The 113,318-nt window shown below is 36.6% G+C and overlaps 1 protein-coding gene across 1 annotated transcript; it reads left to right on the top strand.

The window, feature by feature from the left end:
* The first annotated feature begins 18,477 nt into the window (after window positions 1-18,477).
* On the top strand, window positions 18,478-93,780 carry LOC133099108 (ankyrin repeat domain-containing protein 17-like). The gene is given in 32 exon segments (XM_061202572.1): window positions 18,478-18,862; window positions 21,020-21,173; window positions 26,550-26,706; window positions 30,284-30,431; window positions 30,694-30,841; window positions 32,006-32,239; window positions 35,030-35,124; window positions 37,066-37,303; window positions 38,657-38,848; window positions 39,229-39,338; window positions 41,552-41,639; window positions 43,176-43,303; window positions 43,557-43,700; window positions 44,236-44,338; window positions 45,832-46,584; window positions 50,871-51,019; window positions 59,171-59,282; window positions 59,415-59,560; window positions 63,306-63,448; window positions 63,978-64,191; window positions 64,701-64,876; window positions 65,975-66,137; window positions 68,462-68,557; window positions 69,848-69,872; window positions 69,875-69,963; window positions 80,400-80,571; window positions 81,715-82,162; window positions 82,607-82,762; window positions 84,639-84,788; window positions 86,143-86,351; window positions 86,354-87,771; window positions 93,592-93,780. Coding segments are annotated over 32 exon segments (6,606 nt in total). The 5' UTR covers window positions 18,478-18,850; the 3' UTR covers window positions 93,628-93,780.
* Window positions 93,781-113,318: the final 19,538 nt, after the last annotated feature.

The following is a 113,318-nucleotide window of genomic DNA, read 5'->3' as shown; positions in this document are numbered from 1 at the left end:
TCTTTCAGTTTAAGATTAGTGAGATAAAGTACTTTCACAGCTGTCTATAATGATTGTATCTAAAGCCACAAACACCTCTTCTTATAGCTTAAGACAGTTGGGGTTTTCATTTTTCGTCTATGTAGCTATCTATTCTTGATTGCTACAGTGAAATCATTTACTAAGTAGTTTAAAATGTGCTCTTTGAAAGGTTTCTTTATAATAACGTCCATCCAGCATTTAGAATTGAAGACTGGGAATAAATTTTTAACCTTGTTAGATTTCTTTGCCTTAAAAAAATTATCATGTGAATTTTGTATATATTTATATCTTAGTCTTGCACTGTTTTGGACTAATGTGTCTTCCCCAAACAAGGAAGCATGACAAGGTGATTGCCTGTTTTCTGAAGCATTTTTTGGTGTGGGTGGAGGAGGGTAAGCATTGCTTTACCCTTTATTTGGTTGTAGAGTCTATTTGGCTTCTATATATAAATTCAGATTTTTAGGACTCATTTCTATGCAAAATACAATTAATTTTAAAATTAAAAGGTATCTTTTTGTAAGTTCATTGAGATTGATAATACAAATGTTCTAAAGCCTCACTTACGAAAAGGGTTACCATTTTTTCTAGTTTCAGGATTTAAAAATTTAGTGAAAGTCACAAGCGAGCAGAAGTAGTGTCTTTATTCTTATTACATGGCATAAAAAATGTACCTCCTTTTAAATACTACCTCGACTCAAATAAAGTAAAATTAATGGATAAAGAAAAGTATTTTTTATAATAGGTAGCAGTGACCTGTTCCAGTTATTACTGAAATTTATCAAATATGGTACATAAATACTTATGAATTTAAGTGAGCAACTATCTAGTGTCCTAATGTTGCTGCTGCTCACCATTGTTTGATATGCAAAGAATATTCTTTTTTTTAGATCTTACCCAAATATTGGAAATTATTCATTCAGCAATTATTTCATTGAGTACCTATTGTGTTCTTAGAGCTTTGGTTACATAAGTCACTGAAATATAATTTTTCCTACCTTGGGACATTGTAAAGACTTTGGCATTGCTTTAAGTGAAATGGGAGCCATTGGCCAGTTTTTAACAAAAGAGTCATAAATCTTATTTACATTTTAAAAGGAATTGGAATACTTAGAAATCTGACTTTTAATTATTTGTGCTTGATTAAGTTTTAGGTTTTATATATATATTATTTATTTATATATATATATAAAACCTAAAACATATATAATTTAGATAGGGTTCAATCATTTATTTGGATGATAGTCTATCCCCTCCTCTGTTGCTGTCCATTGTAGAGTATTATCTCTGAGCAGTGGAGCCAGTGAGACAGTGAAGATAGTCAAGGCAAGGCTCTGTACGTTCCTCTGAGAAGAAATACAGGAGGAAGAAGAGCTTTCTCTTGGAGATGGGGAAAAGAGTACAGAAAGATATCAATTTAAGATATGTTTAATTGAGGTGTCTATAGCACATCCAGGAAGAGATATCAAACAGTTTAGATAAAATAGAACTGAAGCTCAGCAGAGAAGTCTATTTGGGAGAGATAAATATTTGAAAATTATCAGTGGAAACTGATATTTTAAATTATCAGTTAAAACGTGTTTATGGATGACGTTACCTTGTTAACTTACCTAACTTAAACATAACTTAAACAGACAAAAAGACTCAAGATGAAACGAAGGGGACATATTAGTATTTAAATGAGTTAGTCCAGGAAGAGAAGCTCAGAAGGGCGTGATTATAAAATACTTGAGATGGTGGGCACATTTATTTGTGAATTGGTCGGGAAGGACATGATCCAGAAGGGAACGGATAGACTGAACGAAAGAGGAAAGGTTTAGGATCCTAGAATGCAGTTAAATAAGATTTAATAGATAATAACAAAATGATAGAATTATAGAGGCTAGATATTAAAACGTAAAACTTCAGAGTTCGAAAAAGGTGTAAATGTTCAATGTATAACCATGAGAATAGGTTATCATTGATTAGGTGATGTTTAAGATCCTTTCCACCTTCAAAAATTTAGGATTCTTAGAATGGAGCATTCATTTTTTTTGTTGTTAAATATAAAAGAAATATTGATACTAGAAATCTTTCTTTTTAATTGACTTTTTTTAATTAATTAATTTATTTACTTTATTTACTTTAATTTATTTATTTATTTATGGCTGTGTTGGGTCTTCGTTTCTGTGCGAGGGCTTTCTCTAATTGCGGCAAGCGGGGGCCACTCTTCATCGCGGTGCGCGGGCCTCTCACCATCGCGGCCTCTCCCGTTGCAGAGCACAGGCTCCAGACGCGCAGGCTCAGTAATTGTGGCTCATGGGCCTAGTTGCTCCGAGGCATGTGGGATCTTCCCAGACCAGGGCTCGAACCCGTGTCCCCTGCATTGGCAGGTAGACTCTCAACCACTGCGCCACCAGGGAAGCCCCTTTAATTGACTTTTAACCTTCTCATATTTGATGTTTATTGAGTAGTAAAATTTTATCATTTTTATCATTTTTAAGCATACAGCTTTGGTACAGTATGACTTTCTGTCAATTATCATTCCATTCACTTTATTTAAAATTCCTATAAAACTTCAAAAATATTTTGACTCTGCTTAAAAGATTCTGTGTTCTCTGACTAATGGAATTAAACTAAAAATAAAAAATGGAAAGATCTCTGGAAAACCCCCAAATATCTAGAAATTAAATAACATACCTTAAAAATAATACATAGGTCAAAGAGGAAGCCACATGGAAAATTAGAAAATATTTTGAATTGAATGAAATATATCAGAATTTGTGGTATGCAGCTAAGCAATGCTTAGAGGGAAATTTATAACATTAAATGCTTATATTAAAAAAGAGTAAAGTCAGTGACCTCAAGCTCTACATTAAGAAATGGAAGGACTTCCCTGGTGGCGCAGTGGTTAAGAATACACCTGCCAATGCAGGGGACATGGGTTCGAGCCCTGGTCTGGGAAGATCCTACATGCCGTGGAGCAACTAAGCCAATGCACCACAACTACTGAGCCTGTTCTCTAGAGCCTGCGAGCCACAACTACTGAGCCCGCATGCCATAACTACTGAAACCCACGTGCTTGGAGCCCGTGCTCCGAAACAAGAGAAGCCATCACAATGAGATGCCCGCACACCACAGCAAAGAACAGCCCCCACTCGACGCAACTAGAGAAAGTCCGCACGCAGCAATGAAGACCCAATGCAACCAGAAATAAATAAATAAATAATTAAAAATAAATTAAAAAAAAAAGAAATTGGAAAAAGAAGAGCAAATTAAACCAAAGCAGGCAGAATGCAAGCAATAATAAACCTAACAGTAGAATATAAATTAACAAAAATAAACATAACTAGAAATTAATGAAATTGAAAATAAAAACAAGAATATAAAACTGAAAGTTGGAAGTAGGTTCTTTGAAAGAATCATTAAAAGTGATTGAGAGAAAGAGAGAGAAAAGACAAGCTATCCCAGCCATATACATTAAAAGGTTAATAAGGGAGTATTATGAATTACTTTGCCAGCTAATTTAACTTAGATGAAATGAACAATTCTGTGAAAAACACAAAATATCAAATTTCACTCAAGATAAATAAATAACCAGAATAATATTATATCTAACAGAGAAATAGTATTTCTAATTAAAAACCCTCCAGCAAAGAAAACTCCACATCTGAATGACTTCATCTGTGAATTATATGAAACATTAAAGGAAGACATAATTCAAATTCTGCAGAAACTTTTCCAGAAAATAGATGATGAGGAGTCACTTCCCAACTCATACGACCTGCATTATTACCCTAATACCAAAACCCAAGCAAAGATATTATAAGAAAAGAAAATTATAGACCAATATGCAATGAACCTAGATGTAAAATCCTAACAAAATATTAGCAAACAGAATCTAGCAATATATAAACAAGATTATACATCATGAACAAATGGTGTATATTCTAGGAATGCAAAGTTGATTTAACATTTGCTAATCAATCAGTGCAATTCACTACATTTATATACTCAGGAAAAATTATTTTATAATCTCACTATATATACAGAAAGAATTTGGCAAAATTCAACATGCATTGTTGAAAAAATTTTCAGCAAAAATTTTCAGCAAAATTTTCAGAGAATTCTTGTGTTTGCTGAGAATTTTTTTAACCTCATACAGGGTATTTATGAAAAACCTGGAACTAATGTCATACTTAATGGTGAGAATGAATGCTTTTCCCCTAAGGTTGAGAACAAGGCAGAGTTGCCCATTCTTATCATTCCTACTCAACATACTACTAGAGATCCTAGTCAGGTAATATTCAGCAATAAAAAGGAATGAACTGCTAACGCATGCCGTAGGGTGGATGAATCTTAAAGGCATTGTGCATTTGTGAAAGAAGCTGGACTCAAAACTCTGGATGATTCCATTTCATTCTGTGAAAGAGAAAATGAAAGTAAGAGAAAACATGATTGCTAGGGGCAGAGGGTAGTGGTAAGAGATTGCCTATAAAGGAACAAGAGAAATTATTGAATATAAGAAATATTGTCTATCTTGTTTATGGTGGCAATTACGTAACTATATAGTTGTCAAAATTCACAGATTTCTACAACTAAAAATGGGTGAATATATTCGAAGTTATACTTCAATAAACCTGACTTTCAAAAAAATTTAATTGGATACAGAAGGAACAAGAATGAAGGGAAAGAATATAATATTCTCCTGATTTTTCTTCTCTTGGGAAACCAAGCAGTTGCTTTAACTGAATCTTACAATGACTGATTTTGATGCCAAGACTTTTTTCATTCATTTAAAAATTATTGGGTTGCATGTGCATTTCAGACTGAATTACATATACCAGCAAGTTAATCCTATATACCTCAAAATAATACAAATTATTATGGTAGTTCTTTTGGAATTTTTGTTAGAAATATGGAAATAAGTAAGTTATTCTTGATATTTTTCTTTGAAGATCTAAAGGTTTTTTAAAAATTATTTGCGAAGATTACACAATAGGAAACTATGTGGTCTTTTTTGTTGTTGTTGTTTTTAAAGGTAAGCAATATAGAAGGGTACAGACAAGTAAAAATGTAAAATTCACTCATTGATTTCACTCTTTGATTACACTGTTAATCGCTTGGGTTTATATATCTTGAAATTTTTTGCTTGTGTTCTTGTACACATACATTTTGTTTTTAAAATCAACTTAAGCAGACACATGCCACGCCTGCTTTACTGAGGCATTTTTCACCTGATGTAATGTTGATATCTTTCTACATCAGTATTCATGTATTTATTCAGGAAATATTTTTATGTTTACGGCTTTGTTCTAGTTGCAAAGGACAGAGCAAGGAACAAAATATGGTCCTTGCCTAAGTGAATTTTATTCAAGTAAGAAGAAGATAATAAACAAGTTGGGGGGAAAATGTCACTATATTGTTAAGTTTCACAAAGATAAATAATGAAGTGTAAAGAGATGAAAAGTGAAGGGACAGAATGAGCAGGATACGTACCTTAGATAGTCGTGGTGTAGGCTTTTATATGTAGACCTACTTTATTCTTTAGATGGTTATTTATTATTTCATAGTATAATTTATTTAACTTATTCTGTTGATGGGCATATGGATTACTTAGATTTTTTTGGTTATAATCAATACTTTAATGAACATCCTTGTACATATTTTTTTGCTTACATGTACAAGTATTTCTGTACACTAAATTCTTAGAAGGAAAACTGCATTTTTAAATGTCGATTATAGATTCTGCCAAATCTCCAAAATAGGCATTATCTGTCAATGGATAAAAAATATTACCACATTTTAATTTGTACTTACCTGATTCCCAGTGAAGTTGAGCATATTTATTGGTCATTTGTTATGTCTTGTATAAATTGCCTACTCATATCATTTTGCCCATTGCGGGATTTGCCTTTTTCTTACTGAAATTTTAGGATTTCTTTATAATTCTATTTATAATATACTCATCATATTTTATAACATTTTCTCCTAACCTGTCAATTGTCTTACTTTATGGAATCTTTGGATTTTTCATTTTTATACTATCAAAATCTATCAGTCTTTTCCTTCCTAGCTTCTAAGTTTTGTGTCTTTCCAGAAAAGCCTTCTTATAGGAATTTAGTCTCTTATATTTTCTTCTACTACTTCTTAGTTTTATTTATGTTTCTAGTAGATTTTAATTCATCTGGAATTTTTAGAATATATATTCTGTGGTTGGGACCTAATTTTTTCAGTTTCGTAACCCTTGTCCCAAAATAATTTATTGAACAATATGTCTTTTTTTCCCACTGACTTGATATACAATCTCTATCATATTTTAAAAGTCCAAAATATATTTGTTCTGGATTTAATACTCCATTGTTTTGATGATTGTCATTTTATGTTTGACATCTGGTAGGGCACCCCTCCCCATTGTCTTTTTCCAAAAAATTTTGGCAATTTCTGTGTATTTCCTCTCCAGATGAACTTTAGAATCAACATGTCAAGTTCCATTAAAAATCCCTTTGGGATTTTGATTGGAAGTGCATTGAATTTACAGATTAATTTGGGGAGAATTGACATCTTTACACTATTGAATCTTCCCATCCAGGAGCATGGTATGCCTCTCCATTTCTTCAGGTGTTCTTTTATGTCCTTTAGTAAAGTTTTATCGTTTTTTTTCATGTAGGTCTTACAGTTTTCTTGTTAGGCTTACTCCTGGGTATTTTGTAGTTTTTTTTTTTTTCTTCTTCTTTTTTTCTTTGCCGGGAGCGCCCGGGTGGCCTCGGGGGCCTGGCGGGGGGCGGGGGCGGGCTGGGCCGGGGCGGGGCGGGGCGGGCGCGGGGCGCTGTCCCTTTAAGGCGGGAGGCGCGGGCCGGCCGAGCGCGGCAGTGATTGGCGCGGCGGGATCACTGGCGGCCCGGGCCCGGCCCGGGGCAGTCGGCTGGAGCCGGCTGCGCTTTGATAAGGTCCTGGCAACTCGGTTAGAACCCGAGCGCCGGGAAATAAAAATAACTCCTCGCAGTCATGGATCGCCGGGCCTCCGGACGTCCGAGGCGCCCGTCTCCCCCGGCGAAAGCTGTGCTGTAAAAGGTGGGGGCGGAGGCGCGGCCCTGGCCGAGCCGCTTCCGAGCCGGGCCCCCCTCCCCCCCCCTTCCCCCCCCCCCCCGCCCCGGGCCGGGGGCGAGGTCGCGCCCAGCCGCGTCGCGGGCGCAGGGCGCGGGACGGAGTCCGGCCCGGCCGAGAGGCGGCCGGCCCCGGAGAGGGGCGGCGGGGGCCCCGGGGGCGGCCCGGAGCGCGGCGGGCGCGTACCTCCTTTTCAGGACCGTGCGCCGGCTCGCGCCTTTGAAGTGCACAGTGAAATCCACGGCGCAGTTTTTGTTGGAAGCGCCCGGAGGACGTTGGGTGCCCGGAGTGGCTGCTGGAAGCGGGGCCCGTGTCGAAAGCCGGGCCGGGCGGGGGCCGGACGGGCCGAGGGCGGCCGCGGCGGGGGCGTGGCCCACTCGGATCTTCCGCAGAAAGAGGGGCGGCGGGGCGCGCCTCTGCCCCCTCTGTCGCCGCCGGGTTCCCCGCACTCCCTCCCCGACCGTGCGACTCCCCCACGTTCCCCGACGCCGGGACCGGCCCGGGGGGGGGCCCGGGGCCGTGGCGGCAAGCCGATCCGGGGGCCGGGGCCGAGGCCCTGCCCGGGGCGCCCGCGAGGTCTGGGCGCGGAGCGCGCGCGGACCCCTGGTGATTGCGAGGTCGAGGCGGCAGGCGGACCGCGCGCTTTGATGTGCCGGGCGGCCCTTTGAAGTGGGCAGGCCGGCTATTTCGGGGCGCGCTCCCGGCGGGCGCGGCGCCCGGCGCTCCGGAGGGCTCGGCCGGGGTGGCGGGGGCCCAGCGGAGAGATTTGTGCGAGTGGCGGTTGCGGCGGGGGCGGGGGCGGGGCGGGGGCAGACCCCCTCCCCCGGGGGCGCCGCGCCGGGGCGGTGCTGGATGGGAGTCTGGGTGCGAGTGTGCGCCGGAGTGCCTTTGGGAGGTGGGATGAAAGGGTGGCGGCGCCCCCCGCCTCTTCGCCTCCCCTCCCCCCGCCCCCTCCCGCCTCTCTCTTCTCCCTTCCTCTCCTCCCCTGCAGTCCTCCCCTTCCAGCCCCGGTCCACGCAGAGGGGCCCCGAGCGCCGGCCGAGACTCAGTCTGCGCGCCCGAGCGGCCCGAGCCCGGGGCGCCCGCGTCTCCCGCGTCTCTCCTGCCACCCGGCCCCGCGCCCCCGGCCGCCCCGGCCCCTCGTGCGGAGAGACCGAGCCTCCGCGCGTCGCCATTGCTGGACCGGCTGCCGCTTTCCGCGCTTCTCCTGCGGGCGCCTCCGACCAGGGCTCGGGGGCTGCGAGCGCCCACCGGGGCTCTGGACGCGTCGGGGTGGATTGGGGCCGGGGGGCGGGCCGGGGGGGCTCGGCGGAGATGAGAGCCGGGCCTCGGGCCGCCTTGGTCTTCCAGGTAACGGGGCCGCCCCACCTCCCCTCTGCCCGGGGAACGCGGCGCTACCGGCGGCCTGAGGCCCCCGCACGGGGGCCACGCGCGCCCACCCGGAGCCCAGGGTTCCCACCCCCGGTGCGGGGTCGCGCCCCCGCCCCGCCGGCCCGCCCCTGCCCTCTCCCGAGTTTGATCCTCCCCTTGCTGGGGAAAGCGGCTGGTTTACTGGTTAGAGAAGACTTTTTGCTTTTGGGAAAAAGAGGCTTGAGGTCAGCCGAGTCTGGGATTCCTGGCACAGGCAGTGGTAGCGTGAGACGGTTTCTGATCCGGTTTTGTAGGGTTTGCGGCTCCAGGAGGCGGGGGGCGCGGGGGCGATGGGTCGTGAGGCTTCTCTGCTCCCTGGCAAAGTTGGAAGATCAAAGCCTTGTCTGAGTGAGTGGATTTGTGGTCTGGGGGAGCCCGGAAGACCGAGGTGTAGACTGAGCCGGACTCTTGGCGGGAGGCGGGGGCGCAGCGAACGCTTCCATCTGGGTTGCGGGGCGGGGGCTGCAGCCGGGAGTCCGGGCGCCAGTTCCGCCCTGTGCTGGGCGGGCTTTCCTCCTCGATCGAGGCTCTTCTGAATTTTTAAGGAGTAGGAAGGGGGGGGCGCGGGGGGAAGGGGTGGGTGGGGGGAATGGGAACCAGATGCCGGGGGTGTTTTGTAGTTTTTGTTGTTATTGTGAATTACATCTTTTCTTCCATTTTGCACTTTATTTTTCAATTGGTTATTGCTACTGTATAGGAAATCTATTGATTTTTGTATGTTGATCTTACCATTTACTTAATTTTCAATTGAGTCTCTTGAAATTTCTAGAAGGATTATTATGTTTTCTGCAAATGATGGCATTTTGTTGTTTCCTTTTTTCAGTATTTACTTCTCTATTTTGTTTTTTGTTTGTTTTATTTTGTTTTCTGGTCTTCTTGCATTGGTTAGGTTTCCAGATCTGTTCCCTACTAGTTCTGATTTGGGCATCTTTTCTGATTTACATGGAATGCTTCTAATTTTTAAACTCCTACTTGATATATGCCTTAGATATCTGATAGAATACATTGTCAAGAACAAAAGTGTCCTTCTTGGCTTACCAGGTATTTCCATGGTAATAGATACTGTGTTTTATCATGTGTTTTTGTTGAGATGATACATATTCTTTTCACCTCTAACACTTTAATGTAGTGAATTACATGAATACATTGACCTAATATTGGTAATGGTGTTTCTCATTTTTAGTATTTATTCAGCAAGTATTTGGATACTTGCAATATCGGATATTGCATTGTGCCAGGAACTTTGCCACAAGCTGGTGATAGTGCTAAGTCTGAATGGTTCCTCTCTTTTTTATATGGAGAAGAGAGATAATAAGCAAGTACCCAAGGACAAGATAATTTTAGACTGTGGTAGTATTGTGGAGGAAATAAAGAGAATGGTATGGTAGAGAGATGAGGAGAGTACCTCCTTTGGTATTATCATCTGAGAAGGTAAAATATAAACTAAGATCTGAAGAATGATGAAAGCATTGGGAAAAACATTCCAGGTAGGGGAAGATCACACATTAATTGTATTTCTTAATGTCTTCTTGATCCCCTTTCCTATATGTGTGTGCGCTCTACTTTTTACACAACTGCTGAATTTTCTAGTGGTGTTTTATTTAAGTTTTTGTTTTATTTAGGTTTTTTTTTTCTGTTTAGGTTTGCTAATAGGGTTATTTATGCTTATGAGCTAGGGAGTTTCACCATCTGATTTCTGGACTTCGTAAATAAGATAGTAATGTTCTGTTCCTTCTGAAAGGACTACCCTTAAGATTTCTTCTATGGATATATTCTATTCCATTTCTACCTTTCCTTGAGGTAATTTTGATGATTTCTTTTCTTAGAAAACCATCCATTTTGTTTAAACTTTCACATTTATTGACGTATAGTTGTGCTCAGTTTTCTCCTTATATTTTTTTCTTTCTCTGATTTTCTGTAATCAGACTTGTCAAAGGCTTGTTTCTTTCTTGTTAGACTTACCCAAGAAGGAATTTTTGGTTTTATTAATTACTTTTGTATCTCTCTGAATTTCTTCATTTCTATATTTATCACTATAAGTTATATTGATATATTTTGATTTGTATTTTCTTTTTGAAGATTTTATGTATTTTAAACCTTTCTTGTGCTCTTCTGAATACATTTATGCTCTAAATTTTTCTTTAAGGATTGCTATGACCCAATTCCATTGGAAATAATATGCTCACAATTTTAATTTTCTTTTCCTCCATATTCTGAGAGTTCATGAGTAGGCTTTTTTTCTTTTCTTTTTAAATTTTCAAGTACAGTGTTATTCTTTTATTGACAATTTTTAGTTTCTTTTAGCTTAATGGACCAAGCATGTAATTAATTTAAAAAATGTATTAATTAAAAAAAATCTGTTGAGATTTTCCTTTGCTTAAGATATGATCAGGTCTATTTTACTATGAAATATAAGTGTAGTTCCTTAATTCTATTTCTGAATTGTCCATATCTTTGCATAATCTACTTGCTTTCCTCATTTTCTGAGAAAGGTGTGTGGAAAGGTTCCCCCTAAGTTGTGTGAATTTTCAAGTTGCTTAAATTTCTAGTATTTTTACTTTATATGTTTGTTATATTGTTAGGGTACATAGAAGTTGAGCTATCACACACTCCTGGTGTATTGTATCTATTATTATTATGAAATGTTTTTTTCTGTATAATGCTTTTTGCCTTGAATTCTTCTTTGACTGATATTAATAATGGCACCTTTGACTGGGATTGCTTTTTCACACCTCTGTTTTCAACTTTTATGACAAAAAAATTTAGATCTCTCTCTTGTAATAGCATATAGTTGAGTTTTTTCCTTTTTTTTTTTTAAAATCCTAATCTACATGTCAGTTTTAAAATAAGAGGAATTTTCCCATTCACTTTTATATTAACTTGGTCTTTTGGTCTTTGTTCTTTTTCCTAACATTGAAGATTATGGCGAAGATGTATTTTCTTATTATCCCACACCCCACCCCCTTGTCTTTAACTGAATTGGAGTTTTTAAAATTCTATTTCCCTCCCAGTTTGAAAAATATGTTTTCTTCCTGTTCTTCAGCAGGCATTGGATTGACTTAAACACTGTTTGTAACTAGTTGCTCCCTTTCCCTTAACGTAGGCTTTTGACATTATTTCATTCAAACTTGACTTTACTATTTTTTAAATAATTTGAAATTTTAGTAATATATTTGTTTTAATATGCTTTTACTTTTTTAACTTTAAGGAATTATTTATTAACAACCACCTGAAATGTTAATGAAAGATTATATTCTACTAATTTCTTTTCTAACTCCTTAGTCTTATGATTCCAAGGCTGTCCTTTTCTTGGATTCATTTTTGTTGTTAAGGCATACATTCTCTAAATTGAGACATGTTTGTGGTTTTTAAATTTTCAGAGTGCTTACATCTCTAAAAAATTACCTTGTTCTACAGTTTAGACGTTTAAAAATAATAGTGCTTCATTTCTTTTCATTGCAAATTGTCTTCTAGCATCTAGTTTTGTATTTGAAAAGTCTAACATCAATCTGATTTTTAATTCTCTTATTAACAGTGCCCCCCTGGAATCTTTCTAGACTTTATATCCTTGGAATTCTCACATTTTACCAGGTCATGACTCTGTGTGTAGGTGTGTAATCTGTATGTGTGTGTATATCTGCATGTGCATTTTAATGCCATCTTACAGGAAATTGTTTTATTTTGAGGCTCTTTTTATGATAATTGATGACTAATGATAAATAGCAGAAGTAGGCTAAATTTATAATTAAATTGCATTGTATTATTGATATTGAACTTAAGGAAACCCTTGAAATAATCTATAACTAATTCTGTTAGCAAAAAATCTACTTAAAAACTCTAGATTTGAGAATTCCATACAATTTTTACTTATTTTAAACATTAATAATTTGTTCACTTTATAAAGTTTATAATTAATGTCAAAAATTTCATATTGTATTGATAATTTAATACTGAGTTGTTGCAGGCAGGTAAGTACTTTGAAGCATAAGAAAAGACGTCATGTCTTGTATTAGCTCTGTGAGAACACTGCTGTGTTTTCCAGTATATCACTGATGCTTAGCACATTCCTAGATCTTAACTAAAATTTATTAGATGGATAGATGAGTATGAATGAAAGAATATAGGTATAAATCAGTGTTTTCTTAATGAATAGACTTTTGAAAGCTAAATTTATTTTAGTCAGGTTCCCTTTAGTTTTATTTGCTTTAATCTCAGGATACCAATACCATAATGTCAGACTATTCATTGATACTCTTTTTACAAGGACTTTAAGTGGGCTTTTATTTTATTTTCTTATTTTATTTTAATGTATACATAAATCAGTATTCAGGGACTCCACTAGTACAGAAAAATTATACCCCAAATGTATTAATTTGGGGATAATTTACTCTTTATTAAGAGTTGCAGTATTTTAGCTGAGTTTTACCCTATTTAAGACTATATAGAGTGGGATGAATTGGGAGACTGGGATTCACATATATACACTAATATGTATAAAATAGATAACTAATGAGAACCTGCTGCATAACACAGGGAACTCTACTTCACTTTGCTGTGCAGTAGAAACTAATACAACATTGTAAAACAACTATACCCCCCCATGCCCCCCCCAAAAGAAGACTATAAAAAATGCAGAGCAAAGAAATTTGTATTAGATCTTAGGACCATGTACAGAAGAAAATAATTATGATGACTATGATGATGACTATTTCTTATAATAATAAATATGTGTTTGTATTCAAAGAACTAGGAAGAACACATACCATATTTTTCTGGACTTGTTTGAGAGACGTAGTGTAAACTATTAAGAATTTATTCAATCAGTGTTATAAAATTATCATAGATTCAAATTAATCTCTTTTTTAATATTTACCTTTCTATATACAGCCTTTTAATATTATTATCATCTTGAAATTCCAATTACCAGCTTGACATTCAATGATAAGTGGAGGGTGGTTTCCAGAACAACAAAAGCAGTAATAAATTGGTGGATAGTGATGAGATGGGAGGATGGGGAGTGTTAAAGGTCAAGAAATCCAAATTCTGTAGTTGCTAGTATTCTCGTTTCTTAAAGTATGTTTACTCTCGAAGACTGACCCTTTTTCCTATCCCCACCTTGCATAATCTTTCATTTGATATATTGATCAAATGATTGATAATTCCTAATTGGTTTCTTTGTCTCTGTTGTCCTGTCTATCCAAAACCATCTTTCACGTGGCCTCTATCTTTCTAGAACACTGAGTATTTATTTTAATGCTTAAACCCTTCAGTAAGCTCCCATATAAATTCTGAACTTCTCAGCAAGATACTGAAAGACCCCCATCTTACTTAAGCATTATTCTTTTGACTATTTTCATTCAGAATTGTCTTTTCCTTCCTCTGTACAATCACTGTATTAGTATCTATTTTGTACTGTTTTCCAATCTTGTTTGATATAGTTAGCTGTTTGTACATAGAGTTGCCTTTCCATATTTATATTTGTGGAAGGCATTATTAAAAAAAATCATTTTGTATTACCATTCTCCTGTGGCTGTCCTGCTGCTTTGCACATAGTATGTAATTGGCAGTGAATGTATTCGTTGAATTGAATGGAGTTTGTATATATGATGTCTAGTTAATCAGAATATACTGTATCCTTATTCTTTGGAGTGAATACCAGTTTATTACACTACCAAATGGACTGCTCTTCTCTTATATAGCAGTGATAATACATTTGTTCTGAAGAGGAGTTAGTTTGAAATGTTATGCTAATTTTCACAGTTGGTCCAAATGACGCTACATTTCCACATTTTCATGTGACTTTGTGTTTTGAGTATACAAGGATTGGGAATACCATTAATAGCATAAACAACTTCATTCAGCTCTGACCATTGTTAAAAGACCTTGCTTTTTATTGTTAAGCATTTGTGTTAAGTTTATTTTGGGGAGAAAGTAAAAAATACTTTTTTTGAATTTTATTTTTTTTTTATACAGCAGGTTCTTATTAGTTATCTGTTTTATATATATTAGTGTATACATGTCAATCCCAATCTCCCGGTTCATCACACCACCACCCCACCCCCACTTTCCCCCCTTGGTGTCCATACGTTTGTTCTCTACATCTGTGTCTCTATTTCTGCCCTGCAAACCGGTTAAAAAATACTTTGTTAATCGAATAGTATTACCATTAAATAATTTTTTTAAACAAAAGCAACCTCTGCAGTAAAACATCACCTTTAATCTTTAAAAACTAAAAGGATTTAATGTGCACAAAAGTATAGAGACTAATAAAATAAAGCCTCTATAAATCTCTTTTTCAGATCACCATTATCAAAAATTTGCCACACCACTTTGTTTTAAATTCCTGACAATATTTCTGTATACTACAATATGCATCTCTAAAAGATAAGGGCATTTTCTTACCTAACCAGAGTAATTCCTTTATACTATTTAATGTACCGTTCATATTCAGATTTCTTCATTTTCCTTGAACATTTCAAATAAGGTCTATATTATTTTGATGGTTATGTCTCTGGAATTTCTTTAATTTAGAACAGTTCTTCCCTTTTACTGTCTCTCTCTCTCTTTTAAAACATGTTCTAGATTTTAGTTTAGTCTGTGTGCTTCTGTTTAATTCAGTGGTTCCCAGTTTCCCACCCCCAGGGGGTTTTTTTGTTTTTTCCTCCAGGGGGACATTTGGCAAAGTCTGGAGATATTTTTAGTATCACAACCTGTGATAGGGTTGCTACTGGCATGTAGTGGGTAGAGGCCAGGGATGCTGCTAAACGTCTTGAAGTGTATATGTAGGACAGCTCCCAACAACAAAGAATTATCTGGCTCAAAATGTCAGTGGTGCCAAGATTGAGGAGCCCTGATTTAACTTTTTCCTGATATTTGCCTTAATAATTTTTATAAACTGCAAGTTATTTCAGGGAGGCAAGAGTACTTCATAGGAGGTACTGTGTATTTTATGTTGCATAAATCAGGGGCATATAATGTTTAGTTGTCTCACTTTTAGTAATTAAACATTGGGTTCAGGTGTTGACAGCTTTATCCCTTAAATATAGAATTTAAAGTCAGCTTTTCTAGAGCAGAGTCAAACAACAGCCTCTTTTTCTGGTGGAAAGAATATTGAACTTGTTAATTGGATAACTGATCTCTTGGTGTTAGATCTTTAGAAACTTGCTATTTATATAAGGATCCTGTGCTTCTGTTTTCTCATCTGTAGCAATGAATTGAACCTGGTGATTTCTAAGACCCTTGCATTTTGATGGTTCTTTGTATTAGACAAGAATTTGATGCACAAATACCATTTCATAAAATATCCAGCTAGTCAAAACAGCACATCCAAAACAGCTTAGATATAACTTAAATTGTCATGCTTTGAATATTGATAACTTTGACAGATTATTTCCCTTAGGGATGAATAAACTTAGTAAGGACATCCCTTTCCTTCTGTCTCTCCCCTCTTCAGGAAAGTTATTTATACATTTCATTTAAGGAAAATGTTTCAGAATATTTATGTGAATTTCTTATTCAGACCATTTTTAATGTTCCAGAACTTGGCCATTATTCAAAATGAGTTTTTTTCTATAGAAATAATATGATAAAAATGAGTTAGGTTTCAATGGGAAAATGCATTTTAGTTTTTCATCGGAATTTCCTCAACTAAGGATATGTTAAAGAGGTATATGCCCATAACTTAGTTGACATTTGAATAAAGGGTTACTTATTTTTATAAGACTGCATCCCCTTATATCAGTCTCTCTACTTGTTCTGTAATGTAGCACAAGAATTTTTCCAGGTGGGAAAAGAGGAATTGGTGTTAAAGGAGGAAGTCCTCTTCTGCTTCCTCTTCAGAACTCCTATGGCTCTTTTTCTTCCCCTCTCTTCATCTTATGCACTTTCTACCTTGTATTATTGTTATGGTATACTTTTACTCTCACATTAAAGAAATAAGCTCCTAGGTAGTAGGCTTAATTTTACACATCTCATAGTAGTAATCAGCAATATCTCTTGTACAAAGACTGTTTGTAATAAAAGTGTGTTTAGTAAATCAATGAAGATAGCATTTTGCCCTACCTGCTACCTAATATTTGATTTTTCTATATCTATAAAATATACCTTTAACTTTATTTTTTGTAACTACCTCTCCCTTCTCCAAATACACTGCAACCTTTTAGAATCTGAAAGGGAAGGGTCCCCAAACCATCTTTTTATTTATTCAAGAGTTATTTGAGTCCTGACAATGTGATGAGCATAGTTCTAGTTGCTGTATATATATCAGTGCTCCAAACAAAGTGCCTATTTCCATGGAGTTTAGAAAGACAGTAAATATGTATAATAAGTCATGTGAAAAATTCATGAAAAAATTACGCAGAATAAGCATCTAGAGATGGCTGAGAGACTTGCTTAGGTCTCACAGGTAGCAGATGAAGCAGTAATGGTACCTAGGTCTTTAGATCCTAACAGTATCCTTGAAATTAGTTTATTCTTCATTAATCTTAAACTGGGGGGTGGGAGAGAATATAATAGACATCCGTTCCTATTCTTTTCTTTCATCCTAATGTCTTTTTAAAAATCTATATATAGAATTTCATAGTCACTTGAATCTACTGATTTTTAAGTTATCAAGTTTTTCACATATCAAGAATAGTGGGCTTTAAAAATCAATATGAAAACTTTTATGGATGGGAATTCCCTGGCGGTCCAGTGGTCAGGACTCCGGGCTCTCACTGCTGAGGGCACGGGTTGGATCCCTGGTCAGAGATCTAAGATCCCACAAGTTGTGCTGCGCGGCCAAAGAAAAAGAACTTTTATGGAGACGTTTTAAATCAATAAGAAAACATATTTCTTCTGCACTTAGTATCCCTCATGAAAAGACTGAGATGCATTTTTCTTAGTAAATTTTCACCAAACTTAGTTAAGATACAATGTGGCATAAGGGGACCTTGTGTCAGAAAAGCACTTTTGATTGAAATTTAATACCTTCTGTGATCTAACTTGTAGCTTTGACTTTTCCTATAGTAAACCCTGTATTCTAGTATCTAGAAATTTTATGCTCGTCTACCAGTGCTACACTCCTTCTTCTCTTTTTTTCTTATACCAATTAGTTATTTTGGTCAAAATCCTTTCATATTCTTTCTGCATGCATTGTCTCCTTTAAACAGTTTTAGTACCTTTGATCTGTACTTTTGGTTTGGCACTTTGCACTGCTCTTTGATATCTTTTGTTTTCTAAAACCTTAATCTGAAACATTATTTAATTTTTCACCTGTTCATTTTAACCTGTGTTCATTTTTCCATGATTATTTCCTCTCTTTTTTTTTTTTGTCTTCTCCCATTGGATTGAAAAATTGTAGATATTTTAACAGAGAAAATTTCATTGAGATGCAACTTTTTCTCTGGAAAGACTCATTGTCTGGACCATGGTTAAAGATAGGAGGACGTAGTTTTTACCACTCTATAATATTGAATCACATGTGTCTATGACCAAACCATGCTGAAAAGTCCCCTTCCTAATGTATAACACTTATGCTTTCACTACTGCCTTTAAAAATAAAAGTTTAAAAAAAACGATTGTCTCGCGAGCTCGCCAGCCTGCAGGCGGGTCGCTACCGGGCGTGGAGCCGGGCGCCCGGGGCGATGGGTGAGTACAGGAAGCGGCGGAGAGGAAAGCACGGGGCTTCCCCGGGCTCCCCCGGCCTCCGCGTGGAGTGAGTGGAAGCACGAAGGAGGGTCTGAGGAGGCCGCCTGCACGGCCCTCTGGCGCGGCCGTTGAGGACTCACCACCCCGCGCCCCCCGCGCGCGCACAGTGCGCCCCCCCCCCCCCGGTGCGCCCCGCCGTTCCCGCGCGCGCCATCCCGGGTGGGACCTGCAGCCGCAGGGCCCAGCTCTTGCCTCCCAGCTCTGCCGCCCGCTGCCGGGCTTCGCTGGCTCGGGAGGGCCGTCCAGCTGCCGGAACGAGCCTTTCCGGCTGAGGAGGCAGTGCGTTCATTTGGGCGCGCCCCGGGAAGGAAGGTGCCTCCCGGCGCGCATCGAGAGCGGGGCGGGGAGGGGCCGGGCTTTGCCTGCGGCCCGGGAGAGCGGCGTTGGGACCGCGGAAGGGCGCCTGCCCCCTCGGGGTCTGGGATTCCGGGACCCCTGGCTCCGTTGAATGTCCGGGACGGAAGGGGCCTGGTCGACCCCGTCCGCCACCCTCCCCTCCCCCTTACCACAGACTGGGGAAATGGACGCCTGGAGAGCGGAAATCCAGTTATCAAAGTTGACTCCAGAAGAGAGAACCTAACAGACCTAACAATGGAAGAAATTGAGAAAGTTATCAAAAAGCTACCATCCCCCAAAACACCAGTCCCAGATGGTGTTTCAGGTGAATTCTTTTAACTTTCAAGAAAAAGATAATGATAAGATTTAAATTGTTCACCAGCTTAAAGAAGGAAAAATGACATTTCTTTTACAAAGCCAGTGGAACATTGACACCTGAACTTGACATGAAGATAGTACTGAAATTGGAAACTTGGTTAAAAAAATCCTTCCGGAAGACGATCTTAAGCCGAGTTAACGTGTTTCTTTTGGTATTTCTGATTGGAATAAATTTTTTTAAGTCCAAAAAAAAAATTAATTGTCTTTTTCTTAACTCCCTCCTATCATATAGATATTTAAGGTTAATATATAGCAAAATTTTTGAAATTTTTCAAATATTTACGGAGATTATTTTCAGAGTGTTCTGTGTCTATTTATATTTGAAATACTAGAAATCTGAAATGTTATTTCATATTAAACTGCATTAGCTTAACGGAAATTTAGAAAGAAGCGTATTATTTCCCCCTAAATTTAACATTCAATATTAAATATGTATTGATTAAATATAGGATTTATGCCTGGTTGCTAGACAGGTGACTTTTAAAGATGGAACAATAGAGTTTCTGATGTTAGGTTGGTTAAGAATTTTATTTCCGAAGTTTTAAAATCTTATTTCTAACAGCTAGATACTAGGCATGAGGGTAATTGTGTTCTAGGTTGTTAGTAACTTTTATATCTATTTTAGTTATTACAGTGTTAGAAGTACTTTAGACTTGTGAAATAAATTTCACCTGATCATGTTAGTGATTTTTATATAATAATTATCAACTTTTGATCAGCAAACTGTAAAGAATTATATCTTTATACTTATTGGTAAGTAGCAATATGACAAGGGATGTCAAAACAAAACTTTTCCCCATGTCTTAAGAGTTGCTATTTTCTAATTCTTTACATTTCTTTTAATTGAATCTGGTCTATGTTACTGTATCAGTGGTTCTCAGTGTATGGTCTGCAGCCCTCTCAAGTTCCCAGAAATCATTTCAGGATGTTCAAGAGGTCAAAAATGTTTTCATCACAATACTAACATGTTGTTTGCCTTTTGACTGGATTGATATTTGCACTGATGATACAAAAGCAATGGTAGGTAAAACTGCTGGCCTCTTAAGGCCATGGCACCAAATTGTGCTAGTATCATTGTAGTTATCACTGCCACATACTCACAGTTAAAAAAATAAAATGAAAGGCCAGTTTCACCTGAAGAATAATCTTGATAGAGCAATAAATGTTAATTTTTTGAAATTTCCACTTTGGAATACATGTCCTTTTAATGTTATTGTGTGACAAAATGGGAAGTACACATAAAGCACATATTATGCATGTAAAAGTATGGTGGTGTTTGAGGGAAAAGCACTTGGGCTGTTTTGAGATGTGAGGTGAATAGTCCACTTTTTTTTTCATGAAATGTCTTTTTTGCTGGAAAAATATAAACGACAGACATACTATGCCTGTCAAACTTGGGCATTTGGCAAATAGTCTCAGAAATGATCGAAGTGAGCCTATTACTTGAAGGGAAACAATCAACAGTATTTGTCACCAATGATAAAATTAAGCTTTCAAGCACAAACTAGAATTTTGGAAATTTTATTTGCCTGGGCTTGACAGCGTTCCAGTACTTAAAAACTTTTGTAATGAAACCAGTAGTGATATTAATGTTTTGATTTTGTGATATTGTAGTTTGATTTCAAATACGGTAAATATTAATAAATATAACCCTTATATGAAGTCCTTGGGAGCAGCACAGTACTTCATAGGTGTATAAAGGTGTCCTGAGAACAAAAGATTTAAGAACAGCTAATTTAGGTCCTCTACCAAAGTCAAAGGTTTCATGTCTAAGTATTAACCTCATAACCTCTTCCATCCACTACCCTTCCCCCATGAAATTAGAATAGAAAAGAATACATATGATTTCAGTAAGAAAAGAAAATAGACTACATATGATATGAATAATACATTCTTAAATTCTTCTACAAATGTAATTTTCTCCTTTAAACTGTGGGCTTATCTATCCCATTGAAATTATTCAGGATTGCATTGTATTTATCATTGATTTTGATGTTAAAATATTTTTCTCTTCTCTTCCTTTTTCTTCTGTTTATTTCTCTTCCAACTTTCCTTTTCTCCTTCCATTCCTCCCCTTCTTCTTTTTTTGGTATTTGTTTTCTAGGTGGAGTCTTTCATTTTGGATCAGGAGGATTTGGAAAATCCAATGCTGGAAACAGCTTCCAAGTTCCTCTTGTCAGGTGCTGCTGATGGTGCAGACCTCAGGACAGTAGATCCAGAAACACAAACTAGACTGGAAGCTTTACTAGAAGCTGCAGGTAAGTCTGCAAACTCTACATATATAAGAAGCCTAATTTTCCAAAGTTCTACATAACTCTTAAAAACTCCAGTTATTATAAATGTATGATGTTGTATATTTAGTATAAGACTATTCATAAAGGTTAATGGATTACTTTCTAGAGCATTACATGCAACATTTTCATATAAGCGTAGTTTCATTACCAGAATAAAATTGACAGGTTGTTGTAAACCTTATAAACAGAGACTTCTTTTTTAATTTTATTTATTTTGGCTGCGTTGGGTCTCCGTTGCTCCACGTGGGCTTTCTCTAGTTGCGGCGAGCAGGGCTACTGTGTTGCGGTGTGCGGGCTCCTCATTACGGTGGCTTCTCTTGTTGTGGAGCACGGGCTCTAGGCGCACGGGCTTCAGTAGTTGTGGCACATGGGCTCAGTATTGTGGCTCATGGACTCTAGAGCACAGGCTCAGTAGTTGTGGTGCACAGGCTTAGTTGCTCCGTGGCATGTGGGATCTTCCTGGACCAGGGCTCGAACCTGTGTCCCCTGCATTGGCAGGCGGATTCTTAACCACTGCGCCACCAGGGAAGTCCAAACAGAGACTTCTTATACAGTTAGTTTTCATTAGTCCTGAATTCCATCTTTGCAAATTCACCTACTTTATAAAATGTATTTATACCCCCAAATTATAGTGCTTTCTCAGTCTTTCATAGAAAGGTACAGAATGTTGAAAATTTTGAGTTGTTCTGCGTGCATGTTTTCTGCTGAAGTGATGCTCTCTGCCTTCTTGTTTCAGCTCTCATACTGTAAACAAGTGTCCTTTCCATGGTCTACTTCGTGCCACATTTTCCACATTTTTGTGCCTTTTGTTGGTGATTTCAAATGGCCTCCAAGTATAATGCTGAAGTGCTATCTAGTGTTACTAAATGTGAGAAGGCTGTGATGTGCCTTTTGTAGAATATACGTGTATTAGATAAGCCTCTTCAGCATGAGTTATAGTGCTGTTGGCTGTGAGTTCAATGTTAATGAATCAAGTATAATATATTAAATAAGACTGTATTTAAACAAAAACACACATAAAACAAGCTTATGTATTGACTGGTTAATGCAAATGCTGTGGCCAGAGACTTGCAGGCACCTAGCCCTGTATTTCCCCTTGGAGCAGTGGTTCAGTATTCATTAGTTCAGTGTTCCCAGTGACTTTACAGAACATAACTACCATGAATAATAAGAATGGACTGTGTATAATTCCCTCCACTTTTTTGTCACAGATTGTCTTTTAAAACCTTGTAAAGTGGATCATCATTATATTGTCCTCATAGGAAGTGTTTTAATTAGAGTTTATATACATAACCAAGAGTAAGCATCATGATATGTAATATGCCTTAAATATAAGGGAACAGTAACTCTAAATCTCTATGATCATTTAAAATAACCATATTTTCTTAACTTTCCTAAAGTGGACATAAATATATGGTGAACATTAATTGTTCATGGCTTGAGCACCCTGAACCAATGCTAGATTCTGTACATTCAATGCATATAAACTGATATTTCATTATAGCATAAAACTGACCTATTGCTGTTTGATAATCCTTTCAATAAATATCTCATAACACAGCATCTAAATATTTGAAGGACTCATGGTTAAGTTTGATTTCTATCCTGGGTAAAATTCTAGAATGGATTGTTAAGGGAATCTTGACCAAATACAGATGAAAACATAGTAGGGGCACATGCAAGGTTCTTTCCTTGAGTATGGAAAACTGTACAGGGTAGCAGTGATATAATTTAGCATTTGCCTGAAATTTGATGTTGCTTTAGGAGTTTACCTGAGAGAAATGAGGATTGTGAAATTATTTGAAACCATGTCATAAGAGGAACAGGGAATGTTTCTCCTGAAGATGAGAAGACTCAAGTTGAATATAAGAGGGATATCTGTTTTCTGTGGTTCGAAGAGGCAGAACCAGGCTTAAAGAGGCTACATGAAGGTAGATTTCAGCTGAAAGGAGCTACTTTTGGAGGTAGAGTTCCTTTTTATAGGATGCTAATAGTTGCTTCATTTTTCTCATTTCTGTGTTTATTCCCTTTTTTTTTTCCCGTTTTCTTTATAATAGCTAACAATCAATCAAGGTGTCAGCTAAGCTGAGTTCTCATCTGTAGGCTGTAGAAGAAAATCCATTTCCAAGTTTATTATTGTTGGCAGCAGAATTTAATTCCTTGGAATTGTGGGACTGAGATCCTGATATTCATACAGACTGTCAGCTGAAACTGCTCTCACCTCTTTGAGGTCGCCCACATTCCCCCCATCTTCACATCAGCATGGCCTGTGGAATCCTTGTGCTTTGAATCTCTGATTTCCTTTTCTCCAACCAGCCAAAGAAATCTCTTTGGTCTTCCTGCGGTCATGTGATAAGGTCAGGTCCACCCAGATAGCCTTCTTATCTTCAGGTCAACTATGCCATATAGCATAACCTAATCATGGGGATAAAATCTATCCAATTCACAGTCCCAAAGATTATATAGAGTGTGTACACCAGAGCTGGGTAATCTTGGGAACATTTTAGAATTCCTAGTTTACCAGTGGTTGGACAGAAGCTTCTCCGTTTCTTTGAGAACCCCCAAATGTCAATATCTTTAAGTCTTTTCTCTGTGGCTGTTTAATTTCTTGAGAGACACATCTGCCTGTTTTTGTCTAGTGAATTATAAATGCTGGCTGCCAGCATTTGGGGAGCTGAGAGTAGAAAAGGGGCTAAGGATCTCACTGTTTATCACGCATATGTTCACTTAATCCTCATTTTCAATTTAGTATTATCTCTTCCTCATCTATAGCCAATATCTTCTAGCCCAGGGTCTTTCTGGCTTAGTCTCTATAGAGAATAGTTATCTGGCTGTGCAGTTTGGGATGGAGTCTTAAATGTCTGACTGCTCCTCACAGGTGTTCAGCCAGTCTCTCTGTTTTCCAACCCAAGCCTCACCCCTGAACCTGGAACCTGTATATAACTCCTGAGTCCTGTTGGGCTGATCACTTTGTTTCTCACTGATTTCTATGTTTCTGCTTATTCTGTTCTGCTAAGTCAGTTAATCTCCTCTTTACTATGTCTTCATGAATATTAGCTTTGATTTACAAATTTCTTCTAGTTTTATCAAAGATGGAGTTCCTGTTGTATTTTAGTTCTCCTTTGAGTAAGTTCTGAGAAGAAAAAGGGGGGAAATAATTGTCTTAAAACCATCTTGAAATCAGAAATCTAGATAATCATTTAATACACCTTTTCTCTGAAATTATATGGTTCTGTTCAATTGATTAAATGTCATAACTTGGAAAGAATAATTTGGTCATCGTGTATCTTTTCTGTTATTGATCTTCACTGATTAATATCTAATAATTGAATAAGACCAGTAAAAAAGATCACCATAATCCAAAGTAGCTAGATAAATTCATTTCCAATCACTGTTTATTTATTTGAAAGGTTACTATGTATTTCTTAGGTTACTTCCTAGTTATTTTTACTAAAATAGTTATCTTTACTTATGAAGGTATGAGAAGTTCATAAAAATTTAATATGGAATATTTTATGTTAAATGTTATTTTTTTTTAAAACAGGGATTACTTTCTTCTGATCTGGACGTATCCTCTTGTTTAGTTCTTTTTTGTCACTGACAAATAGTTGTTATATAGCTCATCTGAGTTGGCTAAAATATTGGAGCTAATTCTCTCATGTGAGAATGCATCTGTGATATTGGTCTCAATAATGTTAGGATACTTAACTAACCACAGATATCTTATTGGATAAATACTACTATAGCACGTTCAGACTACTTTTAATATTAGGGACACAAATTATGCAGTAGGTATCAGTCTTACCAGATTAAGACTGTTTTTATCCTTTGTACATCTTGATTGTAGCAGACACTAAATTTGACTGCTCTGAACATTTGTTATATCTAAATATCTAAAATCAGAAATGCTTTTTGCCATATTTATTCCATAGATGTAATATTTCATATCTTGGATTTGTCAGAAGGAAAAGCAAACGCGTATAAAGTTTTTTTAAAATAAACTTCAACCACAAACTTATATGATATTATTGAGTCCTTCCACTATTAAAAGAAATCTGTACAGATATGTTTATTATCACTTGGGAGATCTTTTTGGTCTTTGTCTTAGTTAAATAGTTTGTTTTAAAACCTCTAATAGTGTTTCTTAAACTTTAATTGTGTTTGAATCACTTGGGGATCTTTTTTAAAAATGCAGGTTATTGATCAGTAAATTTTAGGGTCTCAGATTCTGCATTTCTAACATGCTCGCAAGCGACAGTAATGCTTCTATCAGTAGTTCATGAACCACATGTCGAGTAGTGGGGTTCTGTAATATCCATTATAACATTAGATGTTTTATATTCAAGTTAGAGCAAAGGTTCTTAATCCTGGCTGTGCATCAGAATCTCCTTAGAGCCTTTAAAGTATGGAGATCCCTAGGCCTTCCTTTTACTTACTGAATTCTATCTTTAGATATAGGAGAGTTCAGCGTCAGTACTTTTGAAAGGCTCCACTGATGGGCAGCCTGGATTAAGCAGCACTGAGTTTAGAATAATAAAGGTTAGAGATCAGCTTGCTTTATAGTGATATGTAGAATAGCAACAAGTTGTGTTTCATGTACATGGTAACTAACCATTTCTGCTTTTGAAATTTAAAAAAAAATTGTCTATTCTGAATATTTTTTAGATATGGTGTTTTTAGACATAATTTTGGGTGTATGTAGTAAATTGTAGTCGTAATTTGAAGCAAATAGGTACTCATAGATAGGTGATCTTTTCTATAACCTATAATGTCTTATATGGCCATTTTTTGGTCACAAGTGGTAGTAGCCCAACTAAACATTCTTAAACGAAAATGGGCATTTACCAAAGGTATAGGGATGGTGCTGGCTTCTGGCACTACTAGTGTCAATGAGTCAAATATAACTTGATCAGAACTGTCTCCTTCCTATTTCTCTGCTCTCCTCTCCTCTATGTTGACTTATTTTGGGTAGTCTTTTTCTCTTTGTGGTGATAAAAGTGACCAAATAGCTCATGACTCACAATTTAGCAACCTTTGAGCATAAGTTCTTCTTGCAAACGTACGGCAGAAGTCTGAGTGAGGACACCCGATTGTCCCAGCATAGACCAACGACCCCTTTCTAGAACCAGAGAGTCACAGAGTTGAGCGCTTATGGACCACATGGAAGGAATAAGACTACTAGAAAACTGGAGAACAGTGATTTCCCAGAAGATTCTGGCCAGGCAATATATATGTCCAGTGTATCATTTGGAGTTTAACATAAATAGAGTTAAGTAACTTGAATTTTGCTTTGTTTCTCCTTTTGGGTATATCCGAATTGGTGTGAAAATAATAGAATAGGAGTAGGCAAATTATCTACGGCTGATGGTAAAGCCTTTGCAGATCCTGAAGTGCTTCAGAGGTTGACATCATCTGTTAGTTGTGCGTTGGATGAAGCTGCTGCTGCACTTACCCGTGTGAGAGCTGAAAGCACAGCAAATGCAGGGCAGTCGGACAAGTAAGTGTGTTTCCACTGTGATCAGTATAAAAACATTTTCTTAAGAATAATTAAAATAGCTAACATTTACTGAGCATGTATTTTGTGCCTGGCACTATGCTAACCACTTTACCTGTGATATCTTACTTATACTCACGAAAAGCCTTAGGCATGGATTTTGTTTTTATTCCCATTTTACTCATGAACAGCTGAAAAGAAGTAACTTAAGATTGAATAGGTAACAAGTAGCAGAGGCAGGACACCAGTGTCTGTCTGACTACAAGGCTGACTTCTTAGCCAATATGTTATAAAAGACCTTTTGCTTATTTAGATTTTGTTTTCTTTTAATGTTTTGGTGACAAAGAAGTAAATGATTTCTAATTAGTCATGCCATTTTCTACTTCATGTGCATAGTTCTGAACATTTTAAAGGGCAGGGCTTTTATTTGTTTATTTGTTTTATGAATGTTCAAAAACGTCAAAGATCTAGTTTCCGTAACTTGAATGTAAGTGAGTTCCAGGGATGTTATTTTCATTTGTCCTATAATTCCTTTTATATAATATTTCACGTTTAGTAAGAACTCAGTAAATATTTTCTGACTTGGCCTTTAAAGTTTTTCTGATGATGTTATGCAATAAAAAACAATCACACCATCTTGTATATAGAACAATTATGGATAGTATAATGAAAAATACAATGCCAAGGAAGCAGCTGGAAAAGAACCATTAATACACGTTACTGTCTTCACCCTTCAGAGGCTTCTTTTTTTTCCCTTTAACTGAAAAGAAGCCATTAAGCCATTTTATTTACAGTTGACTCTTGAACAACACAGATCTGAACTGCACAGGTCCACTTATACACAGGTTTTTTTTCTTTCTTTTTTTTTTTTTTCTTTTGTCCACGCCACGTGGCTTGTGGATCTCAGTTTCCCGACCAGGGATTAAACCCAGGCCACGGCAGTGAAAGCCGAATCCTAACCACTGGACTACCAGGGAACTCCCAGCACAGGTTTTTTTCAGTGGTGAATACTACATTGCTGCACAGTCTGTGGTTGGTTGAATCCATGGATGCAGAAACGTGGATATAGAGATATGGAGGAACTGCATTTCTGGAGGGCAGACTGATTAAGTTATTTGCAGATTTTCAGCTGAGTGGAGTGTGGTTACCCCTAACCCCCGTGTCGTTCAAGGGTCAACTGTATTTTAGCAGTTACCTTTAAATAGTTGAAAAAATGAGAATACTCTTCTATATATGAGTTTAGAGAATAAAAAATAGCATTCAAGAATTGTCTTTTATATAATAGTGTTTTTATGCAACGTCTTTTAGTATTAACAAGAGTGTGAATTTGCTGTTTCTCATGACTCTGTGTTTGTCTTCATTCATCTAAGTTTTCCGTTTTCATTAATTTATTTTACCATCCTTCTCATAGATTGACTCTCCTTCTTTAGTTAACTTCCAGTTCTATTCCTTAGTTAACGTTCAGTTTTTCTAGCCTACGATGTTATTGATGTTCTCCAGATATTTTTTAATGTGTCTTCTGGGACTGGCAAGACACCTTGAAGAGTATATTAAAGCCAGTTCAAGCAGGAAATAGAATAGAAAAAGAAAGAGTCATAGATTCTTTGGCACTGACACTACTAAAAGTGATCAGCAAAACACTAGACCATGTTTGTGACAGTCATATTTGTTCAGCAAAGCTTGAGAAACAGTGGCGCGCAGTGGGTGTTATGTGCCAGGTTTTACATTAGTTAAGGGTGGTGCCATGTGCCAGATTTAACATACCCTTTGCTCAGAAGTTGTGAAGTTCAACCGTTGCTAGAGTAGTTCCTGAAAGGCTCTTTTAAAGCTAACACACCTAAGGAAATTGAAAGAAAGTTCAAATGGGAAAATAAAGGAGGATGTGTGCCTGAGGGGGAGAGAGAGAATGAGAGACCACCCGAAAGGGAGAAAAAGTATGTTCTTATACATGAAATGTCTTGTGGGAGGGATTTGTCCTGAACTTCCTTAAAGGTGATAGAGAACATTGAGTCTAGAGACTGTCATTGCCTATAACATGGGAAATTAAGAGACAAACTTATTAAGTGCTATTTGAGACTTTCACTTTGGCAGGGGACAGTACAGTTAACAGGTAGACAAAATATATAGTATGTCATACAATGATAACGATTATGGGCAGAAGAAATTGAATGGGGAAGTGCTAAGGCAGTGTTTGGGGTCAGGGATCATGTTGCATTTTTAAGAGGGTAGTCAGGGAAAGCCTCATTTAAAAGGTGGCTTTTTAGCAAAGACCTGAGATAGATAAGGCAGTGAGCTGCGCCTGGGAGAAGCTTTTTTGTCAGAGGGATAGCAGATACATAAATCTTGGAGTTGCAGCTTAATTAGCATTTTTGATGAAAAACAGGAAAGCCAATTTGGCTAAAGCGGAAAGAGTAAGTGAGAATAGTAGGTGATGAAACCAGAGAAGTAAAAGGAGGAGTTTGAGATCCTACCACTGGACAGGTCTTACAAGGATTCTGACTTTTACTGTGGGTAAGGTTAAAGGCCAGTGGAGGATTCTGAGCAGAGGAGTGACAGGTCTACTTCCTTTTAAGTAAGATCTCTCTGGCTCCTTCACTGAAAAGAGCCTGAAGGAGAGCAAGGGTAAAAGCAGGGAGACTGCTTAGGAGACTTCGCCGTAATCTTGGCTAAGGATGATGTTCTTAAAACTGGGTGGTAGTGATAATATGGGTGTAGAAAACAGGTTATCCATGGATGATGGCTTTAGTACCTGAAGTGACAGGGCCACGTTTTAAGAGGAGGTTGTAAGAATTGAAGTATATTTGAAATAAAGAGAATATTAATGAAGAGACTTGGATTTAGTGTTTTTCTAAGAATGAATTGTAGCCGCAAGTGAAGGAATCTTTAGAAATGTCCATAGTTGAAGTTCTTTTGGAAGATTTACAGGGCAAATGCTTTGCTCTAAATATAACTTTCTGTTGTTCCACCACTTTTTGCACTCTCCTTTTGCTTGAATTAAGCCTTTGCCTTACCTGGATATTTTTCATACTTCCCCAAAACATGATGGCTTAAGTAAATACTTCAAAAAAAGAATCTCCTTCTCAGTTATTCATAGATTAGTCAAAATTACATGCTCACAACTTTCCTATCTGATTTCCCTTTACTTGATTGAAGAACTCAGATAGGCGTTTATAATTAGTAAAAGTTTTACCCGTTTCATTAAATCTTATAAAATTTTTCTAGTGACTAAACAAACAGAAGTGTAATTATAACTTGTATTTCCTTCATGTGATTTTTCTATACAATTTTATATTTTAATATTTTGGATTTTTCCCCTACTTATAGTAACTTAGACTTTATCTTTCAGTTACATGACTGAAAACATTTTGTAATGTGGATAATTTTAATTCAGTGACTTTTATATGTAGATTTTAAAAACTCAGTGAACTGAATCATTTTATTTTCTTTTTGTTATGAGTCATATTGAAATAATGATTCTTTTTAGCACTACTGTCCAGATTAATTTCAAAAAATCATCACTTATGCTGGGCAATTTTTTATATTCTTATATCCTGATATTACAATATTCTTCCCCCAATAGCCGCAGTTTGGCAGAAGCCTGTTCAGAAGGAGATGTAAATGCTGTGCGAAAGTTACTCATTGAAGGGCGACGTGTAAATGAACACACTGAGGAAGGGGAGAGCCTCCTTTGTTTAGCTGGTTCTGCTGGATATTATGAGCTTGCACAGGTTTGTATTATCAAAATAAAGCTCACAGTTTTTTGATTGTTTTGTCTTAATTTGGACTGTGTATTAAGGAAATAATAAAATAAAATCAACCATCAGGCTCATTTCAAGAAATAGTTTTGTTAGATACATTTTTTTTGTTTATTGGCTCTTTTGCTTATTGGCTCTGTAGTATGACTAGGTAGGCGTTAACATAAATATATGTTCAAAAAATTTTGATGAAAGTATCATTTTCTAATATCCTTTAAACTTTTTCTTTCATAAGGTTTTGTTGGCAATGCATGCCAATGTGGAAGATAGGGGGATCAAAGGTGACATTCCACCTTTAATGGCTGCTGCTAATGGAGGACATGTCAAAATTGTGAAGTTGCTGCTAGCTCATAAAGCTGATGTCAATGCACAGTCTTCAACAGGTTATGCATACTTCTTTTTCAGTTTTTAAATATTAACACCCTCTGATAGTAATTAATTCACATGAAAGTGATCATTAGTGATGCTTTTGCAGTTATCAATGCTGCACATTTGTATATATCTGTGCATTAGGCTTAAAGTACATAGAATGTATTTTGAATGAAATTTCTCCTGTTTTGTGTATGAGTGCTATTAACTGGCCTTGGTTCTTTTCTATTAAACACTGGCCCAGTTAAAAGGACCATCCTCTTGGAAGTGGAGAGGATGGTCTCCACCTCTCAAACCCAAGTTTCCTATTTATCAGGGGAAAATGGAAGGGAAGGTAGGGAGAATAAGAAGGCTATGCAACAGAAGGCAGGTCTGTCATTGCCTAGTGTTAATAAATTGCGGCCTATAGAAAAAGAAAGTATTATGAAGACATTGTGTTACACAAGAGACAATGTTAGCCTAAATCAGTTTTTTTTTTCTTTCAAATTTGGGCATAGATGGATTTGTGTAAAAGCTCTAAAATATATGAAAATATATTTGGTGCATTTCCTTCATGCAAGATTTTAAAATTTATTAAGTATTTTAAATCATTTTAAAGGTCTGCATGTTCTGGTTTGAGGAAGTTTTAGGAATTCTTATTTTACCCAGAAGTTAACTTTTTTTCCCCTGTAACATGGGAGATTTTTATCATTACGAGGGAATGTTTTTGAAATTATTTTAACTTTGGCCACCAGTTAACTGATGTGTAAAGTTGTAGTGAAAACAGTACGTGATTCAAAGTAACGGTATGAGGTATATCTATATGTGATGAATAATTATAATCCAAAGAAAACATAAAGCTTGGGAAACATTTCTCTGATTAAAGTTAGAATCAGTGTAACTTTTTCCTCATGTGGGAAGTTAGTTTCAGAATTGCTCAGTGCTTTTATAACTCTACAATTGTGATAAGTGTATCTGATTTTCCACATGTGTTTGACCCTGATTTTTAAATGGAAAGAATAGGGAGTTGATTTCAGTAAGATAAAATGTAATGAAGAAAAGAATTATATATATAAGTGTAATAGCTAAATTTATTAAGATTATAGTCTCTCATTTCAGTTTTGTCTTTGATACTAGATAAACCTCTGTTTTATTCTGGTATTTTATGTTAATGTCTTTGTTTTTCTTCATTCAAATAGGCAATACAGCACTTACATATGCTTGTGCTGGAGGTTATGTAGATGTTGTAAAGGTGCTCTTGGAATCCGGTGCTAGTATTGAGGACCATAATGAAAATGGTCATACTCCTCTTATGGAAGCTGGAAGTGCTGGACATGTGGAAGTAGCCAGATTGCTGCTAGAAAATGGGGCTGGCATTAATACGCATTCCAATGAATTTAAAGAGAGTGCCCTTATGTTAGCTTGTTACAAAGGTACAGTAAAGAACTTGTTTTTTTAAACAAAGTTTTTAAACTCATGCAATGACAGTTACTTCATATAGAATGGTTAGTCACTTAAAATAAAAAATAAAATATGGTAATAGTACATTATAAATAAGTGTTTAAAGTGTTTTAGAATTTAAAAGTTTAATATATAAACTTTATATATTAAACTTTTAAAATATACACTCAATATTATAAATATTGTCAATGAAAAATGACTATTGATCCAGTTGTTTTATTAGAAACAGTTATTTAATTTTAATATGCGCTGTATTTTTTAATGATTTTGCTTGTCAGAGTATTTTGCCTGGTTTACACAAAAGAATCCAGAAGTATTTCGCCTGTAAATTTAAAGTAAATGCAATTAAAGCTAGAATGAGGGGCTTCCCCGGCGGTCCAGTGGTTCAGACTCCGCGCTTCCACTGCAGGGGGCATGGGTTAGATCCCTGGTAGGGGAACTAAGATCCCACGTGCCGCGCGATACGGCCAGTAAAGAAAGAAAGAAATAGAAGCTAGAATGATTTATTAACAAGAAGGTGCTTAAGCTATTTCTCATGATACCAAGAAGAAAGGAAAAAAATTGAAGAGAAAGGAGGATATATGAAAAGAAAAATAAAAAGTGGTGTGGAGGGAGTTTGTATTCAAAAGAACAATTTTAGAGTATCATCAACACGTTTAATAAATTTAGAAGGAAGAGCTGGTAGAAATTGAGAATACCTACCAATATATAGCTGTACAAAGGGGGTACATAGTGTTCTAAATGATGTCAATCAACCTGAAAATATTGATAATAGAGTCAAATATCTTCTTTTGGGGGGGGCAAGATAATTGTCTGGAAAGATACTTGGTCTTCAGCTAGTTAATCTAGATTCTAGATTCTAAAAAGACAGCCACAGAGCCAGACATTTTTCGGAATCAACCTTTTTGACAGATAAATGGCTATAAACTAAGAAACTTTTTAAAAAGAAAATTTCATGAAATTTTATACCTGCATAGCCGTTCACTTCAATGTTTTCTACCATCTGCAGCTGTGTCATGATTGTATCATAAAATAAGTGATACATTTTTGACCCAGAGGCATCAAGAAAAAGCTCTTGCAAGGCAAGGTACAAAAGTGAAGGAGGCACTCACTCTCAATGGCTGAATCTTCACGTACACTAGCTTGTGAGTGAATGTCTCCTTAAATTTTGCACCCAGGGCTTTGATTCCTTCCCCCTTGTGTTGGCCCTCCTGTTGTTTTGTTTCATTCTATCAGTACTTCAGAGTGGCCAGGGTTTTGTTAGGTCTTTTGGAATAACTTCACTTAAAAAACATGGCTAAAATACTCCTTAGCCACATAAATGACTAAAATTTAAGTTAAATGTAAAAATGTGCTCTAAAGGACTTTTGATTATCTCGTGTTACAGATAGTTCAGATTAAGGGTACTTAGGAAGCACACCTGAGGTCTCTTCCTTCTCCAGTTGTGTTTAGTAGTTACGCAGAGGTTGATCTTCATTGGGAGGGGAGGAATTAAGCCTTGGGGCAGCCTCTCCAGGGCAGGCTGATTGGGTAGCTCTGTCTCACCTTTCCATCAGATACTTTTGAAACCGGAACTAGCTCCATTTTACTACTGAGACCCAGCTGGCCAATGAGCTTTGAGATGGGGCTATGTATAACTACTCTTCCTTCTCGCCTATGCTTGTAGCCCCACCATGCTGAGGTTGGGGCTTGCAGGCTTTCGTTAGAGAAACTGGATCTAGAACTGAGCTGGTGGAGAACATCTCTACTACTTCCAAGGATCCATGGACACTCTTACTTTCCTCTATTTCTGGTGAGGTCTCTTAGGATACAGATTGACAAGGAGGAGATGGGGAAGGGATAGAATTCAGGCGGAGACTAAGCACTGATGTGGATCTTTGGGAAGGGAGAATGACAGAGAGGAAGGAGAGATCGTTTGTTAGCAAAAACAAGGCATGGCAGGTGCTACACTTATTCACCAGAGTTAATTTTAACTGTTCATGATTCCGCCATCCACTCCTTCCTCCATTCCCAGTTGACTGAAAATTGACTGCAGCTCATTCCAGATGAAGTTGGAAAAAAATTAGTCACTTTTCTACTGTTTCTTACATAGTATCTGAAGTCCTTTTTAAAATATAATTGATGTTCATTGTAACTACTCACAAGGTAATCTTTATCTGAACTGAAGCATATGGTTTATTTGAAACTCCATAAATATATGTGTGTGTGTATATATATGTATGTGTATATATATATTTATATCTAAATAAATGAATAAATATAAATGGTGTTGTTTCAAGAATATTTTTATATATACGGTTTCCAACTTACAAGCAGGTTGTTCCTAAAATGTCTGTGAGTTAGTTATTGAACCTTAAAGCTCATTTCCTCATAGAAATAACTTCAGTGATGATTATCATCCCAGGCTACTAGTTGACAAAAACGAATTTAGTCTATAGTATAAATAAAATAACTATGGCATGCCTGGGCCCTAAAAAGGTTGTAGAGGGGATATTCTGGGTGTCGCATTTTAGGGCCACCTTTGCTCACCTACAGCAAGGATTTTAGTAATAGCAGTTTCTAGGGTAACAGGGTAAGGAGTAGAACAGCACAGATCACTTGTATAATTTGTGTTGGGCAGTTGAGGGTGGCTTGGAGCTGACTTTAGTATTATGGTAATAAATGTATTGCTCTAAGTTAAATATAACTTTTCAAAATATTGTAATTTTATTTTTGGGGAATAATAAAATATTTTTAAGCAATCTTATAAACTTTTGGTTTAGGACATCTAGAGATGGTGCGATTTCTTTTGGAAGCAGGCGCAGATCAAGAGCATAGAACAGATGAAATGCACACTGCTTGAATGGAGGCTTGCATGGTAAGATTGGTGAAATACATACATGAAATATATTTATATATTAGGTAGAGACAGAGCCAGTGTATAGTGAGTGAGTGCCGTTTCCTTGGGTTCAAAGATTCTGTTTATCATGACTTGTGGATCAGAACCTCAGCTATCTGAGTTATAAGAGCCAGTTGTGCAATATTAACTTCTATCAGAGGTGCTTTCTGAAGCTTTGTAGCACTACCTTCATTTTCTGGTTTTATGTAATTGGCACAAAAAGTGACTTTTTAAAAGATGGATCAAGGATATTAAAAATGAGAACATAATCCACAGAGTATGCACATAATACTGCTAAGTAAAACATGTTCATCAAACCCGTAATGTAAAATTTATGAAAAATTTGAAATTAGAATATTATTTGCATTACATAATTCTCCCTCTGTCATTCTCCTTTCCCAAGGAGCCCTTTCCAAAGATTCTCCCTTCCCAAAGATCCTCTATCGTGGTCTTTTCTCAGCCCTGAATTCCTTTTTTTAAGAACTTTTTTTTAAATTTGTACTTGAGAATGCGTAATAATAGTACTCTTAAACTTTTGTATCTCAGTCTATGACTTGTGGCACAGAAATGAATCAGAATAACATTATAGACAGATTTATGAGAAAAACACACCAAAGATAAAACAGACCCGAAATTAATTTTAAGTTTCTTGTCTCAACTTCCCTTCAGAGAATGATTATTGAAAGGATGTTAAATTTTAATTACTAATTTAAAAAAAAATTAAGTAGCCATTTAAGACTTGAGTTATTTTTTGTTTTTCTTATTGCCATACCAGTGTTTGCTTTAGTAACTTATTCTTTTGATTAAACAAGTTTTCTGGGAGGGTTTTGAGTTCCCCATCTGTGAAAATAATATCCTTCTCTAGGGTTGTTGTGAGGATTAAATGATGTCATGTGTGTAAGGAACTTAAAACATCCTTGCCACCCCCATTAGAGAAACAAACTGTATGTAGATTAAAAAATTAAAGTGGAATATTCTGTAGACCTACTCTGCCTGCAATGGAAGTGTTATAAGTAGATGAAAGGTACTAGTAGGGGCCATACGTTTGGAGACTTGCTAAGAGACTGAGGTTTTAAACTGGACTTTAAAGGAAATGTAGGAGTTGACTACTTATGGAGGGAGAAAATTCTGAGCTAAAGGAACAGCAAAGTAACCACAGTGATAAGACTTTAAAGTTGTGTAATATGGCAAGTACCAAGGCAAAAATGGGCATGACATGTTCAAAAGAAGATGAAATGTCTGTGAGGTAATACAGAAGGAAAAATTGTATCAAAGGAAGAAAGAATGGAAAAGTGAGCCTTGGGGTTGCCAATATTTAGGGAAACTGTGAGAAAGGGAGACCGGTAAAGAAGACGGAAGATATTAAGAGAGAACTTCTTTTTCTTTTTCTTAATTTTCACTGGCATTTGATTGTCGAACAACAAAGGAATTACCATGTACATATTGTGTTCCCTTTTCCCTAACACATCATGCTCAATTCCCCCACTCCTCTAAAAAGTATTGGATTTTTCTTTTTCTACCTAGCCAAAACTTTGCTTATCCTTAAGGTTTCTATGAAAATCCTGCTTTCCCTTTCTAAACTTTATCCTTTTAGCATTTAAGCTTATACTATGCAGTGTTGATGTTATCTCACAGTAATCTCTTATTTTATGTGCTTACTGGTTTTTTTTTTTCTGATGGTTAATAAGCTTTTTGATTGAAGGTATTTTTCTACATATTTTATATCCTCAATTGCTATTTACTACTAGAGTAAACTGTAGATATGTCTTAATTAATGCTTGCTTACTCACCTGTTAAATGTAGATTTATTAATTCTTATTTGAATTGATATCAGTAAACTTCATTGTATAGCAATTGAGAAGTATTTTTAAAGATTTTTTAATGGTGCTGATTCAGTTTTTTTAATTGCATTGTAATCAGGATGGCCACGCTGAAGCAGCTAGGTTACTTCTTGACAGTGGTGCCCAAGTGAACATGCCTGCTGATTCATTTGAATCACCATTGACTTTGGCTGCATGTGGTGGGCACGTGGAACTTGCGGCTTTACTTGTTGAAAGAGGAGCTAGCCTGGAAGAGGTCAATGATGAAGGTTATACACCATTGATGGAAGCTGCTCGTGAAGGACGTGAAGAAATGGTGGCATTACTTTTAGGCCAAGGTAACCAGTACCAATCAAGACACTAACGCATAAATGTGTAAAATGTAAGATTATGATTTTATAAAATTGAATTTATTTCATTTTTCTAGTAGATTTGTAATGAGGTGCTATCACAAAAACTAAAGATGAAATATTTTCTTTGAAAACAGCTCTCATACTGTACTCAATAAAATCAGATGGACTTCTTTAGTATTTAAGAGCTTTCAGAGCCATTTTGTGCTGTGTTAATAAAAATAGAAAGAAGTGGGGGTGGGATAGGGTTGTAGATTATGTGGGGGCATGTATGAGATTTAGCATTTCTGCAGCTAATATATTGAGAGAATGCTTCGTAGGGCAGAATACGTATTAATAAATATTTGATGTGTCTAGTGTTTCATAAAGTACACTATGGGAAATCTTGCCATAAGGACTAACTTGATGAGAATGCAAGAATGCATGTATAAGAAGCTGTCAAGGAGCTCAGTACACAGTGGGCTTCTCTTTTGGGGAAAGTGAAACAGTTACTTGACTGTATTAAGATACTTAAGTTTAGAAGTAATCTCGCATCTCTATCCATATTGGTAGCCTGGTTTTATATCTCTTTTACTAATAAAGGCTTAGTTTGTACAAATTTAAGAGGAATGGCACATTTTTCAAAAACCTTTTACTGAGAGGTAATATTGACTAGAATTTTAAAAGCATAGTTTTCGGAGCAGACTTCTTCGGTTTGAATCACAAATCCACTGCTTGCCGATTTTGTAACTTTAGGCAAGTTTCTAACCTTCTGTGCCTCAATTTTGTTGTCTGTAGGGTTGTTGTGAGAGTTTATAGATGTGTATGAAGCTTTTCGAACACTGTTTGTCATATAGTGCCTGTTAAGTGTTAACTGTGGTGATGGTGGTAGTAGTGATGATGATAATGTTGTGACCTTGGGCAAGTTAGTTAATCTCAATTTCCATAGCTGTAAAAATGGAGCTAACAATAATATGTAAAATGCTTTAAATATTGCCTGACAAATAACAGCATATTAAATATTATCTATTATCATTTTCATCAACATCTTTATCATCATTATTATGAATCTTTATAACGAGGGAATGTGGTTTATTTTCTAAGGCCTTAAATCACATGACTTGTACCTTCTGGCTGAATAAATCTTATTCCGGCAGTGTACATCAAATATGGACTAGTGGATGTGGTGTTGGTAGTTTTATTTTTAACTGCCTCCTAGAATAGGGGAGAGGTACTTCATCATTTAGTAAATTAATATAAATGTTCATTTTTGAAGTATAGTTTACTAGGAAATAATCATGTTTTGCTTATCTCTGGAATAAGTTAATGACTTTCTTTAAATAATTAGAACATTTATTTTAGGAGCAAATATCAATGCACAGACAGAAGAAACTCAAGAAACTGCCTTGACTTTGGCTTGCTGTGGAGGCTTTCTGGAAGTGGCAGACTTTCTAATTAAGGCAGGAGCTGATATAGAACTAGGGTGTTCTACCCCTTTAATGGAAGCTGCTCAAGAGGGTCATTTGGACTTAGTTAAATACTTATTAGCTGCAGGTAGGCATTTTTGCATTTGGGAGTTTTTTTACATGATTTCTTTAAGTAAAAATATTACAATGCAAATAGCTTTTTTTTGATGTATGATGCACTGAATGTGTATAGAAAACTAATGTGATAAATTTTTTAGTGTATTCTGAATAAATAATTTACCTTATTGCTGTTTGAAATATCTGCGGTTTTAATTTTAAGCAGTAATCTATTTCTAATTTTTTTTCTTTTTTGCTTTTAAAGATGCTGACAATATTCTCTGTTTCTAGAAATGGATAAGGCTGTTTTGTCTAATTTGAGGAGATATGGCTTATCTAGAAGAAATTTCAGTATCCACATTTGTGTCTTATGATTCTTTTATTAAGGCTGTGTATCTAACACTACTGCAGGAGCTAATGTTCATGCAACAACAGCAACAGGGGATACAGCACTAACATACGCCTGTGAAAATGGTCATACTGATGTAGCAGATGTCTTACTTCAGGCAGGAGCAGATCTGGTAAGCTATGTCACTTTCTAAATCTTAATATTTAAAGCTAAGGCAAGAAATTAATTGAAAGGAGATTATAGACAAAAGGTATTTCTTTACTTCTAATTTTATGTTGGCCTTTTTGCCATTCTGTATCTCATTTAGTCATATTTTTTTCCTATGCTGTTTGGTGTCCATTCTTATTTTCCTTGTTAGCAGGACTATCCAGTCTACTACCCCTTTTCCCCTACAAAAAGGGGAAAATTTTGTGTTTGATATGTTAATAATTAATTGTAATAATTAATACAAATTTTCTCTTAAGTATTTAGCTATTTTTAGAAGCTTTTCTGATTTGTCATATAAAGGCAAATATGGCTTAGAGGCGGCATTTCACTGTCGTTTAGGAAATAAATTGTACCTATACCATTCAAAGCATTGTTAAATAAAGGAGTTAAAAAGATAAGTATTCAGTAAATCGTATTTTTCCCTCAAATAACTTTTTATTTAGTGAGAAGGATGAAATACTGAGGTCATTTTTTAAAATATTTATTTATTTATTTATTTATTTTGGGCCGCGTTGGGTCTTCGTTGCTGTGCGCGGGCTTTCTCTAGTTGCGGTGAGCGGGGGCTACTCTTCGTGGCGGTGCGCGGGCTTCTCATTGCAGTGGCTTCTCCTGTTGTGGAGCATGGGCTCTAGGTGCGTGGGCTTCAGTAGTTGTGGCACTCAGGCTCAGTAGTTGTGGCGCACGGGCTTAGTTGCTCCACGGCATGTGGGATGTTCCCGGACCAGGGCTCGAACCCGTGTCCCCTGCATTGGCAGGCGGATTCTTAACCACTGCGCCACCAGGGAAGTCCCTACTGAGGTCATTTTAAGGTAGATTACAAAGAGATGTCATAGGGAAAGGACAGACAGTCAAAAAGCTCAGAAGAGGTGAAGACGTCATCTGAGATGTTATGTTTGGGGCTGGGTAAGGTTTAGAAAGGTAGATACTGTGCTCTTGTTACAAAAGAGATACTCCAGTTGGAAGAAATAGTATGAGTACAGCCTGAGAGGTAGGGAGGAATAAAGCAATTGTGTGTGGGGAAAATAGTCATTCTTCCAGTTTAGCCTGTGAGGGAGTAAGAAAGGTAGGTTTTAGTTAAAACATAAGCACCCGTGTGTTCATGGGGCTGAGATTAATAAGTAAATGTGTTTTCCTGTAGAAGTTCATAGTTTATGACAGAAACTCACATGCAGGCAGAAACAGGCTCCTCAATTAACTGGTTTCTTAACTTAAAATTTACTTAACTTCTCTTTCCTCATTTATGAAAGGAGAGGGTTAAATTAGATTACTATTGTGGCCTCCTTCAGCTCTGTCTGTGTTGGTACAACGCTTGGAGAACTTATGACGCACATTATATTCTAGCTAGTCATGCGCATATTCCTCTTACTAGGTTTTGAGCTTCTTCAGCTTAGGAACTAAATTTCCAGTGTTTACTACAGGGACTGTGAAACATACAGCAATGTAATCTTGCTTAGTGAATTGCAATTAAAACAACTTAGTGTATGACTTAAGAGAAAAATCATCAGATGTAAGTGTAAAAAATATTGACATATAAAATGCTTTATAAAAGGTGTTTTTTTCTCAAACCTTTATACTGTAAGATCTGAAAATTTTTCCTATGCTGATATTCTGAATTGCAAAAATGCAGCTGGTTCTCCATCCTTTTGAAACCCAGAAATCTCTAGTAATATCTTATAATTGATGGTATTAAATATCACTAGCCTTGTTATTTTTATGTACGGTAAAATAGAGATAATGGGAAGTCTGTAAAGGCAGAGAGTGATATACTTAGAGAAATTCATACACGCAGGATACAAACTTATGAAAAGAAAATCACTTGTAGTGGATTAGGATAATGTTGATTGTTTGGAGAGGGCTGTGCTAGAGTGCCATTCATTGTTCAAGTTCCACAGTCCTTTTTGTAGAGAGAAGGAAAAATTACCCAGATGGATTTAGGTGAGGGTGTAACAATCACATGAATATAACCCCAGTTCTTAATTTGTCTGTATTTCCATAGAACATGTTTCTAATTTGAGATTGTTTAAATTAAAGAATATATTCCTTGATTTACTTCAAAGCATGTTATTTAATATATTTAGATTCTGAAATTTGTTCAGTTCTCTTCCTTTTGATTTTCATGAAAAAGAAAAATTGTTCATTAGAAATTAAATATCAAGTAAGTCTGTGTTTTTTAAACAGGAGCGTGAATCTGAAGGTGGAAGAACTCCTTTAATGAAAGCTGCAAGAGCTGGTCATGTTTGTACCGTTCAGTTCCTAATTAGTAAAGGTAGGTTTGTGTAAGGCAGTAATTTTTTTCCACAGGTATCTATCCCCTGCCCTTGGGTATTAAGAGATTTACAGGTAAAGGACATTTTGGAGGTGTCACGTGGTAGAGGGATGCTACTGAGATTTTTGTGAGTGGGTAGTTGATAAACATCCTTCAACACATAGAACCATTCCAAACTGTGAGGAGTTCTGATACCCAATACCACCCTTGTTAAAAAACATTTCAATACAGAAAAATTTGTCTATGTAAAAAACTTTGAGGGTTTAGATACCTTGAAGTCTTTTCTGTTCATGTAATAATATATCTTGAAACCTGGATTTTTATGTTGTTTCTGCCACTGATTAATTTGAGGGCAAGTCACTTTTCTTCTTTATATTTCCCTGGGCCTAAGTTTCCTTCTTTGTAAAATATAGAGAGGTGGTCATAAATATAGCACCCCCCAAAAAAATCAAAATTGAAATGGAACAAATATGCCAAAAATGCATTTTCATTCATGGTCATTTATTTTACTTTGAATACCAAAATCCTTAATAACAAAAGTAGCATATTATTACTTCCTTTAAATTACTTTTTAGGTATTCACTGTACAAGTTCAAGTTGAAAGTTTTTCATGAACTTAAGTATAGAAGATTAGAGATTTCATTATATTCTTAAGTATAGGAGATTAAAGATTTTACTTTTGATTCAACATTAGTAAAAGTGAGACTGTGTAGACCATATACAATTAAAAAGGCAACATATGCCATTTCCTTCTTGCCAAAAATACTAAAGTTTGAAATCATTTGTAGGTAAAGAAAATAAATCAGAAATAACTTACTGGTCAAATTATTTTAGGCAATTTGAACACTTCCTTGTGTTATATGTTTATAAATAAGACATAGTATTCTCAAGAATGAAATTATTTTCAGTTATTATCTTCTCTCTTCTTTGGTTAATTTTAATGAATCTGATTCCAGTTTCTTCCTGGTATTTTACTTCCATTTCCCACATGCATAGCACAGTGCTCCAAATCAGGGATGAATTCATATTAAGGGGAAAATGTACCTGTTTTCATTCTCAGATATTTCCCAATGAAAAAAGATTATACTACTATTACTTACTATTTTTTGTTAATTCCTTCCATATTTGGCCCATAGAGGGCAGTGTGGTTTATTTTTTATTGGTTTTCAGTCATCTTTCCCACTGAAGATATTAAAATGTAGATAAAATTTTATATTTTACTTTTTTAAAACAGTGATTATATTAGGAATAATATATACTTTTATCATTATCTTTTAATGGTACATACTGAAACATTTATGGATGAAATTATATCATGTTTGTCTGGGATTTGTTTTCGAATAATTCAAGATGGGAGAGGAGAATGGATGTGGGTATATGTGAAATGAGATTGGCCATGTTTATAATCATTGAAGCTGGGTAATGGGTATGTGGGGCTTCATTATACTGTTCTCTCTACTCTTCGATTTTGAAGTTTACCATAATTTAAGAAACAACACTCTATTAACATGATTTTTCATGCCTTGTCTGTTTTAGGAGCAAATGTGAATAGAACCACAGCTAACAATGACCATACTGTACTGTCCCGGGCTTGTGCAGGGGGCCATCTGGCAGTGGTGCAACTACTTTTGGCTCATGGGGCAGATCCTACTCACCGTTTAAAAGTATGTAACTCAAATGTTTCAGGTAGCATTGTGAATTAATCTTCACTCTTGAGCATAACAAATTATTATCTATAAGTTCCACTTGTATATTGGCATTCGAAATGTGTTCATTTTCTTCTGTTTTTAGAGGAAAGTGTTCTTTACTAAACCTAAAACTTTAATGTGTCTGGGGCCTGTTGGCTATATCTTCCTTATGTTTCTGTAAATTAACTTTAAAAAAAAATTTTTTCCCCTTCCATATTCACTCTTTTAGGATGGCTCGACTATGTTGATAGAAGCAGCAAAAGGTGGTCATACAAGCGTTGTTTGCTATCTTTTGGACTATCCTAATAACTTGCTTTCAGCCCCTCCACCAGATGTCACTCAGTTAACGCCCCCATCCCACGATTTAAATAGGGTAAGCTTCTAAACTAAAGCATTTTATGTTATATCATCTTTTTCCCTTTTTCGGTCATAGTTCAAGATTAAACTAGATTGTTTTTTGTTATAATATGTAGTTCTTTTTATAGATAAGATACTTGATATGGTTAATGAACATCTGGTGTAATATTCAGATTCTAGATTGATATGATTTTGCTTTGCTTTCTTACTGTGGCCAGAATAATCTTTTGATTTCAAAGTTCATTAAAAAAATGTCATGGAGGGAATTCCCTGGCATCCAGTGGTTGGGACTCAGCGCTTTCACTGCTGGGTCCCGGGTTCAATCCTTGGTCGGGGAACTAAGATCCCATCCCGCAAGCTGTGCGGCATGGCCGAAAAAAAAAGATGGAAAATAACTTGATACCAGCACATTTTAAGTAAATATGTCACCTGAGATTGTCATATGAAAAAATATTTTGAATGGATCTTTGTAACTTATTCTTCATTTAAAGCAAATTATATAATGGAAGGTGTAGGAAAAGCAGATATAGAATCAGTTTCATTTGTCTTAGGCTCCTCGTGTACCGGTTCAAGCACTGCCCATGGTTGTCCCACCTCAGGAGCCTGACAAACCACCTGCCAATGTTGCCACTACTCTTCCCATCAGGAATAAAGGTCAGTTATACTTCTAAAGACTTACAAGTTGTCCAAGTAAAAATGATAAGATTGCAAAAAAAACCAAAAACTAGCCATTTAAAATCATTATTCCACAAAAAATGAATTTTACTAGGTCGGCATAATTGAAGATTTTTTTTTTAATGATGAAAAAAGCATGTTATTGGGAGAGAACATAGTTAAGAACACTAATTTGTGCTGGAATCAGAAGTATTAGCAGTAGAAATTCAGATGCTCATCTTTGATGCAATTCTGATTATCCATGATTTCCTCTAATAACTAGTCATTTCTATTCATGTTAAAATGTTAGGCTGCGTATAATTTGGTGACATTTTTGTAAATTACTAAAATTTCTGTAGTGATATGAGGCATAAGATTAATAAGCTAGATCAAAATTAAATTTTATTTTAGAATAACTGGTTTTAATGTAGATTTTATATCTGGAATACCTTTTCTCAACCAAGAATTCAAAGTTACTTCAGATATGGTTGTTTGTTGCTCTAGAACTCTGAGGTCCATATTTGATTTGTGGAAGTTACATCATGCATGTTCATAAGTTATGTCCCAAAAGATTACAGCTACCAGTTTGAATCAGTTTTTCCTTTTAGAAAGTTTTACCTGAGGAACCAATGTGTTTTTAAGTTTTTGGTTTTTGGCTACCTATATTATTTTACCAACAAGAATACTAAGTATTTCCACCAGTTCTTTTCAATCACCACTACCAATCTAGAGCCTTGGCACCTTTTCCAGTTGGTATAGCGAGCAAATGATTGCTATACTGATAGCCAGATATGTTTATTCACCTCGCTGTCAGAAGATACAGTGGATGTCATAGTTCAGCATCTTTTCTTCCAGGGAAACTGAATCCCAGTTCTCTACTGGCCAGGTAGCTTTGTGAATATGTGAATTTCTATCTTAACCTTTATCAGTCTTGAAGATGGTAGGCCCCAACAAAGACATATATTTTAGTTGGATTTTAATTTCCTGGTACTTCTCAGTGGTTTGAGTACTCTTTGTGTGTATGTGTGTGTGTTTAAAAGGCACAGACTATTAAATGTAGAAAAACCTTGACTTAGAGGTTTAAGTTTTCCCTACATCTTAATAATTTAGCATTATTTTTCTGTTCTTATGATAAGTTTTTACATCTTTATGACCAGATGAGGTATCTATCTACACATAGCCTTAGATTTTACTTTAATTGTACCACTTAGATATCACAAACCTGCATCCCTCTATTGTCTAATTTTAACCATGTGATATTTTTAAAATTCTGAAATTAATTTCCCAAAGATTACTCTATGCACATAAAATACATACATTTTATATTTATGATAAAGAAGGTGGATTTGTTTTTAACTCCTTAACAGTGCATTCTCACCTTCTATGGACATAATAACTTGGTGCATAACTGTTGGCACTAAACCTCCCAACAGTAACTCTGTAATGAGGATGCCATTCATGTGCACTTCTGAGGGGGTTTCTTTTTCACACAGCTGCTTCTAAACAAAAGTCCAGCAGCCATTTGCCAGCAAACAGCCAGGATGTACAGGGTTACATCACCAATCAGTCTCCAGAGAGCATTGTAGAAGAGGCTCAGGGAAAGTTAACAGAACTGGAACAGAGGATAAAAGAAGCCATAGAAGAGAATGCACAGCTGCAGTCCTTGGAACTGGCTCACGCTGACCAACTTACCAAGGAGAAGATCGAGGAGCTGAGCAAAACAAGGGAGGAACAAATTCAGAAGAAACAAAAGATTTTGGAGGAACTACAGAAAGTAGAACGAGAATTACAACTGAAAACTCAGCAGCAGCTAAAAAAGCAGTATCTAGAGGTTAAAGCTCAAAGAATTCAACTTCAGCAGCAGCAGCAACAGTCTTGCCAACATCTGGGACTGCTAACTCCTGTTGGGATTGGAGAACAGCTTTCCGAGGGAGACTGTGCACGGTTACAGCAAGTGGATCCCGTTCTGCTTAAAGATGAACCCCAGCAAACTGCTGCTCAGATGGGTTTTGCACCAGTCCAGCCTCTGGCCATGCCTCAAGCTTTGCCTCTGGCGGCAGGTCCCTTGCCTCCAGGGTCCGTCGCAAATCTTACAGAACTGCAAGGAGTGATAGTTGGACAGCCAGTACTGGGCCAAGCACAGTTGGCAGGGCTGGGGCAAGGAATTCTGACAGAAACACAACAAGGGTTAATGGTAGCCAGCCCTGCTCAGACCCTCAATGACACGCTGGATGACATCATGGCAGGTGGGTTATATTGTTATGAGCAGGTATCAAATATGATTTGCTTAAGGCGAGTAAGAGTGTGCCAGAATTTTTTGCCGTTACCCAACTTGAGAACTCTTTCTGGACTCTTGAACCATGTATATCTTTAGAAATATTAGTTCAATCTCAGGCGTTCTCAGATGGATACAGGTCAAATGAAAGATTAGCTCATTCAATGCAAATGGCTGAAACTTTCTGACTTAGGTGGGTAGGCTGGGAATCTACGTCTTTCAGTAGTCAGGTTGATGTTTGATTTTTTTGTTTGTTTTTGTTTTTGTGTTTTCCCTTTAAGTTCAGAATACTGATAGAATTTTGGCTTTTTTGCTTCTGTATTCATACGAATAAACCGGGAAATTGATAGAAGTTGAAGTGCAAAACTAGTAGGATATATCAGAAAGCTTATTTGTGAACAGAAATACTTTATATTATAATGGATCAGACTTCAAACCTGATGGATATTTAAAAGAAACAAAAAACGTAAATACTTTTACAACAATAATAAAATACCAAACCAAATAAGGTTTGATTATACTGTGTGTCAGTGATTTATCCCCTGTGAATGTTAATGTGTAGTTTCTTTCTAATTGTATTATGAGAAGGTGTGGTCCCCTGATAGTATCATAAATGATATATCTTTAAATGGGTAGGCAGAGAAATTTTTTTCCATTTTAATTAGTTTCATTGGCAAAAAGAAATATTTTAGGGGTTGTTTTTATGGTTCTAGTTTTGGGTACTTAGTTTTTGTGAGTTCTGTAACAAAGTAGTAGAATGAGATTTTACAGGATTATAAGCCATAAGAATACTGTACTGAAAAGAACAATTTTCTTCATTTTAAAAAAAAGTAAAGGAAAAAAAAACCAGAAAAAGAAGGAACAGGGGAAAACAAAGGGAGTAAATAGGTGAATTTTGATAATTTTCATCTGCTCTCTTCCCCCCTTTTAATTCTTTGGTCTATACTTGAAGGTTGATTGAATTTTCTCTTATTTTGAAACTATGTTTAAGTAGCATTATATATTATGATGAGATTATACATAATTTAACTTTAATCTTTTAAAAGAATAAAAGAAAATGAAATTGTATAGTGTTGAGATATTTAGCTAACATTCAGAAACTAAGAAACCAGCTAATGAGACAGATTTTGTACTTAGAAATTGCTCTAAAGTTTCCCAGTCCTCTTTTAGTATCACCTCAACAATAGTATGTGGAATGAAAGTCTCTGCTAATCTTAGAGGGTACAGTAACTACATCGGAAAAAATGCTATTAATTGTTAGTAAAAACTATAAAGCTTCTTATATTAAGAACTATACATTTTTCCTATAGATTTGAAAGTTACTACTAATCACCATTAGTGGGTTATAATAATTGGGAATGTAATTTTAAAAACAGTAGATATCTTATGAAAATTGAAGCACAGTAGCTCCAAATGCCAAATTTGATATTACTTTCATGACCATTAATCTAGATCATAATGGTGTTCTTTATATTATGTCAATTGAACTACCAAAGAATGTGTAGAATTAAGTGTTATTTATTCAGTTAAATGAAGAATGGACATTCCATACCAATGAATATTTAAAAAATTTTGATATGCTATCAGAATTTACCTGATGTTCTTGGGCATAGTTATCAATAATGATTTGCCAGTTGTATAATTTTTATGCTGATCAGAATTATCGGAGGTTTGTAAAGTAGTTTTTCTGTTGATTTGTTTACCAAACAAAAACAATTAAATTCTCCCTATGTGTTCCAGGTGTTTTCATATAAAATTATTTTTTAAAGCTTATAACTGTTTAGGAAATATGACAGATACTTGTCATATTATAAAAATACTTTACCTGTTTATTCTCATTTATATGGGGAGAGGAGAGATGGCCAGAAGAAAGAACAGGATTAAAAACATCCAACTACCTCCCTGCAACCCATTCCTGCATCATGCATGTGTACGTGCACAAACATACACATATACACTCACTTCCACAGCCTTTAAACTTCTGCTATGGTAGTACTTGTTATTTCAGTTGACTAATGACCATTTCCATTTCTTTCTTTGGGTTTTTTAATGTCTTACAACTTCATTAGGCTCAGTCTTCCTTCTCTCCTTCAGCATAATCTCTGTTCTTTATTCCTTAGTCCCCATTTATTAGACTGCTTTTATAAGATTCAGTCTCTTTTTCTCTAGTACTTGGCTGGTCAGAATCTTCTATCTTCCTTGTTTTCTGTACTAGCCAAAGCAAAATCAGTTCCCTATTTAACCAGTCTTAACAACTTGCCTTTGCTGTGCTGTCAAGTTCCCTCTTTCCTTACCTGATGTTAAAATTTCTTTGAGCATCTGGTTTTCCCTCTCTGAAATCTAACCCTGAAATGAAGTTCCACATGTAAAGAGCTGGTCTGTACCATGGTTCCTTCAGGTACCTCCATATTTACAATTGCTACTTTTAATTGTAGAGAATGGATGAGTGACAGGCAGCTATTTAGTTTTAGTAAACCAATTTCATAGGTACCCCAAGGGAATTAAATGAGGGAATTGATTTTTCCTATCTCCTTCTAGAAGAGGTGATAAGAACAACCAGTTTGACCAAAAATAAGAAAACTAATAATGTTCTTTAAAAGAACTTATTCAAATTGAAATGTAAATTATAATTTAGTCATTTAACAATAAAGCTTAGATTTCTTTGTTCAGTATCATGAAATAAAATTCAGTTTTTCGGACAGATTGGTGTTCATTCTGTTTAAGCTAATTTTGTGTTCAGCATTTTCATTTGTGAAAATCAGTCTAATCAGAGGAGAATATGGAACCCATTTTAAGAGCCATAGATTTTATATGGTTTTGAAATTTATATCTAGAATGTGTACATTTGAATTGTCTTGATCTTTTTCTTAACATACAAAACTATCAACGTGGAGTAACAATATCAAGATCATTAGATGATTAACATACTAGGGTTGAATACATGCCCTTTTCTATTGATCTGGATCCCTAAGGATTCAAATAGTGTGTTTTGTTTTGTTTTGTTTCCTCCTTTGTTCCTCCTTTGGCTTTTAAGTGGACTTAAAAATGTATAATTATAGAATGTGTGTTGCTATAATGTATAGTGTATGTTTGTGCCTGAACTAAGGATTTCATGTAAAATAGATTTCTTAATTGACAATTGTGTTTATAATTGTTATGATAAGGTCTATTTCAGTTTTGTTCTTGGTAGGAGAAAAACCTCTTTTGCCTGGTTTCAGATCCAGTTGTGAATCATGATTGTTTTCTGTCTGATGTAGTTGATAACTACGTTGGTAACATACATCCACACTACTGTTGATCATTCAAAGATTAATGCCCAGACTCTAGTGCTATAGCATTTTTAATAAGGGGGAAAAAGGATTGATGTTCACATGTCAACTCCAGAAGTGAGTTGATGAGGGAATAAAGTACCCTCAACTGCTACCACCTTTGGAATTCTCCCATCTCAGGTACTGACCTAATTAGCCCCTTCTTAATTTGCTTATTTTGGTGAAAATAATATCATGGCAAAATTATACTTAGAGGAACTAACAGTAATCTATATTTGAAGGCTGATTGCATGCATACATTTATTTCTACCCTTATGTTTTAATTTTGTCCTCCTAAGTCAGTGTGATTGCTAGATTGATTGGTGAGCATTTTATGCCCTTCAGAATAATTCTGTATGTGAGAAACTGTTTCTGTGTGAGGATCAAATATTTATATATGTATGCTGTCATACTGAGGGCCACCCCCTGTCTGCAGTTAATAAAAGAATAGGAAGTATTTTAAATATTCAATAGCGAATGTCCCCAAACAGTGATATTACTTTCATTAGTTCTAGAAAATAAGGTGTGAAATTGGTAGGTAAAAGACACATTTTCTCCTTCTGAACTTGACTATCTTAACTTTTATTCCTTTTCTGATTAAGAAGATATAATGGGTAACCATTTGCATATATATTTAATTTTAATTCATAAAACTATTTTTGTTTTCAGGGTTATTTTGAATTAAGGTTTTGTGATTACATACCATAAGAGGGGAATTTGTTTTTCATATGGTTGATTGTTTAGCAAATGGGTTACTCTCAATATATATTTAAATTTTGGTCTGTTGTCCAGTGTCAGAAATAACCAGGAAAATGAGTTATTAGTGCTATGGCAGTCTACCTGTAGATATTTTGTTTTTAAAGATATTTAAATATTTTCTGACAACTATTTCTTGCTGTTACCTAACAATGTTTCATCCTCATTAAGTACAGCTTATTTTGTTCAACAGCAGTCAGTGGAAGAGCATCTGCAATGTCAAACACTCCTACCCGCAGTATCGCTGCTTCCATTTCCCAACCTCAGACTCCAACTCCAAGTCCTCTCATCTCTCCTGCAGCCATGCTTCCTATCTACCCTGCCATTGATACTGATGCACAGGTAAGCTCCAAACTCAGGAGTGATAGTTTTTAACTGGAATGATATCATCATTAGAAACATCAATCAGTTATTTAAATCATCTTAGACTGCTTTGTCTCTGGGCAAAGACCTGAGCCACAGTTATAAATTAGAATCCACATTTAAAGAAATAAAATGCCAAATACAGATTATTACTGATAATTATTGTGACGATCTGGTTTCTGATGTCATCAAGTAATCTTGTTTTCTTAAACTTTAGTTTCAAAAGGGATGTAAAAAGAAAGAACTTATTTAAGATTATGTATTTTCTTCTAAACTTAAATTAGAAGATGTGTTATAAAATTCATATTGGATTTCATTTATATAGCATATATTCTCAGTTGCATTTATATTGTCTTTGAAAATTCTGATCTTGCTGACTGAAATATGTAGTAAGTCTATATGTCTGTTTCTATAACACTGTTAAGTTTAAAAAAAAAGTTTTTTAAAAGAATTAGATTACCATGAAATGTCCGAGCAAAGTGAGGTTGGAAAAGAGAAGGTAGCTTGTGTTTTGTCCTGAAGAAATGCCAAGCAGCCTAGCTTAGAAGACTGCTGAATGAGGTAAGGGTATATGGCTTTCTTCAGGACTGAGAAATGTTTGCAGTTTATTTAGTTTTGTGTTTTGATTAATGCCTGATGGAGAGACTAGTGTGAGGGTGGTGGTGTACATTATAAAACTTGCAGTTTTATAAATGATCACTTCTTTATAAGCATCAATTTTAGGGAGGGGGGATGGGGAGAGAGAGAGAGTGTGTGTGTGTGTGTGCGTGTGTGTGTTTGTGTTTGTATTATTGCATCCTTAAGCGCCTGTACTATTAAGCTATTGAAATAAAGCCTCCTTTTCATTAAGATGTTTCTTGGTTATACTATGAAAAAGGAATTTCATTTCTGTTCTTACTTGCTTCCCTTATTTTATATGAGCTAACTTTTCTTTGAGCACCTAAAATAGTTAGGGGCTTTTTTTAAGGAATAACTTTATTCAATCTTCAGAGTACACATATAAGGTAGCTACTCTTAAACACCCATTTTCCTGATGAAGAAACCTAGGCTAAGAGAGAGATTAAGCATTTGGCTTACAATCACTTCATTTAACTAAGAAATGGTGGGGCTGGGAGTCAAACTTAGGTTGGTTTGACTTCAAAGGTACCCTTCCAAATACCATACTATAGAGCTTCATTTTTAGTCTCATAAAAAAAATTAGACATTCATTTGGTGAACCACAATGGTTTACATTTCATATTGATAGCATTATAGAATTGGATTGAACTTTTTATTGAATTTGCATTATTTTCCTCTAATCTGTTTTGCTCTGAGTCTGTTAATGTTTTAACCAGAAGTATATTTTCTAATTTTGTGGGATCAAGAATTGATCCATAAGCAAAAGTAAAACTTCACCAAAATATAAAGGGTTTCTTTCTTTTTTTTTTTTTTATTGCTTTAAAATAAAACAGCCACAGGGACTTCCCTGGTGGTCCAGTGGTTAAGACTCTGCACTTTCACTGCAGTGGGGCAGGTTCGATCCCTGGTTGGGGAACTAAGATCCCGCGTGCTGCACGGTGCAGCCAAAATTAAATCAGTCAATCAATCAGCTACAGAAAAGGTTCCATCAAGTATGATCATGATTTTATTGAATTTGACATAATAGTGATAATGAAATTTTACCTGACTATACCACTCAACCAACCATAAATTAATTTCTGAGAAGTTACATATAAATACTTTTAAAAAGTTAATTTGAAAAAATGACTTACATTTTAAATGTAGTAGACATACTTATGTAAAAAGATTTGACTATGGCTCCTTAAAAATCTGCTTCTTTATCCAGTCTTTACATTGAGGCTTTTCAGTTGGGTTAGCCTAATATGAGTTACAATACTTTTCATGGAGTTTACCATAATTGCATAGTTAGAAATTAGAAATTAGAAATTTCCTGTTTTGGAACACATAATACAAAATAATTATTTGGAAATAATTGTTCACCATTTTCTTTAACCTTCAGTGTTAGTTTTTTTAACTTACTAGTTTTTATGATACCAAGAAGGTACTTAAAGTGATAAATACAAAGATTCTTTTATGCCTCATCCACCTGAAGTTTTTTCTAGATTCTCAATACAAATTCCATGAGATTTTACGCAATGGATATTTTGGTTTATGTGTGACAGTACTGTGCCATTACAGACAGGTGATATGATGAAAAAGTTAATACTAAGATTCTTCCTCTATTTTGAAAGATTAAAAATCCTCTAATAATTGGACCTTTCATTTGTTTATTTAACAAAACTTAACATGTACATTCTTAACTCTTTACAGATACTTACTTCTTTAACTTAATCTCTGTAACAATCCCATGAAGTAGGTACTGTTACTATTACCATTTTACAGGTAAGGAAAGAGGCCTTGCCTAACAGCCAGTTTTTAGTGGAGCCAGCTTTTAAACAAACGAAAAAAAGACTCTGGGTCTAAAATCTAGAAAATGGGTCTGCCTAGATAGCAAAGGGTCATGTGTGTTTAATCTTTACATCTGTTTAGCATATTTCCTTGGCCATACGGCATATTTACCGCAAATCTTAACTTAAGGAAGAACAAAAGAAGTGTGATTTTTTAATGCCTCAGTGTGTAAGTCTCTTTTTTAAAATGCTAATGATTCTTGAAAAATGGTCCTTTAGTTGATCATTATAGTAGGGAACTAATATTTTAAACAAGGATTAGCTGGAATCATATGTGTAATTTCTGGCCCTTAAAGAATGCTGACGATAAGAGTTTGCGTTCTTTATAACATTCCTCAAATCTTATGTTCTGTAACTAGAAATCACCCTTGGTTTGTGTGCCACAGGCTCTCCACCTCTCATGTAATGGTTTCATTGAATTAAGTTTGTCCGGATACTATCAAAACTTTTAAGATTAATACTACACACTGTGCTGTTACCAAAATTTATTTTAGGAAACATCAATAAATGATAGTTTGAAGTAATTATTTGGGACTGTTCTACTATACATTCTGATAACATAGCTCTAATCTCTATTTTTATTTTGCTTGAGTGGTGTAATAAAACTTATACCTGGGTACTCTAGATATGGAAATTAGGAATCACATATAGATTTTTAAGAACTGTGGTTTTATATGAAACAATAAATCTGGTTGAAGGTTAGAGTTGAATCCCCTGAATTAATTAAATATTTTCTGTATTTTATAGTGTGAACTTTTTATTAGCTCTACTAGCCACTAAAAGTGAGAAAGAATTAGTTGTTCTGTTCATAGGTTCTAAAACCTGTGTTCTGGCATGAACTGAACTTGTGTTCTAGTTCTGAACTGCTTGACATTTTATTCTCAAATTTCTAAAGGCTTTCCTTGAACTTGGAGTAACTTATTCTAGCACATCTCAAAAATGAGAAAAATAAATACCTCCTCATGTAATTTTGCCCTTTTTTCCTGTTTTTAATAATTAACATGTATCCATTATCTTTTTTTTTTTTTTTTAAAGATAGTAGTCATCTTTTCTTTTTTAAATTTATTTATTTATCTATTTATTTTTGGCTGTGTTGGGTCTTCGTTTTTGTGCGAGGGCTTTCTCTAGTTGCGGCAAGCGGGGGCCACTCTTCATCGCGGTGCGCGGGCCTCTCACTGTCGCGGCCTCTATTGTTGCGGAGCACAGGCTCCAGACGCGCAGGTTCAGTAGTTGTGGCTCACGGGCCCAGTTGCTCCGCGGCATGTGGGATCTTCCCAGACCAGGGCTCGAACCCGTGTCCCCTGCATTGGCAGGCAGATTCGCAACCACTGCACCACCAGGGAAGCCCTCCATTATCTTTTAAAGAAGGTAGATGTTAAATTTAACCTACGTATCAAGACTGAAATTGTAGAGTATGTAAAACTATGTTTTACCTTTAATGGTATAAATATCATTGGTATTTCTCTTTTCTTCTGATTTTGCAACGTGGAAAACAGTTTCACCACGATTTAATGAGAAATTAAGGAGACCAGGAAAAAACTCATTTAACTCATAATAGTAATATGAAATACTCTGCCATTAAAGCATTCGACTTTAAAATGCATGCATTCTACTTGTTTATATGAAGTGTTTTAAATAGGTTATTTACTATCTTACTGATTTTTCTCATTTATTGAATGCCCTAAAGTGCCATCCTTTTTAATGTTATATATGACCCCTAACATGGTTAGAGAATGAGATATTTGGGACTATGGAGGTCTAAAAATATTCAGCCCTTTAAATCCTAATAGTTTTCAAAGTAATTTATTTAATTACTTTAAATGAAATTAATAGATATACTTCCTTTTTTATAGTTCAGATATGTTTTTTTCACTTATATTCTAGCTCATTAAAAGTTGCCTTTTCCTTTAATATTGCATTTGTCTTATGATTCTTGCTTGTTTTTTTATCTTGTAAAATTGAATAGTCATACTGGTAATTTACAGAATATTTTTACATTGAATATAATTTTATCATTTTTTATAAGCCTGAATCATCATAACATGTTATGATACAGAATGATATATTTTATGATATTGTGAGCTAAATGGAAATTTTCTTTAGAATATAAACCTGGAAAGCTCTTAACAAAGCTCTGGGCATCTTTTTCCTTTCCAGGTTTCTCTTAGATATATGACCAAGAATGTGACTTGGTAACCAGTATAATAACATAACTTTAGTGTTACTTTGCCTTCTAGAAAGTCATCACCTACATTTCCTTTCCTTGATTAGAAATATTCAAAACACCTGTTTTCTTTAATTCAAAACTACCTGTATCTTATCAGTAGTTAATTTTAACCCAAACTCCTACTTCAGTTAAATTGTTTCTTGATATATTGCAAATCGGGATATTTCTTACCATTTTGGGAATGTGTAGTATGTATTTGGGGGGGGGCGGTGAAAGTCTCACTTCAGAATCTTTAAATTCTTTCATTATTGTCTTAAAAAGATTGTTGTAAAATATTAGTTGCTTTAATTTCACCTTAATGCAGAAATATAGTGAAGTTACCTACTTTCAAGTTGCCCAGGGAATTTGACTAACCTCCCCCTCTTCTTCAGCTTTAAATATCTTTTCCTTCAACTCTCACATTGTTCGTATTTCTCTCTTAGGTTCAACCTAATTTTGCCCTGTACAGTAACCTGTAAACTCCTAGTGAGCAGAGGCTATATTTACTTATCTTTGTCAGCCCTAGAGTATCTAGCAGAGTACTTTGAATATAAAAGGTACTTAATAAATGCCAATTGAATTGATGTTTTATAATGTGGAAAAAACCCAGATTTTACTGATCCTCTAAAATTTTCCATGCTTACCTTTTCCAAGTTTTGTTTGTCTCTTCATTCTCTATTAGGATTGGCACCAGTTTCCTAAATTACTCTTTAACCCCTAGAAGACTTCTAGAAACCTGATAAACTTCATCATAAAGTTGACTCTTCATCATAAAGATTACTCTTCTACTGATAGTCTATACACTAACATAGAGAGCACATAATACAGATAGACTTAGCATTCTGTTCACCTCAGTCAGCTGTGCCTTAGGGCTGCTCTGTGATGTAAGAGGGTAAGCAGCATTTTGTTATCCATGATCCTCTTGTTTTTTTTTACACCAGTCTTTACCAGTTGTTAGCACGTGTGACCATCGGAAGGTTATTTCTCTGACCTTTGTCTCCTTTTCTCTGAAATCAGATGTAATAATTCCTTCCTTATAAACCTGAAATAAATATAGTATTATATAACACAGTAAATATATATTTCATATATGTAATCCTTTGTTTTATTAGTGATAGTCTTTTATTCTATGACCCTTACAGCTACTGTCATTCATTCAATTTAACTATCATTTATTGTTTCCTAGGCAAGACATCACTAATAGGTAGAGAATGCAAACATAAATAAGACATGTTCATCACCTTCCAGGAATTTATAGTCCCCTGAGGGTGATAGACACGTAAGTAACATTAACATAAGGAAGATTGGTGATAAATGCTGTAATAGAGGTGAATATGTAAAAGCGGGAGGATGGCTTAGACAGAGCTATGCAATAAAAAAATAATACAAGACTCATATAATTTTATGTTTTCTGGTAGCCACATTAAAAAAAGCAAAAAGAGGGACCTCCCTGGTGGCTCAGTGGTTAAGAATCCGCCTGCCAATGCAGGAGACACAGGTTCGACCCCTGGTCCGGGAAGATCCCACATGCCGCGGAGCATCGAAGCCCATGTGCCACAACAACTGAGCCTGTGCTCTAGAGCCCGCGAGTCACAACTACTGAGCCGATGCACCACAACTGCTGAAGCCCGCGTGCCTAGAGCCCGTGCTCTGCAACAAGAGAAGCCACCACAATGAGAAGCCCGCGCACAGCAACGAAGAGTAGCCCCTGCTCACCGCAAGTAGAGAAATCCCGCGCACAGCGATGAAGACCCAACGCAGCCATAATAAATAAATAAATTTATTTTAATAAAAAGCAAAAAGAAATAGGAATTAATTTAAAGAATATTTTATTTAACCTAATATAGCCATAATATTGTTTAAACATGTAATCAAAACTAAAAAGTTACTAAGGTAGTTTTCATTTTTATTTCATACTAAAAGTCTTCAAAATTCAGTGTGTATGTTACACTTACAGGTTAGAGTGGTCAGATCATCCTGGTTTTCCCAGGACTTTCCTGACTCTAGCACCAAAAGTCTCTCATCCCAGTAATCCCTTCCATCCTGGGCAAATCCAGATGGTTTGCCACCCTATTTAAAATATATCTCAACTTGGACTTCATTGGAAATACTTGTTTTGCATTTAGATTTGATTAAATGTATGGCTAAAAAGTAGATTTCATTACTCAATTTGCTCCAGACATACAGGAAAGGTTTCCAATAACCAAATCGAGTATCACATTTTAAATTTAAATTAATTAAAAGTAAATAAAATTTAAAATTTAGTTCCTCAGTCACACTAGCCATATTTCAAGTACTAATAGCCACATGTAGCTAGTAGTTACCTTTTTTGTATAGCACTAGCTTAGAGTACTAAAAGCATGAGGATTTAATTCACTAAATAAGTATTTAAACTATGATAGAGTGTGACCACTGGTTAAATCTATTATTGGTCGCTATCACTGGCATAAGTCAGAAGTAAACTGTATATAAACAGTGTCATGTCTCAATTATAATTGTGTTTGTCTTTCAAAATACATTGTATATTATATTTTTTTGTTCCTTTAAATTTTTAGGGACTTTGTTCCTCGAATGCAGTTAAGTTACTTGGAAATAATTTTTTCATTTCAACACTTGTTTTTCAGCTTTGTTAGATGGGTCCAGAGTAGCTAATTTGGCCTAATGGCTGAGGATTTTTCTTGCTATTCTGTGTGTTTTGAGGGTCTTTCTGCTCTGGCTGTGGGAACCAAAGTATTCCCAGTTCTGTGTAAGCTCTAGGTGTTGTTCAGTCCCTTCTGGTAGTCTTTCCCTGGCCTCCAGTAATTTTTCTTATGCACGTGTGTTGATCAGAACTCAGCTGAAGACTCAAGGGGAGCCCTCTGCAGATCTCTGGAGTACTCCCTGTATGTAGTGCCTTCCTCTCCAGTAGTCTACCCCATGAATTCTAGCCACCTTCACTTCTCCAAACTCTCTTTTCAACTCAGAGAATGCCAGGCTCTGTTTGGGTACCCTCTTCCTGCACTTTAGCCTGGAAACTCTCCAGGCAATACAATAAGTTAATCATTTCTGTCCTCAGTGATCACTGTCATGTGTTGCCTGTCTAACTAACATCATTTTAAATAGTTTGTCTTTTTTTGTCATTTGGGATAGGAAGATAAATCTTGTCTATGCTACTCCATTTATGGGTAGAAGGGAAAGTGAGTCCACAGTAGTATTTCTTAAAGCATGTAGTTGAAAATAGCATATGTTGAAAATCATACTTTTTTTTCTTCTTGCTTGCTTTAAGAATTGCCCGTAAAGTTCAAATATTATTTGTAGTCTTTAAAAAAATCACAAGTTGACCATTAGTGGAAAAAAAAAAAGAAACTTACTATCCAAATGTTTGATATAGTAGAATGGTATATATGTGTGTGTGTGTGTATTTGGTATATGTACATATTATGTAATTGATGTTAACATTTTTAATTGTCTAATGAGCTAATCAACAGTTTTTTACAGACTGAGAGTAATCATGACACGGCGCTAACGCTTGCCTGTGCTGGTGGTCATGAGGAACTTGTACAGACATTGCTAGAGAGAGGAGCTAGTATTGAGCACAGAGACAAGAAAGGTAAGGCCTACTTTTGTTAACTTTTCTTCTGAATTATTTGTGTTCTGTGACAAAATACTACTTGTAGCCCTATTTTGATGGAAAACAGCACTGTTTCTTTGCTTAGCTAAGAAGATCTTTATTTTACTCCAGGTTTTACTCTGCTCATCTTGGCTGCTACAGCTGGTCATGTTGGTGTTGTGGAAATATTGCTGGACAATGGTGCAGACATTGAAGCCCAGTCAGAAAGAACCAAGGACACACCACTATCTTTGGCTTGTTCTGAGGGAAGACAGGAGGTATTATTGTCCCCAAGTGTAATTTTTTTTCTCTCTCTGTTTAACAGATGTGCACTTCAATTTATATGATTTTGTGGTAACAGTGGACAGACATTAAGATTTATCACAGTAACTGAAACTATAATCTTTTAGCAAAAGGATAAGAATTAGTGTTAGCATAAGCTGTCTTGCCAGAAAAATCATACATTGTTTATTATCCTACTCATCTAAAAGTACGAACTGCCATAGGAATCCCTCTATATTGCATTCAGGCTAAGAGAATGATTAAGACATCCCAGATCAAATCAGCAAGCTCCTGATAAGTGGGGCCTATATTCACTCATCTTTTCCTGTCCCAGAGTACTTAGTGTGAAAGGTACTTAAGCTCAGCCTCTGTTGCTCTCTATGTATAAGATTAGTAGGGAATTAAGAGTGTTCAATTTTTAGTTGTCCTGAGTACTTTTGTCTTTTAATTGTTCCCCATCCCTTCTCAACTCTGGAGGAAAGGTTCTTGGTTATATTATATGACCTTTTAGTTTCTTTAGGTAGAACAGCTGGTGTGCTTAGGTGTAGGCCCAAGAGGTCATAGCTTTGCTCCATTGTGTGTCTTCTTCGGACATTTAATAATCAGTTGGATAACCTCATTCTTCTGGCATTTAATAATTGTTGGATAGCCTCATTTTAAATCAGTTTTTTAAATCCAGTTCTATTCACCAGTTGTGCTGTCTCTATGGATTGGTAACTTCTCAATTAGGGAGTTGTTGAATCTTATATTTAGGAAGTACTCTAGGTCATTCCAGGTGAGTTTCCTACTCTCAGCTTAAAAATCTTTTTCTTTTTTATTTCACCATTCTAATTATTCTCTGTATTCCACAGTGGAGGTGATTCTATCAGTCAGAAATGTAAATGTTCTGTTTTTGGTATATAATGAAAGTAAAATTTTGACTTAACTGAAATTTTCAATCACTGTGTGGTTTGAAATAATACTTGTCTCATAGCATTTTTCAATATTGAATCAAAAAGAAATCAGTTGATTTTCTTCCTTTCAAAGCAATGTTAAAGCCTACTGTAATCTTTATGTATTCTTACTAAAATGTAACAGATGAGGTTATAATAATTATAGAAGTCTTTTAGGGTAATAATTTTGCCTATAACACTCTTGCTTTTATTTGGTGTCATTAGAACAGTAAAGTATTTTGAAGTAATTAATAAAATATTAGAAAGTCATTTTACTATAAAATCACAAAATAATTCTTTTATATTGAATGTTTATTACTTTTGGGGAATAGACCATTCCCTCTGAGAGATAACTAGGGTCAGTTATCTTTGCATAAAGGAATTAAGAAAACTTTAGAAATGTGATTAGGGTTTTCTACTTTATTGCTTAAGGGACTGTTTGTAAAATAAAATAGCCTAATGCCAATTTGGGGGCTTGTTTTTATGATCTTGTTACATAAGCCAGTTAGTCTTACTTGCTCTAAAAGCAAAAATGTGCTAGAAAGTCATCTAAGATTAGTCATAGCTTCAGAGAAAGATAAGAATCATATCGCTTATACATGGAATCTTAAAAAAAAAAAATACAAATGAACTTATATACAAAACAGAAATAGACCCACAGACACAGAAAACAAACTTATGGTTACCAAAGGGGAAAGGAGTGGGGGAGGGATAAATTAGGAGGTTGGGATTAACATATACACACTGCTGTGTGTGGAACAGCACAGGGAACTAGACTCAATATTTTATAGTAACCTCTAAGGAAAAAGAATCTGAAAAAAAAAAAGTATGTATATGTATGTATAATTGAATCACTTTGCTGTACACCTGAAACTAACACAACTTTGTAAATCAACTATACTTCAAAAAAATTTGTTTTAATGAAATTTAAAAAAGAAAATGCGTATGAATGTGAACTTAAAAAAACCCAAAAAACAACAAAAAAATAAAATTGGTCATAGCTTTATTCAAACGAGTAAAGTTTTAGCTGGTAGTAAGGCAAAGCACTGTTCATTAACATTTATTTATTTCCCAGTTAGATATATTTTTTTAAAATTAATTAATTAATTTATTTATGGCTGTGTTGGGTCTTCGTTTCTGTGCGAGGGCTTTCTCTAGTTGTGGCAAGCGGGGGCCACTCTTCATCGTGGTGCGCGGGCCTCTCTCTATCGCGGCTCTCTTGTTGCGGAGCACAGGCTCCAAACGCGCAGGCTCAGTAATTGTGGCTCACGGGCCCAGCCGCTCCGCGGCATGTGGGATCCTCCCAGACCAGGGCTCGAACCCGTGTTCCCTGCATTGGCAGGCAGACCCTCAACCACTGCACCACCAGGGAAGCCCTAGATATATTTTTAACAGTAAGAGCAAGGATAAGTGCTATGATCTTGAGCAATCCTTAACTTCCTTATGCCTCATTTGTAAAATGAAGATGAAGATGCTAGTACCTGTGTCAAAGAGTTGTTTTGTGCATTAAATGGCATAATGGACAAAAGATCTATGAATGGCACTTAAATAAATGCTAAATATTCTCAGCTATCAGGGAATGCAAATTAAGACCCCAGTGAGATACCACCAACCACATCCACTAGAATGGCTAAAATTATAAAGATTGACAATACCAAGTTTTGCTGAGGATGTGGAGCAACCAGAACTCCTTGTTGATGAGAGTGTAAATAGCACAACCACTTTAGGAACAGGTTTGGCAATTTCTTAACTAAACATGCACCCAGGAATTCTGCTGCTAGGTGGAGCCCATGAGCAATGAAAATACATTTCCACAAGAAATGTTCATAGCAACTTTATTCAGAATTGCCCAAAACTAGAAACAGTAGAGATGTTTATCAATAGAATAGATAAAGCAGCATATTCACGTAATGGAATGCTACGCAATACACACAGATGACTCTCAAACACTGTGTGAGTGACCTACATGAAGATCTATGGTAAATGAAACTAATCTTTGGGTAGGATTGACTGAGAAAGAACATGAGTAAATAACAGATTTAAATTAGGTTTATGCGTTTGTCAATACTCAGTGAATATACACTTAAGTTTTGTGCATTTATTGAAAGTTACAAATTTCACCTAAAAAAAACCTAAAAAGCCTAAAAACAAATAAGAGTTTAGTTCATGGTACACATGCTGATGTGTTTAAGGGAAATTGCAGGTGTCTACAATTTACTTAGAAATGAAATGCATCAAAAAATGATGGACAGACGAATAAATGTGATAAAGTAAGTAGAGGAGAATGTTAATGGTAGAATCTAGGTGATGATTGTATGTAAATTTTTTTCAAGTTTTCTGTGCGCTTAAAAGTTTTTATGGTAAAATGTTGGGGGAAGATAAGTGTTAGCTTTATTCCAAAAATGTTTTTAACATTTAGTTTTTGATTTTAAGTTTAAAAAATATTTTAAGGACATTTACATGTATAAATGAAAAAATCTTATTCTATTTTACCACTGTGTGGTAGAATAATACAGAAATACTAATTTCCAAAACAGCATTGCACAAGAACACATGAGGTCAAGACCTTTCAATGAAAACACTGTGCCATTTCAGCAGATTCCAAAATGGATTTTACTTGAGAAACTATCCCTTTATTAGCCTCTAAGACCTTTTGCTTTCATTTGAGACTGATTTTGTGCAAAGGATGAATGACTTTGCCCTTCTTTTGTTATACAATAAAGCAGAAAAAAAGAGAAATCAGAAATATACACCTTGCAAGTTGTCTCACCATAAGAAGAAAACACATTTTTTCCTTTTCTTTTTCCAGGTGGTGGAGCTATTGTTAGCTCGAGGGGCAAATAAAGAGCACAGGAATGTTTCTGATTACACACCTCTAAGCCTGGCTGCTTCTGGTGGCTATGTGAACATTATCAAAATATTACTAAATGCAGGAGCTGAGATTAATTCTAGGCAAGTTTTATTCTCTCTCTCCAAGTCCCTTAACAGTGTTATGTTAAAGATATTTGTAGAACACTTTTTTTAATGCCATATTTAGGAAATGCCTTCATTACAAATTTAGAATTCAAATTTAAGTGTTTAAAACTGTTGACATAGAACTTGAAAAAATTATCAATTACTTTATTTCTTATGATAAACGTAAACACATCTGTCTTATGTTTTTATTAAGCAAGCAAGTGTATACTTTAGAATGGAAAGTTCATTTTTAATAATGACTTAATAATTTATCACTTTTCAGCCCAAGTCATTATGTTGAATGAGATACAGAAAGTATTCTAGTTCTGGGTAGTAAAAGATTTGTAGTGTAGTCTTGGTAATATCTCAAAGATTTAGTAGGGCTGAGAAGAATGATTCTTTGAAATAATTCTGCAGAATAAAGAATCTTAAATCCTAAGATAGAATTCTGTATTATCATCTAGTTTTTCTGGGACATTTAAAAAATATATTTTTCCCTTTGTTCTCCCCATACTTCCACCCCCAGAACTGGTAGCAAATTGGGGATTTCTCCTCTGATGTTAGCAGCTATGAATGGGCACACAGCTGCCGTTAAGCTCCTGTTAGACATGGGCTCTGACGTAAATGCTCAAAGAGAAACCAATCGGAACACTGCCCTTACCTTAGCCTGCTTCCAAGGAAGAACTGAAGTGGTTAGTCTTCTGCTTGATAGAAAAGCAAATGTGGAACACAGAGCTAAGGTAAGAAAAAGTCTGAGATTTACCCATGGATTTATTGCTTTGACATTTAAGGTGTACATTAGCAATATGCTAATTATACTTCTAGTACTTTGTAGTAACATTTATCTCTTACATATATATTTAAACAGAAATCATTCTGTATGACTCAGTTAAGCATTAACTCTTGAAAATACCTCAGCAATAGATTTTTATAGGTAATAATGACATGGGGGTTATCAGCTGAAAACTATGTAGTATTATGAAAGAGAAGAGAGGGAGCATTTATTAAGTGCCAGTTATATGCCAAGTACATGCGTCTTAAAAGTTTTACCAACAGATGGACATTAGGTAGAATCATCTGCTTTCAGTAGACCTCACTGTAACTGAGAGAGGTTAGCAGTGTCAGTGCTGAAATTTAGTCGTGAATTTTGTAATAGCTATACCGTATTGCTCCTCCAGATCGTTGTTCCTTAACATTTTAGTACTTTCTGGTCTCTTACATGTTGTTTTTTGTTTTTCACTAAACCTAGACTGGCCTCACACCGCTAATGGAAGCTGCCTCTGGTGGATATGCAGAGGTGGGGGGAGTTCTTTTGGATAAAGGTGCTGATGTTAATGCCCCTCCAGTGCCCTCCTCGAGAGATACAGCTTTAACCATAGCAGCAGATAAAGGGCATTATAAATTCTGTGAGCTTCTCATTGGCAGGTATGATGCTACCGTACCCTTCATATATGAACATGGTGTTACTAGTGATTACTATTCTCTGTGCAAATTGAACTATTAAAAAATCAAATGTGATTACTTCTATAAACTGCAGTGTATTTTTTTTATGTTTTAAACCTACCTCTATTATTTTCCACCCATCCAGAGCTATGCTGCATTGTTTAATATATTTCAGTGCAATCTTGAAATACTTCTTTTCTTCCTTTTTTGTCTGTGTATATACTTTTAAAGTACTATAATAAGCTATTTGAACATCCAGCTATTGTCATCCATATTCACATCTCCCACACAGTTTTGCAAAGATATCACCTTAAGTCTTGTTAAGTCTGGCAATAATCTAAGGCTTCATTGTTGATTTTCTTGTTCTTTATGGTAATTAGGGCTTTTAAGAGACAGTTATGGAACTGTTCAAGATATAAGATAGAGTCCAGGATATTTTTTGTTTTCAGTCACTTAGGAGTTACTTGCCAGTCTTTCAAAGTTGCTTGTATGCTAAATTGGATTTCCTACTTTAACAGTCTGAAAGACTTTTGCATGGTGTCCTAACAGTAGTAATTAGTAGTAGCTACTATCAACTAGTTATTTACCATGAGTCTTATCTACCATGATGCCCACTGAGTGCTAAACCTTCATGTTATTTTAAGATTCATTCTTTTATGAAGCCACATAATATAAATACATGAATACAAATAATCTGAAAGATATAATCGCCTCATAGGATACTGTTTATGCTCTGGGATACTGTTTAATATATTATGATATTAACAGGATGTACCATTATTTTTCACTAAAGAAAATTTTACATTTTCTCAGGATTTGAAGCTCAGAATTATGCACAAAGAGTCATTATTTTTAAAATAAGAAAAGCAATTATTGATGTATCGTTAATTTTGATTCAGTGGCTTTTAATTTGATGACTGGAAATTCTTTGTAATGTAATTCTGAGAGAGAAATATATTTTAGTCCTATATATTTTAAACCATTTTTTCCTTTACAAAATATTTTCACAAAATTCATAGTTGATTTTTATTATTATCTGTGTCATTTCATTTAAAAGTGGTATTTGTGTCATTCATTTAGGGGTGCTCACATTGATGCACGTAACAAGAAGGGGAACACTCCATTGTGGCTGGCAGCAAATGGTGGACACCTTGACGTGGTTCAGTTACTGGTGCAAGCAGGTGCAGATGTGGATGCAGCTGATAACCGCAAGATAACTCCTCTTATGGCAGCATTTAGAGAGGTAGAAGTCTTTCATCCTCAGTCACTTGGATATTTTTCACTTAGGCTAGGAAGTGCATAATTTAATTATCACTAAAGACTCTCATTTTAGGATCTAACAGTAGTGATGAAAGCAGTAAAATAATAAGCAAATAATCACTCTGATGGCAACATTGAAAGGTAGATACAGGCATGCCAGAAAAGCCATTAATAGTATCCATATTGGATGTCAAAGCTAAGTAAACTTTTAAAAAGTTGTTCTAAGTAGTATTTGCAAAATCTAGTTGCAATCTTAATCTTTCCCAAAATATAAATCCAACTAAGAGTAATTAATTACTTGTTTATGAATGAGTGTTTTCTTGTATTAGCACAGCAGAGAAAAATTTAACTTAAATTGATTTCATTTTTAATTATTCACTTTAATTTCTAGGAAAAAAGGAAAAATGAAAATTCAGCTGCCAGTATTTGAAACCTTCAGAAGTAGAAATAAATCTTGTGAAATTGAAACTTTCTGTAATGCATAGCACAGAACTGTGTATAAGTAATTTGATTTAATGTTTTGGTTGATCTCTTAAATGCAGGTCTGATTTGTTACTGGGGAAGCCAGACTACTATTTCAGGGATTATAATTTTGAGTTTTGTCATTCTGTAGGTATAATTTTGAGTTTTGTCATTCACGTAGGTAAAATCTCCTATAGATTCCAAATTACTTTGTTGTATTGAAAATTTTTAATATATAAATTGTAAAAAATCATCTTTTCCTTTTTCTCTTATTATTCTCTCTGACTCTTGTTCTTTATACCACCTCCTCCCTGGGTGTTCTAGACTACCTTCCCACTGACTCTCTGAATTCTTTTTTCCTCGCTAATCAAACTTATTCTCAGTGGCTACCTACCTCTTCTCCAAGCAAGCTAGCATATCAAGTTTATCATCCAAACCATTTCACTACATTAGTATCCTCTTCAAGTACCTTTTCATGTCTCCCCAGTCTCTGTAATCCTTTGAAATCCAATCTTAGTTTGTTATTCAAAGCCCAATCTAGTGCTTTTAGAACTCATCTCCCATTGAGTCCCTAATGTGGAGTCTTCTCCTTGCTTGGTCTTTTGTCACTGTCTCTCATAGCACCTTTGTTCTCATCTTGGGAATGCCCATGTCCTTCCTCATTCTTCCAAAATTACTCATTCTTTGGGTACAGTGTAAATCTCCCCTTCTACAGAAACTCTTCCCATTCCATTTGAGCTCACATTGAGATACCTAATCTCTTAAAGGTTGTAGAAATTCTACAATTCATTATTATCTTTATCATTTATTTTGACAAATCTATATTGTTATTACCTTAACATCTAACATGCATATATCGCATCTTTCCAAATAGACTTAGCTCCTTAAGAAAGGCACTTATCTTTTATACTCTTTGTATTCGTTCCATTATTTATTTTCTTAGTACCTACCATGTACAACTGTAATTGTTGGCATATTACATTGTACAGATTCCAACTGTTGCATTTTGTACAAAATGTAATAATCAGGGATCCACACACAAAGTCAGGTAGCTGTATGAGTTGTCCCATATAAACAGTTTAAATACTGTAGAAGTGTTGGTGAGATATCAAGGAAAGGTGCAAATGGCATTTAAGCTATTCATTAAAAGATAGGGATAGTTCAAAAGGATGCAGATGAGAAGGAAGAAATAAATGCAATAGAGGAAATGTACTAAATATAAACAGATGTTTATTCATCTGTTTATATGTGTTGTGTCAGTAATAGTGTGGATTAGAGAAAGTAGAGAGCCTCTTGAAGGCTGGTCTAAAGATTTTGAACTTAGTGAACTGTGTTACAGTGAATAATATAATCATCGCTCAAGCTTTAAGAAAGTGTATGTTATTTCTTTTGCACTACCTAGTATAGTGCTATGCATTCAGTTTTTATCTCAAAGAAAGAGCAAAATTGTTATTTCTACTCTTTTAATGCTTAAAATTGAAACAGGATGCTCAGTTCTAACGAATTAGCTAGAAAAAAAAATGAGGTTTTTCTTTTCTTTCACACATATCCTGCATTTCTTCACACTGACTTTATTGTTTTTTTAAATTCAGAATGGTTTAGAATTTTAGGTCACGTTATTCTGTATTTTTTTTTTTTGGAGGGTAGGATGAAAATGAACAATGTAGATTTATCTAACTTATTAGAACCAAAGCCTGTCTCTTTTTCATTTAAAGTGCGAATAATACCCAATTTAAGTCTTTATTTTGTGGCACTAATGTTAATGGAATCTTAGTTAAGACAGACTAGATTCACTGAATCCTGATAGAGTCTGTTTTCAGTCTGACGTTAATATCTATTTTTTAGGGTCATGTGAAGGTGGTGCACTACTTAGTCAAAGAAGTCAATCAGTTTCCATCAGATTCTGAATGTATGAGATACATAGCAACGATCACTGATAAGGTAATATACTGATTAAATTCATCCCCATTATATGAGCTTGGGATCCCATTTGGCTTTTTATATATATGTATATTCCACACTAAGATAAAAAAATCTTAGTTTGAGCAATAATGTGTGGTACATAGCAATTTTCATTTATCTAGTATTTGGGAATGAAGTATAATATTTAAGAAACTCTTCAGATGATTTACTTACCTCATGAAGTAATAAAACTTTTTCTGTTTTGGAATTTATCTTTTTAAATAGTACTTAAGCTAATTTAATTTTAACGTAAATACTAAACAATCTAAAGCAAATTATTGTTACTATTCATTAGTGCTATAATCTATCCAGACAGATATCTCTTCTGAGAGGAACAAGTCAGTGGATTTTTTTAGACCTAAACAAAAATTAACACAGTACTTTTAATTATGGTCGAGAAAACTCTTAAGATGTTCAACAGAATATAAAAGTTGGAGTAACTGTCAGTTTAAGAATGAATTTGCTAGGATTTTTGTAGGGAAAGTACGGAAAATAAAATAAATCCCTTTAGAATTCTAATTGAGATCAAAATATTTGAATAAAATCCTAAGACATGCCTCTGAAAATCTAAAAATGTCTTTCATTTTCTCAGCAGTTATCACATGATAGTGAACAGCTTTTTCCCATAAGTTTTATTTAACATAGCTAATCCACTGTCTTGCCTGCCTCTAGATTCATTTATGACAATTAGTATTCCTGGATACCCCTTATGGAAGGGGGGCAGAGATTAAAAATAAAGCTTTTGTCTTAATAGGGAAATAGCCCTTTCCTGTCAAAAAGTGTATGTTCTAAGAATGAAATCACTGAGATAAGTCTATAAATACATGCTTTTTTTGAATGATTCTAGCACAAGAAGTTATAGCAACAAAGCTTAAATATTTGAGAACAGTTCTTGCCAAATAAGTGTTTTAAATTGTTTTAAACCCATTTTCTTTTGTTGACATTGACCTTTTCCTTTAGCCCATTAACCAGCTGACAGATTATTGCAGCTCTCTTTGCAGTATGATTTCTCATATTTAAATTACAGGAGTAAACAATTTTAGTACCAGTCAAATGGATATTATTTTGAAGAACAATAGAGGCTCTTTGCTTATGTACTTTTAAAAATATACCATTTAAATTATGTTTTTATTTGCACTCTTGTTTTGCCCTACTACTGATCTTTATTGCTTATGTTCATTCAAGTACCTTAATTAATATTTTCATGTTTTCAGGAATCTCTAAATGTTAATTTTTTGAGTCTGGAAACATCTTAATTTTTCATTTTAGGAGATGCTGAAAAAGTGTCACCTTTGTATGAGTCGATAGTACAAGCCAAAGATAGACAGGCTGCTGAAGCAAACAAAAATGCCAGCATTTTATTAGAGGAGTTAGACTTGGAAAAGGTAATGGTAACCTTTACATATGAAAAATACCTACTTTTTTCCTTTCAGCTTCTCTTCCTCCTAATTTGTAATCTGTGGTTTTTTGTTTTGTTTTGGTTTTGCTTTAAATTATGTACATGGTTTTCTCTCCAAGTTTGGCTCAAATAGTGGAGAGAATTATGACTATTTTAAACATCATTATATCGTTAAAATAGTTTTCTTTATAATCAAATTAACAAAATGTTATTGTAGGAATTGCATTGATCTGCCAGTCAGGGAACCTAGCCTCTAATGCTCAATTATCTCAACTGTTCTCTTAATCCCCATCCAACTCTGTACTTCATTGATCCTAGACCTTGTAATTTGTTGCCAACGGATTTATCAGAGGTACCAAATACACTACGAAGGCATACACTACCAAGCCATGACCAACTAGTGAAATATGACCAGTTGATGGAATGTTTAATGCGTACCTTTTTATTTTATTTTATTTTATTTTTATAAAATTGTACAATTTAAATGCATGAAATTTATTGTATATTATTTTTTTAACATCTTTATTAGAGTATAATTGCTTTACAATAGTGTGTTAGTTTCTGCTTTATAACAAAGTGAATCAGCTATACATATACATATATCCCCATATCTCCTCCCTCTTGCGTCTCCCTCCCACCCTCCCTATCCCACCCCTCTAGGTGGTCACAAAGCAACAGAGCTGATCTCCCTGTGCTATGCAGCTGCTTCCCACTAGCTATCTATTTTACATTTGTTAGTATACATAAGTCCATGCCACTCTCTCACTTCGTCCCAGCTTACCTTTCCCCCTCCCCGTGTCCTCAAGTCCATTCTCTACGTCTGCGTCTTTATTCCTTTCCTGCCCCTTAATGCGTACCTTTTCAAATGGATGATTTCTCTTGTATTTTTCTCTTTCAGGCACACTACAGTATCATTCCCATTTATTCCCATGGGGAGTAAAACACTCCAAACAATGTACAGTTTGGGCAGTCCCATAGCTGCTTCTTTACTCTCTGTTCCTATCAATAACTGTACTCTAGAATGTAATAGTAGGAGAAGAATTGGTTGGTATTGAATATTATGGAATATATATTCTGCCATATTTCATCTTTTTTAAAAAGGTTAAAAATGCTATGAAGTTTAACATACACTTTTTAGATTTATAAAGGATATGCAGTGATAGTGGGGGCTGGGGCCCCCCACCCCCATGCAGTTGAAAATCAATGTGTAACTTTACACTTGGGCCCTTCGTATCTGCAGTTTCAAGTCTATGGATTTCAACCAACCACAGATTATGTAGTACTGTAGTACTTATTTATTTTAAAGAATCCGCATAAAGTGGGCCTGCACAGTGTTGTTCACAGGTCAATTGTATATATAACATTTTTCATTTGAGTCAGGTCCATTCTTTTTAATTAGACTTACTGACTTTGTTAAGCTATATATTTCATCTCACATAAAGAAAATATGAATTATTTTAAACATTTTGTTCTGAAGTCAATGTGAAAATACACTATTATTTTCTGAAAAATATATTTAAAATCAGAGGTTCTTCATTTTAACAACTTTCTAGTTTAGATTCTGATCAAATGAAAATTAGCTTTTTTGGCCACTTTGAAGTTTTAATTGAATATGAACACATTGAGAACAGATATTGTTATAATTATTATAACTGTTACTTTACCTATTTTTAATATTCAGTTTCATCAAATATTTATTTAATGTTTACTAAATACCAGGCAATGTAATAGGGCCAAGTTGTATGACAGATTATGTATTATTTGAGTCTTCTCTGTAAGAAATATTATTACCCTCATATTACAGATGGAGAAACTGAATCTATGGGAAGTTAAGTAACTTGCCGAAGCTAGGCTAAGATTTAAATCGACTTTTTTAATTCTAAATTCCCTGCTTTCCTCTCCTCCCTTAATTGAAGTCAACCTACCTTTTAGTGCTTTCTCCTTATAATATTATAATATCCTGTTTTTGCATTACTCTCTCATTTTTAGATGTTAGAATCGCTAAGTAATAGTTATTTCATAATATTGTTTCTTTTTGCATTTTTATAAATCTTAGAAGGCATCCTTTCTATAGCTGAGACATAGATATCTGTTTTTAAATAAAATCTTTAATTGTTTCATACCTTTGTTGTTTATACGTTACATGAAATACATTTAGAGATTTACTGCATACCTGTGGATCACAAAGTCAAGAAGCAGCTTTTAGGAATGTCCTATTGTGCATGTCTATTCTCAATCAACTTCAATGATTTTTTTTCTTTATTACAATAATGTGTTCAGTTTAAACTGTGAACTATGCAAAGATAACTAAAAGAAAAGCATACGCCATCATTGTAAGGTAACTGAAGTTCAAAACCTGGTATGGTAATTAACTAAAAGTCCTCACTTCTAACCTTTAAAGCCTTTTAAGACCTTACATATTCTGCCCACTCACACCACTTCTTACACCTGTCTGATCTTATTTTACTACTTTCTCTTGGTCACTTTGCTCTATCCATAATGACCATCCTTTTTGCTCTTGCTATGCCTTCTGCCTTGAATGTCACTTCACTTGCCTCATATTTTAGTCTCCCTTTTACATTCTTCCTACTCTTCTTCCCTTCTTTATTTTCATCTTCTAACATTCTAAATACTGTATTTTACTTAGTTATCTTGTTTGTCTCTCTCTGCCACTAGATTGTATGAACTACAAAATGGTGCCTGGCATGTTAGTAAACATTTGTTGAACAAATAAATATCCATGTATATGAAAACTGTACTTTTTAAAAATTAGAATCATGCGAACATATTACTCTAATACTTGCCTTTCCCTCTCTCAATAAGTGAAGAATATTGTCAACTGATAGTGATTTATAACTGCATAATATACTCCATAGTAGGTTTGTTTCCAGTTTTGTCACTACAAATAATGTTGCAATAAACATCATTATACATATTTCTTTATATTTTGGTGCTTTTATTTTTATGGAGTAAGTTTCTTCACTTGGGTCAGTATATTTTAAATTTGATACTTTCAGAATATTTTCCTACTACCATCAGCAATACATAAGTGTTGTTTCCTTGAATTCTCGCCAGTCTTTCTTAACCTAGATGTTCATGCTTTCAGAGCCTCAGATTTAAAGCAATTCAAAAGGAACTTCTTTCAATGTCATTGCATATTTTCCAGTATTAATTCCTAATCATAAATTAATTAGATGCAAATTCTTCTGCATGCACTGATACTTTATAAACAGTTTTGAATGGGGATGGTACATAGATAGAATTCTAGACTGTGGACGAGACTCTTCTTTCCTGAACTCCAGCCCCTTTCTATTTCTATTTAAAAAATGATCAGATTGAGATAGGGTTTGGTTCACTATTTTTTATGTATGATTTACATCTGGAAAAATACACTGTTTTGCCTTTTGAGGCTCAGTACATTCTGGCTCCACCATTTCTGATTTAGAAGTATCATTGGCGTGGTCTTGTCTGGTTTGACTTGGATGCTCTGCATGGGTAACTTACTGCTTGTGTAAAAATGCTCCTTTGATCAACCTTTCTAATTTGAAAATGTTGGGTAATAGGTTTGTAAAAATTGCTGCTGAGAATACTGCTCATTCTATTCATCAGATTCCCTTATCTCCTTATGCAGCAAACACTATGTGGAAGAGTCCATGCTCTAGAGCAGTTCATCTGGTCTAACTGTGGAAGACTCTGGCAGTTGATTGCTTCTTCTCTTAGGACATTAACAACTAGGTTATATTTTGGGCTGTTAGAATCCATAGTGGGTATTATTGGTCTGCATTTTTAATGTTTTACCCCTCTACTTTATCACTTATTGTTTTTCTCTTTGTAAACTTTCATAATCTTTTGGGGAGCTATGTATGGTATATTTTTAAAATATTCCTCATAGATGTTTTCAGTTGGGTTTTTTGCCACCACTGAAGCTATTAATATGCCCACCTCACAATCTCAGTTTCATACATTTCATTCTCTGATTATCACCTCTTGTCTTTTCAGCTTTACTCCCTCTAGAATTCTACCTCCAGCAATCCTAAAAACATTCTGTCTACCAATAAATTGTAGGATCCATTTATCGTACCACCCTTCACTGGCCTTACTCTTTTCTTTCTCCTTATTCTTAACTGAAGCCTAGTAACTAAAGGTGTCTGAGGGAAAAAAAGCATTCAACCTTGATGACTAATTTTACTTTAAATGTGTGACAGTGAACCCTTTAATGCTGCCCAGTAGTCATACTATATATTTCCCTAGTTTAATTTATTCTCCCACTCTTCTAGACCATTATTTCTTTCTCCTTTATCCTGTGACTTCTGGTACATCCTCTTCTTCAACCTCAGTTGATGACCTTGCATGCTACTTCAGTGAGAAAACTGAAGCACCAGAAGAAAACTGCCAGAGACTTCCCCTACCTCATCTTCCCAACCCACCAAGCCCTGTACCCATATATTTCCTACCAATTACTAGATAAACTTGTAACCAATCCCTCCATTTGTGAACTACATCATATTTTCTGTCTGCCATCCCTTACTCAAAAACATTGTTGTGGCAGTTTTCTTTTCTTCTATATCATTTTCCCCCCTCTCCTGGATCATCCTCATCATCATATAAGCTTCTTTATCCAATCTTAAAAAAGACTTTTGATTTTTCCAACACGTACCTCCCCGCCCCCCCATTTTCAGCTACAAGCCCGTTTCTGCTCCCATTTGCAGCAAAACGTGTCTATTTTGGGTATTCCAATTCTTTTTTGTCTTGAATCTACTCCTACCAGGTTCTCACTCCTACAGCTCCACCAAAACTATGCCTTTACGGTCTTTGGGGACTCTCACTAGCTAAATCCAGTGATTACGTCTCTATCCTTATCGTACTAAGCCTAATAACACCTGACATACTCTGTTTACTTGGCCTCCATTGCACTACACACTCTTGGTTTTTCTCTTATCTTTCTGAGTGTTCCTTCTGTATCTCTAGTTCCTCCTCTTCTCCCCTCTTAGTTGGCAAGTCATTTAGCTTATTACATGATCTTCTTTATCCACTGGTCATCTCATCCTGCTTCTTACCTTTAAATATAATCTAGCTGATCCCAGATTTATATCTTTAGCCCAGACCTCTTCCCTACATTCCAGTCTCTTATATCTAGCTAGCTACTCAACACGTCCTTTTGGATACCTAATTAGACATCTCATACTTATGTTCAAATGTGAGCTCCTGATCTTTGCCCACTCCAAACCCACAGCTCTGTCTTGTAATTGCTCAGGCTAAAGATATTGATATCGTGCTTGATTTCTCTCTGTCCTCCATTGTGTTGGAAAGTCTAGTTACCTTTGCCTTAGAACTATATCTAGGATCCTAGTCACTGCTTATCACTTCTCACCCTGATTCAAGTCATTAATATCATCTTTTACCTGTATTTCCACGGTAGTCATTTAACTGGTCTCCCTGATTCCGTCATTGCTCTGCACTCTGTTCTCTATTTAACACTTAGAGTGATCCTCTATATCACTTAAATCAAATCACTCTTTTGCTCAAAACCCTACAGTGCCATTTCCCTCAGAGTAAAAGATAAAAAGTCTTTAAAATGCCCCGTGGGACCTTAGGTGATGAAGTCTCCTGATATGCTTTCTGAAAGTCATTTTCTATTATTCTCAACCAGCCTGGCCTACTTAAACAGTCCAGGCCTACTTGAACATATAGCTTATATACTGACTGTTCTCTTTGCCTGCTCTACTTCAAATCTTTTAAATGTTTACTTAAACTTCACCTTCATGTTCCCCTACATGTCCCCATATACACACTTCTCTTCCTCTGCTCCAGTATTCCTGTTTTACATTGTACTTAACACCTTTTTAAAAAACAACTATATAATGTATTATGTTTGCTATCTGTGTGCCTCCCCCAGCAACTAAATGTAAGCTTCATAAGCTTCATGAGGGCAGGGATATTTTGTCTGCTGCTGAGTCCTAAGAGACTAGAACCATGCTTAGTACATAGTTATCAAACAATTTTCGCTGGATCCTGCCCTTCCCTTCCCCTGTACTCCTTGATCTCTTTTTCTGTTATTGATACCACTACTGATTATTCAGAAATAACTGAAATCTTGATGTCGTTTTCAGATTCTCAATTATCTTTGCTCCGCATTCTCTATATCCATCAAATAAGTTAGTGTAGTAAATTAACTTAATCCAGTATCTGGCACATATTAACCCCCTAAATATTAATGGTATCAGTATCATCATCATCACCTTTAATTGAGCTTTGGCAGTCTCTTTATGTCTTCTGTTCCATCCTCTCCTAAATTATCACTTCTTGCCTGAAGTATTGCAGTAGGCTTCTTAACAGTCTGTCTATAAATAAATACCTTTGCCTCTGTCATCTTTTGCCTTCAGTTTAATCCTTCTTTGTTCCGATGTAACTTTTCCAGTTCCCATAGTTTCTGATACACAGATAAGATTGCCTTTACTCCCTACTCGAAATCCTTCAGTCTGTCTTCATTGTCTGCATGGGAAATTTCAAACATTCAGCTCTTCCTGTCTTCTCTAGGCTCCTCACTCACTATGGTTTTCTACTCACATATCTCATTCACATAACTGTATCCAAATATGCACATGGGGGACTTCCCTGGCGGTCCAGTGGTTAAGACTCCGCGCTTCCAATGCAGGGGGCGTGGGTTCTATCTCTGGTCAGGGATCTAAGATCCCACATGCCGCGAGGTGCGACCAAAAAAAGAAAAAAAACAGATTTGCACATGGTATTTCTTTAGTCTGGAGTGCCTCTCCCTAAATCCTTAAATTCTCATCTTAAAAAGTTTAACTCTCAAACATAAATTTGTTTCCTGAATCTCTAATTAGAAATCACCAGTTAGGGAATTCCCTGGCAGTCCAGTGGTTAGGACTCAGTGTTTTCACTACTGCTGGGGCCTGGGTTGGGGAACTAAGATCCTGCAGCCAAAAAAAAAATCCGTTGGACTAGTGCTCTTTCTTTCCTTTTCCACAATGAGGTTATTTATTCTGCAATTTGACTCTTTTCTTCAAAACCTCTACCCTCCCCCACATATGCTCACAAACATGTAGTAGTTCCCCGGTAAGTGAAATGAGGTCTAGGCATGTACCTTGTGAGAAAATATAGAATGTAGGCTGAATTTCTAACCCTGTTTACCTGCACCTCCAGACTTACTCGAGTCTCATGGTTTAAATACTCTGTTTTCATCTTTTCTCTTTCGGATCTTGTATCAGTTATTTACCACCTCTCCCATACTTTAGTGCCTGCTGTTTCATTAACTCCTATCCTCTTTCTACAACTTCATGAAGTTAACTATCCTAATGAAACCTTACCTCAAATTTAGTATTTTGTTTCCTTATCTAAATATTTTAAGGGAATAATCTATGTCTTGTTGACTCTTCTTTTTAATTCTCCGTCCAGGACCATTTGCTTACTTCTCCACTAATTCCGTGAACTAACTATGGCAGAGGTCACCAATGGCATCTTATTGCCAAATCCAGAATAAGATTAGACATCTCATACTTGTGTCCTTACTGATACTTTGTGATACTTACCAATGTCGATTTGCCTTCCTTTATGAAACTCTTCTCCCATTGAAGCTGCTTTCTCCTGATTGTCTTCTTCTGCCTGATATATGCCTTTCTAAAAGTCTCATTTGGTCTTCCTTTTAATAACGGATATTCCCTTCCCACTACCTTCCCCCTCTTTATGTGTACACACACACACATACACACATTGTTATAGCCTTTTACCTTTGGTGATTTCCTTTAATTTGTTAGTTTCAGCTACCACCTGCAAACTAATAATGCCTCTTAACTCTGTATCTATCTTGTCAAATTCTGCTTAGTTTTAGAGAGCTCCATACCTTGTAGGTCCTTTTGCAGCCATAGTCTGAGATCTCTCCCCTAGAAAGAAATTGTTTCCCTAGGACCTCTGAATTTGTGTCTCACTTTTTAGTGAGTCTAAAGGGTTAGTAAGATCTATGAAATTATCAAAATACCAGCCTTATAACTTCAAAATTTAGAAATAAGAGTAACTACTTATCCCTTAGGGCTAAACTCTAAAATTTGATAATTCAGACTGTTGCCAGCGGGCCAGCCTCCACTGACTGAACTCTGTAAGCCCTGAGGCACATTCATACCTAAGGACCCAGCCACACCTATACACTAAGACCTATCCCAGCCCATCACCCCTACCCACCCCTAAGGCCAGATGGTTTTAGAGGAAAGCCTGCTTTCTAGTTTTTCTATTTTTAAAAGTCCTTCCCCCCTTGAATACCAATCACAATTACTTCTTACCACTGGACACATTTTTAAAATCAAGCAGAATTAATAACTCATCCAGCTGAGCCAAAAGTCTTAAACCTCACTTGTTATTTTTAACCCCCAAAGCTATTTCCTGTACCTTTCTCAAGGCTTTTTTGTCCATACAGATGTGATATAGATAAAATATCAGTTTTATTATTCCTGATTCTAAATTGGAGAGGTTAGTATCTATCTATAGCCACAGTTGCTTTGAAAATGTTTCTCTGGCACACCCTTCACCCCCCTTTCTACTCCTTCTCTTCCCTTTACACTAACCTATTTATTTTGTGAAAGTCAGCAAAACAGATCAACCCCAGGCCTCCCTCACTGGAGCTCAGGCAAAGATGTAGAAGTACAGCTCCTGAGGACAGGCATCTTAGCTACATTAAAGCAAGGCTGAATGAGCTGAGTCATACACGCTCAGTTCCTTCTTTCAAACTCACCAATCAGGTAGTACTCCTCCCTTGTAGTGAACTAGGGTGTGAAGGTCACCAATTACTGTTTTCTTCTCAGTCCTTTGGAAAGGTCAAAAGCTCCTCCTTTACTGGTCTTCAGAGGAAACCTGGGTACTTCTGGAAGACCAGCAAAAATTTCTAGGGGGTAGGTACTATGCAGACAATTTTTATATCTCCAGTTTCCATTTGTGTTCTTTCCTAAAATCCATCTGCTTGAGAAAGTATCTGGTGTTCTATAGATTCTCCTTAATTATTTACCTTTTCGGAAGCAAAGGTCATGTCTCTTACCCAAGAGAATGTAATTATGGTGCATTGCCCCAGGGTGTGAAAACTTTCAAGGTGGGCAAAACCTTTTAGGCACCCAACAGGGATTATTTCAAAAGGGAGGAGGAGTGTCTAGCAAAAGCTAGAGACTTAAAAAGTCAGACTTTTTCTCAAGAAAAGTAAGTCTGATTTGGCTTATAAGTTTGTCTTTAAGGGCTGGTTTCAGTAGTTAGGATATTGTGACATTTTCCATAAACTGAGTATCATTGTTTTGACACATATTTAAAATACACATAAAATATATAGAAAGCTAGATTATATCAAGGAATATGTACTTTGAAAATGTCATTTAGAGAACACGCAAACAAAAGAGTTTGTAGATGATTTTACCATTTTATGAGCCAAAGAGGAAAATTTAATAGTTAAAATAGCTTATTAAGAGATGTTATTGGACTTTAAAACTTATTCCTAGTTTTTTTGACTGTGAAAGTCATATGTATCCAGTTTAACAAATAGAAACAATGTCCAGTCATATAAAGTAACATTGAAAGTCACCATCTTTCTGCTACTGCTTGTCCAAGCCCATGCTCTAGAGGTCATCACTAGGAAGCCTTTGATTTGTATCCTCTTAGCCTTTTTTTTAAATTCCCACCGATAGATTCACATAAAGCACTGCCCCCCCCCCATAAATGAGATCATTGATTTGCAATTTGCCTTTTTTCCCCTAGCAAATGTAAATTGTGAGCATTTTCCCAGGTACACATTTATAACTTTTAATGGCTGCCTAGTATTCTGTGAATGTATACTGTTGTTAATTTATCCCCACCCCCGACCCCACCCCATGGATTTACCTAGTTTCCATTTACTACTATTGGAATCAGCTTTGCAATGGAAAGTATTGAGCCTATATTTTTCCACTAGAGGTAGTCATTTTATAGAATATATTCTTAGGATAAGCACTTTGTAATTTTCATAGGAGGCTTTCAAATTACCTTTCTAAAAATGTTAATGTTTATACTGACAGCAGTGTAGGGAAGAATTAATTTTCCCAAACTTTTGCTACCTGATATCTTTTTGAATTTTCCCAAATTAATGAACAAAACATGGTAGCTTGTTATTTTAATTTATATTTCCATAGTGATTATGAAGTTATGTATATCTTTATCATTCATCCATTTTGAAATTAGGTTGTCTTCTATCATTAATTTGATCTTGACATTTAAAAATATTTTTTTCTCTTTACAGTGATTTGAGTATGATCTTGATCAAACAATGAATTGAACTAAGATGACTTTGAATTGTATGGTATCCCAGTACCCTTAATGATAAAATGACATTATATGACAACTTTTTTCCAAGGTAAATTCCAGTGTTATAATTCTGTTTTATTGATTCTTTAACAGTTAAGGGAAGAAAACCGGAGGCTGGCTTTGGCTGCAAAAAGAGAAAAGAGAAAGGAGAAGAGAAGAAAGAAAAAAGAAGAACAAAGAAGAAAACTAGAAGAGATCGAAGCCAAAAATAAAGAAAACTTTGAACTCCAAGCTGCTCAAGAAAAAGAAAAGCATAAAGTTGAAGGTATTTTCTCTAAACCATCTAATTTGTTTCATGTAATACATTCTACTCAAAATTATATTTCCTTAAATATCAGTAACTTAAGGTGAAAAAAGATCTCTACGTTACTAAGGCCTAAAGTATTTATATTCTCTTTTCATTTATTGACTTCTTCCCAGCTTTTTATTATAAAGAATTTCAAACCTACACACAAGTTGAAAGAATAATGAAACAAACACCTGAAATACCCTTCACCTAATTTAAAAACAAACATTTTACTATATTTGCTTTATCTTTTTCTCTAAATATACATACATAGTTTTTTCCTAAGCCGTCTGAAAGTAAATTGCAGACATCTGACATTGCATCTATAAAACATCAGCACACATCCAAGGAATGACATTTGCTTACATAATTGCAATACCATTTATAATACCTTAAAAAATTAACAGTAATTCCATAATTTCATCTACAGTCAAGACCATATTCAGATTTTTCTTAAATGAGGGAATTATTTTTAACTAGGTTCTAACTAAAAAATTACTTGAGATGAGGATATTGTTAGAAAGAACCATTGTCATTAAACCACCAAATATTTATGCTGTGTGTGTGTGTTAATTTCCCCCTCCTCCAGCCTTTTATTTTGAAAAATTTCAAACTACAGAAAAGTTTAAGGATTAGTATAATGAACACCTGTAAGTCACCTAGGTTCATATAACATTTTGGCACATTTGTTTATCTTTTTTCCTCTCTCTTTTTTGGAATAGTCTTATATATGTTGTACACATCATACAAAATTACCCCTAAATACTTGAGCAGTGTTTCCCAGTAAAAGAACATTATTTTACATAACCACAATAACATTATTACACTTAAGACATTTAATAATTATGTAATAATATGTAATATATGGTACATATTCATATTTCCCAAAGTGTCCCCGAAATATTTTTTATAACTGCCTACTATGCATTGTTTAGAACTTAGGGACAGAGAGAATAGATCAGTCATATCCATCTCATTACCAGTGAATGCTGGAATGACTGATAACTTTATATCTAATAGTAGTAGTAAAGTAAATTCAGCGTTTATTTTTGTCGAGTGCTTAAAGCTAAATATATGCCAAGAACGCTAGAACTTGCTAATTCAGTATTGCTACTTCTACAGATGAGCCTGAAGTCTAGACAGAGCCTCCAAGTGCCACAACCACTACTACCATAGGTATATCTGCAACCTGGACCACTTTGGTAGGTTCCCATGGTAAAAGAAACAATAGCATAACTACAACCAGTTCAAAGAGGAAAAACAGGAAAAATAAAATTACTCCAGAAAATGTTCAAATTATATTTGATGGTCCACTACCAATCTCATACAGTCAGCCAGAGAAGGTGAATGGAGAGTCCAAGAGCAGCAGTACCAGCGAGAGTGGAGACAGTGATAACATGAGAATTTCCAGTTGCAGTGATGCAAGTAGTAACAGCAACAGCAGCCGAAAGAGTGACAGTCATTCACCTGCTATGGTCACCACCACTGTGACCAGCAAGAAGCAGCCATCAGTTCTGGTTACATTTCCAAAGGAAGAGAGAAAATCTGTTTCTGGCAAGGCTTCAATAAAGTTAGTTCCAATTTTCATTTTCATGATTTATAGTATCATTATGAAACACTTTGTTGCTGAATTTTTTAGTAAAGCAGGCAGATGAACAACTGACAAAATAAGGGTTTGTCTTTGTTCTAAAGAAGGCATGATTTCATTTGAATTAAAGAATTACTGTGTAATTTCTTCGTTTTGGTTGTTAAACTTGACCCATGAAAAGTATTGATTATGGTTTCTCAGGGATTATTATTGTATTTCAGTTCTGCTAAATTTGACCTCTAGATAATATCTTCTTAAAATTGGCCCTTCATATTATGCTAAGTATTGAAAAGTGAAAAATAAATTTCTCATTTATTCATCATAGTATTCTTAAAATAAAGAATAAAATCATATAATAGTTTGCTTTTATCATTAAAAAATTCTACATCTCTTCTATATTTAATGTGTTTTTCCTCCCTGTTAAAGATTGTCAGAGACTATCAGTGAAGTGACCAGTAATTCTCTCTCCACTTGCACAAAATCTGGTCCATCTCCCCTTTCCTCTCCAAATGGGAAATTAACAGTAGCAAGTCCTAAGCGTGGACAAAAGAGGGAAGAAGGATGGAAAGAAGTTGTAAGAAGGTGACTGATTATTTCTTTGATTGTTTTTCTCATTTTTATGTGTGCTCTATTTCACAATGAAGCATAGTTTACCTTACAGTTAAATTCCCCTAACTCTTCCAAAGGTTGCAAACAAACTGGTGGCCCAAGGCTGCATCTGGCCAACAGAGACAACCTATACTATATTTTAGACGGAAAAAAAAAAGAATATGTTAACACTTTTACAATTGGGAAATTTTACATAAAAAGTTAGATCATTGTGGTGTCTGCTTGACCCCCATGGGTATTGGTATTTGGTAGTGAACTAATTTATTTAAGATGATAGATTGTCTTGTTCAGCTTTGTAACCTCAGAGCCCAATATGTAGTGTCTACTACAAACTTGTAAATATTTGGAGAATGAATTAAGTATTGGTTTTAAACTATTCTTGTCTTCAAATCATAGGATACCTTTATTTCAAGGGTTTTAGGACTAAAATAGTTTGCTGTATTTTGCTTGGAACTTTTAAATAATATGTGTTAAAAAGTAAAACAACAGCCCAGAAACTAAAAGGTGGTAAGATACCACAGACCTAGAAAGGATGTGATCCATTATAAATCTTTGATAACCTATTTTAAGGAACTCTCCAGAAATTCCATCAAAAAATTAAACTTTTGATTGTTTTAAAACAAAATCTGGAGTGAACCAAGCTTATTACTGTTAATCTCAAGACGTACTGCACATTTTTTATCTTATTTTGGGCCATCACTTCCCCTCAACCCCCATCTCTATCTTTATCTCTTTCTCTGTCTCACACACATTCTTTTGAACTAACTGAAATCACAACATCAGAATACTCTCTGTACAAAAGTAAGAGAATTCAGTTTTCCTGCATGTATTTTATACTGTAGTATGCAAGCAAATTCTTAACTAACTTAAAATAATGATCACTGACTGATTATTATGTCCTTTAGGGAAAAAGGAATTATCAAGTAACTTAGTTATGTATACAAAAGGGCAGGGATCATACCTTACCATTTAAAAAAATAATGTATAATTTCATATTTAATCTATTCTAAATAAATAATTTACTTATTCATTGAAGCACAATTGGCTCCTTTTTATTGAGAGTTATACTGTTTTTCTTTTAGAAGTATTCTTTAATTTATACTTGTCAGAAATTTATATCTACCTTTCCTGAATCTGAGTGTTTAAAATTGTAATGTAATTTTGTAGGTGTTAGGTGGGTTTTGCTTTTTGGGGATTCCAGCAGGCTTTTCTCTTTCCTCACACAACTAAACATCCCTTAGCAAGTTTCCATGTTTGTGGATAATCATTTTAATGCCTCTAGAAGAATGCAGGGCAACAATGAATTTTTAGTATCATCCTTTCAGTTATGTATTAGGGAATAAAAACAATAATGTGAGTCAAACACCCAAAGGTACCCACAAGAAGCCTTTCTTGACTCCTTGGGGTAGATTAGATGCCCCAAGCAATGTGTCTTTATGATACCCTATTAGAGCACTTACAACATCGTGTTGTAGTTTTCTTACTTGGTTTCTACATAGTATATGTGGGCAAGAACCCCTGTCTGTCTTATTTGCCGTTAGTATTTGCATTAACAGTGTATATCTACATGTATGTGCTTCACAGATATTAATGAAGGATGAAAGTCAAAAAAGCAAACAGTTGTTGGTAATGAGATGAGAAGCTGTGGTAAAGCTCACTCTCTCTCTCTCTTTCTCTTTTTCCTGTGGCTCTTAGTTGCCTTTTATCACTTAGAGTGAGAGTAGGTAGAAGAGGCTTATTTGACAATATTCTGCATTTACAGACACCTATTTTAGTAATAATTCTTATTTTAAGTACAACCACTGATACTTATGATTTATCTTAATTTATTTTTGCAACTGTTAAACAGGTCAAAGAAAGTATCTGTTCCATCAACTGTGATATCCAGAGTGATTGGAAGAGGAGGCTGTCATACTAACGCTATTCGGGAGTTCACTGGTGCACACATAGATATTGATCAGCAGAAAGACAAGACAGGAGACCAGATAATAACTATAAGGCAAAATTTTGTCTCTTACGGTTTTTTTCTTTCGTATTTTATTGCACTAGAGCTTAATTATCAATATATATAAGCATTTGAGTTTTCAATGGAACTTTGTATTTAATAGCATACTTTTTTAAATGGGAATTTGATTCGTGTTCAAGATAACCTTTACAGTTTTTTTTTCTTATTTATATGCTCTTGTGAAGTATTTCAAAGGGCTTTAAAGGAATTTTTCTTTTGTGTGTGTATGGCAAAGGTTTGGATAATCTTTTCCTTATATAAAATTTTAATATGACATTCTTAAAAACTTTTTAAGAAGGAATGGGTTTCTAACACATTCTAATCTGTAGTTTTCCATCTTTCTCTTAAATTAGCATTTGAGATTTGTTATTCTGAGATTGTATCCTTAGAATATGAGCTCAGTAATAGATTTAAATCTGAAGTGGATGTTTGTTTTAAATTGAATATTTGAACATGTCTATGCCTGAATACCCTTAGAGTAAAGATGATATTCTGAGAAATCATAAATTTGGTTGTGAGAGACAGGTGCCCTTCCCAGTGATAGAGGGGCAGATAGTTTTTTAGCCTGCCTCAAGAGGAAGGAGGCAATTAACCAGCTCTGTTTTACACTTATCCCCTTCTCCTATCTTGTTTATCCCTCCCCTGGGATAGGTGTAGTCACAACTTGCCTTATCCAGAGAAGAGGGGAAGCATATACCCTTTATAAGTAATTTCCCCCTTAGGGTCTCCATAAGGCTTTCCTTTCAATCAAATATTTTCCTGAACATCCAAGACTGGGGTTTGACCTTATGGCCATGGTTGTCATTATCAGGATTCTTCTCTCATTTTGAGACATCTGTCCAAAAGAGTTATAATAATCACTCTACTAATAGAGAAACCACTAATAAATATAAATGGGGTCATCTTAGCTACCAGGATTTAAAATAAAATATTGTTTTCTTACTCAGTGGTATTATTTTTCTTGCTTATTTGTACTGCTTTTAATATTGATCAGCTGTTTAACTTCATGGTAACAATATGGATTACATAGGATTTTAAAGTGCAATGGTTTTTCTGTCTAGAATGTATTTCACAGTAGGAAGATGATTGCTTAGTCTGAGGAAACAATAGTGAAATTAAATTTCTTGGAAAAGAAGTCATTTACTTTTCCTTTGAAAAATATAGTGGTGTGTCAGGACAGTTTATTGCTTTGTTTGCATAATACCTCAAAAATAGTCAGAAAATTGCTTCTTAACTTTTATCTGTTCTCTGTATGTGTGTACATACACATACACACACGAATTAATTTAGGCTTTACATATTGAAAAGGGGAAATTGGACCTAATTTTTTTTTTTTGTCAACTTATAGGGGTGGCACTGAATCAACAAGACAAGCAACTCAGTTGATCAATGCTCTGATCAAGGATCCAGACAAAGAAATTGATGAACTTATTCCAAAGAATCGTTTGAAAAGCTCCTCAGAAAATTCCAAAATTGGGTCATCAGCACCTACCACCACTGCTGCTAACAGTTCCTTAATGGGCATTAAAATGACGACTCTGTCGTCAGCATCTCAGACTCCACAGCACTCCCTGTGCCTGCCATTTCCTCTGCATCTACTCACAAAACCATTAAGAGCCCAGTGAATAATGTGAGGCCTGCTTTTCCAGTTTCTCTGCCATTAGCATATCCTCCTCCACAGTTTGCACATGCTTTGCTTGCTGCTCAGACTTTCCAGCAGATCCGTCCACCAAGGTTGCCCATGACGCACTTTGGAGGTACTTTTCCACCAGCTCAATCCACGTGGGGTCCTTTTCCTGTCAGGCCTTTGAGCCCTGCCAGAGCTACTAACTCGCCTAAGCCTCACATGGTGCCTCGCCATAGCAATCAGAATAGCAGTGGTTCTCAGGTGCATTCAGCAGGTTCTGTAACTTCAAGGCCAACAACTACAACCAGTTCATCAGCTTCAACAGTGCCTGGTACATCTACAAATGGCAGTCCAAGTTCACCTTCTGTTAGAAGGCAGCTTTTTGTCACAGTTGTGAAGACATCCAATGCCACCACCACAACAGTCACCACCACAGCAAGTAACAACAGCACTGCACCCACAAATGCCACATATCCTATGCCTACTGCCGAAGAACACTACCCAGTATCATCCCCATCTTCCCCATCACCACCAGCCCAGCCAGGAGGGGTTTCTAGAAACAGCCCTTTGGATTGTGGAACAGCATCTTCAAATAAAGGGGCATCTTCCTCTGAACAGGAAGCAGGTAGTCCACCAGTAGTAGAAACAACAAACAGTAGACCTCCAAACAGCAGCAGTTTTTCTGGGAGTTCATCAGTTCATTCTACTCAGCAGCAACCTCCGGGATCTGTTTCTCAGGAGCCAAGACCACCTCTTCAGCAGTCTCAGGTTCCTCCCCCGGAAGTTAGAATGACTGTTCCTCCTTTAGGAACAACAAGTTCTGCTCCAGTGGCGGTGCCTTCTACTGCCCCGGTGACTTACCCTATGCCTCAGACACAAATGGGATGCTCCCAGCCTCTGCCTGTAATGGAACCCCCTGCTATGAGACCACCCTCTCATGGCACAACTGCCCCTCGCAAGAATCCAGCTCCTGTGCAAAATTCATCTGCTGCAGTCCTCAGTGTCAATCACATTCAAAGACCTCACAGTGTCCCCTCTTCTGTCCAGCTACCTTCGACCTTAAGTACACAAAGTGCTTGTCAAAATTCAGTACATCCAGCAAATCAGCCTATTGCTCCCAGTTTCAGTGCCCCCTTACCATCTGGGCCCTTTAGCACATTGTTTGAAAGTAGCCCTACTCCTGCTCATGCCTTCTGGGGAGGATCTGTTGTTTCATCTCAGTCAACACCAGAATCTATGCTATCAGGAAAATCCTCGTATTTGCCAAATTCAGATCCTTTACATCAGTCTGATACTTGCAAAGCTCCAGGGTTTAGACCACCATTACAGAGACCTGCCCAAGTCCCTCAGGTAAGTTTGTATTTTCTGACATTCTGCAGCTGCTCGTTTCTACAAATGATGTTGAAACTCTTGGTTATTTTCTAATATTTTTACTCTGTGACTGGGTCAGATAGACAGATTGTAGTACTAATTCAAATGCTATTGTGAGTATTGAGTGTGTCTAGTATGGCATTATTATTTTTTAAATCTTTTTAGAAGCTGTAATGGATTTTTATCTTAAATTTACTATAAATAAATTTCTTCATCAGGTATATTTTTCTCTCTCAAAATAAAGAAAAGGGGACTTCCCTGGTAGTCCAGTGGTTAAGACTCCACACTCCCAATGCAGGGGGCCCGGGTTCGATCCCTGGTCAGGGAAATAAATCCCACATGCCGCAACTAAGCCCGGGAGCAGCCAAATAAATAAATAAATTTTTTTTTAAATAAATAAAATTTTTTTCAAAAATCTCATATTTTAATTTAATAAGATAATGCCATCAAAAGTTTGCTTTTAGTTCAAATAAAAAATAATTACCAAAGATTTTTAAAATTTGATTTCACTTCCGACTGTCTTTTTTGTTTTAAAAATAATGAGAAAAATATAGAGCTACATAGTTCAATAGGGTAGGCACTAACTATATGTGCTATTTAAATTTAATAAAATTAAAAATTCATCTCAGTCAAGCTGGCCATTTTTAAAATTTTTTCCCGGTTTTGTTGAGATATAATTGATGTACATCACTGTATATGAGTTTAAGGTGTAGAGCATAATGGTTTGACTTACATACATTGTGAGATGATTACGGCAGTAAATTTAGTTAGCATTCATCATCTCCTATAGATGCAATTTTTTAAAAAAAAGAAAAAAGAAAAAATATTTTTCCTTGTGATGAGAGCTCTTAGGATTTAGTCTCTCTTAACCGCTTTCCCATGTATCATACAGTAGTGTTAACTACCGTTACTATGTTGCACATTACATCCCTAATACTTACTTATCTCGTAACTGGAAGTTTGTACCTTTTGACCACCTTCCTCCAATTCCCCCCCACCCCACCTCCACCTCTAGTAACCACAAATCTGATCTCTTTTTCTATGAGTTTGTTTGTTTGAGATTCCACATATAAGTGAGATCATACAGTTTTTGTCTTTCTCTGTCTGTCTTATTTTACTTAGCATAATGCCCTCATGGCCCATCCATTTTGTCAGAAATGGCAGGATTTCCTCGTGGTTTTTTGTGCTTTTTTTATGACTAAATAATATCCCATTGTGTGTGTGTATGTGTGTGGTATATATACATATATGTATACATACCACAGCTTCTTTATCCATTCATCCATGGATGGATACTTAGGTTGTTTCCATGTCTTAGCTATTGTAAATAATGCTGTTACGAACATGGAAGTGTAGGTATCTTTTCGAGTTAGTGTTTTTGTTTCTTTTGGATATAGTTCCAGAAGTGGAATTGCTGGATCATGTGGTAGTTCTATTTTTAGTTTTCTGAGGATTCCCCCATACTGTTTTCCATAGTGGCTGTAGGCTGGTCATATTTCAAGTGCTTCCTTAATAAGCACATAATGGCTGGTAGCTGCAATATTGGAGAGCCCAGATATTGAACACATCTATTAACATAAAAAGTTCTGTTAGACAGTGCTGATATCTAAAGAGGATCTAAAGATCTGGTTTTGAGTGACTGCTTTTTCTTTTTTAACTTTTTACTTTGAAATATTTTTAGATTTATAGAAGAGTTCTTCTATAATTACCCCAATTTCCCCTAATTAAACATTCTTACATAAACACCATATATTTATTAAAACTAAGAAATTAATATTGGTACAGTACAATTAACTGGACTACAGACTTTATTCAGATTCCACAGTTTTTCCAATAATGTTCTTTTTCTGTTGCAGTGTCCAGGATACCAAGTTGCATTTTGAGCTTTGTGTTTTAATATGAATATTTCAAATAATTAAAGATAATTTCATTGAGTTATTTGTAGTGAGGTGGATGGACCTAGAGTCTGTCATACAGAGTGAAGTAATTAGAAAGAGAAAAACAAATACTGTATGTTAACACGTATATATAGAATCGGAAAAAAAATATGATTCTGTAGAACCTAGGATCAGGACAGGAATAAAGACGTAGATGTAGAGAATGGACTTGAGGACACGGGCAAGGGGGAAGGGTAAGCTAGGACGAAGTGAGAGAGTGGCATGGACATATATACACTACCAAATGTAAAATAGATGGCTAGTGGGAAGCAGCCGCATAGCACAGGGAGATCAGCTCGGTGCTTTGTGACCACCTAGAGGGGTGGGATAGGGAGGGAGACGCAAGAGGGAAGAGATATGGGGATATATGTATATGTATAGCTGATTCACTTTGTTATAAAGCAGAAACTAACACACCATTGTAAAGCAGTTATACTCCGATAAAGATGTTAAAAAAAAAAAGTCTACCATTAAAGCAATAACAAAATAAGAATAAATAAAGATAATTTCATGCTAGAGATAGACAAACTATGGTCCATGTGCCAAGTATGGCATACTACCTGATTTTACATTTGTGGTTTTTTTTTAATTGAGTTATAACGATTGTGTAAGATTTAAAAAAAACTTTTTTTTATTTTTAAAAAGAATAATATGTGACACAAAAAATAGTACATTCAGAACTTCCCTGGTGGTCTAGTGGTTAAGCATCCGCCTTCCAGTGCAGGGAATGTGGGTTCAGTTCCTGGTCGGGGAACTAAGATCCCACATGCCACGGGGCAACTAAGTCCTGGTGTTACAACTAGAGAGCCCACCTGCTCTGGAGCCCGTGTGCCACAACTACAGAGAAGCCCGCGTGCCGCAACTAAGACTCGATGCAGCCAAAAATAAATAAATATTTTTAAAAAAAATAGTGCATTCAAATTTCAGTGTTCATAAATAAAAGTTTTATTGAAATACATCTATGTCCATTCATTCACATATTGTGTTATGGCTGCTTCCATGCTCTGCTGACAGCCTAAAACTATTTATTATTTAGCCCTTTACAGAAAGGTTGCCAACTTGTTACGTGTTATTGAAGAGATGACATTCTGGGACTAAAAATTTCTAAATATAATGGGAACTGATTGTTATTTTTACGTATTTCTATAACACATAAATATAATGTAAAGAACATGGTCAGGAAATATTTCCTTGCTGGGGGTTGATTGAAATATTTTCATGTACTTTCAAAAACACTTTCTCTTGAATACTAAATAGAATCAATATAATTTGGTTGTAAAAGCTTCATATGCTAATTAGTACATTGGAAATGCTTTTATTTTTTTCATTTTTTTATTTTTTAAAAATTTTTATTGGAGTATAGTTGATTTACAGTGTTGTGTTAGTTTCAGGTGTACAGCAAAGTGAATCAGTTATACATATACATATATCCACTCTTTTTTAGATTCTTTTCCCATATACGCCATAACAGAGCATTGAGTAGAGTTCCCTGTGCTATACAGTAGGTTCTTATTAGTTATCTATTTTATGTCTAGTAGTGTGTATATGTCAATCCCAATCTCCCAATTTGTCCCTCCCTGCCCCTTACCCCCTGGTAACTGTAAGTTTGTTCTCTACATCTGTAACTCTATTTCTATTTCATAGATAAGTTCATTTGTACTCTTTTTTTAAATTCCACATATAAGCAATATATGATATTTGTCTTTCTCTGTCTGACTTCACTCAGTATGACAATCTCTAGGTCCATTGATGTTGCTGCAAATGGCATTATTTCATTCTTTTTTATGGCTGAGTAATATTCCATTGTATATATGTACCACATCTTCTTTGCCCATTCCTCCGTTGATGGACATTTAGGTTGCTTCCATATCCTGGCTATTGTAAACAGTGCTGCAGTGAACATTAGGGTGCGTGTATCTTTTCGAATTACGGTTTTCTCTGGATATATGCCCAGGAGTGGGATTGCTGGATCATATGGTAGCTCTGCTTTTAGTTTTTTAAGGAACCTCCGTACTGTTCTCCATAGTGGCTGTACCAATTTACATTCCCACCAACAGCGTAGGCCAGTTCCCTTTTCTCCACACCCTCTCCAGCATTTATTGTTTGTAGATTTTTTGATGATGACCATTCTGACCGGTATGAGGTGATACCACATGGTAGTTTTGATTTGCATTTCTCTAATAATTAGTGATGTTGAGCATTTTTTCATGTGATTTTAGCCATCTGTATGTCTTCTTTGAAGAAATGTCTATTTAGATCTTCTGCCCATTTTTTGATTGGGTTGTTTATTTTTTTTGATATTGAGCTGCATGAGCTGTTTGTATATTTTGGGGAGTAATTGGAAATGCTTTTATATTTCAGTTTTGTAAAGTTGGAATTTAGTGAAAATACTTCACTTTTCAAAAAATGTGAAATCTAGGTAATGTGTTAAGAAAGACTAAAATTAAGATTTAGAGAAAAAAGAAATAAATTCTTGTTTTGTGGAAAAGTATAGAAAAAAGATGTGCTCCATCGGGAGGTAAGGTTTTGGGGTGTACACTTGATTAGAGCCAAAATTAGCAATGAAGTTTAACTGAAGAGTCTATCAGAGGGAAGTATTAGATTCAGGTCAACATAGGCATGTTTGCCTTTACAGCTATACCACTATTTCTACACCCTAGAAATTAACATTAATTCAGTAATAGCACCCATTATGTAGTACCATCATCCCAAATATACCCTTTATGCCTGTATGTTTCTTTTTTCTCTCCTTTTGATCCAACCAATCAAGATTCACACATTGCTTTTGGCTATTATGTCTCTTTGATCTCCCACAGTCTAAAACATCTCACCACCTTCTTTTGTTCTTCTTGACATTGAATCCTTTGAAGAGTCCAGTTGTACTGAAGAATGTCCCGCATTTCAGATTCACCCGTTTTCTCAATCTGTGGTTACATTCTGGTTAAACTTTTCTAGCAGGAACATCAGATAGGTAATGTTTGAATCTCACACTGTATTGTATCAGGAGGCACTCAATGACAGATTGTCCTTCTCTTATCTATGGAAAGCATGGCCACTTAGTTAAGATGCTGATTGTCAGATCTCTCTATTATAAAGTATAGCTACAATCTTTTTTTTTCTCCTATAGTTTTTTTCTGGTTTGTTTTTAGTTTTGTGGGGTGTTTTCAGTTTTTTTTTTTTTTTTTTTTTTTAGTAGCACTCTTAAGTTCACAGCAAAATTGAGAGAAAAGTACAGGGGTTTTCCATATACCCCCTGCCTTCACACAGGCATAGCCTCCTTTATTACCAACATCCCACTCCAGAATGGTATTTTTGTTACAGTTGATGAACCTACAGTCACACATCCTTATCAAAGTCTGTAGTTTACATGAGGGTTCATTCTTGGTGCTGTACATTCTGTGGGTTTGAACGAAAGTCTAGTATAGTAACCATTATACTATCATCCAGAGTATTTTCAGTGCCTTAAAAATCCTTTGTGGTTTGCCTCCTCATCCCTCCCTTCCCCATACGTTTTTTAAAGGTAAAATTTTGTACAACTCCTTGGCCACCAAACCTATTTAAATTCTAGTGTTAATATTAAATCTATATGTATTCTATAATAAGTAATAAAATGTCAAAATTAAAATTAAATGTAAAATGTTTTCCTTGGTAATTTCTTTTTTATAGCTATCTTTATAAAATAAAGGGGGAAATAATGAGTGGAATAATGAGTGGAATGACTGGAAGAAGTAAGCAAGGAGAAACTTTTTTAATAATCTAAAATATTTTTGGATATATTAGGGACCTCTTGGAATTTTAGGTTTTTCTAATTATATCTCCTAGGGGTAACTATTATAAATTATGATTATCTTCTACATTATAGGTATTGTCAATATGGACTCACCATATGGTTCTGTAACACCTTCTTCTACACATTTGGGAAACTTTGCCTCAAACCTTTCAGGAGGTCAAATGTATGGACCTAGGGCACCCCTTGGAGGAGCACCCACAGCTGCTAACTAACAGACAACATTTTTCCCCACTTAGTTTGTTGACTCCATGTTCATCAGCATCAAATGGTGAGTAATATACACTGTAGTTCCAGAGGAAGAGTTTGTCTGTATGTTCCCTTAAAGAACAAAAGGTTTTAAGTTTTTCAAAGTTTGGAATTTTTAAGTTTTAAATCTCTTAATAATTTAAATTCTATAAAAATGTAATTTGTATTCATGGCAATCTGAAATCAGGAGGAATTTAAATAGAATTTCCAGGTTTTTAAAGTATTAGAATCAACTTCGGCTCTATCAAACCTAGCATATTATGTTGAAGTTAATTTCTAAGAGGGATCATTTTTTGAGAATAAAAAATCTTGTTGTATCATCTATTGATTTACATTTACTTTCAGGTTTGAGAATATAACTCCCAAGAAGAAAGATTTGTAGCCTTAAAAGTAGTATAAATATCATGTGCTTTTGGTCTACCTTTAAATCTCATCTATTACATAAATAATACAACTGATTTCACATTACCAGATGTGTGTTTTTAACTGTAGTCAGACTTTGAAGCATTGATCAGATTTTTCAAACCAAGGAAGATCATTCATCAACAGGGAATTCAACTCACATTAAGAGAATTCCATAGTGAGGCTATTATTTGTGGTTATTTATTTATTTAGTGAGGAAAAAGGCATCAAATTGCTTTCACCTTGAGGAAATTTTAATAAGAATCCATTTTTTTTAAACTACCAAATTTCTTCTAACAATGTTAGAGCCCAGTTAATAGAGACTGGTTAACTGAATGAAAGAGTAAAAAAAAATTAGTATTTGAGAGATGCATATGAAAGTACATTGCCAGTGAAAGCATGAAGTAAGGTGTAGCATATAGTGAATTTACATATTTATAGTTTTTCTTGTGTTTGTCAAATAACAAGGACTGTCACTTGGAATATTAACTATCCTTGTACAGGTGTCCCTAAGTGAAAAGAAGTGGTTTAAGAAAGAATTCAAAGTGACTGTGATAAAAACATGCCAGAAACAAAGTGAGAAGTATGAAAATAAAGTACAAATGTAAGAAGAAAAAAAGTTTACAGCAGTTCTCATTGAGGATACTTTACCCATCTTTGAAAAAGCTTTAGAAAATTTCTTACGAATCATAATTGAGATAAAGTGAATATAGTATAACATAGCTACTTAGCCTGGCTTATCTAAACATAAGCTATTAACAGAACACTGAAACTAAATATAACTCTAAGGAATAACTGATTATGACATTTTAGTCTTAACTATCTGGCTTATAAGGAAAGGTTATAACCTCAGTTATTTAAAGCTGTATTCAATGCAACATAAATTTCTGTGTACTAGAGGAATATGGATATTTGTTTTATTTATTTAGTTTATTATAAGGAAGATTGATAGGTACATATTGAATGGAAGGTAATTCACTCTGTATTAAAAACTGGCCTGGGCTTTCCTGGTGGCACAGTGGTTAAGAATCCGCCTGCCAATGCAGGGGACACGGGTTCGAGCCCTGGTCCGGGAAGATCCCACGTGCCGCGGAGCAACTAAGCCCGTGCACCACAACTACTGAGCCTGTGCTCTAGAGCCCATGAGCCACAACTACTGAAGTCCGCGTGCCTAGAGCCCATGCTCTGCAACAGGAGAAGCCAACGCAATGAGAAGCCTGCACACTGCAACCAAGAGTAGCCCCCGCTTGCTGCAGCTAGAGAAATAGAGAAAGCCTGCGCACAGCAACGAAGACCCAACGCAGCCAAAAATAAATAAATTTATTTTAAAAGTTGGCCCCAAAAAAAGGGGGAATTCCCTGGCAGTCCAGTGGTTAGGACTCCGAGCTTCCATTGCCAGGGGCACAGGTTCAATTCCTCGTCAGGGAACTGAGATCCCGCAAGCCGCGCCACGTGGTGATATATAATTGTACTCTTAGAAAATAAAGTTACAAGTACTACAAAATTTTAAATGCATAAAGATGTCTGGTATATAATTAATATACCAAGCTAAATATTTTTTGTATAATTAAAAATTAGTTGGAAGATATAATGAAAATATAGTAAGAGTAAAGTTAAAATACTTGGGAATTTACATTAAAAATGTGTAACCGGGGGCTTCCCTGGTGGCGCAGTTGTTGAGAATCTGCCTGCTAATGCAGGGTACACGGGTTCAAGCCCTGGTCCGGGAAGATCCCACATGCCGTGGAGCAACTGGGCCCGTGAGCCACAACTACTGAGCCTGCGCGTCCAGAGCCTGTGCTCCACAACAAGAAAGGCCGCGACAGTGAGAGGCCCGCGCACCGCGATGAAGAGTGGCCCCCACTCGCTGCAACTAGAGAGGGCCCTCGCACAGAAACGAAGACCCAACAAAGCCAAAAATAAAAAATAAATAAAAATGTGTAACCTGTATGTGATTAAAATTTTTAAATGCATTAAGGGACACAAATGAACCATTTAATGAACAAAAGGCATGCCATGTTCTTGAGCAGAAATATGTAGTATCACAAAGATATCAAGTCTCCCTAAGTTAATCTGTAAAATAATGCGCATAAAACCCACAGGACTTTTGGAAGGAGAAGGGCAAATAAACAAACAGGTTCCATTCTGTACAATAAAAAATCAACAAGAAGGAAGAGTGAGAGTAGGAGTGTTTTTTTTGTTTGTTTGTTTGTTGTTGTTGTTTTTTGAGGACCTATCTGCTTTAAAAATTTTTGTTTAATTTTTTTTTATTTTTAACTTTTTATTTTACGTTGGAGTATAGCCGATTAACAATGTTGTGATAGTTTCAGGTGCACAGCAAAGCGACTCAGCCATACATATACATGTATCCATTCTCCCCCAGACTCCAGACTTCCCTGGAGGTCCAGTGGTTAAAACTCCAGCTTCCACTGCAATGGGCATGGGTTCGGGTTTGACCCCTGGTTGGGGAACTAAGATCCCACGTGCCGCATGGTGCTGCCAATAAATAAATAAATAAAAATAAAAATAAAAGTTGAGCCCCACCAATGGATCATTGAAGAAATCAAAGAGGAAATAAAAAAATACCTAGAGACAAATGAAAACAAAAACACGATGATCCAAAATCTGTGGGACACAACAAAAGTAGTTCTAAGAGGGAAGTTTATAGAAATACAATCTTACCTCAGGAAACAAGAAAAACTACTATGAAAATATATTGTAAGCTATAAGAATTAAGAGAATGTTGTACTGTTTCTTGACTATACAGAATAATTAATGGCTCTAAATAGAAGTCCCAAGGTAGATTCGAATTTATGTTATAAAAGTAGCATTTCAAATCAATGTAGTAAACATGGCTTATTTTATAAATGGTACTGGGATATCTCGGCTACTATCTGAAAAAAATAAAGTATAATCTTTAGTGCATATTTTACATGAAAGAAACTTCAGATGCATCAAAAATTTAAATGCAATAATGGGAATACTAAAAGTAGTCGAAGTATACTGTGAGGAGATTTTGTATGACAGATTTTAATGGGGAGAGCCTTACTAAGTATGATAACAAAATCCGAACACAAATAAAGAGAAAGATCCACACATTTGTTCACAACAATAAAAAAGCTTCTGAACTGCTAACGGGGGTGGAGGGAGAGGGGAACAGGGGAGGTGAGTGGCACCCAGTAAACAAGATCAGAAGGCAAGTAACAAAATGGAAGTAAAATTTGTGAATAATGATACAGAGAAACAACGAATTGCCTTAATATATAGAGATCTCTTGTAAATCAATAAGAGAAAAGACCAGTAACCGGTAGGAAAATGAGCAAAAGAGAAAAACAGAATATTTCTGCAAAGCCTCTTAATCATAAGGATGTTCAATACAACTGAGTCTGAATAGAAATGAAAAATACAACCAGATATTTTTCACCTACCATAATCGCACCTAGCCTAAAAGTGAAAAACGTTTGATAGGGTGTTGGCCATGGTGGGGAGAAACAGGTACCCCAATCTTTGTAATGCTCTAGAAATGTAAGCAAAATGTCAACAAAATGTAAGACACCTCCTCTTTGTCCTCACAATACCACTTCTAGGGATTTATACCCCAGATAGATCCCCTTATGTGTGAAATGATGTATGTACAAAGATATTTATCACAGTACTATTTGAAATAGCAAAAGAGAGGACGTGACCCAAATGTGCTAAATAAATTCTCGTACCTCCAGACAATGAAAGACGATGCAGCCATTTAAAAAGAAAGAGGCGACTGGATGGGACCTGATATGTTAGCAGCCCCCAAGGGATGTTGCAAAATAATAAAAGTAGGATGAAGGACGCCACGAATAGCAGAGAAGTGTGTAGTTACCTATGGGCCTGTCCACATATGGGATGCTCTGGGGGGCACATGGAGACCTGTTGGCAGTGAGCCCGAGGGAGGGGACCTGCTTGGCTTGAGCCAGGAGTGAGGAGACCACTTTCTGAATCTATAATATGCACATACTGTTTTTAAAAATAAATAATGTTTAAAGCCCTTGACTTTGTTCTTTTCTTTAATGCAATCTTGAAGGGAGAAAAGAGAGTTTAAAAGGCAAATAGTATTAGGGAGATACAGCCAGAGACCCGAAAAGTAAATGTTACCTTTTCTGCTTCTCATCCACACAACTACATGTTCAAAAAATAATATTTAAATGAGTTTTCTGCATAACAACTATATCCCTGTGACCGTAGGGAGATTGCCCCTCCTCTGCTGGCCTCAGTTCCTGCATTTTTATAATGAGATCATTGGACTGGATGCTCTGCAAGTTCCCTCCAGCTCCAGAATTCTATAAAACACTACCCTGGTCTTTCCCTGAGGTCATTTTATTAACTTGCTTCAACATTAGCCCACAAATTAGGGATTACCAGCTGCGGACTATTGCTTGAAACTTCCTCTTCATTTAAATAAAATGGTTCCCTTATCAACCTTTCTCTTAAAGCCAAGCTTATAGGAACAGACTCTATCTGTGTATCTTTTTTTTACTAACAAAGCCTGTTTTCGTATACAACCCAATTTATACCATTGTCTGTTTTCTAAAAGCCAGTCTTCCTTCTGGTTCAAACAATGCCTAACCGAAATTTAAAACATGGCAAACTTTACATCCAAAGGGGAGGAATGAAGTAGTTTCACTTCATAGGTTTTTTTTTTAAGGCAGGACAATGCTCAGGAAAGAATTTTTCACTTCCGGTTAACAATCAATTTGCAAAATCGTCCTCTGTTCTCTTTTCTGAAAGGCACAGGGGGCCTAGGATATGCTTCTCCACTGGACCAGAGTGGTTTCTAAAAAGTGGGTCTGTTTCCAGGGGCCTATTTAGCCAGTGGGTTCATCACCCGAAACCTCAGGCCCCCTTTCATCATTCCTGCTTGATCCTGCCTTTTGATAATTTCTAGTAAAGCACTGTTGTCTTATTTTCTGCTTTAGTGACAAGCTTAAGGGAGAGTTTCTTAAGTCACTTGACCAAAATACATTCTGGAGCATGGAAAGAACATAGTTTCTTTGTTTTTTGGGGTTTTTTTTCGCAAAAGGATTACTTGGATTCAAAATCTTGTTCACTGACTTGTTAATCGTGATGTAGTGACATGACAAATTTCTCAGCCTGTTAGAGGCTTTAATTTCTTTTTCACAAAATGTAAAGAATAACACCTACCTTGCAAGGTTTTTTGCAAAGATTCTAAAAAATACGTAGTATGTAAAATAGATAATATATGTAACATGAACAGTGTATATTGTATATATATAATTGTCAATGAAAAAATATTGCCTGCCATATCAGTAAACAAAGGATGTTGCAGCCATCAAGCCATCACATTATAGCCGCCCCAAGAGTGAACCCTGAGGAAACTCAGGATGGAAACAGGATGCCCTCCATCTAGCAGTCAACTGCCACAGCCTCCCCTGATGGTGCACCCCGAGGGAACTCAGGATGAGAAAGCACAGGATACTGGCCCACATAGCTGAGGTGCATATCAAAGGAAGGATTTCAGTGAGCCCAGACTTTTGCATCGTCCCATACATAGAAAAACACTAAAAATTCATTAACTCGAGATGTCTGGTTTTCTTTAATTAACAGTAATCTTTCGATGTTCCGATTACCTGGTCTTTGTTGAAAAAACTCCTATAGTTGATGGCTCCTCCCTCTCCTTTTTGGATCAGTCCCTCAGAGAGAGCTGAGAGGCTGTGTCCCAGGCTTAAGTCCTCAGTTTTGCCACCAAATAAAACATATTTCTCAACTTTGAGGTTGTGCATTTTTTTCAGTCAACATAATATATATGTTAAATATACATATATATAATATATATACACAAATATACATATATATTAGTGTAGGGGGTAAAAACATGGACTTTTCCTTGTTATTTAACCACTCTGAACCTCAGTTTCCATTTCAGCAAAATAGACATATTAACAGGTCCTAAATCACAGTGTTGTCAGAAGGGCTAAACACACATAAAGCATGTACCCACTGTCTGGCAAACAGTAGGAGCTCAACAAATGTTGTCCAATGGCAAGGCAGCCCTCAAGATACCAGCGGTCAGTACATGGTGGGTATTATGATTATTGTTCATTTCTTTCAGGGGCAATCTGGAAGCCCAGAGGCAGAGGTTTGGAAGAATTTTAGGGGTCCACACAATACACCCAGGAGGGAACAACACAGATCCCCTGAGTGGGGTTCAGGGAGCACCTCAGCAGCCCTGGCTCTTCCTGCTCTCTCAGTTGGGAGGGTCTCAATGCTGGGCTTTGTATTTTCAAAAGATGGCCCGGGCCTTCTTCATAGAAGAGGAGGTGACAGACAGCATGATGATGGCTGATGAAAGTGTGGGATGATGAGCGGAGAGACAGCTTATACCAGAAACATCAATACTCAACCAATGCCTGGCTCTACTTCCTCACCTGTTTATTGATGACTAGGCTTTATCTAGTTTCAGGACTAGAGTAAAACACAAGGATTCGAAAAAGAGTCACAGATGTAGAAAACAAACTTACGGTTACCAGGGGGGGAAAGTGGGGAGGGGAGAGGGATAAATTGGGAGATTGGGATTGACATATACACAACACTACCTATAGAATAGATTACTAATCAGGACGTACTGTATAGCACAGGGAACTCTACTCAGTACTCTGTAATGACCTGTATGGGAAAAGAATCTAAAAAAGAGTGGATTATATGTATATGTATAACTGATTCACTTTGCTGTACACCCGGAACTAACACAACATTGTAAATCAACTATACTCCAATAAAAATTTTTAAAAAACACACACAAGGATTCTCCAAAGATCTTATGTTTGGACCTGATTCTTAGATCTTCTGGGAATTGGGGGTGGGAGGAGAGAGAGTAAAGGAAACAGTGGGGTGGGGCGGGGGGACGTGCATAGGGAAATGAGCGCTTCATGGTGGAAGCACTGAAGCACCACAAAAGGAGTTCCATCAATCCTGGAGAAATCCCCTCAAGTCCCCTCCAGGAAAACTTCAAAACTCAGGACTGTCGAGTCAGCGTACCTGAAAAAAACACAGCAGATGGACATCAGGACCCCGTTGGGATCCTGCAGCTCCATGGCTGTGGCCCCAGCAGTTTTGAGGGCAAACAGCTCACTCCAGAGTATTGATCCAGCCACAGCAAGGTGCAATCTGCTTAAACAAACAAACAAAAAAGTCTGTTTGAGAAATAGACCCACAGACACAGAAAACAAAATTACGGTTACCGAAGGGGAAAGGGTGAGGGGAGGGATAAATTAGGAGTGTGGGATTAACAGAGACACACAGATATATATGTAAAATAGATGAACAACAGGGTCCTACTGTAGAGCACAGTATTACTGTGCTCAATATTACTCAATATCTTGCAATAAACGATAATGAAAAAGAATCTGGAAAAGTATATATGTATGTATGTATACGTATGTATGTGTGTATGCATAACTGAATCACTTTGCTGTACACCTGAAACCACCAACAATGTAAATCAACCATTCTTCAATTTAAAAAAATTAAAAATAATTTAAGTCTGTGTATGTACAGCAACCCTACCCCGTCAAGCCGGGAAGACGAACAGCAGTTAAGTGTAGCCAGAGGCAACCCACCACATTGTCCCCAGCACCGCAACTCCAGACATGGTCAGAAGCCTTTTACTGCCTGAGCGTTTTAGCACATGAGGGGGAAGCTTTTCAACTCAATTAGCATTCAATGGTCCAGATGCTCAATCACAGGGATCAGCTGTGAAGTTACTAAAGCCATTACCAGGGGCTGGAGTCGCCAGTTGAGTTTGAAATGTCAGTGCCTTTCCCCTGACACCACCTCCCCTCTTCCCACTGTCCCTCCCAATCAGAGGTCCTGATAATTTGGTAACCTTTCACAACAGCAGGGGGTCATCCTTCAGTCTTGGGATCAGGGACTTTGAACTACCCAAGGAGTCAATTACAGCTTGGCTCTGTCCCTGGGAAAATAAAGCAGCATCCGAGAGGTGGAAGGAATTGGGGTCCTGGGCAACGCGGGAATGTGAGTTCCGAGGTGCCTTCTCCCAGATGGTGCCTGCATCCCACCAAAGCTTCCGAGGAGACCACAGCCTGTAGGGGTAGAAAGAAGAGCCTGGGAAGACCCAGCTCAAGGTTACTATAAGCAAAAGAGAATATGAATGGAGAATTGTCTCGAATTAGAGGAGGATTGCAGGAATGTAACCCTTTGTATTCTAAAGATCTGAGAGTGAATTGGTAGGTAGGTAGGACCTTGGCTAGTTGTTAATCAATACCCATTGGCCCTTTCTCTTTGCTGCATCCAGATTCCCTTCTACAGCCCCCTTGCCTCTGGGTGGGGCCCTGTGACGAGCCCTGACCAGTGGACCATGCGCAGAAGTGGCTCTGTCCTCTCTGGGCAGAAGAGGCCAAGAGCGTGCGTGCCTTCTCCAAGCTCCCTTCTTCCAGCGCGGGGCTCTGAGGACCTGAGGAAGGTGATGCCACAATGTTGAAGGACCCTGAGTCCCTCACATCTGCAAAGAACAGAGTCTCCCACTCCAACCCTAGCCAGTAAATCGAGCAAAAAATAAAACTTTAACCTGTATGGATGAAGAATGTCGCCTGCCCTATCAGTCAACAGAGTGTTGCAGCCATCAAGCCATCATCAGCCATGGCAGCCATCCCCGATGGTGCACCCGGAGGGGATTCAGGATGGAGAAAAGCAGGATGCTGGCTCTAGATAGTTAAAATGCACATCAAAGGAAGGATTCCAATGAGCCCAGACTCCTGCCTCTTCCCATACATAGAAAAATGCTAAATTCATTAACTTGAGATGTCTGGTTTTTCTTTAATTAACAGTAATCTTTTGATGTTCCGACTACCTGGTTGTTTTGGGGTTTTATGTTTTGTTTTGTTTTGTTTTTGCAAAACTCCTATATGTCCTGGTTCCTCCCTTCCCTCGTCAGTGCAATCTCTCAGAGCGATCTGACACTGCCTCCCGGGCTTAAGTCCTCAGCAAGTCCACCAAAAAAAAGATGATTCTCAACTTTTAGTTGTGCATTTTTTTCAGTCAACACCTGCTAAGCCACTGAGATTTTAGGTTGTTAGTACAGCTACCATCAATTATCCTGACTGACAAAATGACATAATCAGAATTACAAACAAAAATATCCATCATATATATATATATATTTATAAACAACAAAATAACTGAATTAACTGTCCAAAAAAGGGAGCTGGTTAAATAAAGGATGGTACACGATACAGCTGTTAAGACACGTCTTTAAAATGATGCTAATGACATGGGGATACGATAAAAAGTGAACTTATTTTTTTTTATGCTGCAGAGTAGTAACCAAAAAGTAATTGTAAAATAATTTAAGTACTTTGCTTAGAGTCTTTGAAGGGGATTTATGGATCACAGATTTTTTTTTTTTTAATTATTTATTTATTTATTTATTTATTTATTTTTGGCTGCGTTGGGTCTTTTTTTTTTTTTTTTAAACATCTTTATTGAAGTATAATTGCTTTACAATGGTGTGTTAGCTTCTGCTTTATAACAAAGTGAATCAGTTATACATATACATATGTCCCCATATCTCATCCCTCTTGCATCTCCCTCCCTCCCACCATCCCTATCCCACCCCTCTAGGTGGTCACAAAGCACCGAGCTGATCTCCCTGTGCTATGCGGCTGCTTCCCACTAGCTATCTATTTTACATTTGGTAGTGTATATATGTCCATGACACTCTCTCACCCTGTCACATCTCACCCCTCCCCCTCCCCATATCCTCAAGTCCATTCTCTAGTAGGTCTGTGTCTTTATTCCCATCTTGCCACTAGGTTCTTCATGACCTTTTTTTTTAAATTTTTTTTTCCTTAGATTCCATATATATGTGTTAGCATACTGTATTTCTTTTTCTCTTTCTGACTTACTTCACTCTGTATGACAGACTCTAACTCCATCCACCTCATTACAAATACCTCCATTTCATTTCTTTTTATGGCTGAGTAATATTCCATTGTATATATGTGCCACATCTTCTTTATCCATTCATCCGATGATGGACACCTAGGTTGCTTCCATGTCCTGGCTATTGTAAACAGAGCTGCAATGAATATTTTGGTACATGACTCTTTCTGAATTATGGTTTTCTCAGGGTATATGCCCAGTAGTGGGATTGCTGGGTCGTATGGTAGTTCTATTTTTATTTTTTTAAGGAACCTCCATACTGTTCTCCATAGTGGCTGTATCAATTTACATTCCCACCAACAGTGCAAGAGTGTTCCCTTTTCTCCACACCCTCTCCAGCATTTATTGTTTCTAGATTTTTTGATGATGGCCATTCTAACCGGTGTGAGATGATACCTCATTGTAGTTTTGATTTGCATTTCTCTAATGATTAATGATGTTGAGCATTCTTTCATGTGTCTGTTGGCAATCTGTATATCTTCTTTGGAGAAATGTCTATTTAGGTCTTCTGCCCATTTTTGGATTGGGTTGTTCGTTTTTTTGTTATTGAGCTGCATGAGCTGCTTATAAATCTTGGAGATTAATCCTTTGTCAGTTGCTTCATTTGCAAATATTTTCTCCCATTCTGAGGGTTGTCTTTTGGTCTTGTTTATGGTTTCCTTTGCTGTGCAAAAGCTTTTAAGTTTCATTAGGTCCCATTTGTTTATTTGTGTTTTTATTTCCATTTCTCTAGGAGCTGGGTCAAAAAGGATCTTGCTGTGATTTATGTCATAGAGTGTTCTGCCTATGTTTTCCTCTAAGAGTTTGATAGTGTCTGGCCTTACACTTAGGTCTTTAATCCATTTTGAGTTTATTTTTGTGTATGGTGTCAGGGAGTGTTCTAATTTCATACTTTTACATGTACCTGTCCAATTTTCCCAGCACCACTTATTGAAGAGGCTGTCTTTTCTCCACTGTATATGCTTGCCTCCTTTATCAAAGATAAGGTGACCATATGTGTGTGGGCTTATCTCTGGGCTTTCTATCCTGTTCCATTGATCTATATTTCTGTTTTTGTGCCAGTACCAAACTGTCTTGATTACTGTAGCTTTGTAATATAGTCTGAAGTCAGGGAGCCTGATTCCTCTGGCTCCATTTTTCGTTCTCAAGATTGCTTTGGCTATTCGGGGTCTTTTGTGTTTCCATACAAATTGTGAAATTTTTTGTTCTAGTTCTGTGAAAAATGCCAGTGGTAGTTTGATAGGGATTGCATTGAATCTGTAGATTGCTTTGGGTAGCAGAGTCATTTTCACAATGTTGATTCTTCCAATCCAAGAACATGGTATATCTCTCCATCTATTTGTATCATCTTTAATTTCTTTCATCAGTGTCCTATAATTTTCTGCATACAGGTCTTTTGTCTCCTTAGGTAGGTTTATTCCTAGATATTTTATTCTTTTTGTTGCAATGGTAAACGGGAGTGTTTTCTTAATTTCACTTTCAGATTTTTCATCATTAGTATACAGGAATGCAAGAGATTTCTGTGCATTAATTTTGTATCCTGCTACTTTACCAAATTCATTGATTAGCTCTAGTAGTTTTCTGGTAGCATCTTTTGGATTCTCTATGTATAGTATCATGTCATCTGCAAACAGTGACAGCTTTACTTCTTCTTTTCCGATTTGGATTCCTTTAATTTCTTTTTCTTCTCTGATTGCTGTGGCTAACACTTCCAAAACTATGTTGAATAATAGTGGTGAGAGTGGGCAACCTTGTCTTGTTCCTGATCTTAGTGGAAATGGTTTCAGTTTTTCACCATTGAGGACAATGTTGGCTGTGGGTTTGTCATATATGGCCTTTATTATGTTGAGGAAAGTTCCCTCTATGCCTACTTTCTGCAGGACTTTTATCATAAATGGGTGTTGAATTTTGTCGAAAGCTTTCTCTGCATCTATTGAGATGATCATATGGTTTTTCTCCTTCAATTTGTTAATATGATGTATCACGTTGATTGATTTGCGTATATTGAAGAATCCTTGCATTCCTGGAATAAACCCCACTTGATCATGGTGTATAATCCTTTTAATGTGCTGTTGGATTCTGTTTGCTAGTATTTTGTTGAGGATTTTTGCATCTATGTTCATCAGTGATATTGGCCTGTAGTTTTCTTTCTTTGTGACATCTTTGTCTGGTTTTGGTATCAGGGTGATGGTGCCCTCGTAGAATGAGTTTGGGAGTGTTCCTCCCTCTGCAATATTTTGGAAGAGTTTGAGAAGGATAGGTGTTAGCTCTTCTCTAAATGTTTGATAGAATTCGCCTGTGAAGCCATCTGGTCCTGGGCTTTTGTGTGTTGGAAGATTTTTAATCACAGTTTCAATTTCAGTGCTTGTGATTGGTCTGTTCATATTTTCTATTTCTTCCTGGTTCAGTCTTGGCAGGTTGTGCATTTCTAAGAATCTGTCCATTTCTTCCAGGTTGTCCATTTTATTGGCATAGAGTTGCTTGTAGTAATCTCTCATGATCGTTTGTATTTCTGCAGTGTCAGTGGTTACTTCTCCTTTTTCATTTCTAATTCTATTAATTTGAGTCTTCTCCCTTTTTCTTTTGATGAGTCTGGCTAATGGTTTATCAATTTTGTTTATCTTCTCAAAGAACCAGCTTTTAGTTTCATTGATTTTTGCTATTGTTTCCTTCATTTCTTTTTCATTTATTTCTGATCTGATCTTTATGATTTCTTTCCTTCTGCTAGCTTTGGGGTTTTTTTGTTCTTCTTTCTCTAATTGCTTTAGGTGCAAGGTTAGGTTGTTTATTCGAGATGTTTCCTGTTTCTTGATGTAGGCTTGTATTGCTATAAACTTCCCTCTTAGAACTGCTTTTGCTGCATCCCATAGGTTTTGGATCGTCGTGTCTCCATTGTCATTTGTTTCTAGGTATTTTTTGATTTCCCCTTTGATTTCTTCAGTGATCACTTCGTTATTAAGTAGTGTATTGTGTAACCTCCATGTGTTTGTATTTTTTACAGATCTTTTCCTGTAATTGATATCTAGTCTCATAGCGTTGTGGTCGGAAAAGATACTTGATACGATTTCAATTTTCTTAAATTTACCAAGGCTTGATTTGTGACCCAAGATATGATCTATCCTGGAGAATGTTCCATGAGCACTTGAGAAAAATGTGTATTCTGTTGTTTTTGGGTGGAATGTCCTATAAATATCAATTAAGTCCATCTTGTTTAATGTATCATTTAAAGCTTGTGTTTCCTTATTGATTTTCATTTTGGATGATCTGTCCATTGGTGAAAGTGGGGTGTTAAAGTCCCCTACTATGATTGTGTTACTGTCGATTTCCCCTTTTATGGCTGTTAGTATTTGCCTTATGTATTGAGGTGCTCCTATGTTGGGTGCATAAATATTTACAATTGTTATACCTTCCTCTTGGATCGATCCCTTGATCATTATATAGTGTCCTTCTTTGTCTCTTGTAATAGTCTTTATTTTAAAGTCTATTTTGTCTGATATGAGAATTGCTACTCCAGCTTTCTTTTGATTTCCATTTGCATGGAATATCTTTTTCCATCCCCTCACTTTCAGTCTGTATGTGTCTCTAGGTCTGAAGTGGGTCTCTTGTAGACAGCATATATATGGGTCTTGTTTTTGTATCCATTCAGCCAGTCTGTGTCTTTTGGTGGGAGCATTTAATCCATTTACATTTAAGGTAATTATCGATATGTATGTTCCTATTCCCATTTTCTTAAATGTTTTGGGTTTGTTATTGTAGGTGTTTTCCTTCTCTTGTGTTTCTTGCCTAGAGAAGTTCCTTTAGCATTTGTTGTAAAGCTGGTTTGGTGGTGCTGAACTCTCTCAGCTTTTGCTTGTCTGTAAAGGTTTTAATTTCTCCATCAAATCTGAATGAGATCCTTGCTGGGTAGAGTAATCTTGGTTGTAGGTTTTTCTCCTTCATCACTTTAAGTATATCCTGCCACTCCCTTCTGGCTTGCAGAGTTTCTGCTGAAAGATCAGCTGTTAACCTTATGGGGATGCCCTTGTGTGTTATTTGTTGTTTTTCCCTTGCTGCTTTTAATATGTTTTCCTTATATTTAATTTTTGATAGTTTGATTAATATGTGTCTTGGTGTGTTTCTCCTTGGATTTATCCTGTATGGGACTCTCTGTGCTTCCAGGACTTGATTAACTATTTCCTTTCCCATATTAGGGAAGTTTTCAACTATAATCTCTTCAAATATTTTCTCAGTCCCTTTCTTTTTCTCTTCTTCTTCTGGGACCCCTATAATTCGAATGTTGGTACGTTTAATGTTGTCCCAGAGGTCTCTGAGACTGTCCTCAGTTCTTTTCATTCTTTTTTCTTTATTCTGCTCTGCAGTAGTTATTTCCACCATTTTATCTTCCAGGTCACTTATCCGTTCTTCTGCCTCAGTTATTCTGCTATTGATCCCATCTAGAGTATTTTTAATTTCATTTATTGTGCTTTTCATCGTTGCTTGGTTCCTCTTTAGTTCTTCTACGTCCTTGTTCAATGTTTCTTGCATTTTGTCTATTCTATTTCCAAGATTTTGGATCATCCTTACTATCATTATTCTGAATTCTTTTTCAGGTAGACTACCTATTTCCTCTTCATTTGTTAGGTCTGGTGTGTTTTGACCCTGCTCCTTCATCTGCTGTGTGTTTTTCTGTCTTCTCATTTTGCTTATCTTACTGTGTTTGGGGTCTCCTTTTCACAGGCTGCAGGTTCGTGGTTCCCGTTGTTTTTGGTATCTGTCCCCAGTGGCTAAGGTTGGTTCAGTGGGTTGTGTAGGTTTCCTGGTGGAGGGAACTAGTGCCTGTGTTCTGGTGGATGAGGCTGGATGTTGTCTTTCTGGTGGGCTCGTCCACGTCTGGTGGTGTGTTTTGGGGTGTCTGTGGCCTTATTATGATTTTAGGCAGTCTCTCTGTTAATGGATGGGGCTGTGTTCCTGTCTTGCTAGTTGTTTGGCATAGGGTGTCCCGCACTGTAGCTTGCTGGTCGTTGAGTGAAGCTGGGTCTTGATGTTGAGATGGAGATCTCTGAGAGATTTTTGCCGTTTGGTATTACGTGGAGCTGGGAGGTCTCTTGTGGACCAGTGTCCTGAAGTTGGCTCTCCCACCTCAGAGGCACAGCCCTGATGCCTGGCTGGAGCACCAAGAGCCTTTCATCCACACGGCTCAGAATAAAAGGGAGAAAAAATGTAAAGAAAGAAAGAAAAAGGATAAAAGAAAATAAAATAAAGCAATTATAATAAAAAATAAGAAAAAAATTATTAAGAATAAATTTATTAAGAAAAAAATTTTTTTTAATTTTTAAAAATAGATTTATTAATTTTTTATACTAAAAATAAGAAAAAATTTATTAAGAAAAAATTTATTAAGAAAAAAATTTTTTAAATTTTTTTAAAATAAAAAATATGAAAAAACTTATTAAAAAAATTTTTTTAATTTTTTAAAAATAGAAAATAAGGAAAAAATTATTAAGAAAACATTTATTCGGGAAAAAAAAATTTTTTAAGTAAAAAAACAAACAAAAAAAAAAAAACGGACGGACCTAACCCTAGGACTAACAGTGAGAGCAAAGCTATACAGACAAAATCTCACCCAGAAGCATACACATATACACTCACAAAAAAAGGAAAAGGGGAAAAGTTAATATATCCTGCTCCCAAAGTCCACCTCCTAAATTTGGGATAATTCGTTGTCTATTCAGGTATTCAACAGATGCAGGCACATCAAGTTGTTTGTGGAGCTTTAATCCGCTGCTTCTGAGGCTGCTGGGAGAGATTTCCCTTTCTCTTCTTTGTTCGTACAGCTCCCGGGGTTCAGCTTTGGATTTGGACCCGCCTCTGCATGTAGGTCCCCTGAGGGCGTCTGTTCCCCGCCCAGACAGAACGGGGTTAAAGGAGCAGCTGATTCGGGGGCTCTGGCTCAGTCAGGCCGGGGGGAGGGAGCGGTACGGAGGAGGCGGGGCGAGCCTGCGGCGGCAGAAGCCGGCGTGACGTTGCAGCAGCCTGAGGCGCGCCGTGCGCTCTCCCGGGGAAGTTGTCCCCAGATTACTGGGAGCCTGGCCGTGGCGGGCTGCACAGGCTCCCGGGAGGGGCGGTGTGGAGAATGACCTGTGCTCGCCCACAGGCTTTTTGGTGGCGGCAGCAGCAGCCTTAGCGTCTCATGCCCGTCTCTGGGGTCCGCGCTGATAGCCGCGGCTCGCGCCTGTCTCTGGAGTTCGTTTAAGTGGCGCTCTGAATCCCCTCTCCTTGCACGCCGCGAAACAAAGAGGCAAGAAAAAGTCTCTTGCCTCTTCGGCAGCTGCAGACTTTTTCTCGGGCACCCTCCCGGCTAGCTGTGGTGCGCTAGCCCCTTCAGGCTGTGTTCACGCAGCCAACCCCAGTCCTCTCCCTGCGATCCGACCGAAGCCCGAGCCTCAGCTCCCAGCCCCCGCCCGCCCCGGCGGGTGAGCAGACAAGCCTCTCGGGCTGGTGAGTGCTGCTCGGCACCGAGCCTCTGTGCGGGAATCTCTCCGTTTTTCCCTCTGCGTCCCTGTTGCTGTGGGATCCGCGCTGATAGCCGCGGCTCGCGCCCGTCTCTGCAGCTCGTTTAGGCGGCGCTCTGAATCCCCTCTCTTTGCATGCCGCGAAACAAAGAGGCAAGAAAAAGTCTCTTGCCTCTTCGGTAGCTGCAGTCCTTTTCCCGGACTCCCTCTCGCCAGCACCGAAGCCCGAGCCTCAGCTCCCAGCCTCCGCCCGCCCCAGCGGCTGAGCAGACAAGCCTCTCGGGCTGGTGAGTGCTGGTTGGCACTGCTCCTCTGCGCGGGAATCTCTCCGCTTTGCCCTCCACACCACTGTGGCTGCGCTCTCCTCCGTGGCTCTGAAGCTTCCCCCCTCTGCTACCCGCAGTCTCTGCCCACGAAGGGGCTTCCTAGTGTGTGGAAACCTTTCCTCCTTCACAGCTCCCTCCCACTGGTGCAGGTCTCGTCCCTATTCTTTTGTCTCTGTTATTTCTTTTTTTTTTGCCCTACCCAAGTACGTGGGGATTTTCTTGCCTTTTGGGAGGTCTGACGTCTTCTGCCAGCGTTCAGTGGGTGTTCTGTAGGAGCAGTTCCACGTGTAGATGTATTTCTAATGTATCTGTGGGAAGGAAGGTGATCTCCGCGTCTTACTCTTCCGCCATCTTGCCCCTCCCTCAGATTTTTTTTTTTAATTCTCCCTTTCCCGTCTTACCACAGCACTTGCTCCCACACTTCCTTCTTCAAATATTCTTGCACAAAATCCCCGCCACTAGCCTACTTACCTCTAGCCTCCCCTTCCTTTTTTCCCCAATACTGTACCCCCAAAACTAAAGGGCAGTCCACCATGCAGAAAAGGAAGAATAGGTGGAAGGAGGGCAAGACTGCTAACAGTCACACATCAACAATGCTCACCCAGAACCTCTGGCAAAAGGAACTTCATTTTTCTACATCTTTCCAGAATCAGAATCTTGCTCACCTCTGGCCCAGGCTCAAAGGGAGCTCCTGTCATCAGAGAAAAATTAAGAAGTTCTCCACTGCCTGTGAAAGTAACTGAGGATGCTTTCTGATACATTGCAGGCACGGAGAGAGAGTATGTTTAGCTTAGTCAAGGCCTCTTTCATGACATGGAGAGAAAAGAGGTCAAAGTTACATTAAAATGAAGAATCAAAGAGTTCTTTGATTTTTGAAAGAAATCATTAATTGCATGACTTTTGATCAGACTGCATGTCTTATCAAATCTGGAGCTCATACTTGCACGTGGATGAATAATACAAGAGTCCCCACAAGATCCCTCTTCCTCTGCAGCCCCATGTTTTTCTCACTTTGGCTGGTGACAGTGGTTTTTTTCCTCTACGTGAGTTGGATGGGTTGGGAATGTGTCACTTTGAAAAGAAGATGCCCTAACACCTGTCCATAAAAAAGGCAGAGTTCTGGTTACCTCAGCCCTCCCATCCATTCTGGGCACCCACTCAGGGCTCCAAAATGATCTTGTTGGCTGGGCCTTCACAGTAGATAGGTGTGAATTAAATGACAAAGCTCTGGGCTGCGTCAGACAGAGGGGGCAAATCATAGTGTCTGATAGGACAGGTATTTTGCCTGTTTTTAAATTTCTACACAATGGGGGATCCTTTTCTAGGCTGACCCATCTGGAAGTTGCTTTTCCCCCCGCCAGGTATCAAATTTAGCCTCAACAGAACATGGGCCCTCAGAAATGCCACAAACATAGAGACGCCAGAATGAGAAAAAGGAGAGCACTGTAAACCTGGATCTCAAGGAGGACAGAAACGGGCATTTTGCAGACAGCATGATAGGAAAGCACAGAAAATGACTCCACTTAAAACAAAATTTTGAGCTACAACAGCTCTGGGGACTTGAATTCTCTCCAGTTAGTAAATACGTAGTATGCACCATCTTACCACAGAATAATCTGAGATAAGACGAGAGACAGGGTACTAAAGATCGACAAAACCTAGATTTTGAGTGAGGAGGACTCTGAAATGGGCAAGAATACAGACATTTGCACTCAATACAAAAAGCTGAGAGTTTTGTCCACCCTTGTGAGGAAGGTGAGTATTAAGAACCTCAGTAAAGGGGCTTCGCTGGTGGCGCAGACACAGCCAAAAATAAAAATAATAAATAAATAATAAATAAAAAATTTAAAAACAAAACCAAAAACATAAAATCTGGAAAAAAGTTGAACGCCTATATACCCACTGCAGACTTTACAATTAGTATTTTTTTTTTAAATAAATTTATTTATTTATTTTTAGCTGTGTTGGGTCTTCGTTTCTGTGTGAGGGCTTTCTCTAGTTGTGGCGAGCGGGGGCCACTCTTCATTGCGGTGCGTGGGCCTCTCACTATCGCGGCCTCCCTTGTTGCGGAGCACAGGCTCCAGACGCACAGGCTCAGTAGTTGTGGCTCACGGGCCTAGTTGCTCCGCGGCATGTGGGATCTTCCCAGACCAGGGCTCGAACCCGTGTCCCGTGCATTAGCAGGCAGATTCTCAACCACTGCGCCACCAGGGAAGCCCTACAATTAGTATTTTGAAAAAAAAAAAAAAAAAAAAAAAAAAAAAGAACCTCAGTAAAAATGACTTAGAGTCTTCAATTAATCCTTTTTTTGTCTTAGTAAAAGTGGAGGGAGATAAACAACCTTAGTAATCGTTACGGATAATATCCGGACTATGGGTGT

This window comes from Eubalaena glacialis, chromosome 10, assembly GCF_028564815.1.
Source record: "Eubalaena glacialis isolate mEubGla1 chromosome 10, mEubGla1.1.hap2.+ XY, whole genome shotgun sequence".
Lineage (NCBI taxonomy): Eukaryota > Metazoa > Chordata > Mammalia > Artiodactyla > Balaenidae > Eubalaena > Eubalaena glacialis.
The sequence above is the reverse complement of the archived record's forward strand: the minus strand, read 5'-3'. Positions and strand labels throughout refer to the sequence as shown.